The following is a 144,179-nucleotide window of genomic DNA, read 5'->3' on the forward strand; positions in this document are numbered from 1 at the left end:
ATCTTTGTTAAAAATAATTTATCTAACTAAAAGCATTTATCCAGTTTTTTCATTAGTTTATCAAACTACCTCAAAAGCCAGGAAAAAAAAAAACTTGAATGAATATATATGAGCTAGTAATTTCAAATGCATAGCATGCATATGAGCTAGTAAATATAAAATCTAAAATGATCCATACCTAATTAAAACTGAAACTATATAGTCCATATATATGCATTGACATTATAGCGTTAACTCAACCCCAAATCATTTTTCTTTGTGTCACTTACATACTACTTCCTCCATTCTTTATCTATTGCAACAATGACTACTTATGCTAGTTTCATATCTATTGCAACAATGCTATTTTTGTGTTAAAAAAGTAATTTTAATTGACAATATTACCCTTACTTTACCTTACTAAAACTATCATTAGTTACCCATCAACTAATTAGTTGACAATATTACCTTGTTTTACTTGCTATTTTTTATTTTCTTAATAATCTGCCCAACTCCATTGTTGCAATAGATAAAGAACGAAGATAGTATATATCTAAAATACATGCTTAATATTATTCAAAATTAACATATACTAAAACAACTTACTCCTTTCGAGTCACATGATGAGAGCACGTGGCGCTCTCCCTAGGGAGTTTTAGTTCATGTAATCCATGTACAATAAAAAAAATAGAAATTACATAGTATAGGATTTGACCCCATGACCTCAAGTTCATGTACTAAAGTTTTAACCACTAGACCAAGTTTATTTAGTGTTATCATATCAAAGTACAATATTAATAAATGAAAATTTTTCTTACTCGGGGCATAGCCCAGACCTAATAACTAGTTTAAAAGCTTAAATCTTGTCCAATTACGACTTCGAGCAGTAGAAACAGTTTGAGAAAATTTCAACATTTGTGGTGGCGCCATCCTCATCCACCACCAGCCATGACCTGGTACTAGAAGAGATGAATTGAGAAAGGAGATGGAGAAAAAGAGGATGGGTTTTCCAAATTCATAATCAAATTTCTTAAACGATTGCTACCTTTTCTATTTTCAAATTATGAAATGTACTCAAAATTTATGGAACATGCATGTTTTGTTTTCACTGTTTGAAAGATAACACAACCACCATAGCAGTAAAGCCAGTAACCATCTCCTTTATTTTTTATTTTTTTTTATTTTTTGATTTCCTAACTCTTTTAACATGTCTCTCCGTTTCCTAAAAGATCTTTCCTCTTTCCGTTTAAGGGTGTTTCCAAAAGATCTTTCCTCTTTTGCTTTATTCCTTATTTGGCAAAACAAATTTCCCTATTTACCCTCTCATGTCACTATCATATGGTCCACCATTACATTATTAATTCAATTTTACTCTCTTTCTCTCTCCTACTTTAACCCCTTTGTATTTGTTTATTTATCTTAACCCCTTTCTCTCTCCTACTTTACTCACACCATGCCCCACACAACTTGATTTTCTTTGATATTTGTAGGAACAGTAAGTGGGAAGATCTTTAGGAAACGGAGGGAGTAACAAAGGAAAAACAAATTTTGTTTTTGTAAATTGTTATCCTTTTGTACGCCTATTTGAAGGCTTGTAGTTTTTTTGAGGGAATATAAAGGCTCATACTTGTTATTGTTAATAACATATTAGCAAATCAGTCAAAGGTTTTTCTAATCTTATAAAAAGTAGATTTTTCAAAAAAAAAATAATGATAACTCAACAGCATATATTACATTATACAATCTCCTTGTCTATATAAAGTTGACAAATTCGATGGAATTGAATTCCTCATCCAACCAAATAATGAATTTGCATAGCATAAGAGTAAAAGAAATAAAAATACCATCAATATGATAGCACTGGTTGAGGAGAGACAAAGAAGATTGAGAAAACATATGAATGATGAAGATTGGAGTTGATAATCTGATTTGTGAATTGTTTCTGATTATGGGAGAGAAAGCAAAAAGACTTGACTGTTGAGATTTTGGGTAACTGTATTGGGGTAGTTGGGGTGGTTTTGTTTTAGAGTGAATTTATATTTTTGATGCAATCATCTGGTTGAAGTTTGGTATATTTGATATAGGAGGGAACTTAAGGAAGAAAGCTAGAAATTTCTCTTTCAAAAAAAAAAAAAAAAAAAGCTAATTTTAATGGCTTTTGTTTTAGTATATTCGATTAAGATCTTGCTATTCCACAATTCTAGGCCAAAAAAATGTAATTGATTTTGATATTTACTAGAATATTAATGTTTTTGAGATCTTACGATCAAAGTTGTTAAAATCGATATTCTACTTCGAATTGGGAATGACCTTGATACGAAATTGGAGTCCGAAAATTCACAATGTTTAACCTATAGATTCTAAGTGACCTCTTTTTATGTGTTTTATAAATGAATGCTGAAAATAAAAAGTAAAAACAAGGATAGTACTCTTGATTCTCGCAGGAATTAGAGGGTCTCTTCCTAATCGCAATTAGAAGATGAATACAAGTCGCAACAAGTATTGTTTTAGTTAACAACCGAAATAAGCAACGCTCACAAATTATCAAATCAACTCTGCTTTTTATTAAGGACTAGGCGCCTATTTATAATGAGAGCAGCAAGTAATCCTTGCCCTCCAAGGCATTACAACCCATGCCTAGCTTTAAGTAAATAAGGAAAGTGTTTTCCTAAATTAAACTCTAGAATCTAGCTCAACTTAAGGAAACTCAAGCATAAGGAAACATGCTCAAGACTTTCCTAAATAACACTAGATTCACACGGCTGCAAAGGACACACCTTGCACGCCATTTACAACTCAAAAATAAGGAAACTTTCCTAAAATACAAGCCATGACACTAGACTCTTAATGCACCGAATTTTCTAAGCATTTCTAATTTATTGAAACTAACGACTCAATTAACTTAACTAACATAATAAAATAACATATATATTTTTGGTTACATGAAAATCTTTACTTTAAGAGTAAAGTAAAATCATGCAACAACCTAAGAAAGCAATTAAAGATAGTCCAACTTGCATCAGACCTTTAGAATCGAATTATATGATCATAAGATTCTACAAACATGTATAATCAAGATATCACACCCAATCTTCATTGTATATGCTAAAATTATAAGTTAAAAGACCTAAAAGTTAATAAAGTAGTTTTTTTTTTGAACCTTAATAAAGTAGTTGTTTACCCACTATATAGGCAATAACTAACAATATATATTTACTAGTCTTCTATGCACGCGATGCGTGCGTCAATTGTTCGGTTTTATTCTTAATAATTTTCATCAAAAGATAATTATAGAAGTGTGATTTATAATTATTGTTATACAAACTACTGTAATCTATAAAGTTTTTAGAAATTGAGATAAACATTTAGATGTAAAGATTTGTAGTAAAATTAAATTTGTAATTTTTTTTATTGAGTAATCATTTTTCTCATTATATATATCAAATTACTTTGTAAATGCTTATTTAGTTTATTATTGAAATTTTTGACTCTTTAAATTAGGAAAGAATATAATTGTACAAAATCTGAATATCCAATTAAATATATATATTTGGCTAAGGATAAAAAAGCCATTTCATTGGAGGACACCATAGCTCCACCACTGGCCTATATAATAAAGATTATTTGCTTTGTTAGCATGACTTAAATTTGTGAGGTTTTCGCCAGTCAACAGAAATGTATAGAATCGTCTAGAATTGTGAATCGAATCGTCTACCATATTTTGAATTATCATAAGATTTTAAGATTTGTATTGCAATTTTAATAACTTTGCTTACTGAACTAATTTGACAAAAGTATAGAGTGCTATGATCTAAATACCATTCTAAGGTCTTGTTTGGTTGTATATGGGAAGTCATACTTCTTAGGAAGTTATTTTTTTCATGTATTTGAAATTCCTAGGAAATGTTAAATTGTGTTTGATTGATAATGGGAAGTATAACTTCTTATGGGAAGCTCTACTTACCTAGGGGGACCTAGGTAAGTAACTTCCTCCATTTTGGAGGAAGTAGAACTTACTATGAAGTGCAAATTCCCATGATTTTGCCAACCTAACAACTTCATATACTTCTACTTTTTAGCAATTTGCACTTCCCGTGATTTATTTTGTCAATTAAACAAGGCATAAGATCTTATGTAGGGCTGGCAATGGGTCGGGTTGGGTCAAGATCAGGTTGGGTTGGCGGGTTGGCAGGTTGAGAACCCCTTGACCCAACCTGACCTGTTAACTTAAACGGGTTGAAATTTACAACCCAACCCGACCTTATGATAAACGGGTCAACCTTCAGGTCGACCCGTTTATCTTTTTTTTCGTGTTTTTTCCAGAAAAAAAAAAAAAACATAATTTATTTGCAAATAAAATAGGCAGCAAATTAAAATTAAAAAATAACCATAGGATAATATTGTTCAAAATCAACACATGTTCAAAATTAACATCATTACAATTTTGTGATGTTCAAAATTAACATCATCAACAACACAATGTTCAAAAACCAAACTTGTAATGACTAATTCAGTAGAGGACTCCAAAGTCTAATTAATAAGTGTATCAGAATTTTGTGTTCCTGGAGAAACATCAAGGCTTTCACTCTCCAATGGACTTTCAACTTCATCCTGCACCTTCAACTTCATGATTGCACCACATAGCTCCTCCATTTGAGGTTCCCTCTTCACTGAAATATTAAAAAATATGAAATTAAAATCAAGCAATGAATTCTATATCTTTAAATAAACTACAAAGTCATATAATTAAAAATAGATAAAATAATATAACAAACCTTCTCCAAAGATCCAATCCCTAAGGCATATAATACCTTCCACGGTAGAAGGTTTTAATGAACTTCTATAAGGATCAAGCACCCGCCCACCAGTGCTGAAAGCAGACTCGGAGGCCACTGTTGAGATGGGGACAGCAAGAATGTCTTTGGCCATCCGAGACAGTGTGGGATAACGACCCTCATTGGTTCTCCAATAGTCAAGAATATTCAGATTAATGGTGCGACGAGGTATAAGTTGCTCCTCCAAATAAGCATCAAGTTCAGATTTTGTGGCATGAGAAGTGGCCCTGGTTTATTCTTATGGTTCAATGATTTGATTTGATTTGACTTGAAATGATAATTTGAGATGATAAATTATTCCTAAATATCTTTGACGACTTCCATATACGAATCTGTTTACTCATCTTTCATTTAATGCAAGCCCAATAGTTCTAAATAATCAAGTCCCTTAAAGTTCTTTCTCCACAATCAACAACAACCTAATAATGCGTAAGAATGAGAAAAGATGGAGTGACAAGAATGAGAAAATGGGTTTTAGATAATGACAATTTTGGCTCGTTCCCCACCAAAACTGGCCTCATGGTTCATCATTGCTAGAGTTGGTAATCCCTGACTTAGCCTGATAATCCTATTCGTACCAAGCTTGAAGTTTTTGAGAGAATGTCGGACCCAACTTGAATCGTCGAACCAACTCGAATTAACCCGATTGTACCCAATAACCATATTTTATGGCAATTTGAAGATTTACACTATCGACGACTATGTCCAGCACAACTCGAACTTGACCTAAAACTAAATCCAAATCCAACCAGTTGACTCGAATTTTTGACAATATTCTTTGGTAACCTATTCAACATGTTAATATGTGAGATAGTTTTGAAAAAAGAAGAACAGTAGTTGGAATTAATCAAAGATAAACAATAATCAAAGATTATTCTGAAGACCATTTATAAGTTGGATATTTTTTCCTAATTATAATTTACCTATTGGACTCGTTACAAGTCACTATAGAGTGTTTTTGGAAGATTTGTTGCTGTAGTATAGATTATTTTGAAACAACTCATTGTTTTTCTTTGTAGTTTTTTCATGAGAAAATAACACATAGTTAAGAATTTAAGATGATTAATAATAGGCTAACAATACTCATGATTATTTGCTTACAATAATGCAACCTTTTGGTGATTCGTAGATAATAGAGTAACCTTTTGATTATTCAACAATAAGTAACCTTTATACTCATTCATTTTGGATAGGTCAAGTTAATCGGTGACCTGAACAAATGGTAATTTTGTAATTAAAATCCTTAATTCTAATTAATAATATTTAATAATTTTTTTTAAAAAAAAACTAAACTAAACCCGACCCCCCACCCACTGCCACACCTCCCTCCCCCTTTCCCACCACTACCACACCCTCCCTCTCCCTTTCCCACCACTGCCACCCTCTCCTCTACCTCAACCACTACCACCCTCCCTTCCCTTCCCCAGCCACGAAAGCCCCCCTCCATCCCTTTCCCCACCACGACAACCGCCTTCCCTCCCCTTCCCCACCCACGACAACTACCCCCCTCATTCTCTCTCCTCGCCATCCCCGACCCACAAGATCACAACCCACCCCTCCATCCCGACCCCAGCCCCATCTCCTCCTAAACTGAAAAACCCCTCAACCCCAACTACCCCCACGAAGCCTTGAAAGCGGTGGTTGCAGCGTCGTGCGGGGGAGGGGGACTCTCTAGAGTATGGGGTTGGGTTGGTGGGTCAAGTAGAAGAAGGGATGGGCAAAGATGGGTGGGGTGAGGATGGCGGTGGACCCGGCGGTAAGGGAATAGGGTGGCTCAGGTTGCGCGAAGGGTGGTTGTATTGATGATACAACCCAAATGTTAAGTCCAGTAGCTTATTAGTGATCAATCAAGGCACTGAGTGTCATTAAGTTTTTTGTCTTAGAGTCTGTTTTCTCTGTAGCTCTGCTAGTTGTCTGTCTTAGAGTCGTTGTAAATCTTCTTAGGTTTTTGTGCTTGCCAGTATAGATATAGAGGGTGTGCAAATGTTAGAGGCAGGAGAGAAAAATACATGTAAGAGCCGCTTTCTCAAAATGAACGAAAGATTAACTGAATGAATGAAGATTGATGAAGTATGCAGATTATGCAGATTTGATTTATAAAATCATCATGATATCAGAGCACAGGTTCTACATTCAAAAATTTATACTAAAGTTTGTATCTTTTTTCTACATATAGTTAGTTCCTGGTGATATTACTTTATGCTTTGCAGTAAAGTCACAAAAATGGAAAGTCGGAGTCTTTATAGTATATATTTTAATAAGTGTGTGAGTTTCTTTCTGTCTATTTAAATATAAAAGTTCGTGTCTTTACAACTAAATATCAGTTGTTGTGGCTGCTTCTACCACAATACAAACAACTAGTCCACTTTTATCTACACCCCTCTGATGGAACAAATTTCATAGCTGTAGAAAAGTTGGAAGGAATATGAAACTACAGGTCATGGAAGATATCCATGGAAATATCACTAGCTTCAAAAAGGAAGTTAGGATTTGTTACAGGATTAATTAAGAGAGATGAATCTGATAAAATAAAGCAAGATGCTTGGGATACATGCAACAATATGGTCATATCTTGAATCCTAGCAAATAATGTCAATGAACCTGTGAAGAAATCTATCATGTTTGTAAATGAGGCTTGTCAAATGTGGAGGTTGTTGGAACAAAGGTTTACTATTACTAATGGAACAAGAAAATATAGGTTGAACAAATTCCTATATGAAACCAGACAGAGTGGAAGATCCATAGTTGAAAACTACACTGAAATGAGAGGTGTATTGGAGGAACTTGATGATTTGAACTCCATTCCACCCATAACTAATCTCAATGAAGAGATAAGAGCTTATGTAGATGCCCTGAGAAAGCAAGAAGATGAGAAAAGGTTGTTCCAGTTCCTCAATGGTATAGATGAATGTTACACTCTTCAGAGGAGTCAAATGCTTATGATGATGAGCTTGCCTACAGTTGAAGTGGCTTGTAGCTTGCTTCAACAAGAGGAAATGCAGAAAGAGGTTCTTAGAAGTGTGAAAGAAGAACCTTAGCCACTTGCCATGTTTAGCAAGAGTAATGAAGTACTTGTTTGCACATCCTGTGGCAAAACATGTCATGTAAAAGACAAATGCTAGACAATTGTTGGGTATCCAATCACTCATCCAAGAAGTCTGTTTGATTCAAAAGGAAAAGGAAGAGGTGAAACAAGCTTCAGAGGAGGTAGAGCATCAAGATGGAATCAAGGCGAAAGATTCAATAGAGGTGGTGGAAGGCTGGGTATGCTGGCAACAAGAGTGAAACAATCACTAGTGGAGGAAACAACAACAATACCAGTATGATTACTCCACAACAACTTGAGCAACTGATGAACTTGCTTGCCCCACCTTCAAAAAGTGGAAATAATGATGATTATGATGAAGGAATGGACTTGAGCTACTCTGGAATGGCTTGCTGTTTTCAAGCAGAGATGATTGAAGATGCATGGATCATTGACTCGAGTGCTTCAAATCACATGACAGGAAATGAAAGGTTCCTGAGTGAAGGAAGCACTGCAAAAATCCAACCAAGAATCAGACTCCCAACCGGTGAAACTTTAGCCATTACTCAATTTGGAGTGGTTGAACTAGAAAATGGAATTAATTTGAAGAAAGTTCTCCATCTGCATGCTTTTAAACACAATCTCCTCTCAGTTCAGAAACTCACTCAAGATGGGGATTATACAGTAAATTTCCATCCTAGATACTGTGTAATTCAAGAAAGCAAAACTGGAGTTGTAAGGGGTATAGGAAAGTCAATGGATGGATTGTACTATTTGGTGAATGAATTTGTACAATAATTGATGAAAAGAGTGAAAAATGGTGATATCTGTGATTTAAATGTATCAAAGAGACCTGTAAGGAAGGCTATGAATGCTCAGGTTCAACTCAAAGTACCTGGAACTATCAGAAAGAGTTAGCATGTGGGAAAAACAAACTTGTGGCATCGAAGACTAGGGCATGCACCTTTGGAAAGAATCAACAAGATATCAGGCTTGGATGGGTTTGACAAAGGTGACAAGGACATTTGTATCACCTGTCCCACTGTCAAACTCACCAAGCTTCCATACAAACTCAGTAATTCAAGAGTTAAGGCACCTTTTGAAATGATTCATACAAACATTTGGGGACCATATAAAGTTCCAATTTCGCAACCAGAGGAAAACCACTGGTACTTTCTCATTCTAGTTGATGATTATACTAAAATCACTTGGCTTCACCTACTGAATGTAAAATCTGACTTCCTCAATGCAATCAAGAGTTTCATGAGTATGGCAAAGACAAAATTTGATAAACAAGTTAAAGTGATTAGGTCTGACAATGCAAAGGAGTTTGATGATAAATATTGCAGACCTTACCTTGCTAAACTTGGTATCATTCATTAAACCTCATGTGCCAATACACCACAACAAAATGGCAGGGCAGAAAGAAAGCACAGAGTTCTTCTTGAAATGGCTAGGGTTCTAGGTTTCAAGCTGGGTTGCCTCTTCAATACTGGGGTGAGCGTGTGCAGGTTGCAACCTACATCACTAACAGACTGCCTACTCCTTTGCTGGGAAACAAGACACCATATGAGGTACTTTAATTCACAAAGCCTCACCTGATTATAATCATATGAAATGTTTTGGTTGCTTTATTATGGCTAGTAATGTTAATAGACTCAGTCCTAGAGGCTTGCCCTGTGTATTCCTAGGTTATCCTCAAACACAGAAAGGATACAAACTCTTAGATCTCAAAACAAACAAATTATTTGTCTCAAGAAATGTACAATTCTATAAGACAATTTTTCCTTACAGACTGTTTCATAAAACTACTCAACAAGAAGCCCAAACCTTCCATGATCCTAACCTCTCTTTGCCTGACCTTTGTGATGATGAATATCATATTGAAGATGCCCCTGAACCTATACACACCGATGTTCCCATAACTAACACTAAAGAAAATGAACCCACAAACCTGCATCACATCCAAGCTGAACCTGCCCCACCTGTTAGAAGATCTAAGAGATCTCATAAAACTCCATAATGGATGAATGATTATCATGTGAGCAATCTAGCCTACCCTACAAAAATCCACACTATCACCAATACTACAGTGACACCTTCTAACACTTGTCTCATGGTTCAAACTCTTAACAACACTGAACCCAAAAGCTTTAGAGAAGCTGTGTCTAAGGCAGAGTGGGTTAAGGCTATGAATGAAGAACTGGAGGCCTTGGAATTGAACACTTGGGAAATTACTGACCTCCCTCTTGGAAAGACTCCAATTGGCTGCAAATGGCTTCATAGAATCAAGTACTGCCCTGATGGCAGTGTTGATAGATACAAATCAAGATTAGTGATCCTTGGAAATAAACAGTAGTATGGTGAGGACCGTGAAGAAACATTTGCTCCAGTGGCAAAAATGACCACTTTTGAGGTCTTTATTAGCTGTTGCCTCTGTGTGTGAGTGGCATGTACATCAAATGGATGTAAAAAAATGCATTCTTGCATGGTGAACTTCAAGAAAATGTTTACATGAAAATGCCACCAGGATACAGTAAGCCAAGAGATAGGATACAAGTTGTGTCTGAGGGGGAGTCTTCAGCAAGTCCTACTAAGTCTACTCAAGTGTGTAAATTAACAAAGTCCTTGTATGGTCTTAAACAAGCACTCAGGCAGTGGTTCTCTAAACTATGTTCAGCTCTCAAGGATCATGGATTTCAACAATCTAAATGTGACTATTCTTTGTTCATAAAAGTAACACAAGGTAGACTCACCACAATTTTGATATATGTGGATGATTTACTTCTGGCTGACACTGATATTCAAGACATTCAAGATGTGAAAGCATTCTTGTCTACTCTATTTCATATGAAGGATATGGGAGAATTGAAATACTTCCTACGCATAGAGCCATAGAGGTTTATAGAAGCAACCAAGGGATGTTCTTGTCTCAAAGGAAATACATTCAAGATCTCTTAAAGGAGTATAAGCTTGTCAACTGCAGACCACTTAAATTGCCCATGGACTCACATCTTAAACTCACCACTGATGTAGTTGAAGCCATGAGCAGTCCTGAGCCTTATCAAAAGCTCATATGCACGCTAATTTACTTGACCATCACAAGACCAGATATAGCATACATAGTCCATATGCTTAGCCAATTCATGCACCAGCCCACTTTAGTGCATTACCAGGCAGGGAATAAGAGTGCTAAGGTATTGCATTGACAATTGCAGCTTATCCAGTGCATCATGAGAAAATAAAGCACGTTGACATTGACTGTCATTTCATTAGGGACAAGGCTATTGAAGGTGTAATCTCACCCACTTATGTCTCTTCTACAAATCAGCTTGCGGATGTTTTCACCAAATGCTTACCAGTTTCTCAGCATCATGCTTTGCTTCACAAGATGGGAGTTCAGAATGGAACTTCACTCTCATCTTGAGGGGGAGTATTTATGATCCAGCCCAAATGTTAAGCCCAATAGCTTATTATGAATCAAGGCACTGAGTGTCATTAAGTTTTTGTCTTAGAGTCTGTTTTCTCTGTAGCTCTGCTAACTGTCTGTCTTAGAATGGTTGTAAATCTTCCTAGGTTTTTGTGCTTGCCACTATATATATAAAGGGTGTGCCAATGTTAGAGGCGGGAGAGAAAAATACATGTAAGAGTCGCTTTCTCAAAATGAATGAAAGATGAACTAAATGAATGAAGATTGATGAAGTATGCAGATTTGATTCATAAAATCATCAGGTTGTGGTGGGGTGGGGTGGGGGGGGGGGGGAGAGAGAGGTGTGGCAATGGGTGGGGGAGGAGAAAGAGAGGTGTGACAGTAGGGGTGATATTTTTTTAATCTTTTGTTTTTAAATTTTTTTATAAAATTTGTTTATGGAACCAATTATTAGGCGACATATGTCCCATTTTACCTATTCTTTAGGTTATAACCGGTTTTGGCTTACTCAAAGTTAATGGGGTATAAAGGTTGCTTTATTCTAAAATAATCAAAAGGTTGCTCTATTATTTGCGAATTGCCAAAAGGTTGCATTATTGTAAGCAAAAAAACCCATAAACTTTTCATTTTTTTTCCTAGTTATTTTGACATAGTAGAATGAATAGGGTTGTTCTGTTCACCTTATATTCAATCTTTATTAAAAAAAATAATTTTAAATAAAGTCTAATACTCCCTCTGCTTTTCTTTTTTTTATTTGCAACATTGTTATTTTGGTGTACCTTTTGACCCCTTTAACATTAAATGAGGTGGAAAAAGGTAAAAAAAAAAAAAAAGTAGTACTTTTGGGTGGAAAAGAGAGAAACAAATATAATAGTGTTGACCATGTTTAACAAATAGAGTTTAGAGTTTAACTGTTAGAGTTTAGAGTTTAATGTTAGAGTTTTAACTTTTTGTTCAGCAAATTTGACTGCTGATTTGACAACTTTCTTTTATAAATAAGTTTGGTAACAATTGACTGATTTCTAAAAGCTGATTGACATTTTTTGTGTGAAATGATATTTATAGACATTTTAATACATATTTATAGTATTATTATGAAAGGCAAAAAAATCATTGAACATATAATTACCTAATCCTCTAAAGAAAAAGCTCCTATGAGAAGCTATTTCATTTTGAGAGTTTTTATTCCAAAACTCTATCTAAAACTCTATTTTACCAAACACCCCTTTTAGAGTTTTTAACTAGTCAAAACTCTAGAACTGGTCCAAAACTCTAATTGTCAAATACTCCATTACTTTTTGGTAGAAAAATAGAGAAACAAATATAATAGTACTACTTTTAAGGATAGGAGTTAGCTCAAGTAGGTAGAGCGCTCTCCCTTGGCCCCTGAGGTCTAGGGTTTGATCCTTACCCCCAGCATTATGCTGGTGTATTCCTTAACATGCTATGCATGCCTTACCAGCCAATGTGTTAGTGTTTCCTACAGGCTAGTAGCCTTGTAGGGGTTAGCCCTTGGGCTGACTTAATTTCCTAATCAAAAATAAAATAAAATAAAATAATAATAGTACTACTTTTTGATGGGCCAAGTCTCTTAATAAGCAAAGTTGAAACAATGTAGCAAGTAAAAAAAAAACAACCCTTTTAAAAAAAATGTAGCAAATAAAAAAAAAACGGGGGTAGTAAGTTCAAATAGATTCAAATAAGTTGAGATAAGCTTGAATAAAACATATCGATAATCCTTATGGTGCACAATTATTGAACTAGTTGTGGCACACATATCAACTTTACCCATATCTTGGTGGACTCCCAGCCCAATTAACGTGGGGTCATTTTCCGTCTCGACAACCTACTGGAGTCGGGAGGCAAGGAGGACAGAGAAACACATGCTCCGATTCTGAGTTACTCACTGCAATATTATTAATTAAACACACAAATACACACAATGTATACGTGTACGTACATGAATCATATGATGATATCATAATGAGTCTTAACACATGATACACGCTCATAGAATAAGTTTAGAGTTTTCCATATGCATTATGTACTAAAGATGTCTATTGCTTCCGATGCATATTGCATGCATGCCTTAGCTTCTCTGCTGCATCATTGATAATAATGTTTGTTTAGTTCGTACATGAGTAAATATTAGGAAACAGAAACACCAAAGATGGCAGAACCAAAAAACACTAATCCAAGCTCAATTATGTTTCATTCTTGTTACTCTCTTCACTCTTTATATGCCCTCTTTTTCTCATTCTTCTGTAAGCAACCCTTCTATTGATCGACCCGACTGCGATCACTTGTATTTGGGAGAAATTGAGGATCCCACTTTATAAGGGGAAAAAATCGAACCCTGGCTACAAGGGTAGGAGGAGGTTCTCCAACCATGCATGTATCTAGCACAGACAAACACTAGTCTTGTGCTTGTGTTGTGCGTGGTCCACCAAACTCAATAGATATGTGCTTCGGACCGACCTGATCAGTGCCATATTTACCTATGCTGAGCATATTTGATAATGGCTCAGTTGGTATATGTAACGCTTATGCAAATGTATTTTGAAGAGGAAAAGAGTAAAATAGGCTTCGATCTATGTGTGGTTGGTATTTGAAGAGCTTGCATTTTGTTTCATATTACCTACTCGCATACTCTTTGCAGATTGTAGCCTCATACAACACAGCACCAAGAAAAACCAAGACCAGCTAGCCTTCTCTTGACCTAAGCATGGTGAGCTTTTTTAGATCATATCTTTCATTTTGTATCACTAGCTTCAATTTCTACAACTTTCTCCGTTCCAAAATAATAAATCGATCACTTTCTAATAATATTAATAAGTTAAATTATGAACTTTCACTTATCAACCTTACACTCCAAGCCATTTGCTAGGTGGTTCTTAGTAATGGAGATAACTTTACATGTAATTTGCAATCCAAAAAAAAAAAATCCATGCGAAGGTTTATAGTAATTTGAAACATGTACTTTTCTTCATATATCTTCATGACCATAAAGTATCAGCCTTTAAAATTTAAATGAAAGTTTAAAATGGTTATAGAATGAATATAGGTAGGGAAATGAGACTTGCAAGATAACATAATACATGGTTACTTCTCATTGGTACCATTTACTACAATGAACTTCTATTTGTCGCTCCAAAAACTACTTAAAATCGCCCCAAAAAAAGTTGAAATTACATCTCTAACCTGTTCTTTCTTTTTCCCTTAACCACCACCCCAACCACCAGCCACCTCACCCCACCACCATTCACCTCCTGCCACCACCAACCCATTAACACAGCCACCCACCAGCATCCTCCACCCTCCCCCCTCTCTCTCCTTCTTCATCACTACATGCGTACCACCACCAGCCACCTCACTCCACCACCCTCGCCTCCACTTCCTTCGTCGCACACAACTGGATTCACCGCGTACTCAACCTCCCCAACCACCACCACCTTTGCCTGATTTTTTTTTTTACCATGGGCGAACGTCCTGCCTGGACGTTCGCCCCATGGTCCGAACGTCCCATGGTCAAAAAAATTCAGGCGAATTTGAGTGGTGGTGACGATGAGGCGAAGGTGGTGGTGGTTGGGGAGGTAGGTGATGACGGGTGGTGGCAGGGGTGGTAGCCTGGTAGGTGGTGGTGTGGGTGGTGTGGAAAAGAGGAAGGGTAAAATGGTCTACAAAAATAAACTTGGGGCGATTTTAAGTAGTTTTGGGCGATTTAATTGTAACCTTGTAAGAATATGAAAGAAAGATTAGGTTATACTTCTGTGTATAAACTATAATATAAAGATGTAAGGTTTATACAGTGACGTGTAATAATTGTGTCTATTACTTAGGGATTAGTCCCATTTTATACTCCTATTTTGGAGTTGTTCCATTAACTTAGCGTCTTGTTTTAACTCATCAGACAAGTGGTTAACTATTATATATTTATCTCAAAGATTGTCAGACATTAATCTAACCTTCAATTATATTCACAGATCTAAATGGGGTTTAGCTTGACATTTTCCATTACATCCAGAAATATTAGCTGCATTATTTAGGACACTTCCAGCTTAGTTTAATCATGTAAGAAGAAATTCATGTTTAAATCACATTTCTTTTAACAGAAACAAAATTCTCTCAATATATTTCAGCTGTTCTTATTGTATGTGATCTCTCTAATAACTGAAGGATTATTTTGTGCTTTTCTTCTGCAGTTTCTTAATTTCTGGCCATCCTTCTTATGGACAGAGCTAAAAGGGATGATTATCGAGGCCGATCCGAGTAAGATACTTAATTCATATTATCTACTTGCTAGTTGCTACATATTTTTATCTATAAAGTGCAATAGTTTCCAGTAATTTGCTCTAACATACACTGGGCAAGGTGTTTTGGGACACGTCCATATCTGTATTTTTTCTATTCAAATTTCAATGTTATGTATGTTCATACTTTTTTGTCTAAACTTCAATGCGACAAGGTTCCCTATAGGATTTTACCAGGAATTTGTTGAGATTTGTGAGTATCTTTTGTATGAGCTATATCTTCTTATGTCATTGTTAAGCCTAAACTGGTTGAATATTTCATCTTCGAAGTAGTAGCTTCGACTTTCGATGAACACACCCACAGACCCGTAGCCTTGTTGTTCTTTGGTCTTAAAAACAAGCAACCTTTTGTGACTTGTAGTAGAAGTGTTAATAACTAACACAACGACTAACAACTCTAATTAGAACCCTATGCAAAGTAAGCGGCTTCAGATTAAGGTTTGCAACCATTCAAGTAAGTTGACTTGACACGACCCATGTATTAAATGTGTTAGGTTAGAGTTGAGCTACCAAACACAACCCGGCACGACAACCCGTTTACTTGCTAAAGCATTGTTGTGTATCATTACTGTAGCTTGTAGTAATTTAAAGTTTTTTATTTTTATTTTCGTGTAAGTTCTGTGTTTCGCTTGTTGTATATTGTTTGTTCGCACCTCATTTTTCGTACATTGTGTGGGTTAATTCAGATATCAAACTAATTTGTGTGATTTATATGTGTGTGTTTGATAGATGATATAATAAAAGGGTTAGTTCATGGTTGAGAGCTGCCAACTTGTTTAATTAAGAGTTGGTTAGAATCAGGATAAGTTAACTCATTAACCTATAAAGCCAACCCAAAATTGACCCGACCCGACCCAATTGCTAGCTTAGGTAACCTCAAATCAATGTCTTTGTCTCTTGTTTGTTGAACCCTTCGAAAAGGCTTGGACAATATAACACCACTCAAACCCACATCAAACCATCACAAATTTTATCATCTTCCTCCACCTGTAAAGCATGCCTCCATTATACATCCAAACTCAAAATGGGTAAAGCTCAAGGCAAAAGACGCCATTAAGCTCAATTCTCATTAAGGCGCGAGACTTGGTAATGTACCATGCCCATACCGAGTATCAAGTCAAACATCACTGTCTTCCGAGAATAATAGAAGACAAAGAAGCTCACTAGACTACAGGCATCAATATTTACACAATAACTAACATATTATGCCTCTATTAGACTATCACAACACAGAGTGATTATATGGCAACGTACATAGCGATGAGTTAAGAAATAGAAGCTCATACAAAGTGTACTCAATAGATTCCGGGTATAATCCTGTAGGGAACCTTGTCACAGTATAGTTTCCAGTACTTGCCATACCTGCAAGTGTCACAAGATTCATTTTAAAACGTAAGGTGAAAATAACTTTAGAATTGGAATAGGGGAAATAGGAATTCAAATTTAACAATATGTTGATAGATGATCCAAAATACCACGCCAAGAAATATGCATGTAGTGTTTCTTTTCAGTTGTAGCAATCAAGAAATTTATAAATCATAAAAATATGGCAGGCACACAGTACGAATTGTCTTACTTTGATCGGCATCGGTCATCATCCCTTTTAGCACGGTCCACAAGAAGAATAGTGAGAAATATCACGTAGAAGTATGGCAAAAACTGCAGAAAGAAAGCACAATACAACATACATATTGGTTAATGGAAGGATAAACACAAATTACCCTCACTCATATGAATTTTACATCTCCATCAAACCGTTGTACCAATAACGTACTATTTCTGTAGAATTTATATTTTACATCTCCATCAAACCATTGTACCAATGCCGTACTATTTCTGTAGAATTTATATTTTACATCTCCATCATACCATGATACCAATGTAGTACTATTTCTTTAGGATCCTTCATTAGTGTTACCAAAAAAGGTAATATGGGAACATACAAAGTTAACACGCTAAATATAGATCGTGGCCTACTATTATGGTACAATAAGAATCTGTTGTCCCACATTTGTGTCTTGATCTAGAGTCCCAAATAGTTCACATCTTAGCCACCCCACTCACTTATATTAAGGTAGCTAAATTTTCATTTGACAAGATGGCAAAGTTGGAAAGAAGTGGGACACCAAATGAGCCACTAAATGGGATGGGAATAATCTTGGGATACACAAGTCCTTATAGAGTTTATAAAAAAAGTTACTTACATGATCAAAAAGTGCAGGAAGTGACCAGAAAAAAGCGGCTAAAATTTCTGGGACATAATGGAAATGTCGAGATAAACCCCACCTGTGAATAAAAACAGATATATAAAGGCACATTATTATTTGTAACAATGACTTAATGTTAAAGGACATAAAAAAGGTACAAATCAGTCTCGAAATAAAGAGACTTGCCAAACTCATTCTTTTTGCAGAGCAAGTCAATGTTGATACTTCTGCAGAAAGTAAAGAAGCACAAAATTTAACAAAGTGACTGCGAACAGAAAACCCACCATCCTGAGGTCAACAGAAGACTAGTCTTGGTTTCTCCTGATGTCGTAGTGTATGAGGCCAGAATCTGCAAGAGTATTCAACTGCTTAAGCATCATAGTGTCCGAGCATACTAAGGAAAAAGGAGACTTCCGAGACTAGAACCAGGGGAAAGGAAAAAAGAAGAAGAAAAAATGAAGGTAAAAGGTGTACCTTTGAAGGAGCTTTCCCCCAAACCAAGCCTTTGCCATTAGTTCTACGAAACTCTTGTCTCTGCCTGTCGCAGTCGTAATTGATAAAGATGCACAAAATACCCGCCACCAGAATATAAACCGAAAGCTGAAACACAAGAAAAAAAATATTGTAAGGAACATATATTGTCTGCTTTTCTCTAATGATGAGCTAACAAGTAACAATGCACTAAATCTAGAATACTTCTCAATGACAAAGTTACCTGAATTCCAAGATGAACAGGGTGGTTGACTAGATACATGCCTGGAGAAGTATACACCGAAGGGACCCACACCAAGCATCCCCAGCAAATGTAGAACCCGGCTGCCAGAGTCACATTTGCAGCAGTAAAAAACAGATTGAGCATCACAGAGATGACAGGTTCAAAATTTTCTCTTCTTCATAAAGGCTTTGAGAATTCTTCCTTTATTTATGATAAAACTCAGTGTTACCTAATTCCCTAATTCCCCCGCGAATCGTGAATTGAGAAAAGCGAATTATGGTCGGTTTTGGTTCATTTTTGGCTCATTTTGGGCGAATTGGCGAATTCAAAAGGTGAATTAGATAGCGAATTAGGTAACACTATAACTCCATGATTAGATAGAAGTGTCACAGGTTCACAACAATTGATTAAAATTTACATAGGCAAAGCCATTTCCATATGCGCTAATTAGGGTGAATTCGGTTCAACTGATGTTATTTAATCAAAACTTATCGAAACTTATCTGAACTTAATCTTGTTGAACAGAGCACTATCTTATTGTCAAGAGTAGGAAAAGTAGTTTGTTGTGAAGATTTCAGCCAACAGAATAGTCTCGATTTTAACTGAATTTCATCAGAAATGGTAAGATCAATGAGTCAGCTACATCACAGTGAGAGATTTAAAAACCACAAACCTCGATCGTGGGCAATGTCCATGGTATTCCAATACCCAGCTTCCCACCAGAAGAACTTTGTGACATACACAACCATTAAAATGGTATTGACCAGTATGGAATCAGAAACCTTGCCATAAAGCTCATACTGTTGAAGTTAACACCCAGAAGACAAAGGAAAAGCATCTTTTAGTGAATATGAAATAGTCAACTATGAACGTAAAAGTAAATGAGTATTTACAATCTTTCTCTTAGCTTCCTTAAAATTTAGCAACATATATGGTCTCCACGTTCTAAATCGCAGGATTTCTAAACTTCCAAAATCTAAATTAATTACAATTAGCGTCTTTTAGTATGAAAAAGGTACTAATAGTTAAAAAACAAAAAAAAAAAAAGGTTCTAAACCATGTTATTTCTGTTGGCAAATCCATGAAACTCAGTATTCTCAGACGAATTACCTGCTTTATAGAGTATGTTAAGGCAAGGACTGCCCAAGACATCATTCCAAATCTGCAGTTCGTAAAAACTTTTATGTCGAAGTTCTTACCAATTCGTGGATATAGCTCCATACCCTAGAAACAGAGAAAGCAATATATATGTGAGGCATGCATAGATAGAAGCATAATTGTAATACAAGTAAAGGGAAAGATGAGAGACGAAAACATATGTCATGATGGTGCAATGGAGCTCACCCAATAGAAATCAATTATAAAGTTCCCGCAAGAACCGGAATCCGTAGAAGATGGTGCGATATGTCCCTACAGGTGAACCAGCACTCTGTTATAGAAGACCATGCATAATCAGGACACTCTAAAACCCTAATGTGTCAATTGGATGATTTAAGATATCACACTTTTATGTACAATAAGATGCAAAATATGAAGCTTCCAACTATCAGCGTTGAGAATATTTCTCCCAAATGATCATACACAATCGCCGGATTGAAGATATTAAACCTGAAACAGTCAAGAAGACAAACAGTTGGATACATCGTGATGCATATTAGTGACATAATGCAGTTATCTACTCAAAAACTGTCCACAAACATAAAGCAGCTAAGAGAAAAATCAAAGGAAAACCACTATTGATAAATACAGGCATACCTCCCTTCCTAATTCAGAAAAAACAAGGAAATAACATTCACCATTTAAGTCGGCCAGAGTGGTATATATAACCAATCTAGGGCGCGTTCTTTTCACCTTCTAAAAAAATGTATTTCAGAGTTGGTTAGGTCTAATAGGTTCATATGAAGAGACCGCACCCATAATCTAAATTATTTCAAGAGAAAAAAGGTGATCACTTCTATCCTATACTTCCTCCGTCTTTTTTTCACTTCACCATTTCTATTTTCTAGTTTGCACATTTGCCAACACACAACTTTTAGCATCAATGAATATAATTATGCAGAAGTAAAAATCATAAATAAAAGAATTGGTTTTTAAAAAATATATATTGGAACGAATCTAACAAAATCCTAATGACTAAGTTTTTCCGTATGTATAGATAATCTAAGATGGTCAAAGTTGAGTATGTAAATAGTATAAAAAGTAAAAATGGTAGAAGCAAAATACATGGAGGAAGTAATCTATAATACTCGTCAAAGTACAGGATTCAAACGGGAGGCAACAAATGGAGTATCCAGACTTACAATAACTATCGGATACAAATTAACTATTTTTTAAGACAGATATTAAAGTGGCAGATCTTTTATCCCCATACTCTTGTGGAGGAAAAATCAGACTGCATGGGGAAGTGATAGTGGTTGAAAATTCAACTCTAAACTGATAACTTGAGCCACTGAAAGAAAGTGAGATTAGTAAAGTTACTCACCACCAAAGTCCAAGATAAGTGACCAAAGTGACAAAATATGCTTGCATACCATTTGCCTGCAATAAATTCAACAGGAAAGCCATGATTTCAGTAAGACAAAATCCAGGTAACAGATACATAAGTTAATCTTTTTCAATAAGAAAGAACAACTATATAACGTACCTTATAGACAGGACGCTTCCCTGTGGGAGATATAGGTCCCTCCACTCTTTTCCCTGGTAACAATAGCTGAAGTGCAGCCTCATAAACTCCATAACAGAAGATAATTTTGCATGCAATGTATGTGGGTTTAGGGCATATGTTAATGAAACCTTGTAACCCCTGTTCCTTGAAGTTTTGCCATGTCTGAGATAGAGAGCCATCAGCATGTACCATTGTATACCATCTGCATAGCACAAAAACTTCAATGAAATAACAACAGAGGATTTCTGATTCCATAACTTTTTATCTACTTAATCACATGAGTCTTGCATATAATATATAGTACTGACATTATTGCAAGAATGCAATTACACTCCACCCGAACCCCCTCCCCGCAAAAGTAAAGAAGAGGAAGAAAAGACCCGGGAATGACACTTCTCATCTGAGAAATCACTGAAAACTTCTTCTCAAATGCTAAACACAACTAATTATGGAACCATAAGGAAAAAAGTTGAATTAGATCCTTTTTTAGTTTCAAGAGGATTAATACACAATTTCACCTTTGAGGACATTTCTTAAATGACTAAAGCTAGTAAACATGTATTCTTCTCATCTTGTTCTGTTTAATGAATTGATTACCTGGAAAAGCTGCTCCTTCAGTTTGAAAAAGACGTAAATAAGCTATAAGAATCATATTAGCTCGGTTGGTAGATGGTACTGTATTCATATGTAGTTTTGTATAAAAATTATCATGACAATGTCCAGAGTAATGCTTGTAAGCTCCAAAACTTGTGGTTTTTTTTTTACAAATTTTCATTACCACTTCAAAGGTGGTACTGAGAGGAAACGAAAATTAGTGAAGAAAAAGAGGTGGTGATGAGATTTCATTACTATGGTAATGAGTATGGAAATTCTTGCATATTACGTATGATTTCATCATCATTACCAGCGTTTAGTGCAGCCAACCAAAAAGAACGTTAAAGGTACAATTCATGACATTCGACATTAAAAACAATAAAATTTAACATTCATGCAACATAGAGCACTGTTGATAGAATAGAGAAACAGAAATGAGATTTGCCGCACATTAGCATAGAAAATTGATCACTTAAACAAAAGTGGGAAGGTCTAAGAAGCTTGCTGATGCATCAACAAAGCAAAACTTATATTCCTACATCAGACTAGGAATCTCAGCTGGATACCCTAAAACACACTCTCAATAGATTAGGAGCTAGGGATTGTGAATATATTGGCCAGTTGCCAGATGATCTTAAACATGATACTTGTTTAAGAGGCTAAATCAGCAACAGGCAAACATATAGTCATATAGACCATAACTTGAAAACTTAGATTGATATTGTCCAACGAGCAATTATCACTCTACATGTTTTGGTTTCTTTTGAGGAGAATGGTCCTTTCACTAACGGCTAACAGAATCCAAATAATTTTAAAAATCCAGTGCTTCATGAGTTGATGATTGAAGCTGAACACTTTGTTACTTGTCAAGAAAGCTGAGGGCTGACAATAACTTCAGCTGAGGGCTGACAATAATTCAACATTGTGCAATGATATACTCTCCCAGGTAAAACAACCACATTCCAGTCAATACCGACTATTCCCATATATGAGTAGTAAAAAAGCAGATTTGTTTTCCAATGCTGATGAAGCTACTCCATAGTTCCAAAGTTTGAACCATGTTTTCAAGTCTAACAAACCTTAAGAGTCAGCAATACAGAATTTGAATTGAGTAGATGTCAGTTATATATTCCTACGAAAGTGCACATGGCGGATATCCCCCCAGCAGAAATGCACACAGGAATGAATATGTTTAACATTCGAGTTGAAGGACAAAAGAACGTAACTCTTACATATTGGCTTTGAGATCACATTATCAGTCTAAATCCAAAGTTCTCCCAACCATTTACAAGAAAACTGCAGAGGTCTCTCTGTTCTCTTCAACTCCGTAATAAATATTCAGAAAATTCAGTTTTGATCTGGGGAAGTCAATAAGAACCAGCAATGTATGTAGCACGGAGATGGCTGGGGTTTTGAAAAAGGCAAACATTGGAAACCTCAAATTCCAGCTATTTTGAGGCTTCAGTAGCATGAAAACGGCTAGAGTTCCAAAAACCGGGAAACATCGAGTCCTAGAGGTTTTCGTGTTATATTAGCCATAATTACATATGAGAAATTCACATGAAAACCAGCTAAAATCAATTTTACTCATCATCAGAAAACAATTTTATTCACTTTTATCACTAAAACTAAGAAGAGAACAGGGATAATATTGGAACTTCATTGTTGCCACTGTGTAACTTTATAAATTCTTAATTGTTTGTTCCTACATAAAGACATGTTTGCAGTGAAATAAATTGGATCATCCCACATCACCCGATCCCGCACATGAACTAGTAGACAAACATTAAATCTTTGTTTAAAATCAGAAGCAACAACTTCCAGTTTCAAAAGAATCAGAAATCACCTGAAAGATTTCCCTAAGAAAATAAATAAATAAATAAAAAGAAGTCACCTTCACTAAACCATATAATATAATAACACCATTGACATAGTTAAACTAAACCTAATTAAATAAGTATTAATGCATAACTAAACCAAAACCCATGAAAGTTCATAGCACCATTAACAAATTCCTTAACAAGAATATAATAAGATTATAATATAATCAATCCCATGAAATCCAACCCAACAATTGTCCTCTTCTAAATCAACTAAATTTAATTAAAAACACTACAACAAACTTATTAAAAAAAATCAATAAATTTCATGATCAAAGAAAACATAATCACCAATTTAAATTAAGATTTTACTACACTGAACACCAAAGATCAGAACTTTGCATGTCACTAACCCCATATCCAAAAATGAGATAAAAATTAAACACAAAAAAAAAAAAAAATTGAAAAGAGGAAAAGGGTATGCTTACAGAATAATAACAAAAGGAGGGCAAAGAGTGAGAAGTGATAACATTGACACATAAGTAACCATGGGAGAATGCACTGTTTTTGCTTCCGCCATTTTTACTTTCTCTTTCTAAACTCTATTTCTTTCTAATTTTTGGGATAAAACTTCAAATTCTCTCTATTTCACCACTTTCTCCTTCAGAAATCAGTGGGGATACTTAAAATTCTAACTATTGTATAAGGAAAGAAATTAAGACACATCCAAAAATAAATTTCTAACCCAAAGAAATGATTTTCCAAAAAGATGGCTGCTTTTTTACTTTTCTTATTTACTCCAATTGACTTAAGAGCCCCTTCTTTCATTATTACACCATTCGTTTTCTGGTAGTTACAATACAAGGGAGGTACTTCCTCCATTTAAAAAATACACAAATACACTTTTTTCGGGTACGCTTGACCATGCATGACTTAATTATTAATGTCTCTAATTTTGTAAGGGGTCGTTTGGTTCAAGATATGAAATAAAGAGGAAATGGATATAAATAGAGGAGGAAAACAGTAACAAAGATGGTTATCTTTATTGAGTGTTTGGTTCAAGTCAAGGAATGAAAATGAAGGATAACATTTAACTTCAAGTAATGGATTTTGTTACTTGAGGAGGGAAGATAACAAATTGGGGGAATCCATTACCATCAAGTAATGGTAAGGGATTGATGAGGGGTTGAACCAAATAAGAAGAAAGGGAGTCGGTAATTGATTCCGTTTCTTGAAACCCAAAAATAGTGAACCAAACGACCCCTAAATGTACAAATTATAAAAAATTGATATTGTGAAAGTATATACAAAGATGGATTTAATAAAATATCTCATAATTATATCTTGCTTGTATGTAAAATACATAAAACACTGTCAAACGAGGTCTCGTAAAAATCAAACCGCGTCGTCTATTTTAAAATGAATGTAGTATATAGTATGTAAAATGTGGTGAGAAACTGAGAATAGATATTTGTACTTTGTTGATAGGAAAAAAGCTACTCGTGAGGTAGAGCGACAAATGGGTTAGATAAAGAACATTTAATAAGTCGGTAATAGAGCAATTAATTTAAAACCTCCTAAAAAAGAAGTGTTGTAATAAAAAGAAAACATATAGTACGTAAATTTATACTTTCTTTATGGGACAAACTCGTACTCTTCCTGTCAATGGTCGTTAAAATAAAATTTCGATAAAAATAAGTTATATTAAAAAAAACACTCAACTTAAAATAACTTAAGTTTATATAAAAATTAAAATTTAAGTGAGGAGAAGCTAGCCTCAACCGTAAAAGCTCAATCTTATTAAAAAAAAAAATTGTAACATAGGTGAAAAAAGGAAAAAAAAATATAATAGTAATACTTTATGATGATCCAAGTACTCTAAAAGAAAATATAACAAGTAAAAAGAAACACTTATATAGATAATATACTCCCTCCACTTTTATTTATTTGCTACATATTGGTTTACACAAGAATTTAGGAGATGTCATCTTCATTCTTTTTTAGTGTACTTTTTGACCCCTTTAGCATTAAATAGGGTGGGAAAAAGGAAAAAAAAGTAGTACTTTTTGGTGGAAAAAGAGGGGAAACAAATATAATACTACTACTTTTTGGTGGTGGCCAAGTCTCCTAATAAGAAAATGTAGCAAATAAAAAAAGCAACCTTTTTAAAAAATGTACTCCCTCCGTTTCATATTAATCTACATACTTTGACATTTTACACTATTCACAAATTGCACTTTGACCCTCGTTTGTGATTTATACGTGAATAAAAACATAGTCATGTGGGATCTTGTTAAATTCGTCTTAGCATGTATTTTATTAATATGTACTTTTTATAATTTTTACAAATACAAAACTAAAGATACATGTCCTCAAAGTTTTACATCGACATGCGTAAAAAATGTAAGTGTGTAGATTAAAATGAAACGGAGGGAGTAGCAAATAAATAAAAACAGAAGGAGTAGCAATAAAAAAAATGGAAGAGGTATATAACTTTCTCGTGCGTACTTTTATCAATGTCATCGATGTATCATGTATTCATGTACTCCTTCGACAGCATGAGAATGTCACAAGGTTGTTCAGGTTACATACAAAGAATTAACAGAAAGTATATTTTATTACTTAAAGTTGTTGAAATGATTTTAATTTGGAGAGAAAGTGTGTTTTGAAACTTTGCCTTGACGTTTACTCTGACTCCTGACCAGGCAAGTGGAGTGTGCAACCCACTTTGAAAAATCTTCTCAAGTTACCCACGGGCCACGACAGAACTTGTGTGGCGGAAAATCCGAAGCTTGTACAAAAACCACTGAGGCAGTCACACTCATCCAAACATTACTCGAAAGATAATTATCCCAAAGATTGGATTCGAACCTTAGGCAATGCTTTGAAACTTGGGATGGTATTCCATTAAGCTACCATCTCTCTCTGGACACTAATCTTATTATAGTAAGAGAGAGGTGATAACTTAGTGGAATACCTCCCCAAATTTCGGTGCATTGTCCAGGGTTCGAATTTTTATCTCAACAATATGCTGGGGTATTTATTTTTGGGTTGTTTAGCCTTGTACTTAGGCTATGTTCAGTTCACCTGAAATTTTCTAATCTGAACTTATCTGAACTTATTTTTTCTGATCTGATCTGATCTGAACTTATTTTTTCAACAAGATCTTATCTTTTATAAAATATATTATTACTATTATATTATTACTTTGTAAATCATTATTATGCAATACATTATAAGATCTCCTTTATAGTGTTACTATTATTATCATTTTATTTCTATTACAACTTTTATTAATAATAATAATTATTATTATTATCATTATTATAAGAACAACAATAATAATTATAATCATAATTATTATTATTACTAAAAATAATTATATAACTCAAGTCATTATTTTATAAGAGCACTTATACAATGTTTCACACTTTCCCTTAAAAAAAAGTTTCACACTTGAGAAGTCGGCAAACTGAACTCTTTTTTTTCCATATAAAATAGAACAAGATATACAAACAACTATGACTTGAGCAAAAAATAAATAATATCGTGCAACTTCAAATAGCTAGAGAGATTTGGAATTCGGTAGGAAGAGGTATACCGAATCTAAATTTATAATTTGTATCTCACACTTAGCTTATTTTGAAATGTAGTCCGAACTTAGTAGTTTTGTTGTCATGAATTTGAGATATCATATCTTATTTTTACGTCAATCTTATGTTCTTAACACGTGACTTTTAATTTTCTATTATTTAATAACAACAAAATAACTTAATATAATAATAACAATGACATTTATAATGGTAACAACAAGATTAATAATAATTACCAATATTAATAATTAATAAGTACAACAACAACAACAATAATAATTCTTTTGAACAAATGTACTAGTAAATAATAATACCCCTTTGTATTTTTTTATCTTTTCACTTAGAATCTTGACACTATTCACAATTAGAGATAATCTTTTAGATTTTTCTCAATATATAAGAAAAAATATAGTCATGTGGGGTCTTGTTTGATTCGTCTCAATGAGTACTTTATTAATATTCAATTATTATAATTTTTATTAATATGTAGTGAAAGATATTTAATAATAATAATTTTTAAATATAAGCATGATATGATCTGATTGATCTGTCTGATCTGATCTGATCTGGTCTGATCTGATCTGATCTGATCTGATCTGATCTGATCTACTGAACTTATTTTTCTGATCTGATCTGATCTGAACTTATTTTTTCTGATCTGATCTGATTAGATCTGAAATAAGCAAAAATAAGGTGAACTGAACATAGCCTTAGTCTCTGAGTTGGTGTGTCCTGCAAGCTAGTAGTCTAGTAGGAGTTGGTCTTTGCACCAATTATCTTTCATAAATAAAAAAAAATCTTATTGTAGTACATGTTTTTCTGGTTTATTTTAAACTAAAATGAACTTAATTAAACTTAAATAATTTGAAAAAATGTGAAAGAAAAATAGTTTATCTGAATTGAAATTGTGCCCCAAAAATAAGCCTAAAGCCTGTAGCTTTGTACCAAATCATTATTTTCAAGGTGCTTATTGCACGAGCCGAACCCGAATTGTATAGGGTTCGGCTCGGCTCGTGGGAGCTCGATAAATGAAGTTTGGCTCAAGCTCATGAGCTACTCTCAAGGCTCGAGCTCGGCTCGGCCCGTCTCGTCTCGAGCTCAATTTGAGACAATGTAAGAATAATCCAAACAACATTAAACCAAACTAAAAATTAATATTGGACATTCAAAAAAATTGTTAACAAATCTTGTAGAATTATAGATTAACAAAATCACGCATGACTTTTTTTTCGTATAAATCATAAATAATGATGCTAAAAGTGGTAAATATAAATAGTGTAGAAGTACAAAGTATATATAATTTGTAGAATAAAAGGCGGAGAAAAGTACTATGTATGATGTATCTAGTGGGTGAACTATTTGCATAATTTGGTTGTCCACTTAGGCTATGTTCAGTTCACCTTATTTTTGCTTATTTCAGATCTAATCAGATCAGATCAGAAAAAATAAGTTCAGATCAGTTCAGATTATGCTTATACTTAAAAATCATTATTACTATTAAATATCTTTCATTACATATTAGTAAAAATTATAATAATTGAATATTAATAAAGTACTAATTGAGATGAATCAAACAAGACCCCACATGACTATATTTTTTCTTATATATTGGGAAAAATCTAAAAGATAAAATCTTGTAAATCAAATTAGATCAGAAAAAATAAGTTCATATCAGAAAATTTCAGGTGAACTAAACATAACCTTACTTTGGCTAAATACTCATAGAAAATAGCAGAAATTACAACAACATGCACATACTTAGATAAACACTCTAAATCTCACCGAAGATTCCAAGAGATAAAATTAGAAACTTTCAAAAAAAAATTTCCCGTAATAGGATGACATATATCATAAATATGATATTGAAAAACACAATTATCAAACCAGAAAGAAATTTGAGTCGTATTACCCACATTCCATCTTAAACCCTTCTTAAAATAAGTTTGAAATCAATTTTCTCCTTTACCAAGAAATTAATCATATTAACTTTTGTTTTATAGGAAAACAAATCATCATTCTTCAAATATTTTTTGTAACTAACGTAACCCATGCACTAGTAGAATAAATGCTATTTGCTGCGGTTTTAGGCGCGCAACAATTAAGGGGGCAGCAATATGTATTAATAATATTGCTACGGTTTCAAACCGCAGCAATATATGCAGATATTGCTGCAGTTTCTGGGAAAAACCGCAGCAGTATTAGTGTTTTATATCAGAATACTACGGCATATTGCTGCGATTTCTACAGAAAACCGCAGCAATAGACGCCGGGCAGGTAAAATTTTTTTTTTTTTTTTTGTATTTTGCCGTCAAATTTAAAAGACAAAAATGTTGTAACAAAATAAAACACTATTGATTGGAACTAATGACAAAAAAGTATTATATAAAATTCAAAAACATAAAAAATACAAAAAGACAGATTATATTGTTACAATAAAAAATACAAAGTAGCTTCCATGATAGTGGTATGAAATTGCCTAGCTTGTTAAACCTACATAATTGAGTTTCTTACATTCTTTTAATCGCAAAACTACTAATTCATATATCATATACTCTCGCACTAGATCAAACATTTCTATACCTTCTTCAAATATGGATTCTGATCAAGAGTATTATATTGATGATTCGCTGCTAGATTATTGCGAAGATTATGCTTGGGATCCATCATATTGTGATATTGAAAATGGAGAAAGGGTTGAAGAAAAAAACAAAAAAAGAAAAGAAAACAAGATCTAGAGATTTTAGCAACGATGAAGACTTCGAGCGGACGACGAGCACGGGTTTCGCCTTTGCCTTAATTTCTTCGAGCAGACGACGAGCACGGATGACGAGCGCCGACGAACACTGCCTACTGGTGAAGCGACGAAGAACAAGCACGGACGACAGACGAAGAACGAACGCCGCGTTGGTGGGCGGTCCAACGGAAGATGTCGTAGACTAAGTCAGCGTTAGTTTGAGAGGTTAGTGCGTGGTTGACGAACGACGAAGAACCGCAGTGAGAATGAGGGAGGAGATCTGGATGAGTGAGAATGAGGGAGGAGATCTGGATAAGTGAGAATGAGGGAGGAGACCGGATGAGTGAGAATGGGGGAGGAAACCTGATGAGTGAAACTGAGGGACGAACGGCGCAGTGAGAATGAGGGAGGAGGGAAGGAGTGAGGGAGAATAAGAGAGGAAAATGACGCTCACAGTAAAGAAAACCCTATTTCTAAAAAAAAACATTCAAAAAACCCTAATAAGTCTATTGCTGCGATTTTTTCAAGGAACCGTAGCAATAGGTTTAAATAATAATTTCTAATATTTTTTTACTATATTGCTGCGATTTTTGTCAGAAACCGCAGCAATAAATTTGGTCAAATAGTCAAAAAATTTCAAAAAAATTCTGTTGAAACCATATTACTGCGATTTTCGATCGAAACCGCAGCAATATGGTTATTTTATATTTTTCATTTTCTTTTTACATGATATATTGTTGCGTATGGGTAAAAGCGCAGCAATATTACCGCAACAATAAGCAATTATTCTACTAGTGATGCCAAGTCAGGAGAAACAAGAATTTTCCATACAAGTTTAAATTGAAGACCCAATATTATTAATCTTTGCTTTTTTAAGTCCGAAACCTTCAAAAGATATTGTTATAAATTTTTTCCCATCCAATTAAATTTAGAGCCTTGGAGGAAGGATTCTTATTCCAAGAAAAAAAAAATCCTATAACACTTATTTAGAGAAGAAAGAATAGATGGCGGAAGATAAAAACAGTGCATCTGATAGTTGGTTTTGATAGCGAGATTTGCTTGAATAAGAATAGTTGAAATCATTTTTATGTAGAGTTTTTAGGCATATTAGGTTGCATTATTAGAGCATATTAGTTCTTAGCAACATCCGTCTTTATATGAGGCCACCAAAAAGTCTGCTTGAGATCCTTGTACATCTTATCCCCTCCAGGATGAAATGAATATTGCGCTGAACATTAATTTTCCTTCAACTCAAGAACAGTATGAACACACCATTTCCCCTTGAATCTCACGCTACTGTCCTCAACCACAGTGAAATTAACAGGCTCATTAGCTTGCTTGTCCCTCGAGAATTGATCATGTACTTGTGATTTCTTGTTCTCATCATACAAAATGGACTTAATCATAAGAGAGTTAAGCTGCCAATTGCACTATTCCCACGTCAAGATTTTGAAACTCCTCTCGAAGACGATTCATCGAACGCATGGTCTACAAACAGTGAGAGGATTTCCTACTAAGTGCATCTCAACAACATTGGCCTTACTCTCATGGTATTGAATCTCTATATCATAATAGTTGATCAGTTGTAACCATCTTCTCTGCCTCATGTTTGACTCTCTCTGAGTGAAGATGTATTTCAGACTCTTATGGTCCGAAAATATCTTGAATGATGTGCCAAGCAGATAATGACGCCAGATCTTAAGTGCAAAAACAACAGCTGCCAATTCTAGATCATGCGTCGGATAATTCAACTCATGGTTCTTCCATTGCCTAGAAGCGTAAGCAACAAGTCAACAACCTTTTTATCCTGCATAAGCACACAACCAAGACCATTCTTCAAAGCATTTGTGAACACTTCATACTCAAGGTTTCCATCAGGTAAAGTTAATACAGGAGTTGTGGTGAGCGCTCCTTCAAAATCTGTAATGCCTTCTCACAATCATCAACCCAACGATACCTAGTACCCTTCCTCATCAATGCAGTCAACGCCGAGCTATTTTCGAGAAGTCCTTCACAAACCTCCTATAATAACCGCCAAGCCAAGGAAACTGCGAATCTCAGTCACACTCTTTGGAGTAGGCCATTCTGAAAAGCTTGGATCTTTGATGGATCAACTGAGACACCTTCTCTAGAAATGATATGACCAAGAAAGGCAACTTTCTCCAGCTAGAATTCGCACTCGGAGAACTTAGCATACAACTTATTCTCCTTCAAAACCTGCAAAACAGTGCGAAGATGCTCTTCATGATCACTGTTTGAATAAATCAATATATCATCTATGAACACCACCACAAACTTATCCGGGTACGACCTTAGGACTCGATTCATCAAGTCCATGAACAAAGTTTCAGCATTAGTCAACCCAAAGGGCATAACAATAAACTTATAGTGCCCATAGCGAGTTCTAAAGGTCGTCTTAGGAATATCATTCTCTGCAATACGAAGTTGATGGTATCCAGATCTCAGATCAATCTTCGAGAAAACTCCAGCTCCCACCAACTGATCAAACAAATCATCTATTCTTGGCAAGGGGTACTTGTTTTTCACAGTAACATTGTTGAGCTCTTTGTAATCAATGCATAGAAGAAGACGCCCATCCTTCTTTTTCACAAACAAAACAGGTGCACCCCATGGAGATACACTAGGCTGAATGAAGCCCTTACCAAGCAACTTTTCTAACTGAGCCTTAAGTTCTTTCATCTTAGAAGGTGTCATTATGTAAGGAGGCTTAAAAATAGGTTCAGCCAGTTCCAGGCATTAAGTCTACACTAAACTCAACATCACGTCTCGACATGGGGAATATCATCAGGAAAGCTACAAACTCATTGGCAATTCGAACATCTTCAACACGTGGCTCTTCCTTACTAGTATCGTGAACATGGCACAAGTATATAGGACATCCCTTCCTCAAATAGGATTTCAAAGTGAAATGATTTTTAAGGAAAACCCTCTATATGAAACTCATGGACTCCAATAAGACCAACTACATACACCTTTTGTTTCTCGCAATCTATATAGGCTTTATGCTTATTAAGCTAATCCATCCCTAAAATTACATCAAAATCATGCAAAGAAAAAGCTATCAAATCAACTACTAGGGTGGTACTATCACACATAATAGGGACATCTGGATACAAATTATTACAAGTTATAATCACACCAGAAGGAGAAGAGATGTCTACATCACAAGTTCTAGAGTTCTCTAACCCTAACTTTTTCACAAGAGGTTCAGACACAAAAGAATGAGAAGCATCAGAATCAAATAGCACATAAATAGACATTGAATGAATTGAAAAGTAACGATGATCGTGTTGCCCTTGGTGTTTGCCTCAGTCTGGTTCATCACATGAACCTGTTTAATGTCCCTCCTCGCATTAACTCTGTGTGCCTGAGTAGAATTAGTATTTCCTCCATTGCGATTAAGTGCAACATTCCATGGAGTAGAAACAGTAGGACGACTATTGTTTCCATTATGGGGTCTCTTATCTGCTTGTGCCTCATTCCTCGAACTCATCTTAGGCCTAAAGTTCCTCGATCTTGGGTTAGTAAAGCATTCATAAGCACGATGCCCCTTCATCCCACAGTTATTACACTCCACCAAATTACCATCACAATCCTTGTCAGGGTGGTTCTCACTACAATGCTTGTAATAGAAAATCTCTGATCAGTCCTTTGCATCTGACTTTGGGGCTATTCTGATTATCCTTAGAATACTACTAACTAGAACCTCCCTTGTTGTAGTTAATGTCAGAACCACGGCTCCCAAAATCTCAGTTTTTATTGAAACCCCCTCTACCTTTGTTGTAAAAAGTGGAACCAGGTGTATCACCCTTTTCTGTCGCCTGAGTAGACCCTGCTAGAGAGGATTTCAACTTCTTTGCAGCTTGCCACTTTTCCTCAATCCTCTCAACATTACAAGCACGAGTGCGCACTTTGTATACTCACCAGCTCCCATCCTAGAATGAAGATGAGGGTCTAACTTCTCCTCGAATTTCACCGCTCTCTCCTGCTCATTAGGAATTAACCTCTTAGAAAAACGAGTCAACTCCTGAAATTTCACATAAAACTCGTGAACGGTCATATCTCCTTGCACAAGATCATTAAACTCCATCCTCTTTCTCTTCCTCGTATAAGGTGGCAAGAACTCCTCGCGGGCCGCCTTTTTAAACTCGGTCCAACCAAACTCTCTCTCCTCCATGAGCTCTTCTTCTTCCTCATCGACAATCACCTTAGTAGTCAAATCAAAAGTGTTATGAGTCCACCAAATATCAGCATCCTCAACCAGATAATAGACATCAACATCAACCCTCATCTCATCAGGGACTTGGAGAGTGGTAAAGATTTTGTCAAACTCTCTAATCCAGTTCTCCATCTTGGTGGGATCACCCACTAGTAGAATAAATGCTATTTGCTGCGATGGTATTGCTGCGGTTTTACCCATACGCAGCAATATATCACGTAAAAAGAAAAGAAATAACAAAAAATAACCATATTGTTGTGGTTTCGGCCGAAAACTGCAGCAATATATTTTCAACGGAATTTTTTTGAAACTTTTTTACTATTTGACCAAATATATTGCTGCGGTTTCTAGAAAGAACTGCAGCAATATATTAAAATAATATTAAAAAATATTATTTTAAACTATTGCTGCGGTTCCTAAAAAAACCGCAGCAATATCTTTTTAAAATTATAATAAAACGGCCCAAGTAGGGTTTCTCCCCTCTCTCTCCTCCTCTCTTCCTCCCATCTTTTTCACGCCTCGTCTCATCTTCTCTCACTTCTCTCCTCATCTTCCCTCTCTCCTCTAACCCTCTCAGTCACGCCTCCTCTCATCTTCTCTTTCTCCTCTATCCCTCTCAGTCACGCCGGACGTCCTTCGAACTCAACATCGTCTTTCGAAATCGCAAAACTCGCAAGGTCGACATTGATTTCGAAAAGTCCCTCGCCAAAATCGCAAGGTCTTTCGACGAGGTCGATGATGATTTCGACGAGGTCGATGTTGATTTCGACGAATTCGCAAGTCCCTCGCCAAACTCGCAAGGTCTTTCAACGAGGTCGACCGTTCATTGTTTTCGTTCGGTATTCGTTCATAAGGTCACCAACTTGCTATTTGCTATTTGATTTCATAAGATTCGCAAGGTCGACCGTTCATTGCTATTTGCTCGCCAGATTTATAAGGTCGCCGTCGCCAGATTCATAGGGTTCGGTTTTCGTTCGTTGCTCAACAGTTCGCCAGATTCAAGTACTCGTTTTGGGTCGCCGTTGGTTGTGTTCGTTGTTTTCGAATTTCTACTGTTATTATGTACAGTTTGTCAATTTTTCAGTTTTAGTTGTAAGTGTTTTTTTTTCATTTTACTTTTTAATTTATTGTATTATTTATGTAACTAGTTTTTTTTATCGTTATATATTAATAATATTCATATGTCATTTCATTTTCAATTCATATGCAAATTTTGTGGATAGTGGATTTATTTGTTGCCGGATTTTTATTTTTCAAATGTGATTCCAAAATGAAAAAAAAAAATTTTTTTTGGTTACCAGGACATATTGCTGCGGTTTTGGGCCCAAAATCGCAGCAATAGTTTGACATATTGCTGCGATTTTGGCCCAAAACCGCAGCAATACTCTCTGTTAAATATGTAATACATAAAAATATTGCTGCGGTTTGGCCTAAAAACCGCAACAATATTTGTAGATATTACTGCGGTTTAAAACCGCAGAAATATTACAATACCTATTGTTGCCATTTTAATTGTTGCGCGCCCAAAACCGCAGCAATATGGCACTTTTTAACCGCAACAAATAGCATTTATTCTACTACTGACCCTTACCATCAAAAGAAGAAGGTTTCTTTTAGTTAATTGCTTTAGAAGTCACAACAGTTTTGGAACTAACATTGCCATCAACAGGAGTAACAGGAGTATCAAGGACAACAACTTGAGTGTCAGCAAGTTTCTCCACAACATCAGTTAAGGCTCGAGTGGATTGAGCTATCTCGCGCATCATGCGATTCGAACTTGAGCTTCTAGCACGTGTGTGTCTACGGATCATCTTAAAAGCACAATAGAAACAAAGATAAACCAAAAATGATTCACCCTTAGCAAATAATAAATAAAATGCGAGAATTCACATAATTCATAATTTTACTAGTTTCTAAACTCCAATAAATCAGGCAAGAAATAAAAAGAGAAGTATATATCATCAACACGTAATAATAATATAATCCCTTGTTTTTCCATAAATCTTCCTCACAACTGCTTTTCAATTTTAACAAATTTATTTACCAATTCTTGTTTAAGGTCATCTTAAAGAAGTCTTAGTAACCTAAGGCCCTGAATACCAAATGTAACAACCCTGAATTTCCAATACTTCTAAAAACAACTTAACATAAATAAACTCGGAAAGCCAAAGGTGCTACACCGCGATAATTAATAATAATAACCGCAAGGCTAATGGTTCTAATCAAAGATAATAATAATCAATAAGTTCTAAATAATTATTACAAGCCAACTAGATAAAAAGTAATTAATTATTACAAACCATAATATATATAAATCCTATAGTCAAATAAATAACAACGGAAGTCTTATTAAATCAAAGGAGACCCAACGCACTCTATCTTTAACCCAACCGGGAGCTAACTATCTTCAAGTCCTTGCACATTAAACACTGTAATATCAGCCAAAGGCTAAGCAAGATTTAATACTGTAATAAAACAAAACTATTCAATGTGCAGGTATATATTAATATCTTACAAATTCATATAAAAGTTGTACAGATTATATATATCATATATTAACTTTCTGACAACCTCAGATCCAATCTTTCTTTCTTTCCGAACCATTCTTTAAAACTTTCAAATGTATCCTTTCGTAATTTGTGAGTAGGAAGTAATAAAAATCCAATGAGCTAGTTGCGCTCACTAGATAAGGTACACACCAAAGTCCCTAGTATGCATACCTCTAACTTGATAATGTACTAAAAAGGAAGACGAATGACAAGAGTATTGATCAATATACTCCCAACTACTAAAACACATTGTTGAGACACTGTTAACTCAACTACTTTCATACTCGAGGAGTACCGCTCACCGGCAAACTCCATGTTTTCTTTAAACTTGATAACAATTAGGAACTTTCTCCTTTTAATATAAGTCGATCTCATAGACTTCTTTCAATATAATATCGAGAACAACTGAAATCACAATATATAAAAAATCATAAAAACGATCTCATTCTTACAAATAAATTTCCAAAAGGATATATAACCATTTCTGAACTCATATGTACAAACCTAATAAAAAATCTTACCTTATCAGCAACCACAATCAATAAATCTCAATCTCAAACCAAAGAGGTTCCTCTACGAACCTGCAATCTACTCCCTCCGTCCCAAAATATAGTTCCCATTTCTATTTTGGGAGTCAAATTTTAAAAACTTTGACCAAATATTCTTACTAATGTATACAAAAAAAACATATTCATGAGGGGTCTTGTTAGATTCGTCTCAATGTATAAATTCGTAATATCAACTTTTTATATTTTTTACTAATAAGAAATAGAAAATATCATAAGTCAAAGGTGGTACGTCTTGGAGACTGTGCAAAATGAAATGGGAACTATATTTTGGGACGGAGGGAGTACAACATAATAATATAGTATAAGTCACCTGATTATAGTTCACATAATTCACCTATAAATGACATAACCTAGTTAATAAACTCTTAACTGTTTTTTTTTTAAAACCACTCAACTAAGTCAAAGGAATACAACCACATATAACAATACAACACTACCTCATTAATACTTTAGCACGACAATGGCACACGATAACACTACAAGAGTAACTTGGACACACTACTTGAGTAAATAATTGACAAAATAGTCAACACTCATTATGCCTCAACTAATAATACACGGTATTATATGTACAAATATAATTATTAGTAAAGTCAAAAAAAATAATTAGTAAAGTTTAAAACATTAGTTAAATTTTATATGAAAGGTAAATCAAATTAACTGAAAAGAAGACAAGTTATATTACATCAAACTTAAGTTTGCTTTTTTTTTCAAGGAGAAATTTCATTAATTGAAGGCCAAACGACATCTACAATAGATATTAAAGAAAAACAAGATACAATGAAACAAGGTTAAATCAAATTCGTTTTCGAAAAAACTACAATGAACCAGATCGAGCAATACAGCGCAACCCCCTTATACTTGTTGAATCAAACAGCTATTGATGAGGAAGTCTATCATTCTGAGATAGTTTGGGAAGAACAATCTTGATCGAGTCATGTTTACCGCATCCGAGATTCCAATACCTTCATGTTGAGTCTCAAACTTCAACCAATGATAATAATTTCTCATACCTAAAAACGAAAAACCATACTCACAACTCCCATAGAGGAGAAGGAGATCTCCACAGCAGAGAGTACTAAAAAAATCCCATAAAGAGATACTAATTTATTCAACAAAAATAAAAACTGAAAATAAAAGAGGGAGAGAGGCTTACCATGGATGAAAACATTCATGGCAGCTCCCTAACTGATGAAAAAACAGTAAGGGAGACTAGGATTTAGAGAGAAAAAGAGAGAAAGGGGGAAGGGAGCGGCAGAACTTACTTAAGTTTACTTCTCTGTTTGATTTATAGGAACCGTACTACAAGATGCCTTCAATAGTTAACCCCAAACAAGCATGAAACTTTATGGTGAGGTTTCAAAGACTAACTCAAAACAACATCCAACCCATTACAAGTATATTAGTTTAATGTATGACTTTATAACAAATTAACACAAGATTAAAGTATAAACTTTAACTCATTCGAATCAGTGCAAAACACCCAACTCCATAAAAGAAATATGTGACTCTCACTATACAAAAAATCTCATGTTAAGTTCTGACAAATCTCATTGAACAAACAACTACAGTCCACAATATTCTACTGAAAATTTGACAACTAACAAACAATCCACTTATACATATAATTTTAGAGTAAATCGTGAAACTAATAATATTGCAAATTAAATCCGAAAATATGTTAACTAAGTCATATTAACCATCAAACATGAACTAATTACTCAAATTTCGTATAACAAACTTTTCCCCCTATTTAATTTACTTAAGAATAGGGCTAGCAATGGGTCGAGTTGGGTCAAGATCAGGTTGGGTTGGCGGATTAACAGGTTGAGAACCCCTTGATCCAACCCAACCTGTTAACTTAAACGGGTTAGGAATTACAACCCAACCCAGCCTTATGATAAATGGGTCAACCTTCAAGTGGATCCATTTAATTTATTTCGTGTATTTTCCAGATAAAAAGTAAAACAACAAAAATTATGTTGCAAAGCAATAGTAGGCAGCAACTTAGGCTAGCATTAAGCCATTACATAATCATATGCTAGATATTGTTCAAAATCAACCCAACCCAACCCAACTGGTGTTCAAAATCAACACAATTACAACTCTATAATCAATTGTTCAACATCAACTGTAAACTGTTAGGATTTTTTACTTTCTAACATTCTACATGGGCTAGCCCAATTGTTTTTAGCTGTGAAATGAGGTAGAATTTTTAGGTTATTTCCATAAATGGGTTAATCGGGTTAAAATCATATCAAAATTTTCAACCTGACCCGACCCATTTAATTAAACAGGTTGGGTCAGGTCGACCCATTTAATTAAACGGGTTGAAAATTTCGACCCAACCCATTATTAATGAGTTCGGGTCGGGTCGAATTGCGCGGGTCGGGTAATATTTTGCCGGCTCTAATTAAGAACCCTAATATAATAAAATCTCCAAATTCAAAAAATCAATCAAATACGAATTAGACTTGTGATTATATCTTACTTGATTAAGGCGAATTAATAGAGGAATATTACTCAGAAAAGGACCCAAATTTGTTCTCTTCGACTCGACTTTTCCGACCCGAAATTCGCAAAGCCAAGAACACAATATTCCTTCGAGAAAAAAAATCCACAAACCAAAAATTGCTAAAGAAGAACGATGGTTGATGAGTGATGATGGTTCATAAAGAATTGGGTAGCTTTAATGGTAATTAAAAGAAGGAGTTGAAGATTGAAGAAAAAGAAAAGGAAGGTAGAGTATAGAGGAAAAGTGTATAGGTTTTGGTTGGTAAAATATAAGCTAGGAAGCAATAACACTCACACTCTCTCCTTTTTTTTTTTCTCTCTTTTTATAATATTAACATAGATAATTGGATATTTAAACCTAAAAAATTTAGGAATTAGCTTTTGACCCCTTATAAGGTAAAGTCAATAAATGAGAACTAAAATACATTTAATAAAAGAATATTTTAATTTATTTTTATAAACTATAATAATATAAATAATTACTAAATAGTATAAAAATACGGGGTGTTACCCTATTCCTATTTGAAAATTACATCTAAAATAGATTTGTAGATAAAAAGATTAATTTTAGATATATATACACATGCACACTTCAATTTCTTTAATTCTCTAATGCAACATGTTGAATTTCATAACTTGAACATTCAAATTTATAATTGTACACAAGCATAAGTTTTGAAGAGCTATTAGTATAAATATACATTCGAAATAATCCAACAACATGTAACACTAGATTTTTTTGCACGCGATGCGTGCTTGAATTTTTTTTCTAAATAGAAACTCGATTTTCTTCGGCATAAGAGTCGAAATTTGAACATTAGACATGTGAACTATAATTGTTTTTAGTTGCAAAATTTGATTGGTTTAGTTTCTGTCACTTAAGTCTCTCACCATTCTTTTTGTTTTTTTTTTTAACTTTTGAAAGTTAAATTCTATGAACAAAATAGAAATTTTATTGAATTTATTTATGATTTCTAATATTATAATTTTTTAGTTGATTTTTGAATTAAGTACAGTACTTCATAAATTGTAAAGAAAGTGGACATTTTGATTTCAAGTCAATTTTTTCATAGGTTGTAGTTTTTGAGTGATTATTATAATTATATTTTTGGTATTTTTGTTTGATGACCCCTTTGATTTTTAAGTAAATTTGTAATTAAGAATGGGAAGGGGGTAACATAGTCTCTTCATTAGGGGACACCATAGTTCCCCCCTTCCCTTATATAATAGAAATATGTTGTACTTTAATTCTTGAATGATATTTACATAAACCTTTTTACCTTGATAATTAATCGCTAGTATATAATTGGGAAAAAGATAGGTCCAAATATACGTAAAAGTTTTATTATATATATAGGAAACACTATAAAAAAAAAGTAAATAATTTTTTTCCTTGTCTAACTTCTAACTGATTTCACTACAAATACACCTCTGTTTTTTTTTTTATCATGGCCCACCATTAATTGTGAATGATTCTTGAGAACAATGATTTGTAAGTAAATTTTTGCAAATGTTTTGTATGTATTGAAGTTCTAAGTTAGTAGTTTTAGTTTGTATGTTAATTTTAATTACTTTTAATAAAGTTTCCTAATTATTTTATATTGTTGATTTTTTATAACGTGATTTTCTCAATTGTATGAGTGATTTGTAAAGTTTCTTCTTTTAAGTGACTTGTGAGTGAGTGAGTGTTGTAAGTTAATTTTTGGTAGTTTTCTTTGAGTGTCGATTTTGATTTTGACATTCCTTTTGTAATTTAGAAAGGAAAGGGGGGTAAAATAGGCATTTCAAAAGAGGACGCCATTGCTCCCCCTTCCCTTATACTTCCTCCGTTTCACAATACATGCACCATTTCTCATGGGCACACAAACCAAGGGTGCGGAGAAAGAGTGTTATATTTGCAATTTAAACCCATGTGATTATATTGTAAAGGATGTGATCAATTGTTTAGATATTGCACATAGTGTAATGGTGGGGTCCTGCTTTCTCACATTCACGTGAAATGTAAAGGGAAATGAGAGAAAAATTTTGTTTCCCTCCAAAATTTTGTGAATCCTGCCAAAATTTAAACCCAACATAATGGTGCCAAAATTTCAAATTTCATTGATTTCAGAAGTTTTAAAAATTACATTAGCTCAAACTTAACTATAAAAGCATGTCAACTTTACATTTCGAACTTTAGAAGCAACCAAAGTCAATTTCTTCACACAGCACACACAACACAAACTTCACAATAATAACACACTCCACACACTCCATTATGGTTGATCTAGAGGGAGAAAGTTGGGCTTCACAGGTTGAAGATGATGATGGTCACTTTAATGTAGAGGAGTTGTTGTCTTTAGAGTCTCTCTCCTACCTCTATGAAGAAGAAGACCCTTCAACTGTTTGGTATTACACACCTGAGGAAGAAAACACAATGCAACCAAATGAAGAAGAAGAAGAATCAAGGAACAAGTCTAATAATGAAGGCAACGCTAATGCAAATGATGTTATAGAACTGAACAAAAGGCCCATGTTATCAAACAAACAAAGACAGAAATTGGTAACCTTTTTGCTAAGTCAAGCAACAAATCTCAAGGTACCCAGAGGTTTGTTCAACAAAACTGCTGCTGAATATGGAGTGAATAGGTCCACAATTTACAGAATATGGAAAGATGCAAAGAGGCAAATGACATCCAGTGGAATCATTAATGTGAAACACAAAAAAAAGGCAGATCTGGGAGGAAGTTTATTGATGTCAACCTGGACACACTTAAAGCAATTCCAAAAAAGCACAGAACCACATTGAGATCTTTTGCAGAGGTTTTGCAAGTTAGTCCTTCCACCATTTATAGGTGGGTGAAAAGGGGAATATTAAGGCCACACACAAATTCAATCAAACCAAAACTCACTGAAGCACACAAAGTAAAGAGATTAACTTGGGTGTTATCTCTCAGTATTCCAAAAACAGTGACTGAGCTATCTAAGTTTCAAAATATGAGCAACATGATTCATATAGATGAGAAATGGTTCTATATGAGCCATGTTACTCAGAGATACTACCTGTTGGCTGATGAGGAAGATCCGTATAGATCATGTCAGAGTAAAAAATGGGTTAACAAAGTAATGTTCATGGGAGGGATAGGAAGACCATTGTTTTCCACTGGTGGTGTATGTTGGGGATGGAAAAATAGGCATATATGCATTCACTGAAGATGTTGCGGCACAAAGGACAAGTGTAAACAGAGACAGAGGGACTGTGGAAACCAAGGCTATACAAAGCATCACTAAGGAAGTCATCAGACAAAAGATTATCACTGAACTCATCCCAGCCATCAAAGCCAAATGGCCTACTTTTGCAACAAAAACAATTTGGATCCAACAAGACAATGCAAGGCTACATATGATGCACAATTTTTAGAGGCTGCAAACAGTGATGGGTTTGATATGCATTTAATTTGTCAGCCAGCACAGTCACCTGATCTTAACTTACTTGATTTGGGATTCTTTAGAGCCATTCAATCACTTCAATACAAGGCATTCCCTACAAATGTGGATGAACTTGTAAAATCAGTGAAGGAAGCTTATGATGCTTATGACCCAAGGATGATCAATTACACATGGGTTCAATTACAATTGGTTATGTTAGAGATTTTAAAGTGCAAAGGAGGCAACGACTACAAAAATCCCCACATTGGGAAGGCAAAGCTAGATAGACAAGGTAAGTTGCCTTACACAATAGAAATTCCAGATGAGGTTGTGACAGGAGCAGTGGAACATCTTTTGGAAGGTGAAGTTGTAGTATAACATGCGGCAACTTAGAATGGAGGATTTTTTGGGAGGATGGATAATGGTTAGTAAGTTTTTGTAAAGTGCAAAATTACGTAGGCAAGTTTTTGTAAAGATAATAGAAGTGGAACATCCAAAAGGTTAGTAAGTTTTTGTAAAGTTAAATGTTAAAAACATATTGTAAGGATGTTTTGTAAAGTGGATTGAAAAGAAAAACCACATGTTAGCAAGTTTTTGTAGAGTCAATTGAAATGAAAAAAACAGAATGTTAGGAACTTTTTTGTAATTATTTAAAGTGCATGAAGAAATATGATGTTTGCAAGTCTTTTTGTAATTATGTAAAATGCATGAAAAAACATGAAGCAAGTAAAAACTAGATGGCTTTTGAGATGGCTTTTGAAAAGGCTCAGATTCAGCATATGTCATCATTTGACTAATCCTCTCAAGTAATCAATTTTTCAGCATACATACAACCACAAACCTTTACTCATCTGCACAAGAGTCAGTACATGTAGAGGAGGTCAACATTAGATGATGAGAACAATCATGAACATCCAAGGAAGTTGGTTAAATGGTATAAGACCTCGTAGATTCATCACTGAGGCTAACATAAGATTACTAGCCTCTCATCTTCCCAATTTATCATCATTAATACCAACCAATGGATGAACAATTATAGACACACACCATGCTTACCTACAACTCTAAATGGCCAACCAAGGTAACTATGAGTCAAAGGTCAGGGTTATACTACCAACGAACTGACTTTCATCATTGAGGATTATACAATACCACATGTCCATCCCATTAACATACACAACAAACCAAATCAGTTAATAAACACCCACCACATTTCATCAATTCCAATAAACAATTATTTCAATGGGCAGCCAACTAACATAAGCAATTAGTAACAATCACTGAACCAAGTACCACATTTAGCCAGCAAATGCAACAAATGAGGAGGCAATGCAACAAAGTTAACATAAGGGTAAGAAACTCATCTGGATTCCAGTAACACAACTGGAGTAAGTTACAGCAAAAAAAAATCAACCAAGAGGGTCATGAGGGGATTGAGTTTCATCAAATCAAAGCCTTCATCTTGGCTTGGATTCTTATTATGGAATCCTCAATAAGTTTCTTGTATGAAGAATACGACCACGAATACGAGAAGTTGAAACACCAATTTTTTCAGGAGGAGTATTGGGAATGCATGGATTCTGATTATGGGAATCACCCAATAAGTCTCTTGTATGAAGAATATGACCACGAATACGAGAAGTTGAAGCACCAATTTTATCAGGAGGAGTATCAGGAACCTCTAAAGGTTGTGCAATATCATAAGCAATTGGAGTTACAGGTATACAATCCTCTTCTTCATCAGATACAGAGGATTTAGTGGTCTGTGAGGAAGACAATGCATGGTATGCATCCAATTTTGTAACAAGTCCATTGTAACTAACATCATCAAGGTCATCTTCTTCATAGTTATCAGAGTAACAAGGCAAGTCCTCGCAAAATGCATCTTCATCACCTTCACATGTATAAGCCTTCTTTTGTTTCTTGTTCATCCTTGCAACCCACTCTTCATCACTCTCATATGTATAATCCGACCTGTGTACCTGAAATCCCAAAATCACGGCTCCAAATTACGAACACAAAATCAGAAAGCAATAGTACAACCAGGGGTAAAAGATCAAAATAAAGCACCAAAATGTTGCTATTCCATCTTGAGAAGTTGCTAAGACTTTTTTTGGCTAAAGAAAAAAAAATAAGAATCCAAGCCATGATACTGAACACATCACAAAATAAAGTATGTATACCAAGTAAAGTATGTAAAGTATGGGGTTTGACAAAATCATCAACCATGGCACGAGATTTGACAAAATCCCATCACAAAATCAGCAACAAATGCCAAATCATAACAAAACCTGGTTCAAAATTTTGACAAAACATGAATTATTTCTAGTGTGGGGTTTGACACCTGCACTTGAGTAATTTAAAAAAATGAGATCTTAAATCACACCCATGAATTATTAGGAAAGAAGATTTTGCTGTCATTATTCTTTACCAATTGCAAGGGACGACATGCAATTGGAGATGTGCTTTGATTTGGGATATTGTGTAGCTACCAGATTTGCTAATTATATCCACGATATTAGACAAAGAAAATAGGGCTCTAAATTGAAAGAAGATAAACCGGGTCCGAAATTGAAACAAAAAAAACAAAGCACATGAATTTACACGTATTTTCCCACAACATTCAGATCTGAACTCACACAAACAAAAATATTCCAAAAATCGTAGATATAAAGCGTAATAGAAAAGTACCTCAACATAACAAAAATCGTAGGACAAGGAGAAACTCGAAATTACTGCCCAGATTTGCTGTAAAGGAGGGGGAAATAAAATTTCCAAAATTGCAGCTATGAAGTCTCAATAGAAAAATGGCGAGATGAGAGAGATTAGGGTTCATTCCAAAGAACAATGGTAGAACAGGAAAGAGAAAAGTGAGAGAAGAGGATGACGTTTAGAATTTTCTAGACCAAAGGCAAAATTTGGAGGGAGTGATTAATTAATTAAAGCATTAATTATGAGTGGGTGGGAAATTAATTGGGTAGTTGAGTTTCTTAAGTATGGGCATAAAGGTCTTTTCAAACAAAAAAAAATTACCAAATAAGAAAATGGTGCATGTATTGTGAAACATCCAAATAAGGAAAATGGTGCATGTATTGTGAAACGGAGGAAGTATAATAGAGATAGATAGAATAATATTTTTATCCTAAAATAATATAAAGCACATCAAAGCTAATAATAAATGATTTATGTTACAACTTAAGGTATTTAGGATATAATTAATCGATTATATAATTTTCTGAAGTTTTATTTTCACTTACAAGTAGCAAATCATAATACGTTTCATTGCCAAATTTTAGTTTTTCCGAAAATGGTGTTTTTTTCAAGTGTTGAAAAACTTGGATGTCCGTTGTTCAAACATTTGATATCTTGATCCGAATGATATTGACATTCCAAAATTCCCAAAATGTGGATAGGATCAGTAAAAACTGTTCTGGTCATGGTTTTGATTGTTTAGACATATTTTATTTTACGGTTATTTCACCAAATACCCCCGACAAATCAAAAAATTCACAATATACCCTCAATGTTTCAGAAATGCACCGTATACCCTTGAGTTTTCGAAAACGTGCACCAGATACCCTTTTGCCTAACTGCCGTTAACCCACAGTTAGCTTTATTTACAATTTTGCCATCATTAACCCTAATCCTAATTAAACCTAACCTAAGCTAACCCTAATCCTACCCCTAAACCCTCCCCTTACCCTAACCCTACCCCTTGCAGCCCCCACCCCCACCCCCTCCCCTCCACCACCCCAGCCTCAACCCCTCCCTCTCCCCCACCGTCGATGTTTGGCCGGCCTCCCCCACCCCCACCGCACCGACGGTGCGCGTGCCGGCCACCCCCTCCCCTCCCTGCGCGTCTGTTCGCCACCCCTCACCCTCCTTCGAACACAAAACCCCACCACTCCCCTCCCTTCCCCCCGCCGCAGCCCCCACCCCTCCCCCTCCCTCTGCCGCAACCTCCACCCCTCCCCTCCCTCTACCGCAACCCCCACCCCCTCCCCCTCCCTCTGCCGCAACCTCCACCCCTCCCCTCCCTCTACCGCAACCCCACCCTCTCCCCTCCCTCTGCCGCAACCCCCACCCCCTCCCCCTCCCTCTGCCGCAACCTCCACCCCTCCCCCTCCCTCTACCGCAACCCCCACCCTCTCCCCCTCCCTCTGCCGCAACCCCCACCCCCTCCCCTCTCTGTTTTCGTCGCGTAACTCCCACCCCCTCCCCCTCCCTCGCCGCAACCCCCACCCTCTCCCCTCTCTGTTTTCATTGCGCAAATCCCCCGTTTGTTTTGTCGCGGAAACCCCCCCTGCTCGAAATCACCACGCACCACGCACTTCTGTTCGCCGGAGCTGCGCGTCGCACTCGCTTTCTCTCTCCTCTGTTCGTGGTTGAAATCTGATTAGGGTCGGACGCGCAGGGGGTGGTCGACGATGCGTCGGTGGGGGTGGGGGAGGCCGACAAAAGTAGCCGCGGTGGGGGTGGGGGAGGCCGGCACACACATCGGCGGTGGGGAGGGGGAGGGAGTGCTGGGGTGGAGGTTGGGCCTGGGGGTGGAGGGTGGGGGCTGGGTAGGTTAGGGTTTGGGGTGAGGGTTTAGGTTTAAGGGTTAGATTAGGGTTAGGGTTAGATTAGAATTAGGGTTTAGGATTAATAATGGCAAAATCGTAAATAAAGCTAACGGAGAAATAACGGACGTTAAAAAAAGGGTATTTGGTGCGCAAAAATGAAATGTCAGGGGTATATGGTGAATTGTTGAAACATTGAGGGTATATTGTGAAATTTTTGATTTGTCAGGGGTATTTGGTGAAATAACCGTTTATTTTATTTTTATTTTTTTTCACTTTGTATTTTTAGTCTTATAATCATATTTTTATTTAATCTTTGAAAAAATAGATATTGATAATATAACAATATTGTTTTGGTATATTATCTAGAAAAAAAATAGATAAAATATATTAAAATTAAGTTTTATATAAAAAAACAAAAAAGAAAATATGTCCAACTGGACCAAAAAATAAATAATTTTAAAAAACATGGACCAAAGATCGGTCTATTTTTCATTTCGATTGAAAGATGAATACCCCCAATTTGGCATGGCCACAGTTCGGGATTGACTAGTTCAAATGCTAGATCGGTTCAACGAGGGAAGATCGGAAGAACCTGAACTGGTCTAGATAGTTGATCGGCCAGTGGACCAAACCAGTTCAGGCTAGGAAATGGCAATATTAAATCGGATCACAAGCCTTCACTGCGGGTTAATGATTGTTCAGTTCAGGCCATCCTACCGTTTTATAATTCAAGCCCTAATCCTCAATCTTCCACAAATCAAATAACAACAACAAATATTTTTACAAATCAAAATTTCACAAGACTAACCCGATTTTTGCAGATTTACACAATTCAAAAATTTTATGTCAAATCCAATAGGTTCGTCTTTTGCTTTTTTGCTAGATGACAAATTGAAAACATGCAAAAAAAACCATTCACTTATCTAAAGATTCTAAACCTAAAATCACAGAACAACTAACAAAGTTCAAACACTTAAAATAATTCAAAAAAAATAACAAAATGATTAGTAGAAACTAATTAAGTAAACAATTAAACATGAAAATTGAAAAAAAAAATACATTTGTAGAGAGACAAAGAAACATGAAAGAAGAAGAACTATTGACGAGTTCGTAAAGATGACCACAAGAACAGGTGAAGGTTCTTCCATGGACGACCAAATCTGTTGTAGTGTTTTTCTTTTGACAAGCTGTTGTAGTTTTGCTGAAGATGGTGAACAGGTGATTAAATTGAAATTTGTTTCCTGCATATTTTAGATTTTAGGACTTCAAGAATTTAGGAATGAGCCTTGTGTCCTTATGACTATATCTTTAAATGGACCAAAATAACTGCCAGAACCACTAAACTACCATTTATACTTGATCCACCTAGATGTAGACCATGAATCCACAATTGTGAACTTTTGCGGTTGTTAAATAGGCGGCAAAGTAGACCTTGAATCCACAAGTTTATTTATTTTTAAAATATTTTTGCATAGTCCAAATTTTTGGTGTGTCATTGAGTATATATTATTGAATTTATTTTTATTTTTTATATATATTTTTGCATAGTTTAAGCACGAGGGAGACACGTAGAGCTCCCAAAGAAATACAACTAATTTTATATTTTGAGCACACAATTAAATAATAAAGAACGAGGAAAACCAACTATTGAGGATAAATAAGAATATATAATTTTGGAATAAGAATATATAACAAATATTTAATTACAATAAAAATTTACAATGACAAAGTAACAATTTACGATAAATAAGATTTCTAATAAATATTTTCTTTATAATGAGAATTTACAAGATCCAAATATGAATATGCAATAAATAAGAATTTACAAATATGATAATTTCAGTACAGTAAGAATTTATAGTATCTAAATTATTTTCAATAAGAATTTCCAATACAAACTTAAATGCTTACACAAATAAGAATTTACAATATACATGATTTACAAGAATAATAAAAATTTGTAGGTACTTCTTATAATTAACTTAATAAACTATTGGAAAACACCCCCATTTGATGGGAGAGGACTTGGACTTATATTTGAAAATTACACTATAATTTAGCAATTATAGATAGCAATTATTTTCCTCTATTGTTTAGTAGATCTTAGTTTGTTTTCCTTATGGCAGTTACACATTTAAAACCTTTAATTATGTTGTAATTGTGGGGCTTTTAGTTGTGCAGCAGTTACTAAATAGAATGAAAAGTTGAGGGTGGTGTTTTAGCTTGTCACCATGGCCTAAGATGCTTTTGCGATGAGATATGCTGATGCCAAAAATGCATGTTATTTCTTGCTTCTGTTTTATTAATCCAATTCATAGGTCGTGATGGAAGTTGGCCAATATTTTGGACATGATTGTTTTGTTTGATTTGACATGGGTGTCGGTCCAATATCTTAGGATCCTTGGTCTCATAGTTGCTTGTGGTCTATTCCTAATCTTAGATGTATATAGATATGTTTTTCACATATAACCAAAAGGCTATTGTAAAATAGCTGGTTAGTGTCTTCGTATTTCAAATGAGAGGTTGCATACGAATCTTGACACATACATTTTTTGTTGATCACAATTTGTATCATTTGTTTTGAGGGGGTGACATGTGGCAGCTCGACATTTATTTGTCTTGGATTATATATATATATATATATATATAATATATATATATATATATATATATATATATATAATATATATATATATATATATTAAGTGAGTTCATATGAGAATGCATACTTATATGAGAAATGATAATGAATTTTACACGCTATAACTCTAATGAACAAGTGATGTAACTCTAATGAAAAAGTGATGTAACTCCAAAAAAACAGAAATAAGAAAAAAATATTTTGAATTTATATATAATAATATAATATATTATATATAATAATATTAATATATATATATATATATATATAATATATATATATATATATATATATATATATATATATAAGTGAGTTCATATGAGAATGCATACTTATATGAGAAATGAGAATGAATTTTACACGCTATAACTCTTATGAATAAGCAATGTAACTCTAATGAAAAAGTGATGTAACTCCAAAAACAAAATATTTAAATTTTCAAAATTCAAAAAAACAAAAAAAAAATTGAATTCAAAATTTTTTAGAGGGATATAACTCTAATGAATAAGTGTTGTAATTCTAAACCAATCGTGTGGTTGAGATTCATTCTCATTTCTCATGTAAGGAGCATTCTCATGTGATCTCGCCTCTCTCTCTTCTCTCTCTCTCTCTCTCTCTCTCTCTCTCTATATATATATATATATATAATATATATATATATATATATATATATATAAATATATAATATATATAGGGGTAGGATCCGCTGAAAACCTCTCTTAATCTGAAAACTGAAAACAAGGTAACTTTTAACCCCTTTAGGGTAACTTTTAACACTTTTAAGGTAACTTTTGTCAGTTTTGGGGTAACTTTATTATAGTAAGGGCAGTTTTATATATTTCAAGGGTAACTTTATTTATTATAAGAGTAACTACTGCCACTTTTAAGGTAACTTTTACCATTTTTAGGACAACTTTTTAGATTTTAAGGGTAACTTATTTTAACTTTGATTATAGTTAAACCTATGTAGGATTCGAACCTACATCATTGTGTCTTGCACAATGTTTTGCCAATTGGGCTAATAGGTTGTATGATATTCGCCAAATATATGTTAGTGAGAGGGGGATAACAAATAGCTTTAAAACAGCAACTAATAACAATACTTTGGAAACTAATAAAAACAGAGTATGCTACACCATAATGAACAAGATAAAAATAACAGAGAGAACACCAAAAGTAAAAAGTAGACACTACTCACAGCAAAATAAATACGCACTTAATTACATGTATTAGGTTTCCATGAGTACTCAGCAAATCAGGGAATTTTAAGATCTGTGGAGATGAGTCAACTAAACATTTCATTTGCTCTTCTTCCGTGGAACTTGAAGTTCCCAAATTCACAAATTCACAAATTCGCTTACATCTAAACAAGCAAATCCTTAAATACAAACCTGAAGAGAGGCTATCTTGACCGTTATTATCAGTACCGATCTTGAAATCGCCTTTACAACTTCCATACACATCAACCTGTCGAGACATCAAGTCCTGTATACGCTGATCTCCAGCCATCCGAACAATGGTGATAAGAAGGCCACCAGCAACTTCCGTGTTAGAATAAAAGTCTTCAGCAGTATAATGGAGCCTTGGGTTAAGGAAGTAACCAGCAGCGTAGAGGGGGCTGTGAAGAATTGTGTTCCATATCTCATCAATTATGTTCCAAATTGGAGTATACAAGGATTTCTTTCTTCCAAATTCCTCACATATGGTCTATTTGACTTGATCCATTGTTTCATATATGAATCCCATATGAGGTTTACCATCTCTGTTAATCAAGGATATAACTCTCACTAATGGAATGGATGATTTCACAGCTAAAGTCACCCCATTCCAGAAGGAACTATCACTAATTAAATTAGCAATTATTTCACCTTCAACACTTGATGCCCAAATAGAACTCAACCACTCAGAGGAAGTAAACATGAGCACCAAATTACTTTTTTCTACCAAAAAATTCTATAATGTCAGGAAAGAAGTTGCAGAGCTTATTTTAGAGGTTCTAATCAGATCACGAGTGCAAGTCCTCTTCAGAGGAGGCTTAAGGTGGTCTAACTCTCCAATTTCATTCACTAAGTGACCTACTTTCACCGAAACCAAACTTTGGCAAATGAAACTTGCAAGGAAAGATTATCAGTTTTACATCAGAGAAAGCAACAACATCTAAGTAATGTAACCATAAGATTTCATAAACACGCAAATTCAACAAAATCACAAAAATCAACACTTAATTACAAATAAACTAAATTCTAACAAACTCAACAGATACATAAATGAGTAATAATTAAGCTTAAAAAAATCCAAATGTGACCTAATTCAAGAAATCAAGCCTAAAAATTCGAAACACATATAATTTTCAAATAACTAGAACAAAATTAAGCTAAAATTGATGTGAATCTAGCGATTCGCAAGTCAAAGAATGAGTAATAATTGAACTTCATGAACAAAACAATGAAAAAAAAACAAACGAAATCATACCAAAATTTCAGATCATAGAAGCAGCAAACAAATTATTAAGCCTAAAAAAATCCAAATGTGACCTAATTCAAGAAATTAAGCCTAAAAATTCGAAACACATATAATTTTCAAATAACTAGAACAAAATTAAGCTAAAATTGATGTGAATCTAGCGATTTGCAAGTCAAAGAATGAGTAATAAATGGAACTTCATGAACAAAACCATGAAAAAAAAAACGAAATCATACCAAAATTTCAGATCATAGAGGCAGCGAACAAATTATTGGAAGGGATAGAATTAGCTGCGAGCAATTGATCTGATGAAGCGCCGTTGAGAGAGAAACAATAGACCATGAGAGAATCGAGCTCCAGAGAAAATAGGATGAGAGAAAAAAACCAGTGAGAGAGGAGGAAGAGAGAGAATTGCGTGGAAGAGAAGAGGAAGAGAGAGAATTTTGTGTGGGAGGGAGTAGGAGAGAACGAATCCTCACCATATCAGCATTTATTATCATTCATCCGATTACAGATGGACGGTCAAGATTGAATGTTTTCAGTTTTCAGCCTAGGAGTGGTTTTCACAAGATCCTATTCCTATATATATATATATATATATATATATATATATATATATATATATATATATAATTATATATATATATATATATATATATATATATATATATATTGGCAATTATATTTGAATTTTCAAGGAGTAAGCTATCTATGTATCCCTAATATAAGGAATCAAAGCCCATGTAGTTCTCTACGTACCTTGTTTTATTTGAAATCGTGGTTGACAATTGTCGAGGCAGTCCAACATCCGTATGTTCCCCTACATTGGATGAACTAGATCGATGATTCTGTGTCGATCAGCATCCCAGGATCATCTTCTTTCGCTTCATCTTCCCTAAATCATTGCATTTTTTTCGTCTTGATCCGAATCTTTGTTGCAAAGACGTCGATGCTTTGTGGAGAAAGACGAGATATATTTTCATCCAGCACTCTTCTACCTGCACTAAAAGCAGATTCTGAAGCAATAGTTGATGTTGGAATCACAAGTATGTTGCTTGCAATTCTAGCCAAAAATAGAGAAATGATTTTCCTTAAGGTTCCATCATTTAAGAATGTGGAAATTTGTGTCAGATTCATTTTGATATGACAAATAATCGTCTATCCCCCGCGCAAGCGGATTCGAAGACACTAGTTTTTTGTTTCTTCAATATGTTAGTAATTAAAGAATAAAAGCGAACAATATTTGCATGTCCGAAAGTCGGAACGAATTCAGTGTTAATCGAGACATAATGATCATAAAGTTCCTTCAAAAGTTACAAAACAAAATTGTCAGCATCATAAGAAACATTTAAGCATTGATAATAGAAATTTAGCAAGTTTGATAAACCATCAAGTTTGAGCGCCAGATCAAGTATACAAGCAACGCCATAAATGTACGAAAATTCACTAAAATATACAAACCCCTTTACCTTCATGCTATCAAGCACAACTTTGATTTCACTCACATCAATTCTCATTGATGGCATATACCACCTTAACGCATTCTACGATTACCTAATGAATGTTGGGTTCATAAACCAAAGTTAATGTGTTAGTCGCATTGTGAAAAGATTTAAGAACATCCTAAACAAGCATGACAACTTTCCAATGATAATCACTGATCAACATATCTTTTTTTGAAACAACCTCATTATAAAAAGGAGTCATAACATCACGATACCAGATTGCATCATTTCGGAGTTTATAAGTAGAGTTTTATCGTGTTGGAGTATCAAGAGACCACACCTTTTTAGGCAAGCCAAATTCCTTACACAATGCCATGTACCTCATGTTAGCCTAGTTTTTTCTTAAGACGTAACGATATATATTATGGGCTCTATTAAAGGTTGTAAACAATTTATACCTTCTTGAACATACAGACTGGGTGTATGAATACAACATCTAACATGTACTAATTGACAATTTAATATAAGTTTAGATGCACTTTCCCGATATATCAATGGCTTTAATGTCCGCCGTTGCATTATTCATTGATAACTAGAATATTTTTCAAGCAAATGGTATTTCTTACAACGCTCCATTAAACAGGTCTTTATGTTGTACCCACTATGACTCTCTGCCATAAGCTCAAAAGCAATAAACGTTTCTGCAAAACCACTCATCATCGATCCAATCGATAATAACACACATAAAGGGTTCACCAAAATATGGGGTTCATGTGTCCGTTGTCAGGCTGATTTGACCGTTGAAGGTAGAAAACATCTCCATCATATGACTTCTATAGAGATGAAATGCAGTTTCTGTGCGACGCTGAAGTGTGTTCCTCTGGACTTTCCTAAATGTTGGTTGCAAAGTAGTTCTATTGGAATATTCCTATGCATCACTTTCCACATGGTCGAACGACAATCATCAGAGATAACATATTTAGCAAATTCAATCATACGATCTTTATTGCAGGAGAAAGGCAAACTTGCGACTGACATCTCACCAGCATACCCGTGCAGTTGTGTCTGGGTGTTTCGCCCCCCAGCATTAACATTCTCTGCCATGAGGCCATGTTTGTTGGTCAGTTGACGGCCCAAGGTTGTTGTTCCACCACCGTTCCTTTAATAGTAAGTCGGAGGTGGGTTAATGCATGTGTTCTTGTAAAGCTGACAAATGCACTTCTAGTGTTTGGTTTCACTAGTGGCAACCTTTTCAAAGAATGGTCACATCCATGACACTTTTTTGGTACCTTGAGGTTGTGAGCCACCAGCTCTGTCGTCATCGTTGCCCACCTCGTTTTCACCGATTTCATCTACAATATTTAAGTAAACATATATTACTCATTGTCGATTAACATAATTAACACTAACTAGCTAAGTCATAGTTTATTTACAATAATTTAACATAATCATGATTAATTATCTTAATTTTTTTTGCTTAGCATAATCATAATTATCTAGCTAAGTGTTATTTTTTCATATACATAATTGTTATTGCTAAAACAACATTAATTTGATATAATTATGAGTAATTATATTATCATTACCGGTTAACATAATTACCATTAATTAGCCAAGTGATAGTTTATTTACATAATTATTATTGCTAAAATAATATTAATTTAACAGATACATGATTAATTGTGTTAGTCATTGTCTATCAAAATAATCACAAATAAGTAGCTAAGTGATAATGATTTACATAAATATTATACATAATTATTATTGCTATAAACCTTTAATATAACATAATCATGATCAATTCTCTTATTCATTTGTCTATTTATATAATTAATAACTAATAATTAGCTAAGTAAATGTTGGTTTACTGGGTATTAAATACTAACCCGGTTGTTGCATGTTTGAAGCCCGTGGTTATCGGTAGGGTGGCTACATGGGAATTTCAATATCATCTATCAATGGATGTTCTAATTCTTAGATGACATCGCTATTGTCGATGAACGGTGAATTAGAAGAAACACCCTTCCGACTAATAGAACCACCACTCTTACCTCTTTCGGTTATCTTTTTCAAAAATTTAGACCTTTTTTTTGAGAAATTAAAAGAAAAGAATAAAAGCCATATGAGATTATTAGAACTAATAAGGTAATAAAGCAGTAAACTAATATAACGAAGAATTTAAAAATTTGCTAATCAGACAATAGAAAGAAAAGAAAAAGAAATTATTGAGAATTAAGAGAAAGAAATAAAGACAAGCGCAAGTATTAGAGATTGAGACAATATGAGAGTTGTGAAAAATGAGATTGGTGGAAGGGGTATTTATAAAAAAAATTTGGAAGGGGATTTTTTTTTTTATTTTGAAGTGGAATTGCTGTGGAAATAGGTGATAGTCGATGAAATGGAGTAGATGGATGATAATTGATTCGTTGAATTTTATCAAATGGGGAGCAAATTAAAGCTGAAAAAAATGCAACTGTAGCAATGGAAAAAGATAGAAAGCTAATTCATGACCAGTAGCCCATGCTATTGCACCATAGAAATGATAGAATTGAACAATGAAGCACCGACCTGGGCGAGTCAATTCACCAGGGTTAGTTGGAACTTTGCTCCTCCAGGTGACTCGGGTGGGTCAAGTCACCCGATGTTTCGGGTCAAGTCCAAAATGGATAGGTTGGCTGGCCCGAGCCCTCGGGTAACCTAATTGCCTTCCTCTCCTCGTTTAATCCCCTTGATTCCCCTTTTGCCGATTCCTTGGCCCCTGGATTTGTGCAAGTGCCCTCCGATCATACTCCTAAGTCTTGAAATCAAACCAAGCACCCAAACAAACGTAAAAAGGAGGAATATTGCACAACTTAAGGGAGATAGATAACAAATTAGTCTAAACTAACTTAAAAGTTACCATAAAAATAACTAAAAGCTAATCAAAATCCAAGTAATAAACCAAACATCATTAATATTTTAATAATGGAAATTACATGGAGTTTCATGTATGAAATTTATGCTCCTCCTTTAAGGTTTATGTTAATTGTTGTGTTTATTATGTGTAGATTTGAAAGCTTTGTAATTTATTTTATCCAACCTTTTTAACAATCTCAATTATTAATCGACTCAAATTAGTTCTGTTTTTGGGGATGAATTCTCAAAGTAGTCTTGCATGACTTACGACATATCTATACAAATATATTAAAAGGTGTGCATAACAACGTCTACGCGCTACGTGGCACCCTCCTTTTGCCACTAGAATTTGCCACGTGTCTATCAACCAACAATAAGTCAGGCGATCATTATATAAAAATCTATATATGCTAAACTTTGGGCTCGAATCCTTGACCTCAGGTAAGGATTTCCAAAGACTCACCATCTTATCTAACATATTGTAGTGATTCATATTTCCACAAAATTAGATATGTGTTGTAATTAGCAATGTGACAATAAATTCCTACCTAATTCCAACCAAAAAGTTTATTTTTCTTATTTGATTTCTTTTTTGCAGTCATCCCCTTACTCCATCTCCCTTTTCGAAATTTACCATGAATTGTGAGACCCTTTTACTTCGTAACTAATAGGGTAGTTTTACAAATTATTCTTGATGCTAATCAAATCTTATTGTTATTGTTCGAAAATACGAATTAGGAGATGGAGTTTAAAGGTCAGAGGGTAACTCCCATAAAAAAGGTCAGTGAAATTGTTAATCATAGCACAAATTCCTTGAGTGCGTATATAATTTATTTCAAGTGTGTTTTATGTGCCATGTGGAACATTTCCTCTTACATTAGAATTTTATTGCCTGTGCAGTGAACCAACAGTAGTTTGGTTATCATATTTTTTGGAAAAAATATGATGATATCTTGAATCGACCCCATACCTATTAATAAGTATTAAGATACATGTACCGCTACACCAAGTGATATATGGTGTAATTATTTTAAAATTAAAATAACATTTCGTCACATAAAAGTATCTAGCACATATAAGTCGTGATTTAGAAAGATATACCAAAGTTAAGACTATACATCTTTAGTTCAATTTTTTCAATCTCCTAGCTGGTTCGAGTGACAATTTTTCACTTTTGACTCTCAAAAGCGGTCCTCATGCTCCGACCTACACATAGGTCCTAGTCCATTATGGCTTCAAACTGGGCCAAAACCCAGTATTTTACCTTTGTTAAACCAAACAATCTGACTTCAACTGTGTAAAAAACTCGACCAATCCTATATCTATTGTCCGAATGATATATCTTATAATTGTAAACTCGACTCGACCTGTCCCTCAAACAAGTTTACGCCTCTACCCTCTCCTCCTCTACCCTCTCCCTAGCATCATAGTCTCATAGAAGGATTGTGGGAAATGGTTATAGCTTAATAGCCTTGTAGGACAGAAAAAGGAAACTCTTTCTTATACAACCCTTTTTTTAAAAAAAAAGAAAGAAATAGACTAAAGAGGTAAACCAAAACCAAAACCAAAACCAAAACCCTTCTTTGCTCAACCAACGCTGAACTTCTTAAACCCTTAAAACTTACAATGGCCGCATAACTCAACAACTGATTCATTTAGGCCAAAAACAACCCAGAAAACACAATAAGAGGAGAGAGAAAAAAAAGAGAGAGAAGGGTTCAGAATCAGAGACAATAAAATGGCGGCAAGTTCCATAGCTACACAATTACGAGCTCTACAGTCGTTAGTAAAAACTGATAGAGATGTACCCAAAAGACCAATTACTCGACCCTCCGTTTTATATGATCCTAGAGAGGCTGCTGACCTTGATATTGATACTATCCTCAGTATTGCTCTTTCTGGTAAGTAACAATCTTTTTGAAGTTTTGAGTTTAAATGTGCTTTTTTTTTTGTTCTGGGTAATCTTTCATTTCATTGTTTAATTGAGGAAATTTGGGTACTAATATTGGGATTTGCATTTTTGTTACTTTAGTACTATTCTTTACCCTTTGTTTTTTTGTTGAGAGTGCTATCAAGGATGGAGATTTTTCCAAGTTTTTATTTAAAGGTTGAATTTTGAGGTTTATTCTCACAGGATTTTGTGTAGGAGTGTTTTTGAATGACCGACTTTAGCAAGTTAGCATGCTTTGATTAAGAAAATAGCTGAGAGTAAAGGGCTAAATTAGTTTCTTAAGGTACGTTTTTCGGAGTAGAATGTAAATGAGTTATAATTGGAAGGAAATCCTTATATATGATTGGCAATTTGGCACACGATAAGATGATTCGTCTTGTTGGTGATGATATGGATGATTAGGTTATTATAGTTAGACATTATACGGAGTTAAAGAATAGAGAAGGGCATGTAGAAAAGAAATACGGGTTCTTTTCGGATTGCATTGTTATAATTATTGCTGTTATAGTGAATTAGAAAGGAGCAATATGCAATCAAATTTTACATGAAGAGGGGTGTGATACTATATTAAGCTCCTAGGATGGACTCAAAATGGCTCCTCTCAGTCTTGTAAAGAACACACACTTTAATGGATGTTAACGGTCAAGTTCTTCTTTCATGGAAAATTGGGATTTTCTTAATACTGCTCTGGAGCTAATCTAGTAAAGATGGAAAATTTGAAGCTATTTAAGCTTTTTTTTGTATGATCTTCTTTGTTCTGTCACAATAGCTTGTGGATGCTAACTGTAGTACTATTTTTCTTCAATTTGTAGGTTTGGAAGTTCTAGTAAACATTGATGAGCGATTCAGAAACCACAAGCATGATCTGTTTAGTCATAAAAGCAGAGAATTGGATAGGGAATTGATGAGCATTGAAGAAAATAATCGCATAAATGCATCAATCAGTTCTTATTTACGCTTGCTCTCTGGACATCTTCAATCACCTTCTGCATTTAAGACACTTGAATACTTGATTCGTCGATATAAGATTCATGTGTATAATGTGGAGGAGTTAATTTTGTGTGCGCTACCATATCACGACACTCATGCCTTTGTTCGCATAGTGCAATTAATTGACTTTGGAAATACCCTTTGGAAATTCCTTGATGGGGTGAAAGAATCTGGTGCACCACCTCCCAGAGAGGTTATTGTCCAGCAATGCATACGTGACATGGGTGTTCTTGAGGTCATATGCACGTATGCGACTCCTACAAAGAAGCATCGGCCTGCCACACCTGTGATTAGCTTTTGCACAGCAGTTGTGGTTGAGGTTTTGGGCTCGTTGGCAACTGTTGATAGTGATATTGTGAAGAGAATTCTTCCCTTTTTGAATTCTGGTCTGCAGTCAGGTGGTTCAGGGTCTTCAGACTATAAAGCTGGCACTTTGATGATAGTTGGTTTATTAGCAAACAGAGTATCGCTATCTCCCAAACTGGTTAACATCTTAGTCAGATCTGTGGCTGAGTTGGCTCAAGCAGATGCACAAGCCTCAGCAGATTTGCAGTGGGTTCAGTTGTCAATTATGGCTTTAATCAACATTGTGCAGTTGCAGTCTGTTGAAACACTCCCTAAGAAGGCGCTAGACAACCTGAAAAAAATTAGAGATCTCCCTGGGATTCTTTTACAAATGACCACAAGGTTTAATATTGACGGCTTTCTTATTGTGCTTTTGGAGTCCCTTGTTGACTTCAGTAGTTCTGACGGTCAATGCAAGCTTGCTGTGCTATCAATTGTTGAGACCGTTACTATGAAAAGCCTTGTTCGACGTTTAGTTTTCAGGCTTCTTTCGTCATGTTTGCGACTGTCACAGAATGCTGATGCCTCAGATTTGTCAGAATCGGGGAGCTGGGCTAAGCAAATTTTGCTGCTTCTCAATAAGAAGTACCCTGATGAACTACGGTCTTCTGTACATGACTTTTTGAATGACAAAAAAGTGCAGCTGAAGGGTCAAGATTCAGTGATTGAGGCCCTGTGCAGGATGCTGGATGGAAACATGACGTCATCTGTAGCCATTACAGATTCAAAGATTTGGTTTGGGCTAGAACATCCGAAGGCTGGAATCAGACGGGATACACTCATTAATCTTGACCTGTCCACCTTTTTGAATGGTGGGGTTACGTCAGAAAGGCTTGTTACTGTGCAGGATGCAGTTGTTCATTGCCTCTCTGATGAGGATTTGAGTGTTGTTCATGCAGCTCTTTGTATTGATAAATTGTCCGAGCTTGTGGACCCTGCTCGTCTCCTGGAGATAGTTCATGATTTGCTTCAGAAATGTACTCAGAGTCTCTGGGCGGGTGAATCAAAGGATCTTTCTCTAGCTACCGAGGTTGCTATATCATGCCTGGAGCACGCGGTATCTATCTCAAAATGCAGAATTGATTTTGTGGAGCGAGTTGCGACAATGATATTCCCTTTCATCTTTGTTTTTCCGACAACAAAAAAGCTGAATTTGAAGGCCCAGAAATTGGCTAAGGAAATTAAGTGGCCTTTCTACAGGGAGCTATCTGATGTTAAAAGGTATATTAGTTCGAAATCGGGAGAGGAGTGGGTTTCTGCTGTCAATATGCCAACTGTTTGCAGCTTTGCTGGTGTTTTCTCAGAGAGTATTGAAGAGTTTACACCGTGGCTTATCAAATGTTGCAGTGAATCGGAATTGTCAAAGACCTTATTTTTCTTGGTCTTACGGCAGTCATATATGATGCAAAAGAATGCTTCACATAAAATTTTCACCATGTATGAAGCTTGTTATGCATTTCTTAAGGCAGAATGGAGAAATCTTGAGCTTGTTGAGAATGTTCTTCGTGGTGAGGAGTTTACTTCTAAGATCCTTGACTCAGAAGACAACCAGATACTGGAGAAGTTTGATGAAAACAATCTCAAGAATTTGAATGCAAGGATCCTGGTTTCCGTGTTTTGGAGGGCAATCAAGACATATATCTCGGTGGTACCAGCAAATGTTGACATGGATGATGATGGAAAATGGATGTGTACATTGCGTGATCTTTATGTCTTCTTTGCTGAATCAAATCTGAAGCATGTCTTTGATGAACATAGAAGTTACATTGTTCAAAACTGCAAGGTCTCTCCTGTCCATTTCCTCTCAACCTTCATTAGTGACCCAGGAGTCTCGTCCAGAGTGCAGGTTGAGATTTTGCATTCAGTTGCTTTGCTATGTTCTCAGGCAGATGAGGGTTCAGCTTTGCAGCATTTGGCTGGATTCCCTTTGATTCTTGTTCCATTGTCCAGTGATATCCAGGATGTTAGGGCAGCAGCTATGAATTATGTTGAAGAGCTTAGCACCCTGTGCTCCCGTGTAAAATATGCAGGCAAGAAAAATGGAAGTAGTGACACTTGGAGTTCCTCCATTGGTGAACTTTTGAGCTTGCTGGTACAGCAGAAGAAGCTGATCGTGTCAGATATGGGTTTTCTTCCTTCATTCATGATGTCGATTCTATCATCATCTTTCCAGAGTCTTCTTGTGCCACAGGATGTTGGTCAGAAGTTAGACAAGGCAACCATTGAGAGTACACTCACCTTCATACTAGGATCTGCTATGCGATTTTCTGGATATGCGAAGCTAAAAATACTCTCACTTTTGAAAGAGTTGGGAGGCTCCATTGTGCAGGTAAAGGATGTTGAGTATCTGCTGTGTGAACTTCTAAAGCGGCGTCACAATTACCATTTTAAGCTTGATAAGTCACACCAGGAGTTGTCGAGCATTGATGTGGATGTCCTCTGCCTTCTAATTGAGATATGTTCCATTCCCACATCATCAGATGTACATATTGTTGAAGACCATCTAGTACCAGCATTGTGCACCAAAGGTTTATTGCCAAATGACGCTGCTGTATTAAGGCCATGTGTTGCATTTTTGCAGAATCTGAACGGAAACTTATATAGCAGTTTGAGTCCTGAGGCACAGGAAAATCTTTTCCAGCAATTAGTGCTTCTTTACCATGACGCTAACCATGATGTGCAGAATGCCACTAGAGAAGCGTTGCTGCGTTTGGATGTTTCTTCTTCAACTGTTACCCGCATTTTAAATTATATCCTTGTATCTGTAGGTGATTTAGTTGGTTCCTCACACCAGAAAAAAAAAACTAAGAAGCATAACTCTGATTTATTGCTAGGAGGTCAAAGTGCTCTTAGTTCTCTTAGCTCTCTTCTTGATGTGCTTCTGTTAAAGAAAGACATGGGAAACAAGTCCCTTCTTATAGAGCCTCTTTTTCGGCTTCTTCGGAAAGCTTTCTCAAATAATTGGATCCATACAGTTATCGAAGAGGGGTGGGTACCAGCTTCATCAGGCATCTCTCAAACCACATCTAATGCATTATCTTACATTCAGCAGACAGTATTGCTTATCCTGGAGGATATTATAGCTTCACTTCCCAATGATCCCTCACTGAACAATGGGGTATCTGATAACTTTGATGCTGCCCTGCTTGTTGATTGTGCACAAGCTGCAACTGATGTTGCTACCAGCAATTATGTTTATTCACTATTTGCTACAATTGCAAAGGTTGAACCTGATAAGGTTTTGCATCATATTCCTGCAATTCTTGCTGCTATCGGTAAATCTACTGTTAATCATGATGATAGTCATTCAAAACGTGTATTTGAAGGTTTTATTTCAACTGTTGTTCCTTGCTGGTTATCTGAGATGGACGGTGCAGACAAATTGCTTCAGATCTTTATAAAAGAAATGCCTGGCGTTGCTCAGCATCGAAGGCTGTCAATCATTCTTCACTTGCTAAGGACTCTTGGAGAAAGCAGTAGTATGGGTCCATTGCTAGTCCTTCTTTTCCGTTCATTGGTTTCAAAAGAGAGATTTTCTTCTCTTCACCAAGAGAGAGACACTTCTGACTTCATAAGTTCTATAATTCAAACAGAATGGGAGTATAACTTTGCTGAGCAAATATGTGAACAGTATACATGTATGATATGGCTCCCATCACTTGTGTCACTGCTGGAGCAATTGCAGGGAGGTAGTCCTGACATTAAGCATTATATGATATTGCTGTTTGCCTTGAAATTTGTTCTGGGGAAGCTGCAAGATCCTGAAGTTGTCTTTAAACTTCAGTCCAGGGAAGATATGGACACAATCCAGGGAGTACTCTCTGAACTCATGGTTCAGGTTGTCTATTGCTGGCAACTTGTTGACTTAAATAAAAAGAGGACATCACTTCCAGTCATTTGGAAGAAAGAGCTTAAGGAAATTGTCCTTGCTGTATTAATGAAGATAACAAACAAAATGCTTCCGGCAGCCTTTTTCCAAGGCATCGTCAGTTTGTTGGTTCACGCTGACAAAGGTGGAAGGAAGAAGGCCCTTCAAGTTCTGTCTAAATCTGTGAGAGACCTTGATATTCTCAGATCTAGAAGAGATAGAGAGCAAAATGTGCACCTGAGAGACTCTTGGCATCGTCTTGATGGAATTGATTTAGACTCCTTTGCTGCACTTTGTTTAGAGATCTTGCAGTTAGTTGATTGTACTGATGATGATTTTGATGTTTCTGTCAGACTGGCGGCAATTTCAGCGCTCGAAGTTTTAGCCAGCAAATTTCCTTTTAATCACACAGTTTTCAGCAAATGCCTAGCTAGTGTTGTGAAAAATGTGTTATCTAGTAATCTTGCTGTGGGTTCTTCTTGCCTACGGACATCCGGTGCATTAATTAATGTCCTCGGGCCAAGGGCACTTCCTGAGCTTCCTGAAATCATGAAAAATGTTCTGCAGAGGACCCGGGAAGCATCTCCGTCATCATTAGCACACAAAGAATTTTCTGAGGACAATAGTAGCCAGCCATTGAAGGATGGGCTTATGCTATCGATACTAGTCAACTTGGAGGCACTTGTAGAGAATCTTGGTGCTTTTTTAAACCCCTACCTTGGTGATATTATTGAAGTTTTAGTGCTGCATGAAGAGTATGTATCAGAGTCCAATCCAAAATTAAAATCCAAGGCTGATAATGTAAGAAGACTACTCAGTGAGAAAGTTCCTGTCAGGTTAGCACTACCTGCCCTGCAGAATGTGTACTCAAAAGCTGTTGGTGCAGGGGATTTGAGCCTATCCACAGTTTTTGAGTTGCTCAATAACTTTGTTAGTATAATGGACAAATCATCAGTGAGCGGTTACCATGCAAACATCTTCGACCTCTGTATGCTGGCTCTTGATCTTCGCAGTCAATACCTTGCTTCAATTAAGGATATTAGCTTCGTGGAGAAACATGTAATCGATGCTATAATTTCTTTGACGATGAAGATGACAGAGACTATGTTCAAGCCTCTCTTCATTAGGAGTATTGAATGGGTTGAGTCGAACTTGGGAGAAGATAATAATACAGGAAGAAGTGTCAGAAGGGCAGTTTCATTTTATGGCCTGGTCAATAAGCTCGCTGAAAATCACCGGTCAGTACATCAACTTTATCTCTTAGTCTCCTTGTTAAATATTAGTGGTGTTGATGATTTCTGTTGCTTGTTATTCTTTTTAAGAATGCAAGGAAAATTAAAGAAAGAAAAATATCTTGTAAAGAACCTCCTAATACAGACACTGAAGCTGCAGGAGGCAGTGGTTCATAAGATTCTTCTTTTTCTCTAAATAATCTTTATCATCTAATCGAATTATACTGTTGGGGCTTTGAAGCTTAATGTTTTTCGCATCATATTCCAAGTTCCAACTCTATACTTTATTTCTGGCAAGCACGACGCTGCAGCAATCCTATATGCCTTCTATTGGTCACCGTCAACCTCTTATTAAATTACAAAATAACATGCCAAGATTCTAAATTTTTTTATCAAGCATAATCTGAAAAATAGGTTACAAACACTTGAGTTACAGTAATGAAAACAACTGGGCACTTGAGGAACTTGACGTGCTAAATGAGCTTCCTGATAGAATCCGTACAAGTGTATGTGATTTATGTTGAACATGCTTTACACCAATTCTCTGTGAACTCGTGTGTTTTGATGGGGTTGTGTGAGACTGATGTGGCATTTATGTGAAGATTGTGGACTGTAACTATGAGAGTGGTGTCAATCAGAGAGGATTCACTGATTTAAATTTTGTTCGTCTGGAATTTCTGCTGGATTATTAAAGAAAGAGTCCTCCCCTTTGGCAAGTCTCTTATTCTAAATTATCTGTTGATTTCCTGAATCTAACTGCAGACATTGTGAATTAAATGCAGATCACTGTTTGTGCCATATTTCAAATACCTGTTTGAGGGATCTATTTCCTATCTTACTGATGATGGTGCCAAGAGTCTTCATTCAAGGAAGAAAAAGAAGACCAAACATCAGAATTCTGCAAGCAGAAAGGATGAGGCAGTGGATGCCTTGTCCCTTGACAAATGGCATCTCAGGGCTTTGGTCTTGTCATCTCTGCATAAATGTTTTCGTTATGATACTGGGAGTGTCAAATTTCTGGACTCTTCAAAATTCCAACTGCTGTTGAAGCCCATTGTCTCACAGCTTATTGTGGAACCACCGGCTCATATCAACAATCATTCAGATATCCCATCTCTGGAGGAAGTAGATGACATATTGGTTTCTTGTCTTGGTCAGATGGCTGTAGCAGCAGGCTCTGATCTTCTGTGGAAGCCCCTAAACTATGAGGTAATAGCAAAGCTCTTTTGGATAGTACCTTGTTAATATCCCTTCCTCGCATATTTGTCTCGTCTTGGGAACACGACTTCTTGATTGACTCTTTGATTGTTCTGGTCAAACACTACAAGATTTCTAGATTTTCCTGTCTTATATGGTTTCCTGCTGAAGTAGGCTTGTTTTTTAAAGAGTAAACAAGGACCATAAGATTGTTCAAAAAATTGATTAGAAATGGAAACTGAGTTAATTATAGTATTGGTTACAAAGTCATAAAACAGAAGATGGACTGAACAATTAAGGGTGGCGAGAACAATTCTTTTTTTGCGTGAAGTATAAGGCTGTAAAGCTTGTGAATTTAGATGCCAGACCATGAAGCTTTGGTGCACAGACTTCATTCTAGCTGATCTTTAATTTTTGAGTGTCATGGGTGCTTGTACAGGTATTGATGCAAACCCGGAGTGAAATGGTGCGGTCCCGTCTTTTGGGCCTGAGAGTTGTCAAATACCTGATTGAGAATTTGAAGGAGGAGTATCTGGTGTTATTGGCTGAAACAATTCCTTTCCTTGCTGAGTTGCTGGAGGATGTGGAGTTACCTGTTAAGACACTCGCACAAGAGATACTTAAAGAATTGGAGTCTATGAGTGGCGAGAACCTTCGTGAATACTTTTAATCACATGTTATTGTTACCAGGTAATTTTATTTTATAGTTGCTTTAATTTGGATCTGCTAATCAAATCTATGGGAAAGGGAGCACCAGCTGTATATTTTGGATGCTCTTTAGCAATGCCGAGTGTACTGTCCATGCTTCTTTCAGTTAGCAAGTTCTGATTCCCTTTCCATTTCATTATTCTCCAGGCGAATTTGTGCGAGTTGATGCCTTATAAAATGAGTAGGGAAGGCTGAAGAACTTTTTTGGTAACTTGTGTTATCTTTGTGTTCCAACATTCACCAAAGGGTTGGACTCGGTGATTTATAGCCATTTTTGTAACGATTTTCTTTCCCATGTTCTCTGTAAACAAACATATTATTCCAGCTCTATTTATTAATTAAATTTCCTAACCATGCTGGATTTTTTCGAGTTCGTAGGGCAAACTCCAGTCTATAGATAATTTAATCTCTCATTTGATTTTTTTTATATCCATGTTTCTACTTATAGTAAGCTAAGTAACTTTGCATAGACTGTTAGCTAGCTCCACACCTACTATTCAAGGAGTTTGTGTCAAACTATCACATGCTTTGATTGTTTCAAATTTTGTGAATTTACCCTCTGAAAAGTTCCAAACTATTATAGAGGGGGATAGAAAAGTATCCCCTTTGGTGAGGAGATATCAGATATGAAGGATGAGGAAGATAGAAGATCAGCATCCTCATCCCCGCTTCCCGTTAGTAGGGGGCCAGACGGTCACAAGTATTCTCTCTCATCCTTACCATCTTTCTCACCCCCTTTATCGCCACCCGGTTCATCCGACTCGTCATCCGAGAAACTCCACCTGGTGCATGACAACAGTAAGTTATCTAATTCCAGAAGGACCGTTTCCTTGCCAAGCTTCTCCTTAGACCAACAGCTTCAGCCTGCAGATGATTCATCTTCTCAGTCTTTATCCTGTTTCAGGGAACTGTAAGCCCTTGTTTTATTATTGTTTGTGTTGTAACATCTGTGCTGGTTATTGCTAGTGCCCAAGTGTTTCCTTTTTTTTTTTGGTTGTGTAGAAGAATTTGCTGGAATAGAAAGATAAGCGCAAAAGAGGGAAAAAAAAGGAAAAATTTATCTGATCAAAGCATTATTTAGTAATGTTATTTCTTTCATTTTAGAATAGTTTGACTTGTTAGGTGAAATGGTGTACCACAAAGTAGTACGTGGAAAACATCAGAGAACTAGTAATTTACCTTGAAAAAAAAGGAAAAATTTAATTAAACAGTAGAGATTGAGTTTGATTTAGTAAGCAAAATAAGTACCAATAAATAATAATTAGTGTTGCTCACTAAAAATAATTTCAATTCAAGTGATTTAGAGGCAAATTGAATGTGCAAAATTTTTTACAAGAAACTTTTTCATGAGAGAAAAAGATATGGTTGTATTTTACATGAATTGCTCATATATACTTGTTTTTCACATTATAAAATTGCAGGTTCGAGTGGTTTGTACTTAGATGTTGCGGTTGTTGCGCTTGGCACCTCAACCCACGATAAAAACTCCACCATAAATAGGGAATTTTCTTAATTCCACTGATCTAAGTTGGTCAAAATGATGGTATTTTTTATGCTCAAGTTCAAGTGTATAATTTCCTTGTATGAGATATCACATTCTGGGCTACTCTTTATTTATGGGGGATAATTGAACAAGAGATTTTGTCCAACCTACTTATACTGTCTGAAAGTCTAGGTGTTTTGAGTGGTTTGATGATGTTTGAATAGTTCAATGCTTGTAATTGTGGCGAAAGATTAATGTGTATACATCAACAGGGGTTGATAGAGAAATTCTACAAACTTCTGAATGTTATTAGTTTACCTCAATAAATCATCAATATGAATCCTTTTCAAGAAAAGGGAAGGGTAAGCTAAAGAGATTTATTTCAGCAAAAGAGCAAGTATTGATGCATTTTCAGGAAAATGAAAAGTAGAGATTTCCATATTCATGAACAAAAAAAAAATAACCGTTCGATGTCTTTTGAATCTATATACTCCCTCCGTCCTTTAATAGATCGCTCATTTCATCAATGCACGTTTGCGAATGCATGTTTTGTATTGTTAATACCTTTAATTATATATTAGTAAAAATTATAGAAGTTTGATTTTTCAAATATACACAATTGGACGAATTAAACAAGATCCCACATGAAAATAATTTTATCTTATATTACATTGATTTTTTTTTATCAAGCAAGACTTGACCCAGTGGTAAAGATTTGACCTCATGATTTCAAGTCATGGGATCAAATTCCATTGGTGGTTCTTTGGGATGAGGTTTTCCTTACCATTCCCCCAAAAAGTCTGGCCTACAAACCTAACTAGTTATACCTATACGAGGTACCAATCCAGAAAGGTCCTTCATCCTACCAACTTTAAAAAAAAACATATACATTGAATTTTTTTTAAGGATTTTCTTTGCTTATCAATAGTGCCTAAATTAGAAATGAAAAATCTAAGAACGGAGGCAATAATACTTAATATATTCACTTTTAGGTTCTTACACTTACTTGGTTTTTAAGGCTAAGTATCACATTTTCAGTTATTTCAACTTTATGCAGGAGAATTTTTTGGACAATTTTGGCCCTAGAGCTTAACAACGCCAACTTCCAAATGCAACTCACCCCCAAGAATACAGAATGTTAACATGGAACATTATGAATTATGTATGTAATTTCAAAGCAATCAAATATTCATATCACACCATGAAATACAACACCTGAATTCCCGAAGGAAAAAAATTTACACCAGGACATTAAAATTGCCCTACCTTGTCTCATAGTATGTCATTAGGAGATCGTCTCACACAGCACATCAATAGGGAGTGCCGAATGACACGCTTATCACCTTCATATTCACGGTGAAGTATCTTATTCAGAACTTTCTGTTCTATGTATAGCAGGTCATCAGCAAGCATTCACTCTTTTCGGTATAGCTTCCCATCAAATGCAATTATGCAAATGACATGTATAGCAACTCATCAACAATTGACTCCTTCCGCCATTAATGCCTTCAAAGCCGAATAATTAGTGCAATACTGCAATTGCAAATATCAGCAGTTCTTCGTACACATATGCATCAATAACCCACTTTACTGCCTGACTGTTGTGTGAGCTAAATGTAAGAAAGGTATCTGTGCCAGAGTTAAAATATTAAGATGATGCCCATTTGAAAGCCTAACACATCATGCATAAAAAATTATGACACACCATAAGATCTTACAGTAAATAAGATCCAGAGCTGAGGGATAAGATCAGGGGATCCGAATTCACACAGTACTGCTGAAAAAGAACGGGAATATCCATATAAAGCAGAAGACACTAATACTCGCAGCCCAAGATATGCAATGGTGCAAATCCGAAATGGCAATACTTTCTTCTATAAACTAGCATTGACAACCATATTTACAACAGCTCCAATAGCAACCTACAGCGGAAGGAACACATCAATAAACTAGAACCCACAGTAACATGTACACAAGCTCCAACGACACAGTAAATACCTGTGACATCATTAGATTTTATCACGAACAAGAATTTGACAGAATCACTGCTGATTCTGCTGTCTTTGTTGCTGAAAATTCTGGAGGTTTTGAGGTGCATTTTGAAGAGGTACCATATTAGCAGACTGGAGATTCTGAGAATTTTGTGACATGCTCCCAAAAGAACCTTGAGAAAGTTGCTGTTGCTGAGGTAAATTCATCATATTGCCAGGATTTGATCCCATACCATACACTGCAAAGAGAGACCGCCACCATGAATTATCTTTGCATCAGCATTCAGCGGATTGATTCTTCCCAAAAACCCAAATAAAGTGCAATGAGTCTTTTCAATGACGTGATCATACAAAAGGAAAGGAAGATCTCATACTCTGATCACTAAGCATCTGGGAAGGGTGAGTCCTTTGAGAGTTTCCACCAGCTAATGCAAACTGAAAGTGTTAAATAGGTTATTGCTAATGCATGTTAGATTTTAGTTAATAGCAAGCTCAAAACAGTACATCCACAAATAAAATTCACATAGAATTTGTTCTTAGATACCTAAGAAAAAGTAAATGGAGTACTTCATTTAATACATAAATCCGAAAGTGCAACATATACATAAGAAGATGAAATTAACTGCATAATCTTACGAGCATCACCAACAAAAAAAAATCTTACAGCCACACACACCAACAATGCAAAAAAAAAAAAAAACAAAGACAAGAAGAAGAAGAAAATATCTAACAAACATATTCAAGTGAAGAAAGTAAATATCAGCTTAAAGTACATTCTATTGGTTAATGTTTCAAATAAAGTAATATCTAGGGAGGTAAACAAGATATTTAGGTAACTAGTTACTCTTGTTGTCATCACAATAATGCCAAGTAACTATTTACTTAAAACACTTGGGAGGCAGCCAATATAGTTTGAATGTAGAGTATCATCTTCTAATTGTAAATGTCTATAAATAACTAAGCATTGTATGAACTCAAAGTGAGATATCAATATTTCCTCACGCTTTATAAATATGGCCATTAAGGCAGAATCTCCAATTATATTAGTACAAACTATTAAATATAAAGAAATTATGCATTCTTATCTCTTTGAAAAATTTCTTTACAATTTGATATACCATGTTAACAAAAATTAAATTCCAATCTTGAACAAAACAAACTTTAATCATTTGGAGCCCATCTGAAGACATCATATTTCTTAGAAGATGGTGTCGATGTTTATTCTAGTCAGTAAGATAATACTCTTCTTATTGGTAATATACACAAAGACATTTTATCAACAAAATTGAAAAAATTTCAGTAATATTTCTTCACACAAAATGATTACTTTAGAGCTGGAATATATCTTGACAAGAGATACAACATAAAGAGATAAATCAATGATATGGGTAACTTTTAGAGCTGGATGTCTTCACAAAAGATACCACACTAAATCATTCTGGTGATGACATCATTAAAAAATCTTCTGGATATAAATATCAATGGATCCATTATAAGGCAGATACATTTCCATCTAATAGCAGGTATCTCATTCAACGTACAACAGTTTCATCCTCCAAGTTACCAAATAAAAATTTACGTCAAAATCAATAGAGTTTAAGTAAATAAGATATCATTTCTCAATAACTAACCTGCATTCTTGGGAGCAAAGGTTGTGATGTCATCGTCGCGGACATATTAGACATCTGAAAAAGATATTAGAAATGTTGGATCATGAGTGATTATAACAATTCAATAATTGTAAACATCAAATTCATTGTATTTTGGGTGAATATATTAAGCAACGAATTATCACGGGAAAAACATATCCACTATAGATAAAAATAATAATATAACTTACAAAAGAATAAGTTAATTGATATAATTTCATTAAAGACTAAATTCATGTCATCTACATCGAGAAAAATTTACCAATTAAAAAAGAAGTATATAGCATACATACATTGATATAAGTATCTAAAGGAGCAAAAGACAAGTCAACGGTCCATCACATTTAGATTTCAATGTGATTAAAGTTTAAGAGAAACTCGAAATTGACAATGTGAAATAAGAATGAACCGATTATCAAGTAAAGAAATGTATTTATACATCTCTAGTAAGCTTCATAGTTACAAAATGCTAGTCCACATCATGCAAATATACGATGGGTGAAGTAATCATTAGATGCAATAATGTTCCCCGTCAATTATTCATACAATCATAGTTTTGTCACTAGAAAAACCTATCATTAGATGCAATAATGTTCCCATTAATAGTTCATACTTCATATTTTGTGACTGTTGCAACGAAAACTAAACATAATCAGTTAAATAATGTTGAGTAATTTTAAACATTATTTTATTTGTAATATTTGCAATTGTTGTTTGGTCTGTCTCACTCTTCATATTGGCTCCTTGAACCTTTGTTAAATAATTTGCTAGTTTTATGTCTCTCTTTATAGTAGATTATGGTTATGAGTAGATTTTTCTAATTAATGCTAAAGATTATTCAGCACATATTTGACATACCTACAAGAAACTAGTTACAGCTTTGCTCTACTAAGATCTCCCCCTTCAAGAAATCAAATGCCACATATTTTACCCTAGCATACACTATTTTCTAACATGATCCATAATAATCATTTTAATTTTCAGTGTAGAAATAAAGTACTCAAGAGACAACAATGATTAGTTATATTGCATAGATACACATTCTGTAACTCCACAACCCCACCCCCAACCCCCATATGTAGTTAGTTGTTCATTTATGATGCCACACTCAATCCATATGACATTCTTGTTTATCAATCATACAGTAACTTGGACCATTATTTATTTGTCATTCATTACAGCAAATTTTATCATGTAATCCTTATGTCAAGTCCATTAATTAAAGCACAGCCTAACTTGGAACATACAATTACATTAAAAAGCAGAAATTACAAGCTCGGTGATTGCCAATTTTCAAAAAGATAAATTTGACACTCATCATGTAAACAAATTAAAACAAGTAAAAACACGTCATGAAATCACAACAAAGATGCAAGGCAAAATCAAGACAAACAATTGAGAGTAAATATACTCCCTCCGTCCCCCAATAGACTTCCCATTCCAGTTTTCATGTTTGCCAATGCACCTTTTTGTATTATTAGTATCTCTAATTATATATTAGTAAAGATTATAAAAGTTTGATTTTGTAATGTACTTAATGAAACGAATCAAACAAGATCCCACATGACTATGTTTTTTCTTATGTATTGGAAAAAATTTAGAAGATTTTGTTTCCATATGAACCGTGCCAAAATTAGATGGGAAGTCACGGAGGGGGTATATTCTAATTATATAACTTCAGAAGATGTCATGTCAAAGATCAAGAAAAGGAGAAGATGTATACAGAAATCCCAAAGAGAGAAAAGCACAAAATCCTTTAAGTGGTGTCTTACATTAGCATGAACCGAGCACCTACCCAAAGAATAAGGCACACAAGGACTTAAGACACACAAATATGTGTGTGTTTGTGTGTAATGCAAACATGCAAAGAAGAGAGTAGCAAATTTGTTGAAAGACAGAGAACTAAAGACAAGATGCAATCACAGTTTCCGTTAAAGAAGAGTTGCATGTTCTACCACAGGAGCATTAGGTGAATTCTGAGCAGCATTAAATAATGCTGTATTAGCAGCTCCGGAAAATTGGCTAAGGCGATTCAGCTGGTTTCCTTGGTTTAATTGGCTTTGTCCAATTGCATGCTGCATATGTCCAGCAGGCAGCTGCCTGCCTTGATATTGTTGACTTGCTAATGATTGAGAAAATTGCATCTGATTTTGTCCTTGCAGCTGGAAAAAACATTTAAACAGATGAGAAATCTTAAAAGAATTAACCTCTCCATTCTGATATCATATCAATAAGTATAATAAAATAAACAGTGATACAGCCATAAATAAGAGTTCTTTTCTTTTAACATAAGAGAATAGTAGGCAGCAAATTTACATATGGAATTCAACAAAATTTCAAACAATATCTGATATCTCAATACCAAAGGAGCCTTAGAATCTCTGTTGCCAAACTAGGGGTACTATTTTTTTTAAGACAATAAAGTCCATTTGGACGGTGTAAAATGCAAAGAATCTGCAAACAACTGGACCTAGTAATTGTCAAATTGGCAAATGAGGACTGCTTTTGACAATCTAATAAAGCAACATAAGGGCCTGCATGCACACAAAAGAATGCAGTTCTCAGTGTATATTCAAACTAGATTAACTCAGTAGTCAATATGCAACACCGACTTCTCCCTTCCCTTCCCTACCAAAAAAGATAAAAAGAAATCCATGTATAATACTCTTATTAATCATGAAGGAAAGTGGTAAGTGGAAACTGAATCAGCAGGGGGATACTGATCATATATAGATTTAATAATAAAGATTATGTCCTTGTACAGAGAGCTATACATACACATGAGGACATATATAGGGTTGGGTTACCATGGGAACAATCCTTATATGAGAACATGAAAACACTTTGTTATAATCCTTTATAACCAATATCAAATCTATTTTAACTAAATTATAACTTTCTTTTTCCATGTGGAGCCAGTTTTCTAAAAGGATTATATTTTCACAAAAATGATTATGATATAATATGTCGAAAAAGGATTATATTTTCACTAAAATGGAATATATAAAGCACGTTGTTTTTACCGAGACACAAAGAAAATATTTTGTTGTGAATGAACAAGATATTGAGGAACTGTCTATACGTAAAATCATAATTATTGATACGGGCCTTTTCTATATAAAAGGGTATGTATATATATACACACACGCGCACACTATGTGAACCACCCTAATGGTGCAAACCATCCTTATGTAGGAGCCACCTTTCTAAGGCAGTTTTTGAGATTTGAGTGTATTTTTAAAGTGTTTCATATTACATTTCAAATATCGTTAAACAGAATGTTGAATGTTTGAGATTGTATGTTATTATCAAGTTTCATGTCATTTCTATGAGTGTTACTTTTCAAATGTTCTGTGTCATTCTCAAGAGTTCTGCGTCATTTTATAAGTGTCATTTTTCATGTACTCTGTCAGTTTTATAAGTGTTTGTTAAACTAGTTCGCAGTTTCACACCATAAGGATGATGTGCATCAAGGGAGCGGGTCGCACAAGCTAAAGTAAAGATTGCATAAAGGATACCGTTGGGAACTTCTGCTGAGCCTGAGTTTGCATATCATGTAGTTGTGGCAGTTGGTTCTGCAAGAAAATCATCGAATAATTTAGTTAAAACAGGCCATAAATTAAGTGCAGATATCCTCACTCTTCACTCAAGGATATGTAGAGTAGTAGCTATCCCCATCCCACACACCCTCCACCAACCAAAAGTAAAGATCCAGGTCCCTTGTATCTTCTTCTCTTTATTGCAGCACTGTCAGAAGCAAACAGAGGCAAGATAGAAGAGAGAAACAAATACAAAGCACTGAAGGGAAGATCAGAACTAGAAAGGAAATATCCAAGTATTATTCCCTGTTAACAACGGTGTAAGGAAAGCTTCTCCCTCATCCTGAACATCAAATGGAACTACAACCCGCATAAATGATGACATGCAGTAACTTTGAATCAACAAAGGGATGCTAAAAAGGGTAAAGCAGCACTAAAGCTCCAATGAAGATGATCTGGGGGAGACCTTGCAAACCAACCAATACCCAGCCTGCATCAGGGACCCAGATAAACCCTCCTATGCTTAAAGGCAAGTCCAAATCACACATCTTCAAAATACAAGAGAAGAACTTGATAAAGTCGATTTAAACAAGCAGACGAATTGGCAGGATGCAAAAGCAAACCTCCTCCACGACCTTCACTTTTACAGTTTTACTAGTGGTGCGATATAATCTTCCCCATTCACCATTAAAGGCAACAGGTCTACACAAAAATAACCTTGCATAATGGTTCAGACCTCTAAAACAATGTAAAGATGTTATAATCATCATCGACAAAGAAAATGTAATATTGTAATGTAGTAAAATTAATCCAGGAGGACCAGGACCATAGTGTTATCCAAATTCCAAAGAAACCCGTCCACATAAACCCCTTTTTTGAAATCCCACTTAAAAGCAACTATTCCCTATTATCCTCTTGATACCATGACTCAGAAACAAGAGGAAGTCATAATTCACTAAACTATCTATACGAAAAGGAAATCTTACATGGGAGTGCCACATCCAACCTTGGCTGGTACCCATTTATATTATATCACAAACACATAAAGTGTAACCTGATATTGCATGGACTTCGTTATATTAAGCAATTTTGGGACAGACCATTAACATCTATCATGTATGCTGAGTAGCAGCTTAAGATGGCGGTGAATTGCCTCTGAGTTGCAACCTATGTTGATCGGACTCCTCATTTTACATCAAGTACCCGTGTCGGATACTCGAGTAACTCGACACTCGAACATGGGTGGGACACTTGGACATTTCGTTTTAGGCCAAAAAATTGAAGAAGTTCCAAAAAATAGCCGAGTCAGACACTTGGACACGTACCCCCGTCAGTTATAGGTACCCTAGTCCTAGCAACATAGGTTGCAACTAATATGAGCAGGAAAGTGTGTTAGGATAAATGGCAAATTCTTAATACAAGATATAATATGGAACACAAATAAATTAAAATCAACAGTAAACCATAATAGAGAGGGTACAAAGACATAAACTACTGGAAACTACAGATTTGAAGCACAAGCACAAGAGATACCTGAGCCAAACCCTGCATGGTGGACTGCCTATATTGCTGCTGAGCGAGAAGTTGTTGCTGCTGAGAAGGAAGCTGCATCATTTTTCTCTGCTGTTGCAGCTGATGTTGCTGTTGGAGTGTTTGCTGCTGGGGAGAAGGTGCGTTCATCATGTTTGTACCAGACCTAGGAGAATTTGCATATGGCATTGGTGATGCTGTATTATCAAAGGAAGATGCTGCGGTAGCAGTAGAGGGTGAAGGCATTGATCTCCCAAGTTGCTGTGCCCCAGAAGCCTGCAGCAGAATTTTGTTTTCATCCAACAGAAATGAAACAGCAAATGTTGTCAATCATACATCACTCTTCAATGTAATACAGAAAAAGATATCTTTTCAATCAGGTCTAGAAGGAAAGCCAGATTCCCTCAAAGAAAAGTTTGCGCACACCCTTCATTTTGTCTGAAGTACTGGTCGGAACTGTAGATATTAATTTCCAGACAAATAGACAATAGCAATTTGCTTATCTTGAATAAGCCACTCCCAAGTTTTGAAACACGACCATTCCAACCAAGGAAAAAATACCCCGCCTATCCATGAAAACATAAACCTCATACGTCTCCAGCTCAACCAAGACTCAAGAGAATTGAGGAAAGGCTAATCCACCAATCTGTAAACTCCATGTGCTCACTTCTTCACTCTATGATTCACAACTCAAATCGACCAGCTCATCTCTTCATTATCACAATCAGAAATGAGACCACAATAACCTCTCTTTTTTTAACAAACAACCTTATAATCCCATATCAAACACCACTAATTCTACCCAAACCTAAATTCTATCCTCCAAAAAATCGCACGTTCATTACTCCATACTCCATAGCAATCCATTGGTGAAAACTCGAAACCTTATTGATGAGAAGCTGTGAGGCATGGCAATGCAAGCTGGAGCAGGGTCTCAAATCGAGTGTCACGACAGTGAGACACGAATCATTATTGCCTTGGCCAGGATTCAGGTGCAAATTACAATACCCCTTAAAACAAGGTGGAATTTGGCAGTGAATAATGTAAGGAACTAGCCTGAAGGGAAGAGGTGATATAGTCATTGTACAGTCAGTTTCTTAGGGTCACCTTAAAGAGGTAGTTAATGAGTTAGTTAGAGGGGCGAGACTGTGAGAGGGAAAAGGAGAATCATATACTCTATTAATAGAGGAGACAGAGGGAGCGAGAAACCATCAAGAATATTGTGAAGAGTTTTTTTTTAGTTACATTTTGTGATTTGGGAGAGAACAAGCTTCTCAAAAGCTTGTGTTTATCAGTACATTATTCTGTTTTCCAGAATGCTCAATCAAAATCATCTTATCCTTTATTTTTACCTTAGCTGTGTCAACACATAATAACTCCTTTTTCTTCTTTTCTATTACAATTTTAAAAAATTTCCATTAGGAAGAAGTGACACAAGAAGCAAAAGTCATAAAAATCCAAAAAAAGGAAGGGAGGAAACCAAAAGCAATTGAATGCATTTTATCCAAATACAGGGTGATATATAGCATGCCATAGATAATATTAACCTGCAACGGAGTACCCTGATTACTGTGATTGCTGGACAACATCAGAGGTGTATTCTTCGAGTACATACCTGAAAGTTAAAACCCCAAGTTTATCATTAAAGAGCCATCAAAATACAATATTAAGATGGAGATGCAGCTGAAGATCCTAAGAACAACTAATTACCAGATCCATCACCATAATTCTGTGTCCCATCACCAATGGTGAGCACATCAACAAGATGTGAAGGGAGTGGAGAAGTAGCATGCCTTTGGTCTACAGGCAACCTTAATCCTGCCCAACACAGACATCAAGCATCTCAAAAGAGGATAGCAGAAAGCTTATCAAAAGTCCTAACCAATCATAGCTAAACAATAAGTTTAGGCAGCAACAAGATCAGAAGGCAATGTCATCCATAGCCATATATCTCACCTATTACCACCCAAAGAAAAGAAGATGAGCTAGCCACATTAGATGGCCTTGCTACCAAGTCAGAAAAGCTGCGGGAAATGATGAAGTATAAAAAAGAACGATGACAAACATGCACGCACAACAGAAGGGGGGGGGGGGGGACAAGTTAATGATTGGGTGTAAGATGTAAGAATACACAATTGTTGAGCTAATAAAAGCATTTGGCTTGCATATAAAATTTGACAGTTCGAGGACTCACCTTCACCATGATTGACAGCAGCCCGAAGTAGATTTTCCTTCTCCTGAATTTTGGCAGAAAAGGCCTTGTCTAATGTTGGGACAGTGCTCAGCCTTTGGCGGGTATCCAGACCATAGGCTTTGCGGGTATCAGCTATAACTTTTTCAGCACTTTCACAGGCTGCAGCAATCATGTCAATTCTAGCCTGCCACAGTGACCAGTTATCTTTCAAAAAACTGACTTAAGGAGTTGCTTACTAAATAAGCAAAATCAAGTCACCTTAAGCTTATCAATTTGTGTAGGTACAGGCAAATGTTGCATGCCAAGAAGCAGTTGCTCTCTCTTGGAATTGTCATCCATTTCTATCTCAGGCAAGAGCTTTGATGACAGCATGACAGGGAGTACTGCATGGAAAATGACTTGTAAACATAGGGGGTCATTAAACCAATCCACAGATCAATTCCTAACATTTCTGTCTCCATATTTCAATCCTCTCTTACAAGTTCCACCACCGTTCCTCCTCCACTTAGTGTCAATTTTTTCTCTAGTTCTCCATCCATCACTTTTTTAGCCCACTCTTCTTTGGTATGGATCTCTCAAGTATGCAGATCAATTGAAGTTCAAGCCACTTTACTTTTAAGTTAATTGCTTTCTTGTTCTACTTATGCATAAGTTCCTTTTTTGGTTGAAATACCGGATACCTCAAGAAATAACTAATGAAGATCTCAAATTCTCAACATATCAATTATGAACAAAGTTCAACTTTCTCAAACAAAATTTTGACTGTACTTGGCTATATATAAAAAAATTATTTCAACGATAAAAGTATAATTAATCATACAAAAGTACAAATTAATCTGGATGAAAGCCACTTACTTGTAGCATTCTCAGCATTAACATTCCTAGGATGAACCACAAAAGCCTTTGAGACCTTCTTAATGTCTTCCACAATATTGAACAACTCCAGATTCACCATCGAAAATTGACCGACAACATCTTGCCTAGTACCACACACGAGTAATGATTGAAAGACATTTACATAAATGTACTTTTGATAATCCAGCCAGAAAAAATATCAGCTACAAATTTCATCATGTAACAAAACCCATTTATGCTTAATCTCTCTTGTCAACAAGCCTTTTTAAGCAACTTTCCTAAACAATTAGGTGTATTCAACTAGACTTATTGAAGAAACTATCACTTATATAGTTCAAAGAGAACTTCAAGACAAACATGAACCCTGGAAGGGCAGACAACTTAGCAGAAGAAGTACCTTTTTCGTAGACAACAAAATAATATAGATTGATCCAATTATATACACCATTAATATAAGTCGATTTCAAGTTCAACAAGAAATCGAAATTCCGTATCGGTTTTGGACTAACAATGGACTATATCAAATTAGTTCATTAACTCTTTGCGTTTCTCCTAAACTAAAATAAGCAGACTAGTAGCATACTTGCATATAGCTAAAATGCCGAAGCCTCTACGGAAGCACCAAGGGTTAATACTTAATAATGCTGACGTTGATGTTGCTAAGCAACTACCAGAAGTGTTACAGAATGAGATTAAATTTAAACCTCTGTCCTAATTACGTATTTTTGCTGATTCTCATAATAAGCTCATAAAATTCAAAGAAGTTGAATAAAATTAATCTCACTGTTATTAGAAGTTGAGATAATTACACTCTTACCTCCATTAACAAGCTATCATTTCCGCAACAACAAAAAAAACCAACTAAAGAGTAAGTCAGAAATGTAATATCTCCAATTTCATGTATAACTTCAGCAACAATAAGGCTATGTTTGGTAGGGCGTAAAACGTTTTCTTGGAAAACTATTTTTCCTCTATTTTCAGTTTTACATTGTTTGGTTGGCAAAAGAGCGTAAAATCATTTTCCCTTGGGGTAAAATTACTCTAACAATAACAATGATGGAAAACCATTTTTCCTTTAAAATGAAGGAAAAACTGTTTTCTTATATCTCTTATACATTCCTCTCACTACCTTATTACTTTCCCTTTCATTTTCTTTTCATTTCATCATTTTTCTTATATGGAACGAAACAACGAAAAACTAATTTTGGAATTGTGTTCTACATTGTAAATTGTTTTCCATGAAAATCATTTTACACTGAAAATGTTTTAAACCTTACCAAACGGAACCTAAGTAAAAACCCTAAATTGGATGAAATTGATGAATCGTAGATGATAATAAAGCATGAAATTGATGAACAACAAAGCGAAAAAAAAAAGAGAGAGAGATTGGACCATTTGGGGACGGCATTGGAGCGAGAAATAACGTCGAAATCTTCGAGAATGCGAGAGATGGCTTTGAAGAGACTGATAGCTCGAGTTTTGACGGATTCTAAGTTAAGTTGTTGCTGTACTGCTGGGTTTAATCGCTCCGCTACCTTGGGTGGTTGTTGCTGTTGCGACGCTGCTTGGGTTTGATCTTGGACTGCGCCCATCATTGACTCCATGCTCACCACCAGCTCACACCGGAATGCTTCAAACAAACTGATATAGAGAACACTCAGGACTCAGGAGAGTTGTGCTACTGCATAGTGTGCCTACCAGTGGCGGATCTAGAAATTCAATAATGGGGTACGAAACAATGAGCAATTAGATTCATAAAATATATAATTTTTTCGTCCCTAATTTTCGGCTATATTTTATTTTTTGGAGCTAAATTTCGCCAACTTTAACCTCAAAATACCATTAATATACAAGGAAAAAAGTATCATATGATATAAATGCTCGGATACAAGATGTGGATAAAGGTAATGAATTTGAATTCCGAAGAAAATTTGAAAGATAAATTATTGTATAAGAATTTTTTTAAAATTTGTTGTTGATATAAGTCACATAATCATGTTAATGGAATAAGATGAAAAATGGTTATTAGAAGATAAAATGATGACTTAAAAAGTACATAGAAGTGAGAAAAAAAAAATACAAAATAACCCGACAGTTTTAATATAAGTTAGCAACTTTCTATAATTCATATGGGTGTATGTATAATAAGAATTGCATATTTAACTTCTACATAAGTTATTCTTTTTACTTAGGATGACCTGAAAGAGTAAGAGGAAGAAAAAATGTTGCTAAAGAACATTTGAGAAAAAAGAAAGAAAGATTGAAAGGTAGATTACAAGAATCAAACATGCAACCTCACACTCTTTTATCAATTTCCTCTCCCTTACCACTGAAACAAACACTAATTTTGATAAAAATCTGCATGTATAAACTATATATATATATATATATCTTCTTTTCTAAATTAATGGGGGTACAGTTGTACCCATTGTACCCCCTGTGTATCCGCCCATGGTGCCTACTGAGATGTGACTTGAAGGGTAAGGGCACTGAGGCACTGAAGGGTCTTCGTAAAAGCGCGCGAGCAGGGGGTGAGCGTTCGCCAGAAAAGCGCGGGGGTTGAGGGGTTGCGAGGGGTGGGGTGGTGGGGCTGGCAGAGGTGGGGGACTAGAGTTCCCTGTGGGGGTGGGGATTGCAGGAGTGGGGTGGCTAGGTGGTGGTAGTCGTGGAGGAAAAGAAATAGAGGAGGGAGAAAAGAGAAAACCTACATTTGAAGGTTACCAACAGGTAAGGGTCCATTTTGAGCAGACACATTCTAAAGGTGGGATTATTCCAAATTTATGAAAGGTAGGATTGCTTTAGGAGGATCGCTCAAAGGTGGGATTGTTCCATCAATAAATCATTTTGTTTAAAGGAGCATTCAACTACCAAACCCACACATTTTCCAATATGTCACTTACAACAAACTATAAAGTATGAACCACCCCACCGCCTTAACTATCCCAAACAATTCATGCCTCCACGCATCCCTTTTCCCTTCAACCGCCCCTACTGGCACCGTCGCCGCCGCCACCACCACCATCGACCCTTTCCCTTCCCCTTTTTCATTAAATTGGATAATGTTTTTTCAAACAACAAAGGCGTCTGTCATGGAAGCCCTATCACCAGTTTAGGCGTCTATGAGAGATGTTTCTATTTGTGATGGAGCGCCTGTCGTGGACAAACTTGGTGGTGGGGCGTCCATGACATCCGCCTTTCTTTTTAAAAAAATCATCCAATCTGGTGAGGCGTCGGTGATGATAGTATTGGTGATGGAGGCGCAAAGTTCTTCCTTTTCTGTTCACTCACACTTATCAAACTACTCTAAGCCTAGCTCCTATAATCTACAGTAGACATTATTCTCTAGTATTAAATTACCTCAACAACTCAAAACCCTTATTTCAAAGGAAATAATATAACATAACCAGTTAATACGAATATAAGATCGAGAATAATAACACTCATATATGCGTTAAAATTAAAAGATGAAGTTGAAACAAAGATTTTCCTTAAAAAATTGAAACAAAGATTAATATAAAAGATCTCGATGACATCACATTTGCAAATCCTCACCAAGCACACCAGCTTGAACTCATTTGCTTCAAAATACTTGAATCGCACTTCCTCTAATATATTTCGACGGATTCGTAATTCGACCATCACCCTCTTTACTCCTGCCTTCTCATTTCAATTTACACACAAAAAAATTATATAATCACATTTCATCCAAGGTAAATAAAAACCAAACAAATGCAAGATAATTTGTTTGATGTCTAATTAATGGTGCTCGGTACTATAGATGGTGCGCTCCAGTATTTCGGTTGCCGATGGGACATGGGTGATGGCATTGTACTTTTCCAATGGCCATGGTGTACAATGGTTATAATTCTTTTTTGTAGGAGCTTCATTTTCAAGGAGGGATGGTGGGTCACGTCACCCACCATTGTTATTGCAACATCATCTAGCTAGACACATTTTTATGTGAATATGAGAGAAATAAAAAGTTATGAAAATTGATATTCGTTGATAGGAGAAAGATAGAGATAATATATTTCCAAATAAAAAAGTTGCAATTACTATAAAACTTGCAAATAAGGAAAAAGTTACAATTAAAAAATAATGAAGGAAATATTTGGTAATGTTCATTTTTTTTAAATTGCATTTGGTAATTATGATTAATTCAATTATGGAACATTTAACCAAATACTCTAGATTTTAGAAAATTCACCATGTACGTTTTCAAAATTCACAAAAAAGCCCGCTAAGTTTTTTTTTCCCCAAATACATTGAATTGTCCTCACCACCAACTCAACATGTTATGTTTGTTTTTCAACAATGCGAAACTTAATTAATAATCATATGCCCCATATATTATAACTTAATACACAAAATACCTTATTTTTATGTATCAATCAAACGACATTATAACGGCTAATTTCACATTTTGAATATCAGTTGTTACCTTTTTGTTGTATCTATGTACATAAAATGCAACACGCCTCATAAAACTCCACAACTTCTTGTCCTCTTATGTGATTTATTTTCTTTTGGTCATGAGTTCATACTAGAAAACGATCTCATCACCCTATAAACTTGCACATATAAGAGTCTCAAATCTACATTGCATATGTGTGAGAGAAATTGTGCAACCTAATTCTATTAGGCGAACTAAAATCCACAATCTCAAAATTTTGTGTGTATCATATGACTCTCATATGCATCACATCTATAAAATAATGAAGCCTCCTTTTGTGGATTGAATATTTTCTCAAGCTCTTATCTTGCAAAATTTCTCACACAACACAAAATCTATAATTTATATGAGACCCTTGTACATGCACATTTATAAGACAACGTGGATCTTTTCAAGTGTAAAGTCACAAACAGAGGAAAAATAATCACAAAAGGAAGGCTGATAAGTTCTGGAAATTTGTTTGTATACTTATGAACAAAATTGAACAACTAGCTTTTAAAATGATAAATTAACCGTTATAATAACCTTTAGAAGTATGAAAATAAAGATGTATTGTGTATAGTTTTATAAGGATATCATAACGAATTAAGTTTCGCCCCAACAAAAAAGCAACTAAGCACTAAAATGTGGTTGACAGTAAGGACAATACGATGCATTTTGAAAAATTAGGGGTATACAGTAAATTTTAGAAATATATAAAGAATAGGAAAAATTGATAAGAATAATTCAAACTATCACCGTTTCGCTCAAATGTAGAATAATCCATACTATTAGGAGTACATTATCAAAATACTCTAAACTTTTAATTATCCTATATATAAAATACCCAAAAAGGAATTATTTAAGGCAAGAAAAATAAAAATTAAGATTATTTTGAAAAAATATCCCAAATAAATAATTTAAAGTATTACATAATAACCCAAAATTCGAATTATTTTAAGTAGACCGGTCATAATTGGATCGTTTGTGTCAATTTTTCCTAAAGAATATATGGTGAATAATCTAAAAACACGAATTTGTTAAGACAAAAGTCCTCCACATTCCATCTCTCTGTCGAGACCAATATCTCCTCAGCTCTTGGTGGCTCAACTTTTCTCATTCAGACATTCACACTATCACTTTAATTAATAGCCGCCATTTTCGTTTCTTTTTTTCTCACGAACTCCAAAAAAAAAAACACGCACTTCATTGTCGAGAACTCCGAGTTGCGACAATGGCGGAATCAATCAGGTAGTTTTCTTTTATAACAGAAATAGAATAAATTTCCGTGTAAGTTCTTCAAATTTCTGGTTATAGGTGAATTTGTTCTCGCGAATTTGCGTGGTTTTCATTTGATGAGATCTTGAAACTGATTACATTGATTACGTAGATTTTATTTTTTAATTTCCTGCACTGGTGAAGCTGATTTATGATCCGCATTTTCTGTTGTGTTTAATTTGATCTGGTGAATTTCTTTTGAATATTAAAACTTAGGTTAAAGGTTGCGGATTTTTGCCTTTTTAGTTCGAGATTTTCGTGTTTTGATCGTTGGATATCTAATTGTAGTCTCCTTCAGAAATTATATGCTGAACTAAGCAGTCTAAGCTAAATTGGTAGCTTAATTGAACTTTAAAACGAGATATTTTATTTAGAAACCAAAATGATGTTTGAGTCTAATCTTGCACATAGTAATTGTCATGATACGTGAAATTGTTCAAGAAATCAATAGGTATTAGCCATGTTTGACAATTAGCGGATATAGGTGTTAGCTGATTGTATTAGTGGGTTTGACTAGGTGATTGTATTAGTGAGTTTAATTAGATGATCATATTAGCTGTTTGTATCAAAAAGTTTTTGGTAAATAGCTAACAATTGATTGTATTTTAGCATAATTGTTATTTCATTTCAATATTCTCAATCCTCTCACACCAAAAAGCTCCTCCCATCCGCCTTTTCAAAATCAGAGATTTGGGTCAGAATAGCTTTTCCAATCCTTTATTTACTAAATACTAATATTAGACAATTTTGACTAGCCAATCCTCTAAAACGGGTTGTATTCTTTCATGTCCCCAGTCCTCTATATACCAAACAAGTCCAATTTCTTATTTGCCAAATTACTGTTGGGGAATGCAAGTAGCTGTTGATCAATCATGTAAACAGCTGTATAAAATGAATGAACAATTGGTTTATGCTATCAATCTTATGTTGACTTGTTGAAATAATGACCGTTCAAAGTTGGAAGAGGGAGAATTGAGGGCAAAATGAAAAAGAACATGAAAGTGGGCCATGAATGACAGATTTTGGGGTGGAATTCATGAGCACGTAGTGATTCTAGAGCTTCTCAAACATAAAGTTAGTTAAATTTATAAAGATTCTGAAAGGTAGTAATTTCAATAAGCTGGCATGAGACAATTCTCCTAAAGCTAATAAAAATGTTTATAATCATTGTGATTTTGATTGAAATTTGCATGCCGGAGGATTACGAGCTTGGACTTTATACATTTGAATAAATGCTTTTTGATTATTGAGGGGTAAGTTTGGACACGTCAGTGAAATATATGCCGGATTTTTGTTATTGTATTGTGTACATTTGAGTTGATGAACACAGTTATGCTGTCAGAACTTGACTATTGTCTCGGAAATTGACTATTTTGCATTTTTTACAGGATTGTATATGAATTGTGTTTTACGCTGTTGCTTTCTATTGTTTCAGGTCTTTCCATCATTGAAAATTGAAATGATTAGGAAGATTTCCAAATTAAGGGATGATTTGTGCACCTTGATTCTATATTCTCTGCAATGCAATTAGCATCGAATGGCAGTCATGGAGAAGATAATTCGGAAACAGAGCCCATCTTGTCACAGTCCCAGATAGTTGAAGAATCTACAGAAGCTACTCTTTTTGAAATTAGAACTGTTGATGGGGATACTAGGACAGTGACAGATGTTGATGCTGACGAAAGCTGCAGCTTAGTGAACTCAGAACAAGCCCAATGCCGGATATGCCTTGACAATGAAGGTCTTTTAGAACCTGTGGAATTATATATTTTATCTGTCCTTTCTCCTGCCTCTGATCATGCTCTTGCCTATCACATATATAGCCCGCCATCTGTTTTTCCTTACATATTGAAGACCCTGTTCCCGTGGTCGCGTTCTTTTGCAGTTGTAGTATCTCCGTTATCTCTTATTTGATTATGTCAGGAGATCTTTTGACGTGTTTGATGTTAGGAATTAATTGAGTTGTTATTTGGTGTCAGGAGAAGATTTAATCGCTCCTTGTCATTGCAAAGGCACTCAAAAGTATGTCCACAGATCATGTCTTGACAATTGGAGGTCCACAAAGGTAAATGCTTGATGCCATGATCTCATTTCTTGAGATCAAATTAAATAAAAGTGTAATACACATACAACTATGATTTTGTCATTCCTTATAGTCATCAATGAAACATATGGTTGTCGCAAAAAGTATATTATTATTAACCAACCCTGAATCAGGAATTTATTGATGTAGCACTGTTGAAGTGGTAATCGAGTTTTCACAGATTTGTTGAAGATCTTCATGGTCATGGCAGTTAACATTTGGAAAGTTTTCAATGGGTATATCCACCCACAAGCTATGATGGATCTTTTGAATTTATGATCTAACAAGCTGCTCGTGTGTTTTTCCCCATTCCCACCATCTTGTCTCATATCTCAATAGTTACTTGTCAAAGGGTCTAACATTATCTAATCTTTGGTCGAATTACTTGTCAAAGGGTCTGAATTCATTATCTAATCTTTGGTCGAATTACAAGCCACCTGTATTATCTGATGTTCTTAGGAAATTTAAGGCACTAAGATTATATTGCAGCAAGTCATGATGGAGAAAAAGACACCTGTACTTGTGTCTACTAGTTTGTGAAACTTCATAGTGAGATGAGAATTAGAATAAAATCTTGTTCTTATCTCCCATAACTCAAGCGAAGAAAACGCACCGTTACTTACCTTTCTCTGTTGGCTGTTTTGCCGTTATCTGTTTTGTTTCTGTTTACTTCTGGCATCTACAAGCAATCATATCTTAACATTCAATTGTTAAGACAAGTAGGTTACCAGTATAAGGAGTTTCCATATATTAGTCACCTTTATGATGAATCATTTTTCTGTATCTTTCTAGAATAATAAATTGTTTTTAGGACTAACTGAATAGATATCGCTGCCATGTTCACAGGAAGGCTTTGCTTTTGCTCATTGTACAGAATGCCGGGCAAGGTTCTTATTGCGAGCAAATGTTCCATCTGATCGCTGGTGGTTGAGAATGAAATTTCAGTTCCTTGTTGCCAGAGACCACGCATTCATATTCATTGTTGTTCAGCTGGTATAGTGACATGACATTGACCTGATATTCTGCAAAGTACCTATTCTTTCTTATTTTCTTTCCGCTGATGGATGTGCTGTAAAGCACCTAAACATATAAAGGACATACAAAATAATTTATCAGTCTGAATTTCTTGTCTGTTTCAGATTTTGGCTGAGTTTCAAGAGGAAGTGCTAAGAACTAATATTGTAGGGTGGAGGGTATTTTAGAAATTCTCTCTTAAGTTTACTTGGGGAATAAGTTGGATTGTTTGTTAGGAAAGTAGTATAAATATAGAGCCACAAAGATTGTGAAAAGCATGTTGAAAATAGATGAGAATTTGGGTGAGCTTTTAGAAGTTCAATTGGGAGAAGAATCAAGCCTCTCGAAAGCTTGAATATCTTTACGCTTTGCTATATTTTCAGTTATTAATTTAATCAAGTTCATCTTCTTCCCTTAATTTCTCCTAATAGCACTATAATCTGTCCAAGCTAAGTTGATTCTTAGCCGAAACTGATTCTAGTACCTTTCTTTTTTTGGGGGGTGGGGAGTCAATAAAAAATTACCAATTGAAGAGTTGTTTGAGTATATGACTTTTTTCTTTTTCGTGCTCTCCTCCCTTTCTTTTGGGTTCTTGTTCAGACAGATCCTTTAAGTTGTTGGGTTTTGATAATTATTACCTTTCCCCTCGGAGGAAGAAGGGGGGGGGGGGGTGTATGTGTGTGGAGGTTTTATATAAATTGATGAGATATAACTCTTCTTAGTTGTGATGAGTATGCCTGAATTCCTCAAAAAAATATAATTGTTTACCATAAGAGGATAGGTGACAAGTTCTTATACATATGGACCTCTAAAGTTAAGTTTTGACTCTATTACCAATTTCCTACTAGTCTAGCCCTCTACAGCTAATGCTGAAAAAGCTGATAATTGCACTTTGAGGACCGTGGTTTTTGTCTTCTTTCTTTGTAGAATGCTTATAGAAGGGAATTACCTTATACAAATTGTTATCATTTCTTAATAGAATAATTATAGACGCTAGACGGTGAAACTTAAGATATAATGATCTTTCTATTCAAGCTGCATATAGCTTCATGGTTTTTCTGTACAATGGAAGTCGCTCTATGAGAACTGTCTCTTTACAGATGGCCAAAAATTTGGACTTTCAGTTCCATCTCAGAGGATGTAGGTCAATAACTAATAGTGGCCTTCAAGGATAGGGTGTACTAAAAGGAAATGAAGAGCTGCCTAATGATTTGCCGGCCATCGGTTTGCTACTATCCAAACTTTTGGACTTACCAACATCTATTTGCATGTAATTTTCCTTTCAAAGGCTCCTGTGTTCTTTGGTGGCACTGCTTTTTCTTGTTTTGATGCTAACTATTTAGCTTACCTACTTTAAAAGTATTTAGTGGATATCTTATAGAGCATGTAAGTCCTGGGCTGCAAAGTTACATCCATCTGGCCGGAAAATAATAAACTATACATGTGTTTGTGCTGTATGTATTATATATATATATATTACTTCTGTAGTGAGGACAACTTGTTTGTTTTGGTATTCAGGAAGTTTCTAAAAATGCTGTTTCCACAGATTGTGGCCATGTTAGGTGTGCTGGTATACAAATTTTATGGTGAAGAGCTACGTGAAATGTTCGGTTATCAAGAACACCCATATGGATTTTATATAATGGCTGGTAAGTCTCTGTTATGCTCCGATCAGTGGCGGATCTACAAATTATATGCTACAGGGTCACTAATCATAATTCATAAGTACCCGAAATAAGTATCCGAAACAGTGTTGAGTGAGGTCTCTTCTAATACTAATTAACACTTTTATCTACATTTATACAATATAAATTAGGTTTTTTCTCATATTATTTTTCCCCAATTGACCCCACTTCCATCAACATGCATCCGCCACTGGCTCCGAGTTGATGCACCTGCATATAGCATATGGAACTAAGTTGTATCATCCCCAAATTATATAGCATATTGATCTGGTGCTGTGTGACCTCGTGACAGAGGTGATCACCTGCTAATATCTAGTAGTATAATGCTGAATGCTTGTTGGTTATGGAACGGGAAACGTAGACATAATGTATCCCTGAGCTCATCAATATCTCTTACTATTTGGCTTATGTAAGCTTTTATAAATTTTCCTTTCTCCATGATGGATTTTTTCGCAATTTGTTTAGAAAATGTTTCAAAAAGGGACCTGCTGGTCTACGTTCTACTTGCGAATGTCTTTTTATTTGTGTAGGTATATGAAGATGGATTTGACTTGCAACTAAGCTATGATCTCACAAATTGTGATTTTGGCATTGTCATCTTTTATAATTTACCATCAAAAAAATTAAGGCCCTCTCCGTTGATTCCTCGAAATATTGTATCTTCTTATGGAAGAATAACACCTTGATTCATGTTCTAATATTTCTGTGCCTTGGTAAACTACTCTTATATACTTCCTCTGTTCTAAAATAAATGAAACACTTATCATTTTAGGCCATTTCAAAATAAATGAAAATGTGACTTTATTTGGCATTTACTTCTCTCTATCTCTCTCTTCATGACATGGGTCCCTCTTTTTATTTCTCTCTATCTCTCTCCTCTCCTTAATCCCTATGCCTCCCCCCTATGTTTAATTTATTCTAGAACAGAGGAAGTATATATAAAAAAACAAGGAGGAAGTTTTGGGAGCACAGAGAGACATGAACGTAAGTATAACCATTGCTTATAGAATAACAAAGTAGATATACTTCTGGCTTCTCAATCTAATCATAACAATTAGACTTCTACGCTATTTTTGTTACCCACTTTGACCACATTTTTTACTACAAATGTTAGAATATATGATATTGTTAAATTTCTTTTGATGTGTTGATATATAGACATATGTTGCGGTTAAATGGGAGTTATGGGACACAAGGAGTATGAAGTCTAAGATAAGAGAAAGTTAGATTTTATATATGTAGGACATTTGATGATGATTATAATATATAAACTAAGTATAGCTTTTGTTACACAGTTCGGAGTTTGTAATCTTCCTATCATTAAACATAGCTTGAAATATGCTTTGCAATAAGATCCATTTATCATATACAACCTTTACAAAAAGAAAGTTAGAAGAGCACTAATACTCCACAAGCATTACAGAAGTACTTCTATTTGTATCCTTCAAATTTACGAGATCATATCACAGTGCCACTTATGAATAATGATTTAATTTTGCTAACGATTTAATTGTTTTTTATAGTATATGTGAAAATGTGTAAAAGAATAAGTATAACTGAAAGCATTATCATCCATCCAAGTATAGCATGAGACTGATGACTAACAGGAAATAAGCAAATATCAAACCTATGAAATTGCATGTACCTATGAAATTGCATGTATGCACTAGGCCCTTCTATTTGCATATCTGTTGTGGAGTGGTTTGGTCTTGCTTAGTCACTGAGTTGGACAAACTTTGCTACAACCGTCCAAGTTTTTTTTTCTATCGCCTACTTTTTTTCTTTGTAAAGCAATTAGTTTTGATCTAGCTGTAAATGTCACGAGTTCATATGTTCAAATTTTTTTAGTGAAGTGCTTGACGTTTCATTTTGGCTTCAATATGCAGTTTTGGCAATTATACTCGTTGGCTTGCTCTATGGTTTCTTCATAGCGATTATATGTGGACAGAGGATCAATGAGCGCCACTATCACGTTCTTGCAAAGCAAGAACTGACTAAGGTGGTAACTGATTCATTTCAGGGCAGAATATTTGTTAATCTAATTTTTTGGAACATTTGAACCATGTCATTGCGTCTTCTAGTTGGTTGCCATGCTTATGAGCTTATCTTATGTTAATTAGGAGTATGTTGTTCTTGAGATGGATTTCTGATGTCTATATCTTAAATATCCTAAAAGTAAATGAATTACCATACTATTGCATTTTATTTAATGCATCTGATCTAGATCACTATAGAATGTACATTTGCTGCTCTGTTTGATGACACTCCCATTTGTTAAGAAGATACATTGCACTTCATAAGTTCATATCATAGTTCAAAGCTTCTATAATGTTGTTTCCTTCTTTTTTTTGGGTCTTTCTGTGTGAGTGACTAAAAGTTGAAAAGCTTTACTTAGGTCCCTGTTGCATTACTTGCATGCACTGAATTTTACATTTTAATTTTGTGCAGGAGTACATAGTGGAAGACCATGAGAGTAAAGACGTTCCTGAACTTGATCCTAGCCACATATCAGAGCTGAGGATGTTGGGCCTTTACTGAAATTCACATATAGGCTTCCCGTGGCATTTTAGCAGGTGTGCTGTTATCTTTTGAAATATATATTTGGCGGTGTCGGTGTCGGTGTCTTCAACTGTATTTGGTAGGAATTCTCAATATCTGCATTGTGCCTGCTGGTAGCTGCATAAGCAGATGGGAAGTTCAAAGTTTAAATTTTTATGTTGCTGCGTTGGTGTTTATTGTTAGTCGAGTAGAACAATTTTATAATACTGATAGCCTTGTGCACTCCTTTCTTAATCTTTTATTTTTCTTGGTGGTGGTTGGGGGGATACAAAGGTTTGGGTTTTTGGAGTTAAATGAGGTTTCATGTTGGCAAAATTACTACTAGTTACTTCTGTGATCTAAGGAAGTTGCATATATGAGAAGTGAGATTCGATTGCTTGGATACAGGCAGCTCTGCAGTCTGTAAAATGATAGCTTCTCTGCAATCTGGGTCATCCCTCACTTCAAAATCTATTTCAGGTCTGGACTCAGGCCTTGGCTGTCTATGTAATATCCGAGACATGATATTGGACCCGGCGTGTTCAATTGTTGTGTAGCATATATAGAGGTGCATATATACTCAAATACATCCCTTTTTTTATGTGATAATTACAAGTTGTAAAACTCTAAATTATTGTAAAGTTTATAGGCATTCAGGTTCCATTAGGTTTTGGTCTTCGTCAATCATCGTTACATGTCCTTGTTGTGGTTGAATAACTCAATCTTATGCAATCATAGAGGTGAATTTATAAATTGAATTTTAATGGCTTTTATTTGGCACCAGTCTAGTGCATTTGTTCAGAAGCTGTGTAATTTTTCGACTGGGGCTTAAACAAGAACCAAATGTGACTGGATTTATCCTGAGCAGATTGCTTATGAGCCCCTTGGCAATTTGTATGATGAGAATATATGATACTATAATATGCTGTGTTATTCACCAAAAATAATATGATGTGTTACAGAAGTTTGATGCAATCAGAAATACTACATAATTGATCTTGTCCTATCCCTGTGTGATACTGTTAGTGGAGCGAAAATGGAAAATTAGGTTATAATTCTTGTATGATCCACTGAATGGTAATTCTCTCCCTTCACTTGAAAGATATAAATCAGAAGGTCGAATTCACAGCGAACTTTGTAAAGAGAGGAAAGATTCACAATGCAAGGCACAGAATCAAATGCTTCCATTCGACGCAGTGATGCATCACAACACAACACAACACAATTCTTCAGACAACGAATACAATTCATTACTCATTTACAACACAGGAACAATTGAGCATTTGGCACCTCTTGTTCAAGGATGATATTATAGTTACAAACAAATCTATTCAATATTTTACAAAGAACTACAAATAACTTTTTCTGTCAGTGTAAATGCTGGTTGATTTCACCTTGAAATAATCCTGTGTCCCTGTGGTTTTCGCCTCCGAGCAATCAGGCTGCATCCTCGTCACCTTCTTTCAACAAAGCAACAATGTATCGAAACTCTCGATCGCTGATACATCTCCACCTTTCCACAAATAATTAACAACTGGTGGGAGCCTGCAATTTCATTTGAAATTCAATTTTCATGATTCCTCTACGAATCATTTAAATATGGAAAATCATAGGTTACATGTTTCGCCAAGGGGTTTTCCTATCATCCAACATAAGCAAGTGACGCGAAACAATGGTGGACTGAGGCAAAATGTGGAGGAAAGGGAGATATAAAGGGATTAAACAATTAAACAAACTCATTGATTTTAAACAGTGCTTTTAAGTAATCTATCCTAGCCTTTTATGCTTCACCAAAGTGCACAATCCACCAAGAAAACAATACACAAAATATACAATATATACAGTAGTCAGTTGGAACATTCATAACATGATGTATGAGTGTGGTGGCTCTTGACTAACCTTGGGTACAATTTTCTGTCAAGAGAGCAGATTTACCCTTCCTCTTCCTCAGACTTTGATGTGTGCTTAAATATTGTCTCTCCCTCCAATGGAGAATGGGATGCCCCTGCATTTGGTTTGTCCTTTTATTAGTCATTCATGTGCCTAGATTCAACAAAATAAAGCTCACAACCAAACTAAAAAGGACCATCTTTTTGTTAAATCTCTTATCTAAAATGGCTAGTTCAAAATCCGATACAAACATATTTTTGATCATCAACATTTTTCGGTTGTATATCCAACAACCAATGTAGTATATTAAAGCACAAATGTAATACAAAATCCAAATTATCACTATAATCTATTAGCTGTATTAAGACGGGATATATTTTAGTTTTAATACTTCATACAAACAAAAAATGTCCATATGAGTTATCAGTTATGATATAGGCAGCAGTCCTCGAGGGAGCCACACCTTATCAATAGAAAAGACCGTGTTAATATAACATGCATCTAGGATTTTTACCATATCTATTTGACTATTTGTACTTCGAACTCGACTCGATTTCAAGCATTCTCCTCTTCGCCAAAGTCGCCAATCCCCAAAACTCTAAAATTTCAAAAAGGTTTGCTTATTTAAGTACCAAACATGATCGTGACATTGTCCAAACCCCTCAAAATTAAGGATTTGCCATATGAACTTCACCAAAATACCTTCCATATTCTTTTCACTATTCAACTTACGTAAGGGTATGTTAAAGAATCCAACCACAATTATAACTATTGAAAAACTTGTGAGATTGCGACAACTTTCTCCAAACATCCAAAATAGCATTAAACACAATTATTATTGCTACACCAAAAGAGCATAATATACTCTCTCCATCCCAAGAGGATTTCCCAATTCTGAAATTTTTCCAGTCGATAAGAAAAAACAGAGTCACGCGATATACATCATAAAAATCAAACTTTATTATTTTTACTGATACCAAATGTATATTGACAAACATGAAAAAGAATGTGCCTTGGGAATCCTTTGGCGGGTCCACCGTAGTATTGTATTAGCAGAGACACTATTATATTATATTTGATCCTATAACGAGCCTGGATGCTAAAAAAAACATAAATTTAACACAAAAGTCATTTTGAATACAAAAAATTTCAAAAAACTACCTTTTGTAACCAACTTTTTTTTAAAAAAACTGTCTTTTAAAAATTTTCTTTCACATAAACTACCTTCTATAGCATATTCATCATTTCAATATACTACTATGTTACGTTTATATTTAATAGTGATTCAATTATTAGTGATTAAACCCCATTTATAATAAAATAGTACTCCTTCCGTCTCAAAATATAGTTCCCATTTTCCTTTTTTCACGGAAATTTATGCAAGTAGAATCTAAGAGAGATAGTAAAGATTTTTTGTTTATTTAAATAAATGTTGTATGGGAAAAGATTTTAAAAGAGAGAGTGGCGAATAATTGGTGAAAGAGCATTAATTGTAACATTTTGGTTGAATGAACAAAGGAAAAAACAAATTTCAAGAAGAAAATAAATGATGAGACACGATTTTTCTAAACAAATTACAGAAAACTAAATATGAAAATAAGAACTATATTTTGGGACGGAGAGAGTAGTATATTGAAACAAATTTGTTATATAAGATTTTTTCTTGAAGAAAATTTTTAGAAGGTAGTTTTTTTTTTGAAAAAAATTAATTATAAAAAGTAATTTTATGAAAATTTCCCTTTAAAATAATATATAATTATTGATTTCTTATCCCATCCTAGTCCAGCTGTTAGCATTTGGCTATTATATTAGCAGGTGAGTCAAGTACCTTACTATTACAATTTACATGTAACACAATCATTACGATTGCATATTATATCATCAACAAAATTCACTAAATCTACAAAGAATATATTCCCTATATATACAAATAACAAACTCATAAAATAATAAAAACAGTGATAGGATAAAGAAGAAGAAACCTTTAAAAAAATGAGCAGAAGAAGGCCAACCACGATTACGATTAGAGGAGAGAGAAAAAGACTTATCCACCCTCTTATTACCCGCCAATTTGCCAACAACGTGGGCCAGCCCTTGAGACTTACTCTTAGGTGGGACCCAATAAGAAGCGCCAGGAACAAAAGGGATCCAATCAGGTTCCGATTTTTTAACAATTATCTTATGAATCGCTTCTTCTAAATTCTTAATCGCCACCTTCTCAATCTCTTCCGCCGGAATATCGCCGGAGAATAAAATCTCCGGCGAATTTGAACGGTGTCGTAAGTTAACGAGACGGGTGGCGGATGAGTGAGTATTAGAGAGAATGGAGAGGTGAGTGCGTAATTGAGAGAGAGATCGAGCCATAATGTTTGATTTGTTGAATAGATGGATGGGGATTTGATTCTTGTGCGGAAACAAGAAGCTAACCCCACCCACCAAGGAAGAAGGAAGATGAAGGAGAGAGAGAGAGAGAAATAAAAGAGGAATTAGAAGGAGATAAAGTTGAATGGATTGGATGATGGAGATATATATAGAGTTTAGAAAGAGGAGAGAGAGAGAGAGAGAGAGAGAGAGAGAGAAAGTGAGAAAGAGAGAGAAAGAAAGAGAGGATTTTGATGGGGAACGTGGATGAGCTGGTGGGGGGGAAGTTGGGAGGAGCCTAGCACTCTACCGGGAGAGGTTGGTTTTGGCATTTCAATTTTCATGGTTGGCGTACAAAATGGACTCCAATAACTATAAGGGTAGAAGAGTAATTTTATAAGTTTGAGTAAATCTGACTTGTGTGGACCCGGTTCACGTTAACATTAGTATGCACCAGGCAAAACAACATATCATTACTGACAATCCACTATATTATGCGAAAACCCACTATATCATTCAGACTCACACTATATCATTCAGACTCACACTATATCATTCAAACACACTCACTATATCATACAGAAACTCACTATATCATTCAAACACACACTATATCAAGCAGAAACTTACTATATCATTCAGGCACTCATTATATCATGGAGAAACTAAATCATTCCATATGTTAGAACACGTGTCATGATATATACTATGCAACTTAGATCTTCCTGTATGTTAAAACATTTTAATTAATTCCTCTATTATATTGCATATAATTTCACATTATCTTTTCCGTTGATGAAATATATTATATTGTATATAAGTTCACTATATCTCTGTAGAATTCACTATATGAAGTTAATATCTTATCAACCCGGTGCACACTAATTAGTGTGCACCGGATCCATTTGAGTTTTTTTTATCAAAATAAATGTCTCTGTGTTTCACCGTGGCGTATTTTAGTAATTTTATAGGTTGGGTTTTGGAAGTAATCAAGGATTAAAGTGTGAGTTGATACTTGATATCAAAGCGAAATCAAATTGGTAATAAAGTATAACTTTGATGATAAGACAATATAAGAGTCACTTTTGTTTTAGTTTTACAACGACTATTTTGGTACCAATTTTGTAATGATTTCGTATTAATTTATATTTACTTTGGTACTTAAACTTATGAAAATGTACTCCAACAATGAGATGGCAATCTAACCTCTTCCATGATAGATTATAGAATCGTATTTCTATGGGATAATTTTTTTTCCCCTTTTGGGTTCTTGTTTCATAATTTTTTTTATTGTATTTTCTCTGTTTCACATTAGTCGATATATTTTGATTGACACAAAGTTTTAGGAGATTTATTTGAGTTTTTTTTTGTTATACTATTGATATTTGAGTGTATATATATATATATATATAATATATATATATATATATATATATATATATATATATATATATATATATATATATATATATATATATATATATATATATATATTATAATTAGTAGAATTGGAGGGAAGGCGGGAGAGGGTTGAAGTTTTTGAAATAGCGGTGTACCGTGGCCTGTAGGGGTGATGTTTCATTGTTATTTGTTGGGGCTTTCCATACATTATATATAATTGATGGGAATATATCTTTTTAGAAAGTGTATCGATTAATATGGGATATACAAAATTAAAATTATATTAATTATTAATTTTTCAGAGATAACTTAATTGGGAGTGATGAGATTGTCTAAATTGTACTCCTAAATCTCAAGTAAGCATAGCACAAAGTTGAATAGTCTATAGTTGTAAATTTTTTATTTTGTATTTTGAAGTTTAGTATGACTAGAGTTGATTTAATTTAACTTGATTTAAAGTAGGAGGGACTATATGTATGGGGAATTTTTATATTGAGGGTGAGATAATTTATTTCTTTTTTGAGGAAGACTTGTTGTCTTTGCAAGTCAACGATAGCAATTTTTTTTTTGAGGGTCAATGATAGCAAGTTAGCAACACAGGAAATTAGCGATATAGAGTCGTAGGCTAGTAGCATGTTGCTGATGATGGTTATTGGTTATTATCGTGGTAATTATTGTAATATTTTTATTTTTACGCCCATTAATACTTAAATAGTTATTAGATCCGGACATTTGGGCAAGGAAAATTTCATTTATTAATATTATACTTTGAAATGACAACTAAATATCATTTTGATCTAGTGGTTAAAACTTTAATACTCCCTCCGTAACGAATTACTAGCAACATTTGGTATTATTTGTGAGAGGTAATATATTCAATTGTTGCTAGTAATCGGTACGGACAGAGTATATAAACTTAAAGTCAAGGGATCGAACTTTACACTATGCAATTGCTAAATCTTTTTTTGTACGTGGATTACATGTAGTAAGATGCCCTAAGAGAAAGCGTCACATGGCACCGTTCCTAATTCAAGAATATCTTTTAATATATTAGTTTAAAAAAATCATAATCAGTCAACATGGTACAGCCTAAAAAAAAAGCATACACTAATAACTTTTTTGCGTCCTAAATTTGTTGCAACATCCTGCCTAATTTTATTGTGGGGACTAATAACGAGCTTATGATAGATTAAATCATCCATGAAAAGAATTTTGGTCGTTAATATTCAAGCCTCGATACCCCAATTCTGTCAAAATACATGGCCATGGATGATTTAGTCAGTAAGCCAAAAAATTTGATGTATCATCCAATAAAACTAAAAAATAAATCAAACAATGAGATATGATCATATGAAAGATATGAGTATATCAATCCTAAAATTACCTATAAAGTATCATTTTCTAATCAAGTTCATCAATCATGATAATAGTTGAACATTCCTACTAATAAACAATTAGGAATAGCAAAACAAAACTTCCTTTTACATCTTATTGAAGAAAAAACTATTCCTTTCTGAATATACAAAATTTCCTCAGTTTTCAGCATCATGAACAAGAAATAATAGATTAAGCTGGTACCTTTAAGTCTTCAAACTAGCGCGAATACGTCAGTATCAATCATCACTCAAAATATGCCCAGAATTCAATCCTCGACACATAACAAACAACAGTTAAAAACGCAGCCAAGCGACCCCTAGATAATCTTAGTTCAACGTGTTCACGAGCTGAGCTAATCATAACTTGGGCATATAATACAACCTTATTACTGCCATACAATCCCAGAAAACATTAATATTAACCCGGTCGCTCCCCTGAATCGGGGTAACCAGTCGGGAATATAAGAAACCACAACAAAATCTTGAATACCTCAGCCTCAAAAGCCATTGCCTGAAGAAGTATTTCCATCAGGTTTTGTCTTGCTAATAATTCCCTTTCCAAAATAATCAGCAATAACAGAAAATCCATCTTTGGAGCTCTTAACTTTCTGAAAGAACTGATCTTGGTCTTTAGAATTCTGTTCCAAGCTTCTCTTCATTTCCAGCACAGACCTGTACTCAGGAGCACACTCTGGACACTCTTTTTCATTGTCACCAAGGCAATGTAGATGGTATGAATGCATGCACATAAAATGGACCGCTGGAAGATCAAGCGTGAAAGTGCACTTAGTACACTTGCTGAGCTGGAAAATTCTTGCATTTGTCCTCAGATCCTCAATTTCTTTCCTCATTGCTGATGTATCCTCCTGCAAAGGCATAAATCCTACGTTATATCTTACTCTTCTTGCACGGATCATAGATTAAAGGTTATATAAAACAGCTTATTCAACCTAGATAAACAGAAAAGAAAAAAGCCTGCTTTCGGGTTTTGTGAATGGACCTTAGCACCTTGAAGCCACCAAGTTCATCAGCATATTCTTCTCAACATGTATTGCAACTAAAAGGTATCATGGTCTAGTACACAGAGAAGATAAGATACTTTCTCCGTTCTAAAATAAATGGAACTCTTACCATTTTAGGCCATCCAAAATAAATGTAACATTACTTTATTTGCCAATTTATTCTTTCTATCTCTCTCTTCATCATATGGGTATCCCTCTTTTTATTTCTCCCCTCTCCTTAATTCCCGTTCCTCCCCCCTACGTTCCATTCATGTTAGAACGGAGGAAGTACATGACATCAATACATCTTCATTCGTCACTACTATGTCCATAGGCACTATTTTTTTCCCTACGCATATCATGTAATTTTAGTTTTGATGGCTTTGATTACCAAACGACTACCCAGAAAAAGTATTACAAGTGTTTGAAGTTGGTGGAGAAGCTACAAATTTTTTATAAAACAAATATGAAAACAAGACTTTGAACACACAGCAAGAAAATCTGGCAAAAGTTTACCTGATATTTTTCAACAGCCCGCCTATCCTCTTCAATTACTTTTGACTCTTGTTCAAGCTTACGAGCGATATAATCCTTCATTACAGATAGAGTAAGGCATGGATTTTGGGAGAGTGTTTGAAGAACAACAATAGGTGGCAAAATGTCATCCCTCTCAATATATTTCAAGACCTCTTTAACTTCTCTTGAGCAATCTTCTCCAAGTTCACCAAAGTATTTTATTACGTCTGACCAAAGAGTGGGATCTCCACCTTTACCTGAATCTCCAAGCCTCTTGCAGCATGCAATCAATCCCTCATGGTCATGAGCCTGCATGTAGCAAGCAATCACCTCTTTGTACAGTTTCATTCTCTCGTATATAAACAAAAGCCCTTCTCTAAATGCATTCATTTCACAGAGGATTATAGCAAGATCAACATCATAAAGTGGATTTTCCTGGTCAGATGGCCATGCACTTCGAAGCAAGCGTAACCCTTTCTCACGTCTTATAGCAAGACCCTTGTCATCATCCAATGTTAGTTTTCCGTTCGACGAAGGTTTCGACCTTACTGGAATTCCAGATGATATCCTTTCTTTATCATCAAGATCTCCATTGAAGCTGTACTGCGACATTGATGGGAAGGTCAATTCCTGGGACAAATATAATTCCAACAGGGTATTGATGATTTCCACTTGTGCAGGTGTGTCCTTCACTTTATCAGTGTATTTCTCAAGAAAATCCATCAATGATCGTGGATGGTGTACAAAAACATTGAGGAAATCAACAGGAGATGGTAACATGGTTAAGGTACCCTTTTTGGTTGGTTTCACCTCCTCAGTACAGAGCTTCAGGAGTATTAGTATGGTCTCCCTTGGTTTGTGTTCTATGAGAATTTTGCCATATTCCTTAACTGTAACCCCGGCTTGACTTGGATCGAGGCTTGAAATATACTGTAAGGCTTCATCATATCTACCAAGATCTTCTAGCAGAATCTTCAGGTACAACTCATGCCTGCCTGCCTTTTTAGCAGCATACATTGCATGTTCATGATAATTGGCAGCACGGCAGACTCGTATCACAGTCTCTACATCAAACTTGTGTTCCCCACCATCCTCACTTTTGATAAAATAGTTCAACTTATCAACATCTTTCAATTTTGTGTAGCAATTCAACAAAAGAGTAGTATGATCTTTTGATGCGAGCCCCTTTTCATGTAAACTTTCCAAGTAATTGGTCAGATTGTGGATTCTCTGAGCATCCAGAAATTTCTGTATCACAAAAGAAGGTTCAAGGTGACCAATGGTGTGGATGTACTGAGCCATAGCCTCATCATATTCCTGCTTGCTGTACAAGTGATCACCATATTTGCGAAGCACTTCAGCAGTTGCAGCAGCATCAGCTTGCTGAGTTTGAACAAGATTGATAGCCACAGAATATAGATTCTTCTTGTAAAGCACATCTAACTTGCTCTCCATGTCCTTCTCTCCAACACAGATGGCAGATTTATCAGCCATGACGAGAATTATGTTTCCCCATTCACAGAGCATGTGTGAGACTTCATTAACCGTAGCACTATGTGCTATTAAACGGTTTTTCAGGTCATATATATTAAACGTATTCTTCGTACTTCTTTGATCTTCAATCACGCACAAAAGATATCCACGAAACCATCCAAGGAGCTTCTTCTCTCCTTCAAACGCCCAGCAAGGACCACGTCCATCATCTTCATAAAAATACACAGCTTCAGGCCGACCAAGTATTAGCTCCTGATTACAGTTGGTTTTTCGGCATGTGTCATATACCAATTATATATAAAGCATGAGAAGGAAAATTACCTCAGACATTTGAAATATCAAAGCAATTTATAAACAGCATACCGAGCGGTCACTCATTGCAACACTTTTTGTAGTACATCCAATCCGATCCAAGGTTTGCCTCTTTGCTGGTTGGTATTGCAGGTTGAACAAACTGACAGCAGATGGAGTAACTGCAAAGAGTTGAGTGGCTGGACCATCATTTCTAAACCCAAGTCCAGTGACAGCAGCATGACCTGTTGAGGCATTTTCCACCCAAAGAGTAAATCGGGTAATTCGCTCACGAGCTATGTCTCCTTTGATGCAGTAGATGCCTCCATTGTCCAATCCAATAGCTATGAGAAGTATAGGTGGAGCTTCCTCTAGAACTAAAAAGGATGTAATCTGCATGAAGAGAGGTATAAAAGATTTATTTGATTGCGTCTACAGTATAAGAATATAGACAATCAAAGACAACAGGAAAGTCGATTCAGGACAGCAAGTAACTGACAAAAAATAAACTTAACAGCAGCAAAGTCAAAAACACGTCTGTAGCAGGAAAAAAACTGAAAAAGAAGTGGACATTACCTTAGCTTCGGGGAACTGATTAGTGAATACACGTAATATCTGAACACAATCAGGAACTGCTGCGCTAGTGCTTGTACCCTCCATTTGTGTCTTATCAAGGTCAAAAACCTTCAGACACATTGCTGATGCCTGTGGGGATATTTGTTCATCTTGGCCAATAGTAAGAAGGTAATTACGTTGCTGTACCAAAAGGATATAAAAACATTAATTAGAAGAAACTCCCAGACGAATTCATCATCATCACTGATTGTTCACCGAAAGAACTGACAGTAAGCCATCCAGTCTATTTGTTCCAAGTGTAATGCTACACTCATGTAGAGTAGAGTAAAAGAAGGTACATGCAACGATTTCAGAGAAAAAAGAAGCTTCATCTATATTTACTAATATGTTCTCCAGTAACATGTAAGCAAACGATACCAGACAGATTGGTCATAAAACTAACCAACCCCTCCCTTCCCAACAGATGAACTATAATGGTATCTCTAACTTTGTTTTGCTACTCTGCATCCTCTGGAATCTTTGTTACGAAATTACCTAGAATGCTACTGCAACACATCATCTTTCTAGCACCACAAAGGGCCACTTCATGCTTGGGAAGTCTTAGAAGCCTACTAAGGAGACTGTCTCCAGCAAATCAGCAGTATGAAAAGCAAATGAAGCATAAAGATGAGAGTAGCCTAATAATTTTCAAGAGAGACAGTCGTAGTAGAGGGTGTAGTATTGTAGTAACAAAGACAGATTAGGAGCCGTATAATGTATTAGCCCTCATCAAGTGAATAATTCCAACGTTACAGCTGCAAGCCAGATCAGCCATTACTGGGTAGTCGCATAATTAGTATTTTGCCAGTTCATAGATGATAGAGGAATGTTACAATCATTTATTGCAGTTGATGTAAGTTAGTACCCCTCAGCCTAACTAGTAAACTTAAACAGTAACAAGTAAACTAATCTAGGGTAAGATGTACTACAGTACCTATAAGGATAGCCTAGTCAGTAAACTTTAACCACTAATAAGAAAACTAACCTAGGGCAAGATCTATGGGCATGGACAAAAGAGAGGGATGTGTCAAAGAACAAGAGATGAAAGTTACTATTGCCATACTCGATGAGGTCTATCTGCTAAAGTGAAACAAGAAGAATCACCCGGTATTTTAGAAGAAAGTGAAGGAAAACCATTCATCAGCTTCACGCTTGTTATCCAGAAACTTGTTCAGAAATACCGTATTAAAAGGAACATAGGAGTTTGTCGCTAGGTATTTGACCAAATAGGATCGCCCAGAACCTATCTAAAATACCTCTAGAGGAGGATATGGCTAAGCTGAGCGGAAAGGGTTAATCATTTCATTTCTTAGTTCGTGCCAAACAATTATCCACAACCTGTACAACCAACATTTGACGTTTTGATCTGTCTCCCAATTGATTCAGAGCTAATCAGGTGACCAACAGTAAATGAAACAACAACCTGCACTACCAAAATTTATGCGTCCAATTCACATCATTCTCAGTTTCCAATTTTTGATTTTGAAACTTTAGAAAGTCATATACTATAGATTGTATAATGAAATTAAAACTATTAAAACTGATTCTAATCATGCTTATTTTGAAAACTGGCAAAAAAACTAGAAACTATTTTTTCTCGTTTCCATAATTCTGTTATTAGTTTTCAAGAAATTAGAACCAACAACCAACAAATGGACCCTAAAGTAATCCGTCTCCCAAATGATTGAGAACTAATATAAGGCGACCAACACTCAATGACTCAGGTCAGCTGTTCTGAAGAGAGAGAACAATGTCATCGCAGGAGATCACAGATAACTAGAAGCAACATGTCAATCCTTCAAAAATCAAGAGCCAACCCTCATCAAGAGAAAAAGATTATATGGAAACCAGATTCCTTCCCCCTTATCACAGAAAGCATGCTCACTTCATTGTTCGACCTCGAGATTGGAACAAAGACCAATATAAACTCAAAATATATTCTCATTTTCATTCAATCTTTTCACAAAGTTACAAGTAAAATTACCCAGGATACAGTCAGCTACTTCCATATGAAAAGCATCAGTCAACTCGAAATAACTGCCACTTCTCTAGCACAACATTAAACAGAAGGCATGGACTCATAATTTTGTTTGAGATGCACATTCTTTACTAATATAAAGCATTGAGCTTTCTAAAGAAAGGAGATGAAAAATAATCCTCGTAACATTTAGTGGCAAGTAGCAAGACTTGGGCACATCAATTAGCTTAGCTTAGCTTAGCTAAGCTTGAGAGGCAATGGGCCATTATGCCACGATAAAGATCAGGTGACATATCCACCTACATCTGGATTATTGAGAGAATATAGGAGTAACCCTAATATGACACTCACACCTGCTTGCTAGTTTATGAGATAGCATCCATGTCTTAGATATTATGTTTTCAAGGAGGTTCATCATGATACCAGTACTATATCTCTTTAAGATTGTGCTGTAAGCTAATACTCGAAAACATATTCCACCATATTCATCCGAAAGGTAGACAAGGATTGAGCTCAAGTCTAGCTCTTCTGGACGGCCTCAAGACCTAATAAGGTTTTCAACTTGAAACTCGTTAACAATTTGATCTTCTAACACAAATGTTTCCATCCCTACCTATTTTCTTTTCAAATCGAATACATTGACTTTACATCCAATCTCCATGATTTAGAACATGCATATTACCTATCTTATAAAATTGTTTTTATCACATATGATATACTTATCCTCCTTTTTTGGTTCAACCCACCTTTGCCTAACCCCCAGATCTGTCAAAACTCCAACCACTGCATTTCAAACATCATAAATCCGTGGATTTTTAACACCCAAATATTCAACTAGAACATACCCACACGGGCCACATCCCAAAAACATGCTATCAACAGCTACCAAGCTCAAAGCTGAGAACTATTCACAACTGATTAACTTCTAAATTAATCTGTTTTTATGTGTATTATCATTGTTGAAAGAAAGCCCATATCAAATTCAACCAAAATTTTAGGACATTCCAAATTTGCCATCTCAAAATCACATCATCAAGGGAAATTTAGCCCTAATAAAGCCACACCCACATAACCAAAACAAATGTACAATTCAATATCTTCCTGAGCTAGGAAACGTCAAATTTGAAGCAAGCCTATATCAAAATCAACCAAAATTTTAGGGCATTCCAGTCCCAAAATCACATCATCAAGAGCAGCTTAGCCCTAAAAAGGCCATACCCACATCACCAATACAAATGTACAATTCAATTTCTCATCATTAAGCTGAAAACATCAAATTTTGACCAAACACTACATTAAAGATTCCTAGTTTTTCACCTATATACAAGTCAAAGCAAAACCCATATCATAATCAACCCAAATAAGAGAGAAGAAGAAAAAAACCTTGAGTTGTTGCAGAAAAAGGACAGAAGAAGAGTGAGCCTGAAATGCATAATTGAACTTAAAACCTCGATCAAGAATACTAACAGTTCCATCATCACATCCGATGGAAACTTTTCCTCTTCCACTTGAACAACAATTGATTTCCCCAGTAATTTCCTCAGGTACCTTGAATTTACCTCCATATTTCTCCTCAAAGAACTCAAATTTCCGCCATTGATACATGATGATTCCTTCAAATTTAGAATCAAGATCAAATCAATATAATTTATATGGTTTACCAGCCATATAGAAGAAGAAAGAAGTATGGGTTTCCAAACCCTGTCAAGATGTTTGCTTTACAATATTTTAAAAGAGACCCCCTTCAAGATTTAAGATATCACTGCTGGGGTGGGATCTGAAACTAATCGCTAGTTAAATTTTAGCGATTTCTTTTCAAATTGCCATTTCTTTTACATTTGTGTTGTATTTTTCTAGTAACTCCACACATTATTCATAAGTCATAGCATATTAACATGAAAAAATAAACGGTTATTTCATGATGTACCCCTGAGTTATTTGAAAATTCACGTGGTATCCATTTTTTTTTTAAAATTCACAAGGTATCCTTGAGTTTACTAAAAATGCACCAGATGCTCTTAATGACTAACGGCGTTAAGTTTCGTTAGTCATTAAGCCACGTGGCAACTTCGTATTGGCTCTCTAAAAATATTTTGTTAATAATTAAACAAAATTAATAAAAAAAACTTTAAAAAAATTAAAAAATTTTAAAAAAATCTCAACCCCTAGCCACCGGCCCACCACTGCCACCACCTGCCGGCGGTAATCCCACCGCCTTTACCGCCTCCGTCACCCTCCTGCGCCGGCGAGGAGGACCGTTGGTGTCACACCCTCGCCGATAGCCTTCCCCTCCCCGCATAACCACCATCCCGATGCCAAAACCCCAACCCACCCCCTCGAAAAACCTCCCTCCACCACACGGTCAACCCTAAATTCTCTAAAATGCAACCTAAATGCACCTAAAAACTATATATAAATATGACTTATCACCGCCCATACTGTCAACCCTCAAAATTATAACCATAAAACCATGCATGATTGTTACTCATGAAATTAATAAATAATGATAACGATAACAATTTACAAGTCAATATACTTTACAATTAACAAATATTACCTCAACAAAAATTGAATTAAAACTTAGGGTTTAGAAAATAAAACAACTCATTTTTGCGGCGATTGGCCGGCGTTCCGGGCGGCAACTGGATGGCTGGAGGCAGACAGCGAATGCGGTGACCGTGGCTGGGTTCCGGCAGGGGCGCTACTGCTCTGGGTTCCAACAGGATGGTTGCGGCTTAGTGTTTCTCTCCTTCCTTCGTTTCTCAATTTCTCTCTTCGTTTTTTTGTTTTTTTTTTTTTTTGTTGTTGTCAATTTCACACATTTTGCAACGTTTCTTTCATTTTTTTCAAATAAAAAAAATCTGTGAAATATTTTTTTCCAAAGTGGGGGACATATGTCCAGGTCTCCGCAGCTAGTTCCGCTATGGGTTGTTGGGTGGTGAGTGACTCAATGGGTGTGTGGTGGGGGTGGGTTGGGGGGGGGGGTTCTAAAGGGTGGGAGGGAAGTATGTAATTAGCATTAATTAAAGGTTATTCGAAATAATTGGGTTAATAAGGGTTATTTGGAATAAACAGGATTTGCCTTTGATGACTAACGGAAATTTGACGTTGTTAGTCATGAAGGGTAATATTTGGTGCATTTTATGTAAATCACAAGGACGTCTAGTGCATTTATGAAACAAGAGGGGTACTTGGTGCATTTCGTGAAACCTCAGGGGGTACCTGGTGAAAAACTATATTATACAAATATCCAGAAAATAGTAATTACAAAAAATGGTAAATTCAAAATGTAGTATGGACACAAAGTCATAAAAGTAGTCAAAATAGTACAATGTCACATGCATATGAACATCAGGGTCTTACAAAAAAAAACATCAATTGCTAAATAAAAACTATTGAGTTTATTAAGAATATATTCTTGCTTATGAACTTCAAATTCTTCTCTTTTCCGATTGATTTGATTTATGAAATTTCGACACTGAAACATATCATTAGTTGTCATATCTTGTCGAGTCGAATTGATACAAGAAAGAAAAGAGCAGTAGTTAAAACAAAATTCTTCAAGTTTATAATACAATGAAAATAATTTTTCAAATACACAATAAACACATTCTAATAATACAATGACCATGTTCTTAGACACAAAATGAATATATGATCAAATATAACGAGCATTTGACTAAAATGATTTTAGTGAACACATGTTAATAGTACAATGGACATTATTAGCCCAATGTATATATATCATATAATCATTCGAAGAACATTTGAACAGATATCACACAATTGTAGGCAAATATATGATAATTAACTCATTATTAATTCATATCATTTCATTGAACATATTACAAACACATAACGAACATCTTACCAACATATTTTCAGCGAACACATGCTGATATGGCAACGAACATATTCCAAAATTCATGTTATTAATGCAACTAAATGTCAAACACACAATGAACATACGACCAAATGTACCTAACATCTGAATAAACACACAATAAAATATAGCTAAATGTAATGAATATATGACTAATATGAATTTAATGAACACATCTCTATTATATAAGGGAAGGGGGGAGGAAGATGGTGTCCCCCTCTAGAAATATCAAATTACCCTTAATGATCTAATGGAATGAAAAAAAATTACAAAGGAAAACAATTAAACCCTTTCTAATTTCAACTTGTCATTCTAAACAAGTTAAGAATGGTATATGCATCAAATATTTCAATCAAAAAATTAAAAGGACAAAAATATCTTGATCTTTTTTTTTAATAAGAGAAGATGGTAAACACGATGTTCCCCTGAAAAGTCTGAAACACTCGCTACCTTTAATACTCAACTAGTTTTTTTTTTGCCCGTGCGATGCTTTGGGTCAGTTACAATTAATAAATATGTTGTTATTTTTAAATTTCATAATTTATTTTGCTGCTTTTCGTATTTTTTGTCCATTAAGAAATTGAAAAATTCACGTCACAACGTGATAAGTAAAAAAAATTTGAAAGGTTTGAGTTTGAAAACAATACCTTAAAAGGAATTGTGGTAAGAGAATATGACATCAATATTCTCTTGTAAGTTATGTAATAAGAGTGTTAATGATGTATATACTTGTTTAAGTCTTTTTAGTTAATTATAATTATTACAAGACTTCATCATATTTTATTTGAAACATTAGACAACAAAGTCATAGTGTATTGATTGTTAAGTTCTTACTTTTCATTTCAAAGGTCACATGTTCGATACTTTACACTTACACATTTTCTTTAAAGTGAGAAGTACACATTAGAAATTTGAGAAGAGTACCATGTGGCACATAAGCTTTTTTTAAAACGCCTTTTAATATACTTATAGATAATTCAGTCAAACCAACTCATTATGTATAATCTTTATGTTCAAAATTCATTTACAAAAAATAATGTTAAAAATCACTCATAACCTCTGTTAGTTTTTACATTAGCGAATTAATATATCTAAATTCATCTAACTATTAATCTTTCACATTTTAAGTGTAATCATAACTATAGTACGGATGAAGTATATAGTAGAATAGCAAGTTTTGATATCAATGCACACATCGCATATAAGGCTAGTTTATAATAATAAAACAAACATATATGAACATTATAAACATTACTTGTTTTTTGCTGCACTCTTTTCCTAACGTCGAACTTGTTCATCCCCTTCGTTAACTGGTTCTATGTTTCGTTCATTACGACTTCAATTACAAGGTTATTTGCAATTTCACAAATCACCATCAACATAAATAAATCCATTTTTAGATGTTCACCAGGATAGATGGAAAAATAAGAAACAAAAGTTGAAAATATAAAAAATGTTTCATTTTCTCATCAAATGCATGGATCTACTACCTTATGTTGTCGATTTTGCTTTGCAACTCGTTGTTTTCATATTCATGTACTTCCTACGTTTTTTTACATGTTACACTTTCAAAATCACGGACTCCTAAGCAATATAATTTTTGGAGAGGAGAGATATAGAGACAAAGAAAACAAAAAGGTCTCATATGAACATATAATAGGAGAGAGATCAGATAGAGAGAAGTTATTACCCAAAATGAAAGTGTAAATATCTAATTTAAAACTTAAAATAAAAAGTGTAACATGTAAAAAAACGGAGGAAGTATAAAAAATGTGCCAGAAAAAGAAGAATTTCAAGAGTTTGATGAGAGAGGTTAGAGATATGTTGGAGGATTTGAGAAGAAGAAAGATAAAGTCTCTAGAAAATTGTTTGGAAAAGTAAAAGTAATGAATTCAAAAAATAGATTCATTTTATACTTTATGGACGCCCCTGAATTATACGCACCTTACTCATGGTACATAGAGATGGCAATATCCAGTGGATATCCAGTAACCCGCTCCATCCTGTTTAAATAAAAGGGTGAAAACCCGAAATAAACGGATGAAAAGCGGGTGACGGATGAACCGGGTGACTGATTCGGGTAGGATGCGGGTGACAATTTCTCATCCACCACCCGATCCACCACCCGACCCATTATCCATCCGTTTATTTTTTATTATAATAAATTTTAAATTAAAATTAAAATACTAAATATAAAAACAAAAAACCCTAAACCTAAACCTTTGTCATCTGTTTCTCTCATTCTTTCCCACAATACCCAGCCTCCCAAGTCCCCCAACAACCCAGCCTCCCAGACTCGCCGGATTTAGTCGCCGGATTCAGTCGCCGGATTCCGTTCGTAGTTATTTTGCACTCACCAGATTCCTTTCGTGGCTTTTCATTCGTGGAATCGTGGTTGGTATTCTTCAGTTAGTAGATTCAGTCGCCAGACGCCCAGACCCCAGAATTGTGGTTAGTATTTCTAATTTGTTTTCATCCTTTTGTTTAGCACTGAATCTCTCTTTTACATAAACAATACAAACATACAAAGAATTGTCGCCGGTTGGTATTCCTCAGTTAGTTATCAGTTAGTGGATATGATGCTTATTAGACATGGATAGCAAAGCTAGGGGACTTCTTTTTTCCAATTGGTGTTATTACTTATTACATATTAGCCCTCATCAAGTGAATAATTCCAACGTTACAGCTGCAAGCCAGATCAGCCATTACTGGGTAGTCGCATAATTAGTATTTTGCCAGTTCATAGATGATAGAGGAATGTTACAATCATTTATTGCAGTTGATGTAAGTTAGTACCCCTCAGCCTAACTAGTAAACTTAAACAGTAACAAGTAAAACTAATCTAGGCTAAGATGTACTACAGTACCTATAAGGATAGCCTAGTCAGTAAACTTTAACCACTAATAAGTAAAACTAACCTAGGGCAAGATCTATGGGCATGGACAAAAGAGAGGGATGTGTCAAAGAACAAGAGATGAAAGTTACTATTGCCATACTCGATGAGGTCTATCTGCTAAAGTGAAACAAGAAGAATCACCCGGTATTTTAGAAGAAAGTGAAGGAAAACCATTCATCAGCTTCACGCTTGTTATCCAGAAACTTGTTCAGAAATACGTATTAAAAGGAACATAGGAGTTTGTCGCTAGGTATTTGACCAAATAGGATCGCCCAGAACCTATCTAAAATACCTCTAGAGGAGGATATGGCTAAGCTGAGCGGAAAGGGTTAATCATTTCATTTCTTAGTTCGTGCCAGAACAATTATCCACAACCTGTACAACCAACATTTGACGTTTTGATCTGTCTCCCAATTGATTCAGAGCTAATCAGGTGACCAACAGTAAATGAAAAAACAACCTGCACTACGAAAATTTATGCGTCCAATTCACATCATTCTCAGTTTCCAATTTTTGATTTTGAAACTTTAGAAAGTCATATACTATCAATTGTATAATGAAATTAAAACTATTAAAACTGATTCTAATCATGCTTATTTTGAAAACTGGTAAAAAAACTAGAAACTATTTTTTCTCGTTTCCATGATTCTGTTATTAGTTTTCATGAAATTAGAACCAACAACCAACAAATGGACCCCTACTACTTTTGATTTGTTGGTATCCATTTGTTGGTATCCACGTGGTATCCATTTGTTGGTTGTTGGTTCTAATTTCTTGAAAACTAATAACAGAATTATGGAAACGAGAAAAAATAGTTTCTAGTTTTTTTGCCAGTTTTCAAAATAAGCATGATTAGAATCAGTTTTAATAGTTTTAATTTCATTATACAATCTATAGTATATGACTTTCTAAAGTTTCAAAATCAAAAATTGGAAACTGAGAATGATGTGAATTGGACGCATAAATTTTGGTAGTGCAGGTTGTTGTTTCATTTACTGTTGGTCACCTGATTAGCTCTGAATCAATTGGGAGACAGATCAAAACGTCAAATGTTGGTTGTACAGGTTGTGGATAATTGTTCTGGCACGAACTAAGAAATGAAATGATTAACCCTTTCCGCTCAGCTTAGCCATATCCTCCTCTAGAGGTATTTTAGATAGGTTCTGGGCGATCCTATTTGGTCAAATACCTAGCGACAAACTCCTATGTTCCTTTTAATACGATATTTCTGAACAAGTTTCTGGATAACAAGCGTGAAGCTGATGAATGGTTTTCCTTCACTTTCTTCTAAAATACCGGGTGATTCTTCTTGTTTCACTTTAGCAGATAGACCTCATCGAGTATGGCAATAGTAACTTTCATCTCTTGTTCTTTGACACATCCCTCTCTTTTGTCCATGCCCATAGATCTTGCCCTAGGTTAGTTTTACTTATTAGTGGTTAAAGTTTACTGACTAGGCTATCCTTATAGGTACTGTAGTACATCTTAGCCTAGATTAGTTTTACTTGTTACTGTTTAAGTTTACTAGTTAGGCTGAGGGGTACTAACTTACATCAACTGCAATAAATGATTGTAACATTCCTCTATCATCTATGAACTGGCAAAATACTAATTATGCGACTACCCAGTAATGGCTGATCTGGCTTGCAGCTGTAACGTTGGAATTATTCACTTGATGAGGGCTAATATGTAATAAGTAATAACACCAATTGGAAAAAAGAAGTCCCCTAGCTTTGCTATCCATGTCTAATAAGCATCATATCCACTAACTGATAACTAACTGAGGAATACCAACCGGCGACAATTCTTTGTATGTTTGTATTGTTTATGTAAAAGAGAGATTCAGTGCTAAACAAAAGGATGAAAACAAATTAGAAATACTAACCACAATTCTGGGCTGGGCGTCTGGCGACTGAATCTACTAACTGAAGAATACCAACCACGATTCCACGAATGAAAAGCCACGAAAGGAATCTGGTGAGTGCAAAATAACTACGAACGGAATCCGGCGACTGAATCCGGCGACTAAATCCGGCGAGTCTGGGAGGCTGGGTTGTTGGGGGACTTGGGAGGCTAGGTATTGTGGGAAAGAATGAGAGAAACAGATGACAAAGGTTTAGGTTTAGGGTTTTTTGTTTTTATATTTAGTATTTTAATTTTAATTTAAAATTTATTATAATAAAAAATAAACGGATGGATAATGGGTCGGGTGGTGGATCGGGTGGTGGATGAGAAATTGTCACCCGCATCCTACCCGAATCCGTCACCCGGTTCATCCGTCACCCGCTTTCATCCGTTTATTTCGGGTTTTCACCCTTTTATTTAAACAGGATGGAGCGGGTTACTGGATATCCACTGGATATTGCCATCTCTATGTACCATGAGTAAGGTGCGTATAATTCAGGGGCGTCCATAAAGTATAAAATGAATCTATTTTTTGAATTCATTATTTTCACTTTTCCAAACAATTTTCTAGAGACTTTATCTTTCTTCTTCTCAAATCCTCCAACATATCTCTAACCTCTCTCATCAAACTCTTGAAATTCTTCTTTTTTCTGGCACATTTTTTATACTTCCTCCGTTTTTTTACATGTTACACTTTTTATTTTAAGTTTTAAATTAGATATTTACACTTTCATTTTGGGTAATAACTTCTCTCTATCTGATCTCTCTCCTATTATATGTTCATATGAGACCTTTTTGTTTTCTTTGTCTCTATATCTCTCCTCTCCAAAAATTATATTGCTTAGGAGTCCGTGATTTTGAAAGTGTAACATGTGAAAAAACGTAGGAAGTACATGAATATGAAAACAACGAGTTGCAAAGCAAAATCGACAACATAAGGTAGTAGATCCATGCATTTGATGAGAAAATGAAACATTTTTTACATTTTTCAACTTTTGTTTCTTATTTTCCATCTATCCTGTGAACATCTAAAAATGGATTTATTTATGTTGATGGTGATTTGTGAAATTGCAAATAACCTTGTAATTGAAGTCGTAATGAACGAAACATAGAACCAGTTAACGAAGGGGATGAAAAAGTTCGACGTTAGGAAAAGAGTGCAGCAAAAAACAAGTAATGTTTATAATGTTCATATATGTTTGTTTTATTATTATAAACTAGCCTTATATGCGATGTGTGCATTGATATCAAAACTTGCTATTCTACTATATACTTCATCCGTACTATAGTTATGATTACACTTAAAATGTGAAAGATTAATAGTTAGATGAATTTAGATATATTAATTCGCTAATGTAAAAACTAACAGAGGTTATGAGTGATTTTTAACATTAGTTTTTTGTAAATGAATTTTGAACATAAAGATTATACATAATGAGTTGGTTTGACTGAATTATCTATAAGTATATTAAAAGGCGTTTTAAAAAAAGCTTATGTGCCACATGGTACTCTTCTCAAATTTCTAATGTGTACTTCTCACTTTAAAGAAAATGTGTAAGTGTAAAGTATCGAACATGTGACCTTTGAAATGAAAAGTAAGAACTTAACAATCAATACACTATGACTTTGTTGTCTAATGTTTCAAATAAAATATGATGAAGTCTTGTAATAATTATAATTAACTAAAAAGACTTAAACAAGTATATACATCATTAACACTCTTATTACATAACTTACAAGAGAATATTGATGTCATATTCTCTTACCACAATTCCTTTTAAGGTATTGTTTTCAAACTCAAACCTTTCAAATTTTTTTACTTATCACGTTGTGACGTGAATTTTTCAATTTCTTAATGGACAAAAAATACGAAAAGCAGCAAAATAAATTATGAAATTTAAAAATAACAACATATTTATTAATTGTAACTGACCCAAAGCATCGCACGGGCAAAAAAAAACTAGTTGAGTGTTAAAGGTAGCGAGTGTTTCAGACTTTTCAGGGGAACATCGTGTTTACCATCTTCTCTTATTAAAAAAAAAAGATCAAGATATTTTTGTCCTTTTAATTTTTTGATTGAAATATTTGATGCATATACCATTCTTAACTTGTTTGAATGACAAGTTGAAATTAGAAAGGGTTTAATTGTTTTCCTTTGTAATTTTTTTTCATTCCATTAGATCATTAAGGGTAATTTGATATTTCTAGAGGGGGACACCATCTTCCTCCCCCCTTCCCTTATATAATAGAGATGTGTTCATTAAATTCATATTAGTCATATATTCATTACATTTAGCTATATATTTATTGTGTGTTTATTCAGATGTTAGGTACATTTGGTCGTATGTTCATTGTGTGTTTGACATTTAGTTGCATTAATAACATGAATTTTGGAATATGTTCGTTGCCATATTAGCATGTGTTCGCTGAAAATATGTTGGTAAGATGTTCGTTATGTGTTTGTAATATGTTCAATGAAATGATATGAATTAATAATGAGTTAATTATCATATATTTGCCTACAATTGTGTGATACTTGTTCAAATGTTCTTCGAATGATTATATGATATATATTGTAGTATTTACAGTTTGGGCTAATAATGTCCATTGTACTATTGACATGTGTTCACTAAAATCATTTTAGTCAAATGCTCGTTATATTTGATCATATATTCATTTTGTGTCTAAGAACATGGTCATTGTATTATTAGAATGTTTTTATTGTGTATTTGAAAAATTATTTTCATTGTATTATACACGTGAAGAATTTTGTTTTAACTACTGCTCTTTTCTTTCTTGTATCAATTCGACTCGACAAGATATGACAACTAATGATATGTTTCAGTGTCGAAATTTCATAAATCAAATCAATCGGAAAAGAGAAGAATTTGAAGTTCATAAGCAAGAATATATTCTTAATAAACTCAATAGTTTTTATTTAGCAATTGATGTTTTTTTTTGTAAGACCTGATGTTCATATGCATGTGACATTGTACTATTTGACTACTTTTATGACTTTGTGCCCATACTACATTTTGAATTTACCATTTTTTGTAATTACTATTTTCTGGATATTTGTATAATATAGTTTTTCACCAGGTACCCCCTGAGGTTTCACGAAATGCACCAAGTACCCTCTTGTTTCATAAATGCACTAGACGTCCTTGTGATTTACATAAAATGCACCAAATATTACCCTTCATGACTAACAACGTCAAATTTTCGTTAGTCATCAAAGGCAAATCCTGTTTATTCCAAATAACCCTTATTAACCCAATTATTTCGAATAACCTTTAATTAATGCTAATTACATACCTCCCTCCCACCCTTTAGAAACCCCCCCCCCCAACCACCCCACCCCACCCCCACCACACACCCATTGAGTCACTCACCACCCAACAACCCATAGCGGAGCTAGCTGCGGAGACCTGGACATATGTCCCCCACTTTGGAAAAAAATATTTCACAGATTTTTTTTATTTGAAAAAAATGAAAGAAACGTTGCAAAATGTGTGAAATTGACAACAAAAAAAAAAAAAAAAAAAAAGAGAGAAATTGAGAAACGAAGGAAGGAGAGAAACACTAAGCCGCAACCATCCTGTTGGAACCCAGAGCAGTAGCGCCCCTGCCGGAACCCAGCCACGGTCACCGCATTCGCTGTCTGCCTCCAGCCATCCAGTTGCCGCCCGGAACGCCGGCCAATCGCCGCAAAAATGAGTTGTTTTATTTTCTAAACCCTAAGTTTTAATTCAATTTTTGTTGAGGTAATATTTGTTAATTGTAAAGTATATTGACTTGTAAATTGTTATCGTTATCATGGTTTGGTTGTGATTATGGTTCGATACATTAATTTGTTTTTGTTCATGATTTCTTCATTTGATTGGCTGATTCATGTTTTAGGTTTACTTAGTTTGTAATTTATAATGTGTAATTTGTAAATTGTAAATGTGATATGAGTTGATTTGTAATTGACTAGTTTGGTTTGATAATGTTATTTATTCATGTTTATCAGTTTAATTAGGAATGTAAAGTGATTCACATTTACCTAATTTTTATTACTATAAGCATTTTGGAATTTCAGATGTAAAACGCTAAGTATTAGGCAATTTGTGTTGTAGTGCTTTTTTTGAAAAAATTTATCCAAATGCCGATGCCCGTATTTTATCTCCCACTTTGAGAATCCTGGCTCTGCCACTGTGCCTAGCCACCCCCGTTACTCATTCACCACCCCAGTCTCGAAAACTACCATATCGATCTCAAAACCCTTCAACCACCTCCTCCGAACCCCACTTTTTTCCTCCACTTCCTCTCCTCCCTCCACCCTTCTCTCCTCCCTCCACCCTCCTCTATCTCCTCCCTCCCCTCCACCGCACATGCCACCGCTATGCACCACTCTCTCTGTCCTTCACCCAACATAGAATTACTGGTTGGAGAAAGTTTGTAATGGTTATGAGCTTTAGGTGGGATCTTGAACTTTTGTCTATTCTTAGCTAGCTGTATTTTCTTCGTTTGCTGTTTTAAACTTGTAATTCTACTATTTTGGTTAGTCCAACTCCAAGATTACATTATCAAGATATGTTCACCACGATAGTAACTATTAATCTCATTAATTAAGTTTTGCTCTCTTGCTGCACATCAGGATGTTCATGTCCTACCCACTGGTGTTGCTGATGAGCCAAACAATTAAGGAGCTACATCACCTAGCCAAGAGGCCCTTCTGCTTGCTATTTTGCTTACCAACCTATTGCTCCATGTTAACAATGTGTCCCTTAAAGTTAATCACTGCCTAGTATAAACTAATCTCTTTTGCTGCTAGGCATGATTTCGTGATTGTAATAGATATGGCAAATTAGAGAAGGCACAAAACCTTAGGCAAATGTTGTAACTCACAAACGGTTTGCACTAACAAAGCATATATGTGATATAATCTAATAGTCTTTTAATCTTACCTACACGGTCATATACTTTGAAATGTCTTAAGTTAACTTCACTGATATTTGCATAATTCATAATAATTTTCGCTTTCTTGGGGGAACGTGCTTGATAGTGCGCGGACCAACTAGTATATGGAAATGTTTTGGCAATGATAAATTGAACTTTGGTTTTCCGTATAACTATTGTAATGATAATTGGTAATATTGAAAATGTAAAATATTGCTAGTTAATCAAACGTTCAATAAATCCTCAATTTAAAATTTCAACGCAACCAATTTGTATGTTGATGTCACAAGATATTCATAAAAATTCAAAATTATGTTTGACAAGTAAAAAAAGTTCAACATGTGATGTGAGTAGAGCTGAACAGATTACCTTAATTAATATATTAAGTTTTGTATTATAAGAGAAAATTACAGAAATTATATTTTTGGAAAGTACAATTCGAGAGGAATCAAATAACATCCGAAGTGAGCCTTGACACTTGAAAGTATTCACCTCATTCCCGAGCCCCACCTAGACGTAGTAATGTTGACAAGAGGAATATGCTGAATGTATGGCCAGTATTCTCCAGTTGGCCTTCGACACCGCTCCTCGAGCAAGCTAGAGCATTCATAAATCCCAAATGAGTTCAAGTTTGAGAAATTGCTCATCTGATGTGGCAATGATTCTAGTTTGGGGCAACCCTGTATATAGAGTGTTTTAAGGGATGTGAGTCTGTTAATCCAATCTGGTATTGCCTGGAATTGTCCACAAGTTAGCATTGCTCGTTCCACATTGTACTGTCATTATTATAATTAGCATTGCTCTCTATGTACTCCACATTATCTAACTCCCTTAGATACAAACGTCTTAAATGGGGGAGCCTTCCTAAGGAGCAAAGATATCTGCAACTTTTACAGTTTTGTATGTTGATTGACATCAAATTTGGAAGCCGAATATGGAGCTGATCGTCCATCATCCAGCTTGGTAACCTCTCTCCTCCATAGCCCTTAATTTCTAGGAACTTCAGGTTAGCATGGGGATGCAGGCCTTCTAGCACCATCTCATCCTCTTTTGTGCTATACTCGAACTCAATGTAAAATTGCGTGAGCTTATCCTTCATCTTTAAGTTTGCTGCCCTAGCTTCTGGAGCTATATCCTTTGACTCCCTGCGCACCTTAATTGTTAATCCTCCCTCAATATTATTGAGCTTTTCTAGGTCTGCTAATCCACCTATAGCATTAGCCTCACTTCGGTAACTTTGCTTACTCACGACGAACATGTCTAACATTCTAAGCTCTGTCAGTCTACCCAACCCAGTGGGCATATGAATCAGGTTGTTACTGTCTTGTAACTGTAGGTGCCTTAGCTTCACTAAGTTGCTCATATCCTCGGGCATCTCACGAAGGAAATCACACTCGTACAAGTGAAGAGATAGTAGATTCACCAGATGCGTGACTGAATTAGGAAGTTTCACTATAGCAGTTCGTGACAAATCAAGATAATGTAGGCTGAGTAGTTCACCCACGGATCTTGGCAATTTCTTTATCAATACCCTTCGTAGGATCAACACCCTCAAACATCGGAATCTCCCTAATAAATCATCACAAATTGACCAATTCCTTACCTCAATTTTGCAGGTTGAATCCGAGGCCATGATGAATGAACGTAGATGCTTGATTTTGAATAATGAGGAAGGCACTGCCCAAGATGTGTCTGCCACCACTTGTTTACAAACTGATACATGGCGAACCCGCTTATCAAATTCATGTGTGTTTAAATCTGCCATCTTGTACTTGTACCCAGCTAGTGAGACAACAAGATCATGCATCAAATCATGCATGACTATTACAGTCATATGGAGCCCATACATATCGGACTCATACAGTTGGTAAAAGCCACAGTTTACCAAATTGATCAAAATTTCTTCCCCTGCTTCTTCTAAGCTTTGGTCTCTATATTGTGGCTCCACATATCCCAAAGCGACCCATAGATTTATTAATGCATCTTTGCGATAGTCGAAACCCTTGTGAAATAAGGAAGAATAAGTAACACAAAGTTTGGACTTTGCATCTAGTTGGTCAAAGCTGAGCTTCAGCGTCTGCATAACATCACGGCCATAGGAAGCAAAATTTACAAGCTGGTCATCTCTAAAGGCCCGCCATTCCTGAATTGTACGTTTCCCTGCTAAAAGGCCTGCTACACTCCTTATGACAAGCGGCACATTCGGACACATCTTCGCGATATCCTTCCCAATGGCCTCTACGCCTGACTCTTGCCACCATGTAAAAGCAAGCTGTTGAAAAAGAAGCCAAGAGTCGCTTTCTGTTAAATCTCCAAGCTTGTAAGGATGCTTGGAGTTCAATATTCCGGCAACTTTTTCATCACGCGTTGTTATGAGAACCTGACTCCCAGGAGCCCCAAATTTTTCTAGATTTTTTTTCAAATCTATCCATTTCAGCCTCAACCCTTGTTGATCCCAAATGTTATCCAGAACAAGTAGAAATTTTTTACCAATGATTGCTCCAATGAACTGATCATTATTATAGTATTGATAAGATTGATTCATCTCACTCATGACAGTGTCTGTATCATTGATAGCACATTTTGCTATCTTCTCCAGCACCTCCTTGACATCAAAATCTCGACTAACATCAACCCAAATAAGAACATCAAAAGTACGTTTCACCCTCTCATCACAATACACAAAACGAGCCAGCGTGGTTTTCCCAATTCCGCCAATTCCAATGATGGAGGTAACAGAGAGAGTCTCTGATTCTGAAGCCACATAATTATTGTCAGGAATAATTCTGCTTATTATGTTTTCCTTAGCTCCTTCTCTTCCAATGACCATATCAGTGATAACGTGAGATGAAGCTCTCTGAATGGTCTGTGCCACATTGACTATGCTACCAAACTGTGCATGGTCTCGTGAGATAGAATCCAACTGATTCCTAATATCCTTGACTCTCCAAGCATCCATAAATCGAGCAACAAGCTGGTTGGAAGGCGAAAAGAACAAGCACGCCTCTTTGATGAACCAGCTTCCACCCATCACTTGTTTGCGCATCGCTCTCGCTTCTCTTGCATCCAACAAGTCCACCAACCTGTCAAGTTGACAGCTTAGCTTCTTGAGTGCATCTTGTTGCGTATGGCTAGAGCTGCGATCCACCATTGAATCTGCATCAAGCAGCACAGCTTCAATGGTGGTCCTTGTATTCTGGAGTGATTCCATGTTGGACTTGAAATCCACTAATGCAGACTTTATTTTTTCATATGCTTCGGAAAGTGGTCTCTCCACAACAACCTTAACTATCCCAGTGCTTAAGGATTCAGCCATGTCACACTGATCTTTTGTTTTCTCTCTCTTTTCCTCTTTATTTCTCTGAATGAACGAATGAAGATAAGTGGGCACTCTTCTGACTCCTGAAAGGTTGAATGGCTTGCAGTTTTAGAGGTTTTAATTTTATATAGAGGAGTTTTCAAGGACCGTATGATATGAGGGAAACATTCTACGACGTACTGATATAACAAAGTTAAGGAAACAAATGGCAAAATGGTAAGTAACTTGACATTTCTGAGTATCTTTTACTCTCTCGGTTCAAAATTCATTATCATGTTGCTAGTTGCTACTTTAATTTACACTAGTAATGCCATGATTAGTTGATTTATTGAAATATTTTAAGTCTTTGCTGGGTTCTAAATACAGACTCAGTCTCAATGCGTATTAATCTCGTTCCATTGCAAGGCAAATCAAACAGGGACCGGTACAAAGCTTCGTACCTACTTGCCCACTATAGTATCTACTAGATTTTTTTGCACGCGATGCGTGCTTGAATTTTTTTCGAAACAGAAACTTGATTTTCTTCGGCATAAGAGTCAAAATTTGAACATTAGACGTATGAAGTATAATTGTTTTTGGTCTAATATTATAATTTTTTAGTTGATTTTTGAATTAAGTACAGTATTTCATAAATTGTAAAGAAAGTGGACACTTTGATTTCAAGTCAATTTTTTCATAGGTTGTAGTTTGTAAGTGAATTGTTAAGTTTTTGTAAAGTTTTCTCATTTTAGTGATTTGCATAACGTAAAATAATGCAATTTTATGATTTTAGTTGACTTGTGAATGATTGTTATAATTATATTTTTGGTATTTTTGCTTGAAGTCTTCTTTGATTTGTAAGTGAATTTGTAATTTAGAATGGGAAGGGGGTAACATAGTCTTTTATTTCGGGGACACCATAGCTCCCCCCTTCCCTTATAGAGATATGTTGTACTTTAATTCTTGAATGATATTTTACATAAACCTTTTTACCTTGATAATTAATCGTTGTTATGTAATATAAAAAGATAGGTCCAATTATATATAAAAGTTTCATTATATATAGGAAACACTATAAAAAAGTAAATAATTTTTTCTTTGTCTAACTTCTAAATTCCGATTTCACTACAAATACACCTATATTTTTTTATCATGACCCACCATTAATTGTGAATGGTTCTTGAGAATCGTGATTTGTAAGTAAATTTTTGTAAATGTTTTTGCATGTATTGACATTCTAGGTTATTAGTTGTAGTTTGTATGTTAATTTTAAGTTTTAATAAAGTTTCCTAATTATTTGAGTGATTTGCGTGATTTTTATAATGTGATTTTCTCAATTGTATAAGTGATTTGTAAAGTTTCTTCTTTTAAATGATTTGTGAGTGAGTGTTGTAAATTAATTTTCGGTAGTTTTCTTTGAGTGCCGATTTTGATTTTGACATTCCTTTTGTAATTTGAAAAAGGAAGGAGGGAAAAATAGGCTTTTCAAAAAAGGACATCATTGCTCCTCCCTTCCCTTATATAATAGATATATATATATATATATATATATATATATATAATATTATATATATATATATTATATATAATATTATATATATATATATATATAATATATATATATATAGAAATGAGTTCCTATGAGAATGCATACTTATGTGAGAAATGAGAATAAAGTTTATTCGATATAACTCTTATGAATAAGTGATGTAACTCTAACGAAAAAGTGATGTAACTCCAAAAAATGAATATAAGAAAAAAAAAAAGTTCAAAAAATTTTTTTTTTTTGGGCTCAAAATTTTATATATATATATATATATATAGGGGCGAGATCACATGAGAAATGAGAATAAATCTCAACCACACGATTGGATTAGAGTTACAACACTTGTTCAATAGAGTTATACCTCCCTAAAAAATTTTGAACCCAAAAAAAAAAAAATTTTTTTTGAACTTTTTTTTTCTTATATTCATTTTTTGGAGTTACATCACTTTTTCGTTAGAGTTACATCACTTATTCATAAGAGTTATATCAAATAAACTTTATTCTCATTTCTCACATAAGTATGCATTCTCATAGGAACTCATTTCTATATATATATATATATATATATATATATATATACTACCTCCGTTTTATATTAATCTACACGGTTTCCTTATTTTTAGTCTGTTTCTTTTTAATAGTTACACTCTTACTATTTCTACATAAGGTAAATTTTCAATGATTGTTCCCCACTATTGGTCCCCCTTGTGGTCCCCAAAAATAACATTTAATCCCAGCCTAACCCCCCACCTACCCCATTTAATAAACTGAGGCCCTAATTAAACCCCCCTACTCCCCCTAATCTTCCCTCCATCTTTCCAACTTCTTTTTCAGATCTCTCTCTCTCCTCCAAGTTCTTGAACATTCCAGGTTTCCCTCACTCTCTCTCCTTTAAATCTGTTCAAACCCTAAAAAATCTGGGTTAAAAATCATCTCTCCTTTTCGTAATTTCTAATACGCAACACAATTTCGCACAAAAATTCAAGTTCTTTACCAGTTCTTGTTTTTCGGGTCTCTTTCTCCTCCAAGTTCTTGGTAATTTTGTGTTTCTCTCTCTCCTCTAGATCTACACTAACCCTTAAAATTCTGGCTAAAATCATCTCTTTTTTGTAATCTATGCTAAACAACATTAATTCGCTTGCAATTTCGCGTTTTTTTACTAGTTATTTTTGGATCTCTCTCTCTCCTCCAGTTTTTTCAACATTCTAGGTTTCTTTTTAGGGTTGTTGGATAATTCTTGAACTCAGTTGTTTTTCATGGCGAGTTCTTCAAGATCTAAGCGTCGGAGTAGTGGAATTAAGGGCAAATCTTCTTCCCTTCTTTCCATCTCTGTTCCTGTTACTGATTTGCCATTTTCTTGGGATTTTGCTCAAGATACAAAAGATCCATATGACATGGGTCCATATTATGCTCCAGATACTCCTGATGCAGAAAGTTATGGGTTGTGTGGATTTTCTTCAACTGTCACGGATGGATCTGAAGATGTATGTAAAACAAAGAGAAAAAAAGTGACGAAAAAGTTGTTGGGGGGGGGGGGGGGAACAGAGGTTTGCTGCCCCTCTACTGTGTCCAAAGATATCATTTTCGATCTACTAAAAATATATATCCCATGTGTAAAACGTCACCATATGAGATAAGTTTCCTTTCCCTTTTCTTTTTTCGGCAAAATTTAAGTAGTTATTGTTAGATCTGCTTACCTGTGGGAATTGTCTGTTGTTGATCCTTAGAAGGATTATTCGCATGTTGTTTTAGGTTGTTTGATTTTTCTTGTTGTTAAATCATGCCTATTTTATGTTGTTTTGCTGTTTTTGTTTAATTGTTGTTCATAGTTCTTGAGTTGCCTTAATTCATGGTTAATTCATGCGTATTCAAGTGTTTATGGGTGAAATGTACTACAATCATGCCTATTTTAGTTGTTGTTGTGCTGTTTTTGTGTAATTGTTGTTGGTGGCTGTTGATATGTCTTAGTTCATTCTTAAATCATGCCCTCTTTTGTTGTTTATGTGTAAGTTTTGTTGGTAATTGTTAGATTTGCTTATTTCTCCTATTTTTCACCTTTTGCCTTGGTTCTAATGAAAAGCAAAGTGTGTTGATTCATGTTGTTGTTGTGTTGTTTTTGTGTAATTGATGTATTGTTGATTTGGGTTATGTTCCTCAATGATGAAGGCAACCCCTGTGGGAATAAACTATGTGCCATCCTGTGCCAGGTTAACCTAGAGCCACCAACAGCTTATGCTGCTTGACGAGGCACATGATAACTTAGTCGGGAGATGGAATATAGTTGTATTCAATGCAGAATCTTAATAAGCCTGAGAGGACAATAATTAGAAGAACCAAAAGTTTTGATACTTGTATTTCATTAAGACTTCACAAAATAAGCAACTATGCTTTACAAAATATGGGCTACCATTGATCTTTCCTTAGATATCCCATGATTTACAAAATATTCCTAACTTACTGCATAATGTTTTTTAACTTAGTTGAAACTTGACAAAAAAAATTACATTTTCCATTCCATGTGCAACTTCATTCTACATTTCATGTGCAACTTCTAATACTCCTGTGTTGCTTCTAATTGTGGTGTTGACTCTAATTGTGGTGCTGCCTGCCCATGTAACCAATTTCTTGCTTCATTTAAAAGTGTTTGGGGTACTTCAACTTGTAAGGGAAGTTGGCCAAGACTTTCCAACCTTTGCTTGTTGACATGTGGATATGTGTAGTGTTATTCCCTCTAACTTTCAAGATTTCAATCATGTGGTACTGAAAACTATGCCACACATTAGCTAAAGTCTTTGGTTGCATTTCTTCAAATGACTTGTTAACTGCTTGCAATAGCTTTAATATTGTGTTTGGCCTTTCCTTATGCTGGAGTGTTTGTAATGCCCTACAGAAACCAAGATCCAACATGTTTAGCTCAGGACTGTTTGGTGGCTGCTTCACCAAATGAAAAAATAAAACCCATTTTGTCTGCTAGCTTGTATCCATAGTGGGTCTGATGCAGTTACTTGTGGCTTTGCGTTGTCCTGTTGTATGTATATTACCTTGCTCATGTGTGGTGGCCACTTAGCCATGATTGCTGGTAAGATGTGATTAATTAACACATCTCTCATTCTTTCCTTGGTGACATTGGTGATTGCTTTTATCTCTAATGTGTCGGCTAGTCTATTGTTAGATGACCTTTGTGCTGCCACTTCCTCCACAAATGGGAAGATACCAATTTTCCCACCAAAAGTGCATTGACCCAACATGTTGTATGATGGTCTATCCACTGTGGTTTCAAACATCACCTTAATTATATGCCTTTTTGATTGACATTTTTTGTGTGGATTAACTTCATTTGGATGCAAATACAACTTTTGTGTTTTTTGATGCATGTAAAACCACTTCTCATCGATGTAGATGAAGTTGAAGAAATCATTGAACATTGGCTCCCTTCTCTCTACTTGTGGTTGTTGTAGCATACATAGAATCCAAATGACCCTTGTAATCTGATTTTCTGGTGATAATTTTGGACTCATTGGATTACTGTGTGGTCGTATGCTGCCTTTTTTTACAAGTCTCCACACTGGCACTCACACCCAGTTTGTTTGCAAGATCTCTTAAATTTGTTCTGTAAGTGTAAACCGTTTCCTGCCCATTATGCTTGCCATCTTCTTCTTCACATTGATTTGCTCTTCTTCACCAATTTGGTTCTTGATTGTGTTCCATTACACTTGCAGTTTTGCGGCACACATGGAATTTTTCAGCAGCTTTAGTGATTGCCCCATATGGTAGCTCAACCCTGTTTGCTTGTGCTAGTAAAAGCTCAGCCATTTGTTGCCTTGTCATCGCTCAACCAAGGCCGAGGATGATGCTCATCAAGCACAATGACATCTTCATTTGTGATATCTACCATTTAATGCACCTGAGGCCACAAAAAAAAAACCCACCCCACCACCCTTTATAAAAAAATTTCGTTGAGTAAAAAAGCAGAGGCAATAAATGGAGAAGGAAGGAAGAGAGAAGGAAAGTTGCTGGTTGGAGTAATGACTGTGCGTTAAATGGTCCCTTTAATTGGGAAAGTTTAAATGTAAAAGAGTTTGAAATTTTTTCCCTACAAAATCAAGTATTGTAAATAAGGAATAAATATTTAGATATTGGAGGGATATTGAAATTTCTCTCAAAAGTTGTAAATGTAACACGCGCAGATTAATGGTAATTGAGTTGATTACTTTTTCCCCAAAAGTATCCCATGTGCTGATTACTTCTCTCTCCTCCATTTTTTTCACGGTTTTTTCACCAAATACCCCTGATAAATCAAGAAATTCACATACAGTATACCCTTAATGTTTCAACAATTCACCATATACCCCTGACAATTCATTTTTGTGCACCAAATACCCTTTTTTAACTGCCGTTAACCCACCGTTAGATTTATTTACGATTTTACCATCATTAAGCCATCCTAATTTAACCTAACCCTAACCCTAATCTAACCCTAATTCTAACCCTAAACCCTCCCCCTTACCCTAACCTTACCCCTTGGCAGCGGTTTAATTGGTGGAGATTGTGGTTTAATTGGGGAGGGAGTGGTGGTGCGGTGGGACAAGCTGGGAAAACAGAGGAGAGAGAGAAAGATTGCGAAACAGAGGATTAGTGGAGATGGTGGTCTGGGCTAGCACGGGGATGGCTGGGAAGCAGCGATGGAGGGAGGGGAGGGGTGGGGAGCGACTGGGGAGGGGAGGGATGGTGTGGGGAGCGACTGGGAGGGGAGGGAGGGGTGGGGGGAGCGCCAGTGGAGGGGAGGGGGGCCTGGGCTGGGGTGGAGGGAAGAGGAGGGGTGGGGGTGGGGGCTGCCATGGTGTTAGGGTTAGGGGTGGGTTAGGGTTATGGTTTATGTTTAAAGTTAGAGTTAGAGTTAGGGTTTCTGGTTAATAATGGCAAAATGGTAAATAAAGCTAACGGTGAGTTAACGGAAGTTAGGAAAAGGGTATCTGGTGCACGTTTACGAAAACTCAAGGGTATACGGTGCATTTCTGAAACATTGAGGGTATATGATGAATTTCTTTATTTGTCGGGGGTATTTGGTGAAAAAACCGTTTTTTATTGTTCTTTTGTACTTGTGTCCTGCCACTTTTCAGAATTTTTAGCCCCTCTCTCCTACTTTTCACCTTTTGCCTTGGTTCTAATGAAAAGCAAAGTGTGTAGATTAATATGAAACGGAGGTAGTATAAGGGAAAGGGGGAGCAATGGTGTCCTCTTTTGAAATGCCTATTTTGCCACCTTCCCTTTCTAAATTACAAAAGGAATGTCAAAATCAAAATCGACACTCAAAGAAAACTACAGAAAATTAATTTACAACACTCACTCACAAATCACTCAAAAGAAGAAACTTTACGAATCACTCATACAATTGACAAAATCATGTTATAAAAATCACGCAAGTCACTCAAATAATCAGGAAACTTTATTAAAACTTAAAATTAATATACAAACTAAAACTAATAACCTAGAACGTCAATACATACAAAAACATTTACAAAAATTTACTTAAAAATCACTATTCTCTCAAGAACCATTCATAATTAATGTTGGGTCATGATAAAAAAATAGAGGTGTATTTGTAGTGACATCAGAATTTAGAAGTTAGACAAGGAAAAAAAATATTTAATTTTTTATAGTGTTTCCTATATATAATGAAACTTTTACATATATTTGGACCTATTTTTTTCTATTATATAATAGCAATTAATTATCAAGGTAAAAAGATTTATGTAAATATCATTCAAGAATTAAAGTACAACATATCTCTATTATATAAGGAAAGGGGGGAGCTATATGTCCCCGAATGAAAAGACTATTTACCCCCTTCCATCATTTAAAAATTCACTTACAAATCAAAGAAGACTTCAAGCAAAAATACCAAAAATATAATTATAACAATCATTCACAAGTCAACTAAAATCATAAAATTACATAATTTACGTTATGCAAATCACTAAAATGAGGAAACTTTATAAAAACTTAAAAATTCACTTACAAACTACAACCTATGAAAAAATTGACTTGAAATCAAAGTGTCCACTTTCTTTACAATTTATGAAGTACTATACTTAATTCAAAAATCAACTATAAAATTATAATATTAGAAATCATAAATAAATTCAATAAAATTTCTATTTTGTTCATAGAATTTAACTTTGAAAAGTAAAAAAAAAAGAAAAAAAAGAATGGTAAGAGATTTAAGTGACAAAAACTAAACCAATTAAATTTTAGTTGATAATTAAGTCTCTCACCATTCTTTTTTTTCAAAAGATAATAGGGAGTATATATATATATCTATATATATATATACACACACACACACACACACACACACACACACACACACACACACACACACACACACACACACACACACATATACATATACATATACATATAGTTAGTTAGTTAGTTAGTTAGTTGACAATGTATAACCGTTCGACAAAGTTGATATGAATATATACTCTCTAGTAATCTATGAAATGATAGCGAGTCGTATATTTTCAACTATAACTGAAAGAATATAGGAAGGAGAGGATTCGAGAACATAGAGTCATAGAGAGAGAATGAAGATAGTCAGATACATATATTTGAAAATTGATTATTATATATATTTATTTTTTATTAATTACATGTTGCAAAAACTATCCTATAACATTAAATGAAAGATAACTATCTTCTCCTTAGTCTTTATAATAAATTAGATATTCATAAATATCGGCATCTTGGATACCAAATCCTATCCAATGGAGGAAATCGACATGCAAAACCTCGACTTCTTGGAATACATAAATGAGTTTTCTTTTTATCATAGCATGCATTTTCGGCATAACATCTGTTGAGCCACTGTATATATATTAGTGTTAATGGGCCATTATGGTCTTTTGTATTATCTTTGTACATCACTCGTGTGGGCTTAGCTGCTGCCCCCAATACCTTGTAATTTCCATATAAAAGGAACTGTAATCAATGAAATGCCAAGAAGGCTTTTGACCTAAATTGTCTAACGTATCATGGTATCAGAGCGTTGCTTGGGAAACTGTGCCTTCAAACACTGATTTTGTTTTTTTGACTTCATCTCACACCATTAAAATCTGCTGCTTCACTCGGGTGTTCTCGCAACAGTACAACAATGGGGAGTGAAGATAAAATTGATACAACTTCACCATACTTTCTTGGGTTTGTGGATCAGCCCGGGAATTTGATAACACATGTAACTCTAAAGGGAGATAACTATGTGGCGTGGGCAAGGGCCATAACCTTGTCCTTGAAAGCGAGACGGAAGTTCGTGTTTGTGGACGGAACGATCAACAAGCTGACTGAAACTCGCAAATTACTGAACTAGGAAACTGTTAATTCGATGCTAGTGTCATGGATACTCAGGAGCATGGATCCAAAATTAGCAGCTTCCATTCCTTATCATGTAGAAGCAAAACCGTTGTGGGATTATCTTGAGAAGCGGTTTTGTGTGGCGAACGGTCCCCGATTACAACAACTTCGGGCAGACATTATTGACTGTAAACAAACTAGAGGAATGACAATTGATGATTATTTCAACTGACTTATGAGTTTATATGACGAATTGAATCGATTGAAGCCACTTCATGATTATACGTGTGGAGCTTGTACGTGTGATGTTGCTGGAAAATTTGCTTCCGATCGCGACGAAGAGAACTTGCACCAATTTCTTAGTGGTGTTGATAATGACATTCATGGGCTTGTTCATTCAAATCTCCTTTCTCAATCGCCGCCTGTTGATCTTGACAGAGCGTATCAAGCGCTTATCCAAGAAGAAAAATCCAGAGACATTGCTAGAGGAAAGGCAATTCAGGAGGAGAGCCATGCTTTTGCTTTACATGCCGAGCGTCCCCCGGGACGCGGAGATCGCATTGATAAGTCCAAACTGAGTTGCACTCACTGTAAGCAACGTGGACATGAGCTTGGGTCCTGTTTCAAAATTCACGGATACCCTGAGTGGTGGGTGGAGAGGAACCGTGGCGGGAAGGGGGCGTCTGCCACTACTGCTGGTGGTAGGACACCTGCTGCCACTGGTTCTAGTGGTCTAGTTAGCGGAGGCGGGACAAGTACAAGTGGGCGTGGTCATGGGTTGCGCGCAAATGCCATTGATGGCCTTACAACAGGAGGGGGGAGTGCTCCATTAGCTGAATTAAGCCAAGAGCAAGTGAAGTCTCTTATAAATATGATTAACAGTGATGCTAAAATTGTTGATCGCATGACCGGTACGCCTTTCTCTTCCTCTTGGATTATTGATACAGGAGCATCACAACATGTAACGGGAGATGCATCTTGCTTAACTGATGTTCGTCCTATTCATGATTGGCCCGTTGGTTTGCCGGATGGTGAACGTGTTTTAGCCACATTGATCGGGAATGTGATATTTTCCCAGGGACTTATTCTTAAAAATGTGTTATTTGTGCCGCAACTGCATTGTAACCTTATCTCTGTATCACAATTAATTGATGATTCTCATTGCAATGTACGGTTCACTAATGCGTTATGTGCTATACAGGACCATCTCTCGGGGAACCTGATTGGAGCCGGTGAGAGACGGGACGGACTCTATTTTCTTCGGAGCATTCCTACTGTTCATGCTGTTATTGTTCCTGGTTTGACGGAGTTTGAGTTGTGGCATTGTCGATTGGGGCATCCTTCTGACAAAGTCGTCAAGTTAGTGCCTGCTGTTCGCTTTAGTACTGCTAAAAAGTGTTTGAATAAAGCTTGTGTTACTTGTCCTTTAGCCAGGAAAACACGTGATAGTTTTCCTACTAGTTTGACTAAGTCTAGTCGTATCTTTGAACTCGTTCATTGTGACTTGTGGGGTCCTTATAAAACCCCTTCTTCTTGTGATGCAATCTATTTTTTGACTTTGGTGGATGATTATTCCCGTGCCGTCTGGGTGTATTTATTGCGTAATAAAACTGAAGTTCACAAAGTGTTTTGTTCTTTTTTGGCAACGGTAAAGAGACAATTTGAGAGTTTGGTCAAAATTATTCGCAGTGATAATGGTACCGAATTTAAGTGCATGCTCGATTATTTTACCTCTCATGGAATTATTTTTCAAACTTCATGTACAAATACCCCCCAACAAAATGGGCGCGTTGAGCGCAAACACCAACACATTTTAAACGTTGCGCGGGCATTGATGTTTCACGCTCATTTACCTATTCATTTTTGGGAAGAATGTATTCTTGGAGCGGTTCATTTAATAAATCGCACTCCGTCCAGTGTGTTGCATGGCAAAACACCCTTTGAAGTGCTTTTTGGTTCCCCACCTAACTATGATTCCTTGAGAATTTTTGGTTGCCGTTGTTTTGCCCATAATCAACGAGCTAAAGGTAACAAGTTTGCTCCACGGGGTCGAAAATGTATTTTTGTGGGTTACCCAAATAGCCCAAAAGGTTGGAAATTGTATGACTTGGACACGGGGGATTTTTTTGTATCACGTGACGTCACCTTTCACGAAAGTGAATTTCCGTTTGCCAAGGATTCATTATCTACTAAGGAGTTTGATGATATGTTTATGGGTGACATGGACTTGGTAGTGGATGATTATGATGACCACACTATGTTCCCTCCTACTGATGAGTTGACAGAAGTGGAAACATTTGATGGGCATCTTCATAGCCCAGTGGGTGGGGGTCCGGATCCTCTAGAGTTTTATGAAAACTCTACAAAGTAGAATTGAATCCTGACCATATATTATAAAATCAAGGGCTCATGATTAGTGGGAAAGGAAAAGATATGGGCAGGATATTCGGGGGAAAATAGGGGGGATTTTTGGGAAAGAAAATACAAGCCTTTGATTTCTTAATCAACGACTGATATTTAACGAACTCTACCATGTAGAGTTATTTTGAAACTCTAGAGGATCTCAACACGTGGAGGGTGGGTGTTTCACCCCACATTTCTCCTCTTGCTTCACCTACTACAACTGGGCCCCCACTTCATGTTGCTTCACCGCCCACTATAGATGGACCGCCCCTTTGTGTTAATCCTCCAGATTGGCCCCCTTTGGATATTCTCTCTACTGATTCGTCTGAATTCTGATTCGTCTGCTCTTGGGCGTGACTTTTCACAACAGGTAGATATGTTTTGCAGTTCTATGTTAATACTAAATAAAATTTATTAAAACCCAAAACAGACACTAAACTTAGAAACATAATGATAGGAATTACAACTTTATTTAATCAAACTTAATCTTACTCATGTTTCTCTATCCATAATTTAATATAAATTATACGTTTTTAATTTTTTTTTTCTCAACTGAACTACATATTGTGCCAGTATGAAAAAAATTGTATTGGTTTCCTCTTGATCTCAATTTCATAATGTATGATATAAATGAAATATATTCTCTTTTTAATAAGTTACATAAACATTTTTTTATATACTGAAAGTAGAAAACATAAATTCTCTTTTATTATATTAAATTATATTTACTACATAGGCTTGATTATAGTATCATTCTTCTTACGTCTTTAATGTTATATAAAAAATTTATAAATTTTTACATCATGATTTTAGAGAAAGTATCTTAAAATTTTAAATCTATAAAATAAAAGGTTAATTGGCTAGAATAGTACAACCTTGGGCTCAAGTGCAAGGAACAACACAACCTTAAGCGGGTGCAAAGCATAGCACCAACTTAAACACGTGGTGCAGAAAATAGCATAAATGGCACCGGAGCACGGAGATTCCACCGGAGCTAGGGAATCTCCATTATTTTAAGGGTTAATTGGCAAGGAACAGCACAACCTTTGGCTCAAGTGCAAGGAACAACACAACCCTTATTTTAATAAACACACCATTTGCTTAACCTCCACTAAACTAAATCTACCTTAAACCACACTACATCACCGCCACCCTCTTCCCTAGCCCACAACACTACAACACTACAACACTACCACCTCCCTCAACACCATCATCTTCCTTCACCACACCAAACACCACCTCTACTACAACAATGTCATCCTCTGCCCCAAACACTACAGCACCACCACACCAAACACCATCTCCACCACAACCTCGCATTACTCCCAGTCCACAAGAGCAGGCGCTCCGTACTAATTCACCACAAAACATAAGAGTTCCAGAAAGTTTGAACGACCAGGCGGCGACCTCGAAGCAGGCGTTCATCAAACCAACTCTTTTACAAACAGCACGTGGAGTGGTCTTTGGTGAATCAATAGTGAATATTGAGCTAGGAGAAACTGAGATCAGCCTCCACAATTGTTACACGTCAATTATTAATGATGATAGATGTAAATCCAACGACTTGATTTCGATATTTGCGCTGATGCAATTTGTTGATGATGTGAAGATCTGTGTTGCGTCGAACAGGGAAGAAAATTGCAACATGAGGAAGTAGCACAGCAGCAAAGAAGAGTAAAGAGGAAAACAATGTTTTTTTTTGAGATTGAAGTTGAAAGTTGGCTAGAACAGCACAACCTTTGGATCAAGTGCAAGGAACAACATAACCTTGAACGGAGATTCCCTAGCTCCGGTGGAATCTCCGTGCTCCGGTGCCATTTATGCTATTTTCTGCACCACGTGTTTAAGTTGGTGCTATGCTTTGCACCCGCTTAAGGTTGTGCTGTTCCTTGCACTTGAGCCCAAGGTTGTGCTGTTCTAACCAATTAAACCTAAAATAAAAGGTTTTCGGGTCTAAAATCTAAAATAGATTTACATACTTTTTTATCCTTACCATCCCATTTAAAGACTTTTAAATTTTAGCATCTTTTGAATGCTGAATTAAAAAGAAGTCTGAAAAAAAGGGGATAATACAAAGGATAAAAATTTAATAATAAGACATCGTAGAGCTTATAGTTGAAACTCTTTTAGATGCTTGAGACAAATGTGTGGCAAATTAAGGCTATGTTCAGTTCAACTTATTTTAACTTATTTCAGAAAAAATAAGATCAGATAAGATAAGATAAGTTCAAATAAGATAATATAAGATAATGGTTCAACTTATCTTCACTCATTTCAGAAAAAATAAGTTAAGATAAGATCAGATAAGATAAAATAAGTTGAATCAAACGGACTCTAAGAGTAACGTAGAATAACTATATATAATACACGGTCCCATGTCAATGTAAATTAGTAATCCTAATTTTAATTAATTTATGTGCAACAAATATTACCAAGCTTTGTGATTACCTCGATATTCCCTTATCAGATTTCTTAAGCAAAATTTGTCAATAACAACAACTCTGTACTTATAAACCAATTTAGAAGGATGATAAGAAAAAGATAATAATACAATAATGAATGTAGACTATATATTAGCGTGTGACAATGGGTGTAGACTATATATTAGCGTGTGACGACATGGGGCGAATATTAATCATTGAACAAAACATGAAGGGGTCAATTTACTCTAATTGAAACTTATGGGTCGGCCCCATTCTTTTGGACAGAAATGGGTTGAACTGAACTGCACTGCGAGAAACTGAACTGAACTGCGAAAAACTAAATGCAGAGAGTAACTGAATTGAACTGTGAGAAACTAAACTGAAAATAAGTCCAAAAGAACATAGCCTTAATTACACAATTGGTGATAAAAGTGGGAGGGTTTAACTGATAGGACAAAACATGAGGGGTCAATTTAATTTGTTGGGTAAAAGTTAATAATAGGACAAAGAAAACAAATTGAATAGTATATTGTATACTTTGTCGGTATGTTTTTTAGAAGTATGTGTAATATTTCATTCACTTTTATAAATTTACATAATAACATAATTTAAGAGGAAACATCATTAAATATATAATTCAATATCTTATAGTTTATCAATTTTTGAGGCAACCATGGAATATATGTATGTCTCCAATTTTGTTGGAATATAGATATTCTTAATAAACAAAAAAAAAATTCCGTGCAAAAATTAGAAATGAGGTAGTATATGATATAATTTGCACATGTCTAAAAGTCGGAGACCTGCTTATGACTTGCTTAGGAATAAAAACTACTTGATAAATAAAACAATTCCCGTGCATTATGCATGGGTCCAAATCAAATCTACTATAAAACCTCCCGTGTTTTTATTGCACGGGTTAAAAGCTAGTATAGTATATATAGGGATGACAATCTAGTTCAGATCCGACCCTAGTCGGCTCCGATTTGGAAAAAAAAATCCAAGTCGACTCTAACAAAAGAAATAATTTGAATCAAAATCCATTTAAAAAGTCCGACTCTATGTAGGAGGAGGGTCGGAGTCAGATCCCATAAAAAAGTCTGACATTTGAATCCGACTTTAAGACAATTATTCCTTTTTTTTTATGTTAATATATTATATATGAATAGTCTGACTCCTACTTTGAGGCAATTGAATTATATAAGATTTTTCCATTGAAGAAATGATTGTTAAATAAAATTGTTTTGATTAGATTATTTTACTACTATATAAGATTTCAATATGACTGTTTAAAAAATAGTAATCAATTTTCTTTTAAAAAAATGGAGTGGAAAAAAGTCGGATTGGGTCGGAGTCGGATGTTGGGATTTTAAGTCATATCAAATTCATATTTTCGTAGTTGGAGTCGAATTTAAAACCCGACTTCTTGTAGGGTTTGAGCTGGATTATGCATAATCAGGTCCAAATCCAACCTATTGCCATTCCTAAGTATATATGGCACCAAAATAGGGGTAATTTCATATAACTAAACAAACATATATATTGGGTAATTCTCTCTATTCTCTTACTTTCCATTGCTTAGTCTTATTTTGCAGGTGACGGCCCGTTTGGAGATTCAACCTATAATTTATCATACTCAAGTCGTATTAGCCAAGGTCTACTTACTAATTCTCCTCACAGCCTCACACTATTGTTTTTAGTAGAAACGGTCTTAAACCAGTTATTGTTGTTTTAAGAGTGAAGTAAGGGGTAAGCTTCAAAATCTATTGACGTTACTGATTTATATTTTGACTTTAATTAATCACAATAATTGTCAACCAACAGTGTATGGGGAAAAAAAAAAGTGCAAGCGCTTTCTTCACGTTAGGCGAATCAATTTCAAATAGGCGAATCGATTAATCGCACCTTACTTTAATTAGGCGCACCTCGGCACCTAGGCACGCTATGATCCTTAATGCGCCTATGCATTGACCAAGAACAAGGAAAGTTAAGTGGGTGATTATAGTCGTCTGGAAGTTTTTGATTATCTTTTTTCTAAAAAAGATAGTCAGTGATGTTTAGTCTCATATTAATTGATACAAATTTACATAGATTTAGGCTATGTTCAGTTCACCTTATTTTTGCTTATTTCAAATCTAATCAGATCAGATCAGAAAAAATAAGTTCATATCAGATCAGAAAAAATAAGTTCAGTTCAGATCAGACCAGATCAGACCAGACCAGATCAGTTCAGATCATGCTTATATTTAAAATCTCATTATTATTATTAAATATCTTTCATTACATATTAGTAAAAATTATAATAATTGAATATTAATAAAGTACTCATTGAGACGAATTAAACAAGACCCTACATGACTATATTTTTCTTATATATTGAGAAAAATCTAAAAGATTCTATTTAATTGTGAATAGTGTCAAGATTCTAAGTGAGAAAGATAAAAAAATACAAAGGAGTATTATTATTTACTAGTACATTTATTCAAAAGAATTATTATTGTTGTTGTTATTGTTGTACTTATTAATATTGGTAATTATTATTAATCTTGTTGTTACCATTATAAATGTCATTGTTATCATTATATTAAGTTATTTTGTTGTTATTAAATAATAGAAAATTAAAAGTCACGTGTTATGAACATAAGATTGACGCAAAAATAAGAAATCTATAAAATATGATATCTCAAATTCATGACAACGAAACTATTAAGTTCGGATTACATTTCAAAATAAGCTAAGTGTGAGATACAAATTATAAATTTAGATTCGGTATACCTCTTCCTACCGAATTCCAAATCTCTCTAGCTATTTGAAGTTGCACGAAATTTATTTCTTTTTTGCTCAAGTTATAGTTGTTTGTATATCTTATTTTATATGGAAAAAAAGAGTTGAGTTTGCCGACTTCTCAAGTGTGAAACATTTTTTTAAAGGGAAAATGTGAAACATTGTATAAGTACTCTTATAAATTAATGACTTGAGTTATACAATTATTTTTAGTAATAATAATTATTATTATGATTATAATTATTATTATTTTTCTTATAATAATGATAATAATAATAATTATTATTATTAATAAAAGTTATGTAAAATTTGTAATAGAAATAAAATGATAATAATAGTAATACTATAAAGAAGATCTTATAATGTATTGCATAATAATAATTTACAAAGTAATAATATAATAGTAATAATATATTTTATAAAAGATAAGATCTTGTAAATCAGATCAGATCAGAAAAAATAAGTTCAGATCAGATCAGAAAAAATAAGTTCAGATCAGATAAGTTCAGATCAGAAAATTTCAGGTGAACTAAACATAGCTTTACTATGTGCATTATTCATATAAAATTTATGCTTATATATAAAGACAAATATTAGTATATAAGATGTTGTAGGATTTGCCTCAATATATATTTATAAAGTTATCATTTTTTTTAATAAATTTTGGTAATAGATTTGTGCAATGGAATATATGAAAGTCAATTGTATCAATCAATATTGGATGGAGGATAATATTGTAAATTAGCATTATTAATTCAGTTTGGGAAAAGATTCCCCCGGTGCGGGAGTTGAGGAAATATGGAAGATGTTTCATATATGAGAACGTATTGTGTCGGACTCGTCCGACCATAATCTTTGGTCGGACGACTTTCAGGTGGTTCCAATTTTTTTTTCAGTTAGTCTTAATTTTTTTCAGGTAGTCTACATTTTTTTTCAGGTAGTCTTCATTTTTTTCAGTTAGTCCATTATTTCTTTCAGTTGGCCCATTATTTCTTTCAGTTGGTCCATTTTTTGTTTCAGTTGGTCCATTATTTGTTTCAGTTGGTATACATATTACGAAACAAAGTCCAACTGAAACAAAACAAAGTCCAACTGAAAGAAAACAAAGTCCAACTGAAAGAAAATTAAACAAAGTCCAACTGAAAGAAAACAAAGTCCAACTGAAAGAAAACAAAGTCCAACTGAAAAGAAAACAAAACACTAACCTCTGCTTTCTCTCACTTTCTCCTTCTTCTTCATTCCTCTTAGCTGATACTCCATACTCATGTTAAGACAAAAAATGTGGTTTCAGTTGGTTTCACTTTTTTTCAGTTGGTTTCAATTTTTTTTCAGTTGGTCCATTATTTCTTTCAGTTGGCCCATTATTTCTTTCAGTTGGTCCACTCTTTGTTTCAGTTGGTCCATTCTTTGTTTCAGTTGGTCCATTATTTTTTTCAGTTGCCCCACTATTTGTTTCAGTTGGTCCATTCTTTGTTTCAGTTGGTTCATTATTTGTTTCAGTTGGTATACACAAAGTCCAACTGAAACAAAACAATAACTAACAGAAACAAAAACAATAACCAACAGAAACAAAAACAATAACCAACTGAAACAAAACAATAACTAACTGAAACAAAAAGAATAACCAACTGAAACAAAACAAAGTCCAACTGAAACAAAACAATAACTAACTGAAACAAAACAATAACCAACTGAAACAAAAAAATAACCAACTGAAAATGGAAAATAGGAAAAGAATGAAGACTGAAATTAAGAAAATGGTCTGTAATAGTGTCGACCATTGTTTTCTTCTGTTTCTGTATGTGTTCCTTCCATTAAATCAGTGATCAATTTCATGCCTCGTATGTTTTTTTTATTTTTGCATAGAGAAAGAGAGAGACACATTCGAATGTAAATGTGAATGAAACTCTTCAACTGTTGCTGATTCATCATCGACAACTTCTAAGGAAATTAAGTGAAGTCTGCCATATCAATGTTCCACTGTTTGTTTCTCAAACAGTACAACTTACTTTTCTTAAAATAAATGCGTTGTCTTCGCCGTTCTGGAACTCAACAAATGGGCCCACCGGCGGCGAGTCTCCGGCGTTGGTGAGGGTGGGTTTTTGCTGCGTTTTTTGAGTCCCATTTTTTTGGGTTGTTATGGAGGAGAGAGAATGTGGGAAAGTTAGGGGTTTTGGGGAGGTGAAAAGTGTTGGGAAAATGGTGATGATTGAACTTTGTGAAGGGCCAAAGGAGAGGGTGTTTTGAGGTCACTGGGTCAGCCCGTCTGACAGTAAGTATTTGGTCAGACGGTCTGACCCAATACTTTTACATCATATTAAGTTGAAAATTCGAAGACTCGTGATTGAAAATAGAGTAAAATTTGATTCAATTTCTGTACTTATCATATACGTCTCATCTGGAATTCAAATTTCAAAGACCATTTCATCTAGAATTGCATGGCCAAGATCCATCTTGGTTGAACTCCAAGCTAAGTTGTATTTAGTGTTTCCGTCATGAATACACCGTGATTTCGATGAAGCTTTCATCTACACCCAAACTCGATGTCAATTGGTAGTAAGCTTAGCTGATTATAATAGACTTGTGATTGAGAAGAGAGTAAAGTATAAAATCTCCTCCATTGGAATAATAGCAATAGCAGGTCCCATGATATTATTGTCCATGTAGAAATTTTAATATACGAAGATGGGAGAGGGGATTGAACAAGAAAATAACATTAAAATTTCATTCAATTCAAAGAATATGAATTACATATGAAACTACATAAGGGAAGCCAAAAACTACAATCGAGGAAAATAAGGGAATTATATCCCATAATCTCGTTTAGTGGACCAATGAGTCCGGATCCTCTATAGTTTTAATAAATTCTACTACAAGATAGAATTGTATTTGTACCATACATTTTAAAATTAAGGGCTCATATTGGTGGAAAGGGGAGAATTAGGAGGTGGATTCTGATGAGAAAAAATATGAGGAATTTTGGAAAGATAATATATGAGCCATTGATTTTTTATTCAATGGTTGATATTGCTCAAACTCTACTTTGTAGAGTTATTTTAGAACTCTAGAAGATTCCAACACTGTGGAGTGTTGGTATCATAACATACATCTTGTTATGTGGAAGCCGGCCTTTTTGGGTTGATCCTCATTTTGATGATACACCTTGGCCTAACATATCGCCGGAGGGCAAGGATTTTGTCAAACAGCTACTGAACAAGGACCATAGGAAAAGGATGACGGCAGCGCGCACTGGGTGAGTATTTTGATGGCTTAGGCCTTAGCTTAATAAAAAATGCTGATGGCTTACTTCTCTTATATGAAACTAGAATTTTTTGCACGCGATGCGTGCTTGAATTTCTTTTGAAACAGAAACTCGATTTTCTTCGACATAAGAGTCAAAATTTGAACATTAGACATATGAGGTATGATTGTTTTTAGTTGCAAAATTTGATTGGTTTAGTTTCTGTCACTTAAGTCTAGATCTCACCATTATTTTTGTCTTTTTTTTTTACTTTTCAAAGTTAAATTCTATGAACAAAATAGAAATTTTATTGAATTTATTTATGATTTGTAATATTATAATTTTTTAGTTGATTTTTGAATTAAGTACAGTACTAAATTCTAAACACTATAAAAAAGTAAATAATTTTTTTCCTTGTCTAACTCCTAAATTCTGATTTCACTACAAATACACCTCTATTTTTATCATGACCCACCATTAATTGTGAATGGTTCTTGAGAATAGTGATTTGTAAGTAAATTTTTGTAAATGTTTTTGTATGTATTGACGTTCTAGGTTATTAGTTTTAGTTTGTATGTTAATTTTAAGTTTTAATAAAGTTTCCCGATTATTTGAGTGATTTGCGTGATTTTTATAACTGATTTTCTCAATTGTATGAGTGATTTGTAAAGTTTCTTCTTTTAAGTGATTTGTGAGTGAGTGTTGTAAATTAATTTTCGGTAGTTTTTTTTGAGTGCCGATTTTGATTTTGACATTTCTTTTGTAATTTAGAAAGGGAATGAGGGGCAAAATAAGCATTTCAAAAGAGGACACCATTGCTCCCGC

At 35.1% G+C, this 144,179-nt stretch overlaps 6 protein-coding genes and 2 long non-coding RNA genes across 13 annotated transcripts; 3 read left to right on the forward strand and 5 right to left on the reverse strand.

The window, feature by feature from the left end:
- The first annotated feature begins 13,100 nt into the window (after positions 1-13,100).
- Positions 13,101-26,783, forward strand: LOC104907278 (uncharacterized). Of its 2 annotated transcripts, none has more exons than XR_007276561.2 (3): positions 13,101-13,997; positions 15,472-18,659; positions 26,286-26,783. It is a non-coding gene; the product is annotated as an uncharacterized LOC104907278 (long non-coding RNA). The 2 variants fall into 2 exon arrangements; XR_002041362.3 differs by lacking the exon at positions 26,286-26,783 and having other exon boundaries at positions 13,112-13,997; positions 15,472-15,538; positions 17,993-21,368.
- LOC130592159 (7-dehydrocholesterol reductase) lies at positions 16,605-24,211 on the reverse strand. The gene is made up of 13 exons (XM_057396327.1): positions 24,069-24,211; positions 21,146-21,368; positions 20,984-21,039; positions 20,007-20,109; positions 19,846-19,911; positions 19,612-19,725; positions 19,175-19,301; positions 18,502-18,602; positions 18,261-18,386; positions 18,071-18,135; positions 17,784-17,865; positions 17,156-17,238; positions 16,605-16,941 (listed from the first exon to the last, which is right to left on the reverse strand). Exons 1-13 carry the CDS (start codon positions 24,158-24,160, stop codon positions 16,875-16,877), a joined length of 1,305 nt encoding a protein of 434 aa, XP_057252310.1. The 5' UTR covers positions 24,161-24,211; the 3' UTR covers positions 16,605-16,874.
- A 31,947-nt stretch (positions 26,784-58,730) lies between the features above and the next one.
- On the forward strand, positions 58,731-67,914 carry LOC104907280 (uncharacterized protein At3g06530). The gene is made up of 5 exons (XM_010696192.4): positions 58,731-59,097; positions 59,960-65,588; positions 66,365-66,791; positions 67,219-67,469; positions 67,635-67,914. Exons 1-4 carry the CDS (start codon positions 58,935-58,937, stop codon positions 67,447-67,449), a joined length of 6,450 nt encoding a protein of 2,149 aa, XP_010694494.1. The 5' UTR covers positions 58,731-58,934; the 3' UTR covers positions 67,450-67,469; positions 67,635-67,914.
- A 2,194-nt stretch (positions 67,915-70,108) lies between these two features.
- LOC104907281 (mediator of RNA polymerase II transcription subunit 8) lies at positions 70,109-82,433 on the reverse strand. Of its 2 annotated transcripts, XR_008967140.1 has the most exons (14): positions 82,121-82,433; positions 80,729-80,853; positions 80,132-80,256; positions 79,874-80,057; positions 79,390-79,497; positions 79,227-79,294; positions 77,683-77,955; positions 76,129-76,185; positions 74,566-74,772; positions 72,593-72,646; positions 71,336-71,396; positions 70,969-71,200; positions 70,689-70,892; positions 70,109-70,599 (listed from the first exon to the last, which is right to left on the reverse strand). XR_008967140.1 is itself a non-coding variant. In XM_010696193.4 (13 exons), the coding sequence occupies exons 1-12, from the start codon at positions 82,330-82,332 to the stop codon at positions 71,013-71,015; spliced, it is 1,662 nt and encodes a 553-aa protein (XP_010694495.1). In that variant the 5' UTR covers positions 82,333-82,433; the 3' UTR covers positions 70,109-70,892; positions 70,969-71,012. The 2 variants fall into 2 exon arrangements, 1 of the variants encoding a protein (XP_010694495.1); XM_010696193.4 differs by having other exon boundaries at positions 70,109-70,892.
- A 3,768-nt stretch (positions 82,434-86,201) lies between these two features.
- Positions 86,202-94,451, forward strand: LOC104907283 (uncharacterized). Of its 3 annotated transcripts, none has more exons than XM_010696195.4 (8): positions 86,204-86,411; positions 87,874-88,179; positions 88,418-88,503; positions 89,368-89,514; positions 91,082-91,184; positions 93,107-93,219; positions 93,669-93,793; positions 94,167-94,451. In XM_010696195.4, exons 2-7 carry the CDS (start codon positions 87,960-87,962, stop codon positions 93,756-93,758), a joined length of 759 nt encoding a protein of 252 aa, XP_010694497.1. In that variant the 5' UTR covers positions 86,204-86,411; positions 87,874-87,959; the 3' UTR covers positions 93,759-93,793; positions 94,167-94,451. The 3 variants fall into 3 exon arrangements, with proteins under 3 accessions (XP_048490122.1, XP_010694497.1, XP_010694498.1); XM_010696196.4 differs by having other exon boundaries at positions 94,239-94,451; XM_048634165.2 differs by lacking the exon at positions 94,167-94,451 and having other exon boundaries at positions 86,202-86,411; positions 88,424-88,503; positions 93,669-94,001.
- A 532-nt stretch (positions 94,452-94,983) lies between these two features.
- On the reverse strand, positions 94,984-98,285 carry LOC104907284 (uncharacterized). The gene is made up of 3 exons (XR_791994.4): positions 97,631-98,285; positions 95,658-95,763; positions 94,984-95,303 (listed from the first exon to the last, which is right to left on the reverse strand). It is a non-coding gene; the product is annotated as an uncharacterized LOC104907284 (long non-coding RNA).
- A 2,586-nt stretch (positions 98,286-100,871) lies between these two features.
- LOC104907285 (vacuolar protein-sorting-associated protein 11 homolog) lies at positions 100,872-109,622 on the reverse strand. Of its 2 annotated transcripts, none has more exons than XM_048633738.2 (6): positions 109,286-109,622; positions 108,065-108,294; positions 104,665-104,844; positions 104,161-104,481; positions 102,304-104,049; positions 100,872-101,652 (listed from the first exon to the last, which is right to left on the reverse strand). In XM_048633738.2, exons 1-6 carry the CDS (start codon positions 109,287-109,289, stop codon positions 101,284-101,286), a joined length of 2,850 nt encoding a protein of 949 aa, XP_048489695.1. In that variant the 5' UTR covers positions 109,290-109,622; the 3' UTR covers positions 100,872-101,283. The 2 variants fall into 2 exon arrangements, with proteins under 2 accessions (XP_048489695.1, XP_048489696.1); XM_048633739.2 differs by having other exon boundaries at positions 109,239-109,622.
- An 11,435-nt stretch (positions 109,623-121,057) lies between these two features.
- On the reverse strand, positions 121,058-123,622 carry LOC104908661 (putative disease resistance protein RGA1). Its single transcript, XM_010697795.1, has one exon. The coding sequence runs from the start codon at positions 123,620-123,622 to the stop codon at positions 121,058-121,060; it is 2,565 nt and encodes an 854-aa protein (XP_010696097.1).
- Between the last annotated feature and the right edge of the window lie 20,557 nt (positions 123,623-144,179).

The sequence above is a fragment of the Beta vulgaris genome, chromosome 7, assembly GCF_026745355.1.
Source record: "Beta vulgaris subsp. vulgaris cultivar EL10 chromosome 7, EL10.2, whole genome shotgun sequence".
Taxonomy (NCBI): domain Eukaryota; kingdom Viridiplantae; phylum Streptophyta; class Magnoliopsida; order Caryophyllales; family Amaranthaceae; genus Beta; species Beta vulgaris.

Bases quoted from the DNA above. Each gene is read 5' to 3' on its own strand.
- LOC130592159 (XM_057396327.1), bottom strand. From the start codon at position 24,160: ATGGCGGAAGCAAAAACAGTGCATTCTCCCATGGTTACTTATGTGTCA. The intron at 21,369-24,068 runs GTAAGCATACCC...TGTGCTATGCAG, and splicing joins CCTCCTTTTGTTATTATTCT to ATGGTATACAATGGTACATG. The intron at 18,387-18,501 runs GTAACTTTGTCA...CTTGTGTTTCAG, and splicing joins CTGTTCATCTTGGAATTCAG to CTTTCGGTTTATATTCTGGT.
- LOC104907280 (XM_010696192.4), top strand. From the start codon at position 58,935: ATGGCGGCAAGTTCCATAGCTACACAATTACGAGCTCTACAGTCGTTA. The intron at 59,098-59,959 runs GTAAGTAACAAT...TTCAATTTGTAG, and splicing joins CCTCAGTATTGCTCTTTCTG to GTTTGGAAGTTCTAGTAAAC. The intron at 66,792-67,218 runs GTAATAGCAAAG...GTGCTTGTACAG, and splicing joins GGAAGCCCCTAAACTATGAG to GTATTGATGCAAACCCGGAG.
- LOC104907283 (XM_010696195.4), top strand. From the start codon at position 87,960: ATGCAATTAGCATCGAATGGCAGTCATGGAGAAGATAATTCGGAAACA. The intron at 88,180-88,417 runs GTCTTTTAGAAC...ATTTGGTGTCAG, and splicing joins GATATGCCTTGACAATGAAG to GAGAAGATTTAATCGCTCCT. The intron at 88,504-89,367 runs GTAAATGCTTGA...CCATGTTCACAG, and splicing joins ACAATTGGAGGTCCACAAAG to GAAGGCTTTGCTTTTGCTCA.
- LOC104907285 (XM_048633738.2), bottom strand. The intron at 104,845-108,064 runs GTTTTTTTCTTC...CTTTTGGTACAG, and splicing joins TTTTTCTGCAACAACTCAAG to CAACGTAATTACCTTCTTAC. The intron at 101,653-102,303 runs GTAAACTTTTGC...ATGCCTTTGCAG, and splicing joins GGGCTGTTGAAAAATATCAG to GAGGATACATCAGCAATGAG.
- LOC104907281 (XM_010696193.4), bottom strand. From the start codon at position 82,332: ATGGAGTCAATGATGGGCGCAGTCCAAGATCAAACCCAAGCAGCGTCG. The intron at 80,257-80,728 runs GTAAGTGGCTTT...TTTTCCATGCAG, and splicing joins TAATGCTGAGAATGCTACAA to TACTCCCTGTCATGCTGTCA. The intron at 77,956-79,226 runs GTTAATATTATC...ATTCTGCTGCAG, and splicing joins ATCAGGGTACTCCGTTGCAG to GCTTCTGGGGCACAGCAACT.
- LOC104908661 (XM_010697795.1), bottom strand. From the start codon at position 123,622: ATGGCTGAATCCTTAAGCACTGGGATAGTTAAGGTTGTTGTGGAGAGA.